The 108,793-nt window shown below is 32.2% G+C and overlaps 4 protein-coding genes across 4 annotated transcripts; 3 read left to right on the plus strand and 1 right to left on the minus strand.

The window, feature by feature from the left end:
• The first annotated feature begins 9,454 nt into the window (after positions 1-9,454).
• LOC139529913 (antiviral innate immune response receptor RIG-I-like) lies at positions 9,455-31,104 on the plus strand. Its single transcript, XM_071325879.1, has 5 exons — positions 9,455-9,562; positions 14,727-16,120; positions 17,973-18,126; positions 25,053-25,177; positions 29,051-31,104. Exons 2-5 carry the CDS (start codon positions 14,737-14,739, stop codon positions 30,358-30,360), a joined length of 2,973 nt encoding a protein of 990 aa, XP_071181980.1. The 5' UTR covers positions 9,455-9,562; positions 14,727-14,736; the 3' UTR covers positions 30,361-31,104.
• Positions 31,105-38,460: 7,356 nt separating this feature from the next.
• Positions 38,461-53,450, plus strand: LOC139529908 (uncharacterized). Its single transcript, XM_071325871.1, has 2 exons — positions 38,461-39,366; positions 50,828-53,450. Exons 1-2 carry the CDS (start codon positions 38,478-38,480, stop codon positions 51,163-51,165), a joined length of 1,227 nt encoding a protein of 408 aa, XP_071181972.1. The 5' UTR covers positions 38,461-38,477; the 3' UTR covers positions 51,166-53,450.
• LOC139482948 (ankyrin-3-like) lies at positions 52,037-53,317 on the plus strand. Its single transcript, XM_071266976.1, has one exon. It carries the CDS (start codon positions 52,037-52,039, stop codon positions 53,315-53,317), a length of 1,281 nt encoding a protein of 426 aa, XP_071123077.1.
• Positions 53,451-55,209: 1,759 nt separating the features above from the next.
• LOC139529909 (sodium- and chloride-dependent glycine transporter 1-like) lies at positions 55,210-78,756 on the minus strand. The gene is made up of 14 exons (XM_071325872.1): positions 78,603-78,756; positions 76,796-76,957; positions 73,879-74,010; positions 68,594-68,855; positions 67,532-67,664; positions 66,475-66,609; positions 66,170-66,273; positions 65,205-65,329; positions 64,638-64,750; positions 63,446-63,574; positions 61,536-61,635; positions 60,737-60,837; positions 59,958-60,128; positions 55,210-55,571 (listed from the first exon to the last, which is right to left on the minus strand). Exons 2-14 carry the CDS (start codon positions 76,950-76,952, stop codon positions 55,431-55,433), a joined length of 1,803 nt encoding a protein of 600 aa, XP_071181973.1. The 5' UTR covers positions 76,953-76,957; positions 78,603-78,756; the 3' UTR covers positions 55,210-55,430.
• Positions 78,757-108,793: the final 30,037 nt, after the last annotated feature.

Genomic DNA, 108,793 nt, shown 5'->3' on the forward strand with positions numbered 1-108,793 from the left:
TAATAAGGCGAAATACACAAGAAACTGAACTGAACTGAATTGTGTATGCAATTCATCAAATAAAGAATCAATGATTTGGACCTTTTCAAATTGGGTAATTTAATTTAACTAATCCTTTGCCGTTTTTTGTTAATGCTCTGGCATAATTATATGTTTATATATTTAAAGACCGCTTATAGGTAGTTTTTAGACGTAAATATTTATAACTCATCATCTTTAGGTAGTCTAGATTATGTATCTTTAGCTAGATAGTACATCTAGATAGTCAGGCTTAGCGCTTCATATATGCTTGATTTGATATTGCATATGATTTCATATTCGTTAGAGGGAGGAAACTTCATTTTAAAAGAGGGAGTTCCAACCCAGGATAATGGACACTACACATTATTTTTTACTTATTATTTAGTTAATGTGCATAGAAGGCGGAACGATTGGAGTAGCTGGAGGTGTACACTACACATTCCTTTTAACTTATTATTTTAGGTAGCGTGTATAGTAGGCGGAACGATTGGAGTAGCCATATTTGCCGCGTCGTTTATGACTTTCACTTCAATTCGAGACCCAGACGTCAGGTATATTAAAACAAACTTCCAACACTTAGTGTAATGTAAACCTATAAAGGCGAAATTTAAAATTTCAATGACATGCGATAATATACAGAAATAAAAAGGTTAAGCTACACGTATATTTATAATTGTATATTTATAAAATAAGATATTTATTCTTCTTAAGATGACAGTAATTAATTATTGTAATTGAAAAATTTGCAGAAAGATACAATTTATACTCGAAAGAAAACTCACAGGGTGTAATGCATTCTTGCTGCTTTGAGATGGAGAACTGCAACGAAAACTATGTGCCTTTTGTTAAATGCCTGAAAGTTGTGACACCTTTTTTTAGTATAAGATCATCCAGCTAGATGGCTTATTGCATATCCAAAGAAGACTTGTACATTATTAAAGTCTTGCGCAGGAACTGTTCAGCCCCTTACCAGTTGGGGATCTATGTATATGAACATGTCGTCAGATAATGTCCACAGGCTTGCCAGACAAAAATTCCGTTTTCGTTTTGTTTGTTTTGCTATTGAAAGATTTTTATGTAGCTTAATTTTCTTCATGTTATTTACGAAAAAAAAGGATGTTCATCCTCCAGGCGTTTTTGATTGATTGATTGATGTATGGTGTTTTAACGCCACTCTGAAGCACCGCATTTAGGCTATTAAACGGCGGCCAGTTTTTATTGGTGAAGGAAGTCAGAGTGCCCGGCGAAAACCATCGACCTTCGATAGGAAAACTGACAATCCTAGTCAATAGTTTTTGACATTCTACCTATATTTAAATTTCTGACACACATAAGTCATGGTAGCTATTAATCTTGTTTTTATTATTTTATTCTTTTCTAGTTATGCAAATAAGCAACATGCGGTATCATCTAACCTGTTAAAGAGTTCAACAACACTTCCAGTGAGTCAAATGTTTTGATTTTAGGTTTTAACGATAGTTATGTCCCCTTTGTTCAATTGTCTTCGATTGTCTTTAGTTGGAATCTTCATGAGAAGAAATTATTTTAGTTTTCATTAATAAATATTTATGTTAATGAAGAATTCATAGGCTAAATATGCTAAAGAAAGCACCAATTTAAAGTTTCTAGAACGGTGTTATTATAAACATCATCCATTTAGAGTTGATTTGTTTGGGTTTTTTTTCAAAAAATTTGAAGAAATCAAAATACATTTTAAAATATTAGGTTGTGCTTATATTCTTTCAGCTGATAGTACAAAATAAAGAAGTGTATGGACCAAGGCCAGATGTTCCTGCAGAGTTTTCACGATAGTACAAACAGGTCACGCCAATTGTTTTCCATTTTAAGAAAAGATCTCATGAGTCGATTTGATCATCTGCTTCCATCTGATTTATTGATGTGACCACACAGATAGTTGTATATCTAATGCACATTTACTTGGAATTTTTGAAATATTCTACTTCCGTTTTGTTAAAAATGTACTGTATTTATTTTACCATACAATTTTATTAAACGCATTTATACAGATTATGAGACTGCTTTTAGTAATGACTGTATATAAAAGCGAATACGAGCATAATATGAATTATTAACAAGATGTTTAAGTCGTTATGAATTAAAATTGAAGTATATGTGACTGCTAATACCCTAGTCCCACTAGGCCACGATCGCACTACGATCTGTGAAAAAAATGCAAATATTGATGATCGTGGTACGATCGTGTAGGTCGCAGTAAGGTCGTACCACGGTCGTGGTGAGGTCTTCAAGATCGTGAAGAGCGTGGACAACTTTGAACATGTTCAAAACAATCGTGGTGCGGTCGTGGCGAAATCAGGTCGTAGTAGAAGCGTAGTGAGAGCGCACTAAGATCGTAGTAAGATCGCAAAAGTCGCTGTACAATCGTAGCCAGAGCGTAGCCAGAGCGTGATTCTATTCGGAGAGATTGCGCTACGATCTCACAGAGACGTTATGACGACCTTACTACGACCATCACGTTCTCACCGCGACCCATCTACGCTTCCACTACGACTTTACCACGCTGTTCACGACCATAGTACGATTCTAGCACGCCCTTGCCGTCCTTATCACGCTCTTCTCACGACCTTACTACGTTCACACTACGACCATCATTTCTATTGTCATTTTCACATAAAATATATAAAAAAAACTCCCTAGATTTTGTTTGTCTGAATGTATTTATCCATTTGCTCTAACGGCTCAACCATGCTTCTCGTTTTTATATAGATTAGACCGTTGGTTTTTCCCGTTTAAATGGTTTAACATTAGTATTTTTTTGGGCCCTTTATAGCGTGCTGTTCGGTGTGAGCCAAAGTTCCGTATTGAAGGCTGTACCTTGGCCTATAATGGTTTACTTTTATAGATTTTTACGTTGATGGAGAGTAGTAGTTGTCTCATTGGGACTCATACCACATCTTCCTATATATATTGACACATCTGTGTCATCTCTGCTATCGTTCACTAAAATATCGTCATTTGAGCTTTATGGACCAGCAATAGGTTGTAATTTAAGTTTGATTGGTCATCTCTTGATGACAAGTATTATACTACTTATGTGTATAGTATCAGTTTAATTGGAGTCTGGAGCTGGCATGTCAGTTAACTGCTAGTAGTCTGTTGTTATTTATGTATTATTGTTATTTTGTTTAATATTTTCTTTAGTCACATCTTCTGACATCAGACTCGGACTTCTCTTGAACTGAATTTTAATGCGCGTATTATTATGCGTTTACTTTTCTTCATTGGCTAGAGGTATAGGGGGGGGGGGGGTTGAGATCTCACAAACATGTTTAACCCCACTAATGTTGCGACTGTTCCAAGTCAGGAATCTTGTACTATTTTTAATTTTAGTTTCTTGGAGTTTAGTATGGCGTTCATAATTTGCTCCCTCTGCCTCTACATCAACCCCTACCACCACGCCCACGTGTTCTAGTAGATTTTGGTGGCATGACTGTATTGTTTCCGAGAAATCTCCGTTTTAATCAGAAATAGAAGGAATGGAACTATATTAATATGAAACACGATATTGACGGTATTGCTGATAACGTAGTAAGATCGCGGTATGAACGTAGTATAATCGTGGTAAGAACGTGCTATAATCGCAGTAAGATCGTGTTGCAATCGGATAACTCGTGGTATGGTCGTAGTGAGAGCTTGAAGATCGTAGAAAGATCTTTATAAGCGTAGTGAGGTCGCAGAATAAGCGCGGTGAGAACGTGGTTTAATCGTAGCGGGATCGTTGTAGAAGCGTAATTAGGACGTAGTAGCATCGTGAAAGCAACGAAAATTAACATTTTCATGCCGTTCATACCGCGACCTCACCACGATCTAAATTTATTTTAGATCGCGGTGAGCGTGGTGCGATCGTGGTCTAGTGGGACTGGGGCTTAATAAGGTTAATTTTATACTAAGTATATAGATCTCATTTCTCGTTTGAAATTGATGTGCTCGATAAGTCATTCTTAGTTTTGTTGGTGTGTAGTTAAATATTTCAAATCATTATTGTTAATCGGATGTTTGGAGGAAAATGCATAATAAAAAGCATTACATGGTAAAGTATGTTCACATGAAGGCATGAAGTCTGCATTACATGGTAAAGTATGTTCATACGAAGTCTGCATTACATGGTAAAGTATGTTCACATGAAGGCATGAATTCTGCATTACATGGTAAAGTATGTTCACACGAAGTCTGCATTACATGGTAAAGTATGTTCACATGAAGGTATGAAGTCTGCATTACATGGTAAAGTATGTTCACACGAAGTCTGCATTACATGGTAAAGTATGTTCACACGAAGTCTGCATTACATGGTAAAGTATGTTCACATGAAGGCATGAAGTCTCCATTACATGGTAAAGTATGTTCACATGAAGTCTGCATTACGTGGTAAAGTATGTTCACATGAAGTCTGCATTACATGGTAAAGTATGTTCACATGAAGTCTGCATTACATGGTAAAGTATGTTCATATGAAGTCTGCATTGCATGGTAAAGTATGTTCACATGGAGTCTGCGTAACATGGTAAAGTATGTTCACATGAAGTCTGCATTACATGGTAAAGTATGTTCACATGAAGTCTGCATTACATGGTAAAGTATGTTCACATGAAGTCTGCAGTCTTTCAGGAAGCTTTTTAAATGAATGCAGTTCTGTTTTGGGCAGGAACACATATAAACATTACGTGGGCTTTTCTAAAAAAAAAATCTTCACTCAAGCGGCTCCCTTTTAATCTGGAACAATTGAATAAAAATAAAAGCACATATAGAACGTACAATAAAAATAAGAGAGCAGGAAAACCTAACTCTACAATATTGGCATAATAGACAGAATATTGACGTAGTGTTTCTTCGGCTTGATAGATTTGTTGTTGTTTGCTTAACGCAAATAATAAAATAATGCAAATATTTCATACATACTTATAGATAGAACAATTTTACAATAAATCTAAAAGGTAATTTCTGCAAAGTCCACCACGATGAAGGGCCACACATCCAAACATATGGACGATGCGTTCTTGCGTTAGTGGCGCACGTTGTGTTTATCAAGACCTAAGTCATGTTGGTGATATTCGCGAACGAAGTAAGAAGCATTGGATTAATACAAGCAAATCTCGATGAAATCATGTAAACGGAATTGGAATATAAACCCTTCTTTTAACTAGACCAAAATGCTAAGCAAAAACGCTGAGCTAGATTTATAACATGCTTGTTCTCAAGGTTACAGTCCTCATGAAGAGGTGTTACCCTAGTACCCGGACACACAATGCATGAACGACGATCAGTCGTTTCTATCACTATCTAATGCCACGTTGTTGCAGAGTGGCAAACAATATCAATTCATACAACAAGACACCCGAGTGGCCATCTGTGAGTGTAACGTGTGTTAGTGGTTTTGAACTGATACAGAAACGGATGTTGGTAATATACTTCAGACTGGCGACAACCCATTGACCATCCTGTAGTTTTTTGCAATTTTCCCCCTCTTATTTATACTTAAAAAAGGCAAGAATTTTCGATGGGTAATCCCGCCTGCTCGTCACTGGTTTGTGCATGCCAGATTGGAACTTGAGTTTTCCCCCAAAAAAACACAATCAATAGTAAAGCAGGTCTGCAGTACATTGCCAGCATCCGTTTCTATATCAGTCCAAAACCATGCACCAACACAAGTTACACTCACAAATGGACACTCAATTTTTTTGTATTGAATTGATAATTTTTTGCCTCACTGCTAACAACGCGGCATTAAAGGGCGAGATCTTCAACAACAAACGACAAACACTGAATTACAGGCTCCTACGTGGGACACACACAAAAAGAATGCGGGTTTTTTTTTATACATGTTTGCTGGCGCCAAATCAACCCGCGAGGACAATTGGGTAAAACAGTAAAAATGAGCACGAACTTTAAGAAACAAGTTGAAAGGGACTTGACTCATCAGATCGCTACAAAAAAAAAACCAAAAGACATTAAGTACAAATTTGAGTACCGAAAAGTCCACTAAACCCGACAAAAATAAAAAATTAAAAATCAGCCAACAAATCGAATTGAAAACTAGTGTCAAATCCCAGACTTGGTACAGGAATATACAGTGGAGATCACTTCTAACCTGTAATTAGAACTGTCAGAATAATCTGTCATAGAACTGTTCTAAACTGTCCTAGAACAGTTCTTCCTAGAACAGTTCTACCATAGAACTGTCAGAATCAGTTCTAGGTAGAACTGTCAGGATCAGTTCTAGGGTAGAAATGTCTAGACTAAAACTGTTCTAGGTAGAACTGTCCAAATCAGTTCTAGTCGTAGAACAGTTATCAGAACTGACCAAATCAGTTCTAACTGTAGAACTGTCAGCAGAACTGTCTCAAACGGTTCTAGCTGTAGAAAATGAGCAAACGGTAGTCAGGATTGTAGAACAGCTAGTCATTGAGTTAGGGCATCTCATTGGTCACCATTCAGTGTTTTCATTATCATTGATAAAGCCACATATATTCTTTTGACTTATTTATATTTAAGACAAAAGAGTTCTTAAAACTGTTCTATGGGTAGAACTGACTAAATCAATTCTAGCCGTAGAACTGACCAAATAAGTTCTAATCGTAGAACTATTCTAGTCGTAGAACTGCTTTAGTCGTAGATTTGGTCAGTTCTAGGTAGAACTGTCTTAAACTGTTCTAGAGTAGAACTGTCTGGATCAGTTCTAGGTAGAAATATCAGGATCAGTTCTAGGTAGAACTGTCAGAATCAGTTCTAAGTAGAACTGTCTTGATCAGTTCTAGGTAGAAATATCAGGATCAGTTCTAGGGTAGAAATATCAGGATCAGTTCTAGGGTAGAAATATCAGGATCAGTTCTAGGTAGAAATATCAGGATCAGTTCTAGGTAGAACTGTCAAAATCAGTTCTAGGTAGAACTGACTGGATCAGTTCTAGGTAGAACTGTCAGGATCTGTTCTAGGTAGAACTGACCAAATCAGTTCTAGGTTAGAACTGTCTAAAAGATGTCAGGATGACGGTTCAACATACTGTCCTAGAACATTTCTCTTGACAGATTCTGACAAATTTGATGAGAGGTTAGAAGTGATCTCCACTGTACATATAGTATGCTTTGATTAACACAACATTTTCTTTTTCTATATTTCGGAAGTTATAGATTTTAAGTGTATATTTCATTATCTTTAAAACTAATGATTACTGTGTATAATTCTCGTGAATCAATGATTTTACTTTTATTTCTTTTCTGTTGTTTCCTTAGTTTGTGTGCATCATTCATTTCTGAAATCAACACTGAATTACTTAATTCTTAATATTCTACAGTTATACTTTAAACTTTTGAACCCCAACATTCTCACTTTTCAATTTGTTTTGTTCTCTTTTCTCTTTTCATTATTTGTTTGCCATTATATCGCATCCACTCTCGTAAATAAATAAGCCTTTTGGTTGCAGTTGGTACTTTTATGAAAAACTGTGGGGTTCTGTTAACCTCCATTAATGTTTGCTTTCAATCTGAGATGATTCATGTTTTCGTCTCTGATCTTTACTTTTGGACAAACTGTTACTTAAAAATGTTTTGACAACTCAGCTGAATAATTACAAAAACACATTTTAAAATACAACCAAGTTATAAACACTCAGTCATTATCACATATTTATTCGATCCCAGTAGGCTATACATTGCTATATAGATCGAAGATACCGACAACTTATACCACTAAATTAATTTACAACAAAACCGGAGAATATCATAACATAATTATTCAGCAATGTTGTTTTTTAACTTTGTAGTTGTAGGAGCTAAAGTATACAACTCATAAAATTAATCAGGGTATTAAGCAGTACATTGTCGGCTCGGGCAGCCTCTTATGTGCTATTTACCGGAACCTGGCATAATAACATCCTTAGTGCGTTATTTTGCCGGCTCCGGCTAAATAGCGATTGATGGTATAATTTCGCTACAGTGCCGGTCTTATTCAAGATCACTGATTTAAGATTTTCTGTATATTAGATTCTAATTAAAAATCTGAATAGAAAGAAATATAAAACATATGAATTAATAAAAAGTCTCTAAAATTGAGTATGCCATAACTGTACTGACTGAGACCGATTGGTGGCCTTCGGCTGTATTCTGCTTTTGGTCGGGTTGTTGTCACTTTCACCCTTTCCCCATTTCCATTCTCAATTTTATTGTTAAAAGTGTTTACATAAGCCAGGCATGAATAATATATATTCTAATAAAAAATATCCCATACGTTTTGAAATTAGAAGTTACTTTACATACAGTAACACTTTAATGAGAAATCTCTGATAAAAATGATTTTTTCATTAAAATATCACATAAGCAAAGCATATATACTGAACTAGAATACATGATTGTTTAGGGGACTTTAGGGGCCAGCTCTCAGTGTGTGATGCCAGGCTGCCTCCGGGTGAGGGATCTCTCTCGTTGTGTTGAAGACCCACCATTGTGGCCTTGGACTGTTTTCTGCTATTAGGTTGGGTGGTTGTCTCGATCTTTATCACATTCCCCGTTTTCATTTTAAAATTGATATTCTGATTCAAGTGAAACTGAAGACTGGATATCTGAGCTGGATTTTTTTGGAATAAAAAGTTTGTTTCCAGTTTTTGGAGAAAGAGGGCCCTCATGGGGTTTTTGATTATGTGATTACTTGGCCGTTTTTTTAATGATTATTTAATTGATTATTAAGCCACTGTATTTTTAGTTTATGATTATTTAATTACTAAAGATAAGCAAATATTTAATGATTATGTGATTATATTGGCAAAAAAATGGTGATTATGTGATTACTAGGACCCCCCCCCCCCCCCATGAGGGGCCTCGAGAAAAAAATAATTTGTTTTTGATTCTGCCTCAGCTGCCATATTATATGTAATGCTAAAATTGAAAGAAAAAAATTGTTTTCTACTTGTCGCGAAAAAAATAGATTGATTTTCGCCGCAGGCAAAAAAAAAGCTTGTCCAGAAAAAAAAAATCCATAGCCCCCCCCCCCCCCCGAAAAACAAATGGTTGCTGCCTTAGAATCTTAAAAACACCCGATCCCGAAATCCCGATAAAGGTCCTATCCCCACAGGCACTTGTTTCTATCCATAGCAAGGTCGACTATCCATATAAATAAAACTTCTGTTTGTCTTTTTCATTTTTAGCTACATGGGCCATGGCGTTGTCAGTTTATTTTCGATTTATGAGTTTGACTGTTCCTCTGGTATCTTTCGTCCCTCTTTTTTAAACGACTCAGAAGAAAAAAATAACAATTAACTATCCATACCAAAAACGTAGTTGCGCGCCATAATTACTTTCTTTCGGATTAAAAGAAACTTCAAACCTCAGAACTTCGGGAAGACTGAAGACTCTCGAAGACTCGGAGAGTTACTTTGAAACCTAACGGGCTTCGTTCCATCGCGGTATGGGAGGTAACTCAATAGATATACTGCAAAACGAAAGTAACAGTTGAACTTGACAAGTATCTTAAAACAGTCGTACGTTTTGTTCACCGACGTATAATTAAACAGGTATATTCAGTAAAACACATAAGAGAAACACCAGAGCATAGTATCTTGCAATATTGACAGGGTAACTGTCTGAAGAGTGAAGTCAGTGCCAGTGGCACAACACATTCGTACGCAGAGGCGGATTTAGAGGGGGGGGGGGGGGGGGGGGCAGGGGGCCCGGGCCCCCCCTTTTTGGGAAAAAATTTTGTTGCTTATATAGGGAATCACTGAAGCGTGACTGGAGCGGGCCCCCTCTTTTATAGAGCACTCAGTGGGCCCCCACTTCTGAAAATTTCTAGATCCGCCAGTGGTACGTTCGCCTCTTGGGTACTTTCCCATCCTATTTTTATTCGAATACTGGTAAAATTGGCTATTTCGTGTTTCTATCACGTATGGGATTGAAGAAAAATGCTGATTTGCAACATATATAAAACTCCGCTATTTTTTTAAATGAATAAAGGTAAGATTTTATTTTATATCTTCATAAAAAAATGTCATAAGATGTGTTTTATTCTGATCCTCATTCTCTCCCGTAATATACGACGATTTCAATAAAGAAGTGTCTTTTTATATTAAATACGGGATAGAATGAGGATCACTATATACTACGATTTCAATAAAGAAGTGTCTTTTTATATTAAATACGGGATAGAATGAGGATCAATATATAGAAGACAATTTCAATAAAAAAGTGTCTTTTTATATTAAATACAGGATAGAATGAGGATCACTATATACTACGATTTCAAGAAAGAAGTGTCTTTTTATATTAAATACAGGATAGAATGAGGATCAGTATATAAGACGATTTCAATAAAGAAGTGTTTTTTTACATTAAATACCGTATTTAATGTAAAAAAACACTTCTTTATTGAAATCGTCTTATATACTGATCCTCATTCTATCCTGTATTATACGGGATAGAATGAGGATCAGTATATAGAAGACAATATCAATAAAGAAGTGTCTTTTAATATTAAATATGGGATAGAATGAGGTATAAAAAAGAAGATGTGGTATGATTGTCAATGAGACAACTATCCACAAAAGACCGAAATGACACAGACATTAACAACTATAGGTCACCGTACGGCCTTCAACAATGAGCAAAGCCCATACCGCATAGTCAGCTATAAAAAGCCCCGATAAGACAATGTAAAACAATTCAAACGAGAAAACTAACGGCCTTATTTATGTAAAAAAATGAACGAAAAACAAATATGTAACACTTAAACAAACGACAACCACTGAATTACAGGCTCCTGACTTGGGACAGGCACATACATAATTAATGTGGCAGGGTTAAACATGTTAGCGGGATCCCAACCCTCCCCCTAACCTGGGACAGTGGTATAACAGTACAACATAAGAATGAGGATCAGTATATAGAAGACGATTTCAATAAAGAACTGTCTTTTTATATTAAAAAAGTGTCATTCTTTATCAAATAAGGGATAGAATGAGGATCAGTATATAGAAGACGATTTCAATAAAGAAGTGTCTTTTTATATTTAATACGGGATAAAATGAAGATCAGTATATAGAAGACGATTTCAATAAAGAAGTGTCTTTTTATATTTAATACGGGATAGAATGAGGATCAGTATATAGAAGACAATTTCAATAAAGAAGTGTCTTTTTATATTAAATACGGGATAGAATGAGGATCAGTATATAGAAGACGATTTCAATAAAGACGATTTCAATAAAGAAGTGTCTTTTTATATTAAAAAAGTGTCATTTTATATCAAATACGGGATAGAATGAGGATCAGTACATAGAAGACAATTTCTATAAAAAAATGTGTCTTTTATGTAAGAAAAGTGTATTTTATTACGGAATAGAAAAGAATAATTAATTAATCTATATAAAAGTTTAAGAAAGGGTTTTCTTTGGGGAGATGTTATAAAAAAAGGGGTAAAGATATTTTGGGGGGAAAAGAAATATGAAAATTCAATTTGTGATGCCAAATACGGGATAGTTTAAACTATCCCGTATTAGTATACTAGTATGAATAAATCCAATCAATATGGTATAATCTATATATCGGTTTATTTCGTAACAAAGTTTATTTATAATACTCTAATTACGAAATAAACAATATTTATTATTTAATTTTTGTCTTTAAAAGATATTTTTGTATTCATGTTTAACTGATTCTCATTTTATGCCGTATTATGCATACAAATTCAATAAATATGGTAATAAAAGTTACAACTCTAATGACGAAATAAACGATATTAGTAATTTGACCTTAATTAGTAATTAATGAAGTTTATTTCGTTTAATAATGTAAGAAATACAGGTAAATATTGGCAGTGCAAACTTTCCTTTATTCATAATTTCACGCAAGACGATATACCACACAAAATATATGCAATCATTCTTTCCCGTAAATGGAAATGACAGGATAGAATAAGGATATACATACATGTGATGGACTGTAAAATTCAGATCAGGAGATTTGGAAATTTTGGTCAGGAGTTTGGACCTCAGATCAGGAGGTTTTTTATCGACATATTATCGACATATTTTTCCGTGTAAAACTAACCATATGATCATGATGATGTAAAAATCTGTCTTTCTTGTGTTTTTTTTCAATCTTCCTTGTGGATGGCATTAGTTTAAGTCTGCATATATTAAGGATTAATTGAGAAGAATCTTTTTTTACTTTTGTTTCACATTGCTGATTGCTGATGAGAATCTTTTTTTTCTTTTGTTTTACATTGTTGATTGCTGATGATGATCTTTTTTATTTGTTTTTCATTGTCATTGGCTTGAGATATAAGAGAGATATATGCTATACATTTATAACATAAAAAATAAATAATAAATTAACAAACAATAACAATGGGTATACTATGCATGGTTAAAAGCACTAATATGATGACAGAAAACTGATCATTGTCATTGTTTAAACTCTTATGAGAAGGGGTCTCACTGTGTCTGGTAATGTCATTATGGCTCCAATAACAGATTTTAAAGTCTACTTTGCAAGTGACTGGTCTTGCCTGTTGGGAGTGCATTGGCACCATTTGATATATAATATTTAAATAATAAAAAATCGTGATTTGTTTTTTAAAATGAAATATTGTTTTTGTGAATAAGATAAAGATAAACTTAGATATTTTATTTCCTAATCATCGGCAGATCATAAGGCTCATGAATAGATGATTAATCTGTTGATTTTAATTTATTTTACTTTAGATTATCATTATTAATTGGTATTTAAAAAGTTATTTGGTATTATTGCTATGTGTTTGTGTAAAGTAAAATATAAGTTGCTAATATTAAACTTGTTAGGAGTAAAAGCAATGAAGATTTTTTTTAAGAAGATAATTTAGGGGGTTCAGACCTTTATCATGACTTTGGGATCTGGTGTTTATTCAATCTCAGGATTTAGGGAATGATCCTTTCAGGATCTGGGATTTCTTTTTTCAAATTTTAGGATGTCATGATTTAAATTTCTTTAAATTTGGGACCTCAGGATTTTATGTTTTAAACCCCAGATTTTGGGATCAGGACCCTCTGACCCCCCCCCCCCCCTCATAATTGTATTGGTACTTTTATGTCTTGAAAGCTGTTAGGAATCATCTCTCTCTTTTTCAAGTCTTAGAGATAAATGATCATCATGACAATACTTATTATTCATTTGACAAATTTAAAATAATTCACAATGGTGGGGTGTGAATGTGAAAGGGGGCTAATGAGAAGGGATCAAACATCTAGGAAACAGACTCGGAATTCTTCTGAACCATGATATGTTTGGATTTGCATATCATGCATGAACCTCCTCCCACAGGCTTCATTAGATCATTTAGAAGAACATGAAACAGTAAATTTTAACATACTAAAGTGAAGATGAGTACTTAATTAAGACTTCCAATCTGTTTACAAATTGTAGAGTTATGCCCCTCATCTTTTTACAAATCTGATATACTACAGACCTTATTGTTGTTTAGAATGCTGCTGGCTTGACCTGAGAATCTGTGTCTCTAGAACTATTGATGTCATACAACAATCAATTTGCCATTATGGCTTCAGATATTTTCTATTGTGATGTCAACATTTTACAGGAGCCTTTTTGATTTCCAGTAATGGCGTCAAATAGCAATAAGGTGTATTGAATTCATTACACAAATTGCTGAGTAAACATCTCTTTAGTTCATTTATAAGTTTTTGAGTTTAGAATGACGTCATTTTGCATTGAACTAGTACACATTTATATTTAGGGGATAGCTGAGGAATATTTAGGGGATAGCTGAGGACTACCTCTGTGTGGTTGATTTTCTTGCTGCGTTCAAGACCTGTTTGTGATCTTCGGCTGTTATCTGATCTTTGGTCGGGTTGTTGTTTCTTTGACATATTCCCGATTCTCATTCTCAATTTTACTGACTTTTATTTGTCAGACAAGGCAATATTTTTTACCTGTCAGTGGGCTGTCAAACAAGATACTAACGTTTATTTGTCAGACAAGGTACTATATAACTTGTATTTGTCAGACAAGGCACTAATTTTTATAGAACATTTAGTCTGTTAATTTCCCATTCCATATAGACTTGTTACTTACAACTTGATTTGTTTGGTAAATACACATTTGGGTATACAGTATATATATCATGTATATGTAGAGAGAAAAAATGGATTCAAACAACAGCAAAAACCCTTAATTGCATGATTTATTTGATAAAATCATATTTCATATTTTACTTAATGAATGGCAATTATCTATTTTGAATTTATTGAACCATAAACATGATAAAACTAATTTTTGACTCTTCACATTGAATAATCCGCAAAGCGGATTATGTAAAATGTGAAGAGTCAAAAATTAGTTTTATGGTTCAATAAAATCAAAATAAATTATTGCCATTCATTATAAATAAATTTCTATCAAAAATAAGGCTCAAAGAACTTTTTATATCATTTATATTAACAATAACAACGTACCCACATGTTGGCGTATGAACAGAGTGGGCGTGTCACCATCAAAATTGACAACATTGAAAATAAAACTAATAATTTTAACCAATCAGAAGACAGTAAAAACACCAAATTTATTTATAAGCATTTGTGTACAATGTACAAGGTGCAAATATAATTTAATTTATTCAATATTTTAAATCTGAAGGTTTAATAAATTGTACCATGTTTAATACTACTTTTCATTTTGATTTTTTTCTAGAAATTGAAGAATGGCAACCAGTGCGAATGAATTTTGTAAATTGTGTAAAGTATCTTTCACATCTGCCAAACATGCAAATGATCATTATGAAGGTAGAACTCATAAGAACGCATTGATTGGTGAAAGTGAACTATTTTGTGATTTGTGTAAAATTAAATGCAGTTGTCTTGAGAGCATGAACGATCACTTGGAAGGAAAATCGCACAAAAGGAAGAAACAAGAAGCCATGCCATCTCCAGGAGTGGATGATGAGAATGTCATTAAAGATGAAAGTGGTGATGGTTTTTGTTGCAAGTTATGTGACATTAAATGCAGTGGAATAGAAAATATTAAAGTTCATTTACAAGGAAAATCACATAAGAAGAAAGAAATGCAAGTTAATATTGAATCATCAGAAGACTATGGGTCACCAAAGGAGAAGTCAGATGGAAGTTTGTTGTATTGTGATATTTGTCAAGTCAGTATTAGTGGTAGTGATAACATGAAAATACATGTAGAAGGTAAAGGTCACAAGAAAAAACAGCTTCAGCAGTCTAATAGTCATGGTGATGAAAAGAGCAAAACAAATAATGAAGTTGAGGGCATTATTGGAGAAAATGATGACTCTATATACTATGATGCACAGCAGTCCTTGGACCTTGAACACAAAACTGTTGAAAACGATTTGAGTGGCCAATCAGACGAAAAGGAGGAACCCAATATCAGTAGAGATGGGAGTAGTTCCAGTGACGAGGACAATGTCGGACAGGAATTAGATCAAACTTTTGTAAAAAATATTCTTGAGTCTTTTGAAGGAGGAAAATATTCCAAAAGTATTGACCACAAAGATAATTTAGGCTTACCTTTGAACAAAGCAGTAAACAAAGACTTCAAATCTTTAAATTCCTCCAGTAATTACTTAAATGAAAATCAGATTGAAGGTAAAAATGTTGATACAACATTTCAAAAGAAAATTAATTCTGAAGTGATACATGATAATGGATGTTCACTGGATGTTTCTTCGACAACTAAAAATACAATGGAAACAAACACTAGCACCAATACCAAGTCAATAGAAAATAAAGCATCTACTCTAAATGTGTCAACTAAAAAGGATAATTTAAAAGGTACACAAAACACACCGTCTAAAACTACAGTAAGAATGCCTAAACGTCAACAAAATTACCACTGTGTCATATGCAACCAGTTGATGAACACAGAGAAAGCCTACAAAGATCATTTACAAGGAAAGAACCATGGTAGGAAGTTATTAGCCCCTGACAGAGTTCTACCAGAAACTGTCTTTACAGAAGTAGATATAACTGAAGTAAAGACCAAATCCAGACCAAGGAAGTATCAAGAAGAACTGTTTAGGAAAGCCATGAGGAAAGATGCAATTTGTTTTCTTCCTACAGGTGAAACTTAAAACCTTGTCAAAAATTCTGAAAAATCATATAAGCTACATGTAAGGGGAAGGAATAAAAAAAAAGTGATAATATTTATTAATGCTATAATTGCTAACATCTGCTTTATATGAACTTTGGCGTATAGTTGTCTCATCGGTAATCATACCTCATCTCCTTTATATACACCTTATCGCTATTTAGTTCAATCCCTGGAAAACAGTCATTTATACAAATTCCTGTTTGGTCAAGCTGCCAATAATAGAGGTCATCAGTAGTGAGCTGAGGGAGGAAGAACTTTAGAAAGTGATCATCAAGAAACTTTGATAGAGTATGATCCACTTTTTCGAAATTAGAATTGAAGTAAAAAAAATATTTTGTTTGAAGTATTTACAGCTGTTTAAATGTAGGTCTTATTAAAAAGTATCATGCATGGTGAATTGTTTAAACAGGGTTTCAGATAGCTTCAACTGGATGAAAAATTGTGTAATTTTAGAACTTATTCAGAATGGAATAAATAGCTATTAGGTGTATTATTTATGGAAAATAAATGAATGCAAATTTTAATGCCTACGCTGTAGTGAAGGGGGAATTAAGTTTTAACCCTTGTCCGTCCAAAAGTTGGTTTTCATTCTCTAACTTTAGTTTACCTTAATCAAATTTTATGAAACTCACACACAATGCTTATTACTACAAAATACAGATCAAGTTTGAATTTGGTGGTGTCACTTTAATCGTTTTAGAGTTATGCTCCTTTATAATTGGAAAAATTACTGAATTTTTCATTTCCATTCTCTAACTTTAGTTCACCTCAACCCATGTTATGAAACTTGTACACAATGCCTATTACTAAAATATACAGATCAAGTATGAATTTGGTGGTGTCACAGTCAACTATTCTAGAGTTATGCCCTTAACAAGTGGAAAAATTGTTGATTTTTTTGTTTCCATTCTCTAACTTTTGTAAGCCTCAACCAAATTTTCTGAAATTTATACACAATGCTTATTACTTAAAAAGACAGATCTTAATGAATTTTGGGAGTTTCAAATGGAAAAATTGCTGATTTTTTTCAATTCCATTCTCTTACTTTAGCATGTTAAGTTTGCCTAAACAAAGTTTTATGAAACTTATACACAATACTTATTACCACTAAACTCAGATTTAGGCAGCATCACTATTACCAATCTTTAGTTATGTCCCTTTATAACTTTATATGATATGTAAGCAGGGGCATTAGTGTGCTAAGTGCATTTAAAGTTTCAGTAAAAGTACTTTTAAAATCAAGGGCAGATAATTAAACTGAATTTGTTTTTTTTTATAATATAATTATAAACAAAAACACCAAACGTGCTATCAAATTCAGTTATTGTCAAGAAAATAAGGCAATGACCCCTGAATTTCATGTGCCTGTTTTAGGAGACGTTTTATGGTATACCATGGTGCAGTTCTTTATTATTTGATATTTCTATAGCAGTTTTTATTTTTATTTTTTTTTAAATTTTGAACCAACATGACCAATTCTACTGTGTTTTATTTCCTCAATGAGGAAAAATTAAGTTTTTTCTATATAACCCATATTAAATAATTGTGATTTCCTTAATTTCAATATATTTTAAAGAAAAAACATGGTCTGTGATACACAGTATTTTTTTTATTGAATAAAATTTGAAATTTGCAATTTCAATAATTTGAAATTTGAAATTTCTTAAACCAAGAAATCTTTTACAGAAGTTTAAGAAAAATATATATCATTGAACAATAAGACACCACGTACCACAGCTACCTTGAAAAAGATATTTGTATAGATATATTATAATTTCTCCTGATGTTAGTATTTATAGTTTACTTTTCCTCTTTCTACAGGTACTGGTAAAACATTGATAGGTTGTATGGTAATGAGTACAATGTTAGAGCAGAACCCTACCAGACAAGTTGTATTTCTTGTGGAGAGAGGTCTACTGGTCCTACAGCAGTTTCAGTATATCAAAAGAGAGCTTGGGACTACATTATTTACCAGGTAGGTACCAGATAAGCTATCTTTCTGGTTAGTAAAGGTCTAATATTTCTTCATCAGTCACATTTAATCGAAGTAGAGATTGGGGATAAATAATTTATGAAGTTGGTACCGAATAAGTTATCTTTCTAGTGCCAGGCTAATAGAGACAGATCTAGGTGTTACTTCATCAATACCAGTTTCTAGAATCAGAGATTTGGTGATAAATTATTTCCCACATATGTACCAGACTAGCTATTTTTAATGGCAAAGAGGTATATTAGTTCTTATGCAGAAATAGATAGGTTATGTAGATAAGATTATTTGTGGGGTGGGGAGGGGATGGTAGGGGAGAGGGGGTGGTTTTAATCTCAGCAATCATAATTTTTATTTTCATTTGTAACAGAATTTTATTTGCTTCCATCCCTTATCACTCACAGAAAAAAATATCTAATACTAAATGATAATGAATACATAGATTAATCATAGAAAAAAGTGTTTACAAAGCAGTAAACGGAAACACAGACAGAGATGTAAGTTCTCACCCGATTTATACTTTTCTTGCCCTATTGATTATTTTTATTTAATGAACATGGTTCGTTTGATCTCAGTTTGCCATTTTCAAAATTGGATTATGACGTCTAATTTTCTTGCATTCCTCTGAAATTCCCATTGTGATGTCATGAAAAAGGGCTGATGATGTCACATAGAAAGAGATCATCTTTTTACAGAACATGTGTACAGAAAGATTATGATTAGATATAGGAAGATGTGGTATGAGTGCCAATGAGACAACTCTCCTTTCATTGTCTGCATATCTTTTAAATTTGAAAATTTAACTGTCTACAGTGGATAAATATTGCACACTTGATACAATGGAAGAATCTATATTTCACTAGTGAAAGATCTGTTCTTGGCAAATGATTGGCCAAAAAATTTAATTATGACATCAAATTTTCTTTAATTCTTCTGAATTTCATATTGTTAATTTTCTATTAAGAAATGGATCTTTGAAAGGCACTACAATGGGAAATAAATTTCTAAAACCTGAAACAATCACTGGGGGATCCAAAAATTTTCATAAGTGGGGACCCATTGACTGGCTTAGAGGGGGCCTGCTCTGGTCATGCTTCAGTGATTCCCTGTATAAACAACCAAATTTTTCCAAGAAAAAGGGGGGGGGGCTGGGCTCCCTGGCCCCCTCTTAATCCGCCTCTGACAATATCATCTATTTGTAATGTAAAGTTTATCTACAAATAGAATTGAAAATGGAAATGGGGAATGTGTCAAAGAGACAACAACCCGACCAAAGAACAGACAACAGCAGAAGGTCACCAACAGATCTTCAATGCAGCAAGAAATTCCCGCACCCAGTGGTGTCCTTCAGCTGGCCCCTAAACAAATATACTAGTTCAGTGATAATGAACGCCATACAAAACTCCAAATAGTACACAAGAAACTAAAATTAAAAATAGTACAAGACTAACAAAGGCCAGAGGCTTCTGACTTGGGACAGGCGCAAAAATACAGAGGGGTTATGTAGGATTTAATAATGTCCTCCATGAAAAAATGTCCACCGGACACATTTTGACAATATTTACTTATTTAAATGTGTCCTGGACACAATTTCCTATGAAAACATGTCCTCAGGTATGAAAAAGTGTCCATGAACATGGACATTATTCACTACTATAATATTGTTCAGGTGGACATTTTTTTCACAGGACATTGTGTCTGCCAGGGCATTTTTTGATTTGATTAAAGTATTAAATGATATCCATTGCCTTGTTATTACTGGAAGCATTTTAACTTTAATTATGAACTTGAATTAATTGTTACTTTAACATAAAAATTGTCTCATTGGCACTCATACCATCCTTATCTTCATATTTATATTTTTTAATACAATTATATACATGTTAGATGCTGTTCCATTTTATTTTCCTTTGAGGACACAATTAAATAACATTCACTACAAAAAGGAGTATGTTCAGTAAGGTCCTAAAATGGCCCCCTTTTTTAGCGTAAATTTCAAATTCGGATTTATTGACCAATATCACAATAAATCAAAGCTAATATAGTGACTGGATAGGAAATAAGCTATTTTATTGAAAACTTTACGTTTCTACGTTACATTATGACGTCACAAGTTGCACTCATATTGATTTTTCACGAAAAAATCAATGAAAATGGGTAAATTTCCATAGATTATTGTACAGGAAACATAGAGCGCATACGTCGACAACAAAGATCTTTTAAAATAATGTTTGTGAAGACATTTCACATGTCTTATTTGAATATTACAGGGCCGTAACTACATTGAGGCAAATGAGGCAAATGCCTCATGTTTTAAATTAAAAAAAAAAAAAAACTAAAAGAAAAGATTGTCTTCATATCAAATTGTTTTCACTGAAAGTGTCTTGCAAGAAGCAAGTTCTCTTCACTCTCTGATGTCGCCCCTGCATATTTTTCGTAATCCATGTTTCTATTTTACTTTTGGTTTTCAGAGTTGATGGTCTATTGTTTGTACTTCTGTGTCCCGGGTTTGTCTTTTGTTCATTTATTGTCCTACTTAATGACTAGTCTGAGTGTTGATTTTCATTTGTAAAAGTGTCACACTGTGTAATGTTGCATGTCCACCGATGTCCAGGCATTATGCGAGAAAATATTTTAAGAATATACGATGCTACTGGACACAGAAAAAAGTGGTCGTTTCTGCATGGAGAATTGAACTTGATATCAAAGAATACGAAACTGCCTTTCTTGTATATAAAACCATACCCATTTTTTCTTAGTATGGAAGGTAAAATTAGGTATTTTCTGTAGGTGAGATATGCACAGAAGTGATAGATATGTATTATAAATATAGAAAATTGAATATCAACAAAAAAATAAAAAAAAATAACTGTATCTATACCCAAGCGCCTGTGGATAAAACTAGATAGCTGAAATGGTTTAAATTAAAGTAAGACCACCAATTTCCCGGTATCAAATCATTTGTTGAAAAAACATCAAATTGAATGTATTGCCATATGACCTTTTACATTCAAGGGTTAAATTTGCATTAATAAAATTGAGAATGGAAATGGGGAATGTGTCAAAGAGACAACAACCCGACCAAATAAAAAACAACAGCAGAGGGTCACCAACAGGTCTTCAATGTAGCGAGAAATTCCCGCACCCGGAGGCGTCCTTCAGCTGGCCCCTAAACAAATATATACTAGTCCAGTGATAATGAACGCCATACTAATTTCCAAATTGTATACACGAAACTAAAATTAAAATAATACAAGACTAACAAAGGCCAGAGGCTCCTGACTTGGGACAGGCGCAAAAATGCGGCGGGGTTAAACATGTTTGTGAGATCTCAACCCTCCCCCTATACCTCTAACCAATGTAGAAAAGTAAACGCATAACAATACGCACATTAAAATTCAGTTCAAGAGAAGTCTGAGTCTGATGTAAGAAGATGTAACCAAAGAAAATAAACAAAATGACAATAATACATAAATAACAACAGACTACTAGCAGTTAACTGACATGCCAGCTCCAGACTTCAATTAAACTGACTGAAAGATTATGATTTCATCATATGAACATCAGGCACAATCCTTCCCGTTAGGGGTTTAGTATCATACCATCATAACATATATGAGAAGAATATAACCCGTGTCATGCCAACAACTGTTTTTAAAAAATAAATTAAGTCGTGTTCAGACCCTTTAACAGAAAATAAAGGAATATGAAGTAAAAATGTACACGTGCACGGGAGCTAATCGCACACAATGTCAATGTATAGAAAAAAATACAAATGATCAATGGAATTGTTCAAAGTTTTTATTCCTGTTCTTCATCTTGATAGTTGCTGGAGGGTCTTCAATAATGAAAGAATCATAAATACCGTAAAACAAGGTCAATATGGTCCCTAGTGTCGACTTGAGCAGTACTAGTATTTAACGTATATTACTGCACTATTAATGACTGTCACTATATTTAAATCTAGTCATAAAAAATCTGAAGTCAGCACAATACAATACAAGACAAGAACAGACAGACAGATCCGGTATTAATGATTATAAGAATTACGATTTTTGCTTTATCCTACATATCGGTCTTTTAATGTTTTGAATTTCCCTAAAACTTTAAAGTCTTAAATAACAATGAATCTATGTTTTTGACCAGAATATTGTCGAAAAATAGCTAAAAATGAATTTGCGTTTCTATGTAAGAAAGAGTCCGGGAAACGCTCAGAATGCACGATTTTGCGTTATTTTTCTCAGAGCTTCTGGGGGCCTTAAACGGCCCCCAGACCCCTCGCCAAAATTTTTTCGCCTCGCTACGCTCGGCGGATATATTTTGCCTCAGTATTAAAAGGGGCTAGTTACGGCCCTGTATTAAGTTTGTCGACGCCTGCGCTCTATGTTTCCTGGTCCTTAAAATTTGGTTGAAATCCAGCTCATTTTGTCAAATTTCACCAAAATCCCTTATCTTGACCTTTTTGGGATGTAAAAATCAACGTCTTAGACTTAAACTTTGACAAAAACAGTTCTGTTTAACTTTCTCAAATGTATTTAATGCAACTTTAAACCTTTATTGGCTTGTAACTATGAACTTTATAATTGGGGCCAAATATGGCCCTTACCGAACTTACTCCGTTGATCTGCAGATGGACCATTGCTGTAAAATGCTGTCCACTTAGGAGACAATATTTCATGGCAATGGACATTATTTATTTTCTATTGCCTTCTTATCTGACATAATACATATTATAAAGTTCTTCATATTTGATTTTACACTTCCTTCTTATTGTTATTCTTTCATTGTCATTACCATTTGCTGGGAATTTCTTAGAACTTAAATTTCTCTATATTCACTTCCATCCATTATTTATTTGTTTACATTTGTATATTGATCAATTTCTCATCAATCCTTCATATTTTAATTAAAATTCAAGTATAATAAAACTTTGTAATGACCTTTGTATTACTTCCCTTGGAAGACACAATTTAATAGCAACTACTATGAAAATTGGTCCTGTGAGTGGACGTTAGCAGTAAAAATCTGTCCTTTTGAGGGACACCATTCCATGGCAATGAATATTATTAAATACCAAATTTCAATGAAAAAGTGTCCATGTGGACACTTTTTCATAGGACACTATTATGTCTTACAAACTGACATGTCAGCTCCAGACTTCAATTAAACTGATTGAAAGACTATGTCTTCATCATATGAGTATCAGGCACAATCCTTCCCGTTAGGGGTTTAGTATCATACCATCATAACATATATGAGAAGAACATAACCCGTGTCATGCCAACAACTGGTTTTTAAATAAATGTGTTTAGTTCCGATGCATAGACCCTATAAGTGAATCAATATTAACGCCAACATATGCAATCTTTAATGACCTGACAACAGTATTGTAACTATATTCCTTCTTAATAAGTCTATTTAAAGATTTTGTTACCTGTAAATTTGAATATTTCAAAGCGAGAAAAAAAAAATGTAGTTTGACCTCAAAGTCAAAATTAAATCCTTTCTCAGTTTTCCTACTCATTAGCCTTATGCAAATTCTCAGTGTATGATGACATTTTGATAAACTCCTTATTCATTTTGATTTCTTTTTAACTTTGTTGATTCATTGATATGGGACTTAGTTTTTATACGTCCGTCAAAATTTTGACAGGACGTATTATGGTATACAAATGTCCGGTGTCCGTCCGTCTGTCAGTCCGTCTGTCTGTCTGTCCGTCTGTCTGTCCGGCGTAAACATGTCGCACTGTAACTTGAGAACGACTTATCCAAATTTCATGAAACTTAATATAGTTGTTTCTCATGATGGTCAAATGATCTGTATACTTTTTGGTGAAAATAAGATTTAAACTTTTTGAGTTACAGCACTTTGTAACTAAAACAGGGGTGTGTTTTTTCACATGTCGCACCATATCTTAAAAACGATTCTTGATTATGGCTTAAAACTTTAAACACTTCTTAGTTATGTTACTCTTAATAGTTGTATACTTTTTGGTGATGATTGAAAATTTCATTTTTGAGTTATTGAGTATTTTTTTAAAAAGGGGGAGGGTTTTTGTACATGTCGCGCCATATCTCAAAAACGATTTATGATTATTGCTTAAAACTTTTCACATGTCTTTGTTATATTAATCTAAAGATCTGTATACTTTTTGGTGATGATTCAAAATTTCATTTTTGAGTTATTGAGTATTTTGTAAAAAAGGGGGAGTTTTTTTTTACATGTTGTGCTGTATCTCAAAAACTATTTATGATTATTGCTTAAAACTTTACACACTTCTTTGTTATATTAATCTAAAGATCTGTATACTTTTTGGTGATGATTCAAAATTTCATTTTTGAGTTATTGAATATTTTGTTCAACAGCAATGAACAGTGGAGGTTTTTCTTACATGTCGCACAGTATCTCAAAAATAATTTATGATTATTGCTTAAAACTTTACACACTCCCTTGTTATATTAATCTCAAGATCTGTATAATTTTTGGTTTTGATTCAAAATTTTATTTAAGTGATATTTAGTTTTTTGTAAAAAAAACGGGGTGGGGGGTTTCACATGTCCCGCCGTGTCTCAAAAACAATATATGGTTATTGCTTAAAATGTTCTCAGAAACTATTTATGACTATTGCATAATACTTCCATACAAGACGTCGGGCGTATCATGCGCTCATGGCGCAGCTGTTTATTGAATCTGCTGACAACTTTTATTTTCAGAGTGCAAGTTCTTTTTATTGTAATACTCGCTCAGTCTCATCATTGGCATTAATAAAAACCTCACAATAAATTTTGAATTAAAAGTTTTTAAGAAGTGGCCTTTTATAAATTCTCCTTTATTGGGATGAAGTGTGACAAATTTAGATGGAAATATCATTTGAATAGTCAAGATTTTTTTATTTTACTTTATACTGATTTAGATTTGGACTGCAGGATCTCTACACAACAGAGAGAAGAAAGTTATTGATTGCTGGACTATGTTCAGGTTCTCAGAGCTCTAGAGGTGTACCTTTGTGGAAACATGACGTTATTGTAGTCACAGCAGGTATATATATTAATGAATAAAGTCAATACCATACCAGGGGCATAGCTACCTGGAGGCACGACAGCACGTGCATCAAAGTCGTTTTCACACACAAAAAAAAAGAAAAAAAAAACAGATGAGAGAAAGAGAGATAAATTGGTCAATCAGAATTGGACAGTGTGATGCATGTATTATCTAAGACTATTATGATTATATTTGTTTAAAGTTCGGAGACTGTTGGTGTCTTTTCCTTCTATGGTCTGTTCGAGTCATGCAGAAAAAGATCGTAGCTCCCAATACGCTAACACGCAGTTGCGTGCACATCGATTCGGCATGCAAAAAAGAAATGGCAAAATAAAAAGGAAACACCTACGTTGTCACTTTTTTAATTAAGGAAATTTCATTAAATAACGACATTTGGTTTCAAAATAAAAAAGATTATTGGAAGGTAACTTGTATCTTTTACAAGATTTAAATTTGTAATACTCAGTCTAAGACATGTAGTTTTGGAGCACATTTTACAGTGTACAATTCATCAGTTTGGAATGAGATGTACCAAACGGCATTAGAATTATCAGACCCCTTCCATATCGTTGAAAATATGCCGAGGCGATGTGGTCGACAGACTACCAGAGCCAATCATCCTGCAACCACGCTAAAACAGTATTGGAAAGTCTCATTATTTTTTGCATTCATAGACCATATAATAAGGGAACTGGAGAGTGAAGTCGCGTCAAGTATTATCAGAAAATCGCTTCTTTGCGCTGTATCTGCTTCATCGTGTTGTAGGAAATATCACAAACGAACAAATCTCAATATTGTATGAGACATGTTACGAAACTGACCTGGCATGTAATTTTGACAAATTCAATTGGGAGGTCGCTCGATGCCGAACACGTACACTGGTATATAACATCTCGCCAGTGCTACCATGCCATGATGGATATCTATCAGTGTACTACTTATGTAATTGAAAACAAATGGACGATCAACAATGAACAACGACAGTTACTAACATTACTGCATATTCATCGGGGTATCAGTGTGAATATTGACAAAGTAATAGAGAAGTTTGTTTCTGCCTAGACCTGAAGAGCATATTTTGGACAATTTTGAGTAAATTCTGTATCACAAATATGTGTTGTTAATGTATTACTCTATTCAGAAGATTTATTAATAGTTTTACATTCATATTTTTTTTATAAGTCCTATCTACATATAGCTCAGCTCCTCTTTTAACCATCCTATGACCGAAAATCGAAAAAAAAACACATTTTTCTGCATAATAGGGTCCCAAAATTTTTTCGCCTTGCTCTGCTCAGTGGCAGTTGCTTCCGCATCCTTTCATTCTAGCTACACCCCTGCATACTCTAGCAGACTATCACTATTTGGATTCAAAAATGTTAACTGCTGTGATTCAGGCCTTTTATATCTTATGTATACTTCTCTTTGTGTCATTCACACTTTATCTCATTATTTTGAATTTTTAAAAGACCGCAATAAAAAATTTTGGGATCGTATAATGGTATGATGTTGTCATCTGCATTGTCTTCGTCTGAAGACACATTAGTTTCCGGACAATAATTTTAGTTAGAGTGAATAGATCTTTATGAATTTTTTCAGAAGGTTCAATACCTCAAAGGGAAGATTGGGATTGAATTTGGGGATGATGATCCCACTTGTTAAGGAATTTATAGGGGCCAAAACAAGCATTTTTTTAGTTTCAGGATAACTTGTGTATAAGTATTTTGCTCTTTTAAAAATTGTACCACAATGTAAAATACAACAAGTAGAAGATTAAGATTCAATTTAGGACTTGTGCCACATTTAAAAGAATGTCTGTTTCCCCTCCCCCGGGTCTACCCTTTGTAAACAGACCAGGAAGGCAGGTTCTTTTTTTTTTTTTTTTTTTTTTAACTGGATGTGATTGTCATAGCATGGTCACATGAATGGTTTGATTTGTCCAGTCCAGGCCACTTATCAGTTGTTTGTGCTCAATTTGATTGTATTTATTTAGATTATCAATCTTTCAAGCACTTTCCAAAAATGGAAACAAATTATTTTCAGGAAAAAAATAATTTCGATTTTTTTGTGGAAAATAATTTTTTGACCCGGGTGGGGGGAGGGGAAACAAACATATTTTTAATTTTGGCCTTGTGTGTTAGTGTTTGGATCTCTCTGAAATTGTACCACAATGTTCAATATAACAAAGTGAAGGCTGGAATTGAGTTTTGAGTTAATTTCCCCTAAAATGTAGGAATAAAGGGCCAAAAACAAACATTTTCTAGTTTCCAGACAATAACTTGTGTGTTATTGTTTGGATCTTTCTGAAATTGTACCACAATGTTCCATATAACAAAGGAAAGGCTGGGACTGAGTTTTGCGTTAATTACCCCAAACATGTAGGAATTAGGGGCAAAAAAAAGGGCCAAAAAGAAGCATTTTTTTAGTTTCCAGACAATAACTTGTGTTTAAGTGAATGAATCTCTCTGAAATTGTACTGCAAGGTTCCATACTACAAAGGAAAGGCTAAGATTGAGTTTTAGGGTAATGCTCCAATGGGGGTTTCAATAAGTTTGGGGGAGGGGATTTTTTGTTTACAATTTTTTTTACGGGATTCATATTTTTTTTATAATTTTTCAAATTTATAATTTTTTAAAAGTTTTGAGAAGAAATCTTCAATTCCACAATATTGTGCAATAGATTTGTAAGATCTTTGAACACATTCATTTTGTGTCAGAAACCTATATTTTGTCAAAAATTTGACCACAATCCAAATTCAGACAGTATCAAGCTTTAATGTTGTGTCCAAATTTGCCCCAACTTTTCAGGGTTCTACCTCTGCAATTGTATCAGGCTGGGCTCAACGAAGCATTTAAATTATTATGGAATTATAGATTTTTAGCAAATTTATTGAATCTTATCATTATGACAATCAGTGCAAGTTCACATAAATATGATTTTCACAGTAAGGGAGCTATTTTTTATTTTTAGGGGGGAGTCCAAGGGAGCATTTCTCATCACTTGGCGTCAGTTGTTAACTGTCGTCATGTTTAACTTTTTACATTTTGAACTTCTAGAGAACCACTGGATGGAATGTTCCTTATGAGGTGCTGACCAAGTGTTGTTACTTTGTTTTTAGCTGATCCATCAATCAAGATGGCGGCCATCAGGGGACTTCATTTAACATAGGACCATATGGACAATACATACAAATGTCTTTTTTTAGCGATCCTCTAAAAGGAATGAAATTAAACATGGCATGAATATTCCTTATGAACTAGGTGCTGACCTAGTGTTGTAACTTCGTAGGCGACCAATCATCCAAGATGGCCGCAAGCAAGGGACTTCATTTATTACAGGACCCTATGGACAAGTCATACAAATGTCTTCTTTTAGAGAACCACTGTTATTAAATATTAAACCAAATTTTACCACAATCACTATTAGGGTATCTGTTATGATTTTAATCTATTTTTACATGATTTCTAAAACCAAAGTAGAATCAGGTGAGCAACACAGGCTTGAGGGAGCCTCTGGTTTTAAAATGTAAAGCAATGCCTTAAAGCTATAGGTCAACAAATAAATATTTAATTAGTTAGGACTTTAATATGTTAAGTTAGCTATATATGTTTTCATATTCCTCCAAATTACTCATCAGCAGTACTAAATACATTAAGATAAGAACAATGTACACACAATAAAAAGTACATATATTATAGACCACTTTATAAATTTTTTGCTTCCATATCAATTTTCTTGATTTATCTTCCCCAGGATCATACCAATTTTTTTTTAAAGCCAATGAAAACTGAAATAACATATTCAAAATATTTTGATGTGTTATTGGAACTATATTTATATATTATCAAGAATAAAATTGAATATTTTCAGCATACTATGAGAATTTGTTACAGAAGAAGTTACTGCGATGGAAAGACACATGTTTGGTAGTGTTTGATGAAGTCCATCACTGTGTAAAGAGTCATCCTTACAACAGGTTGTCATACTTTGAACATAAAGTATGTCCTACAGAAGACCAACCAAAACTATTAGGACTCACAGCTTCCCCTGCAGGCAAATCAACTGTTGAACAAACTGTCAACATGCTTGATGAATTAACCAAAAATGTAGGTGGTGTGTCCATTGAAATAGTCGAGGAAAATGAAAGTGAGCTAAACACATATAGATCTAATGCTGAGATTGATATACAAACTGTTTCACTGAATTCCCAGGAAGAGAGGTTTAAATCAGAACTACAGGTTTACATATTACATTGCTACAAGAAAATGGCTGATGTGACAAATCTTTTAGAGCATTCAGATGCAGAGGAGTTAAAACTGGTAAACAAAAATGATAGAGAGTTAAGACAACTTGCAGAAGAAAAACTAGATGGAAAGATGCTCAATTACCTGAAGCTAACAATAGGGTTGTCTGAACCATGTGTTGGTGCAAGTCCTCAGGAGAAAGAGCTAGCAACTAACTTGATAAAGCATTCTCACTATATTTGTGTTACCTTGGACATTTTATTACAGTTTGGAATGGACGCTGCTGTGGAGGAATTAAAAGAATTAATGGGTTTGGATAAAGAGACAAGTTTTGAATTTGCCAGAAAACTAGAGCTACCTTGTTCAAATATCACAGAAATGGTTTCCAGAATTATGTGTCAAGAAAACCAGCAAGATCAGATAGATGATGGGAAATTTACCAAATTAGTTGACCTTTTAATTAACCCTGAGACAATGACCTTGCTTAAAGATGACAAATCACTCATACTTATTCTTGTCAAAGAGAGAGGGTCTGCATTTAAAATGAACGAGCTTCTACAAGACAAAATTACGAGTGTTTGTAAAGGAGGCGTATCTGCATTGGTTGGACATGGGACAACAAGTGGTAAAGAACCAGGCATGAAAGTTACTCACCAGAAAGTCATACTGGATAACATTCGACAACATAAGTATAACATTGTGGTGGCAACTTCAGTGGCAGAAGAAGGAATAGACATCCCTGAGTGTGAGCTAGTCATAACATTAAACCCTCCTTCAAATGTAACAGCCTTAGTACAGATGAGGGGTAGAGCTAGGAAAAACCAGAGCAAATTCATTGTCGTCTGTAATAATACAAAGGAACAGGAGGACATGGTAGATTTACTGAAGCGTGAACAGAATATGATGGAAGCAGTCAAACAATTATCACAATCTTAACATACACAATACGCATGTTGACTTTATTCATGTTATTTTAAAAACTAGTTTTTCAATCTGCTTTTAAGTTTTTTAAAAGTTATTACCAACTATAAATAATCATAAGTTGTTCATGACCTTAAAGGTCATATGCCAAGGTTAAAGGATTAGTTATTGGTTGTTGGTGTTCAGTATTATTATATTTGAAGGGATCATTTCATAGGTCTGACCATTCATCTGGCCATTAATTTATGATAATTTTAATTATGTTTTAATATGGTGTATGATTAAACTGTTTTGAAATTATTGCCTTATAAAACTAGGTTAAATCCAACATACATAAGGAAATACCTATACAAGTCAAGAGTATGACAGTTGTTTTCCTATTGTAAGATGTGTTAAGCTTATGATTTAGCCATTATATAAGGAACTTTCCATTTTAAGTTGGAGTTCAGTATTATTGTTATTTTTCCTTTTCTTCATAGATTATTCTTAAATGTATTTGCAACATTTTTAAGTTAAATTATTTTTATTTGAACATAAGCAATCTGATGCTAACTTCTTAAGTTTCATCCCAAAATAGTAATGTTGTATACTAATTGGTTGTATTTAAGACCACTATAAACATCTGTTATAAAAGTCTGAGGTTGTATTTTGTTGTTAAACTTTTGTTTTTGTTTTGCTTAATCAATTATTAATGGAATGAGTCCTATTATTTAATTTATTCCAGGTGTTATTTACAGATTTAATAAATATGTTATTTTATGTAAGTATTGCTTTTAATGCTATGGCCTCTAAGAAAGAAGCAGAAGACAAGGCATGTAATGAGCAAATTTAACAAAATCGACAGTAAAACGGTGTTTCTTTACATGTCTTTTAATATGACTGATAAAGGTATCTTATTTTTCATTTTGTTTGGTTTTTGTCTCACGTTGATGAATTTGAAAAAGCCAGACTTAGTTTATGCTTCAGTTAGAAGTGGCGTCAACGTTGTATTTGTTTGTAAGATTGTCAAGGGAACCACTAGTTGTAGGTCAATGATATTTGATATGCAGTTGTATAAGAATTGTCAATCTCATTTTCATGGAGATTGTTAGGGCCCACCACCCAGTTATAGTATATTGACTTTGAATTTTGCTTACTTTACATGTATTATTTTAAAAATAGGTGAGTTTAAGTGACACCACTAGGCACTAGCGTAGATGTATAACATTTTTATTCATATTTATAAACATTAAAACAGCTTATTTCCATGGAAATCATTTGGTCCCTCCCATCAGTCATGGTCTATTGTGATTAGGTCAGTTTAGGTTATGTGGTACCTTCAGTCATGGTTAACTGACTTTTAATGATTTGCATAGTTTGCATGTTTAGATATTGCCCTTTTATTTTCAACATTTGCATTCAACTATCTAAATAACCAAACACAAGACGTATCTCAATGTTTAAAGTGTATTTTTTTATTTTGAAACCTTCAACAAAGGAAACAAGAACCATACAAGTAAGCAACATATAGTTTTGTCTGTCCTTGGAAGGGTAAAAAAGCAAGACATAGTAGGCTGTTTCTGGCAGCGACAGATGCAACATTAACAATGTATTAGGTTAAAGGTCAGTTTATGAGGAAGCATTAATAATAAATCAATGGCATTAGGTATACAAAAGTATCAGATTTGTTATATCTCAACACTATGTAGATAATTTGGCGATGCCCCCTCAGTGATGGTCTATTGACTTATACTTTTGCATAGTTTACATGTTAGATTTGGGATTAGTTTTGTTTAGGTAAACCACTTATGACACATATTTCCATGGAGGTTATTTGTCACTGTTCCCTCAGTCATGATCCTTTGACTTTAGAATAGACATAGTTTGAAAGTTAGTGAGTTCAAGAGGAACCACTTATGACTAGTCTATGATATTTGGTATGCAGTTGTATAAGCACTGGTTCATCTCATTTTCTTGATGAATTTTTTTTACCATGCCTCTTTAGTCATGGTCAATTGTCTCGTCTACATTTTAAGATTAGCTATTAGGGGACGACCATTTGATATTCTGGGGGGAAGAGGATTTTGAAAATAAATAACACAGCCTTGATAATCACAAAAATAAATGGTTTGTTCTGTGGTAGTTTGGAAAATAAATTACCTGACTTGCAATGTATTGAAAATGAATAATTCAGCAGGTCTAATCGAAGTATGAGATGGCACCAGATTCTTCATAAATTCATCTCTTTCCCAAAAAATAAATAAATGGGAAACACTTCCCAAATCTTTTAATAATAAAAGTATAAATATTATAAAAATATACTTGAAATGTCTGCAAATTGGTTTTCATTTAACTTGAGGTATATTTCTTAGAAAGACTTGCCTCACTTTTATTACAGGGTCTTTACTACATTGAGGCAAATGCCTCATGTAGGAAATTTCAAAAGCAAACGCTTGTCTCCATATCAAATTGTGTTCATGGCGAGTGCCTTACACGAAGCAAGTTCTGTTCTCCCTCAGACGTAGCCTTTGATTTTTCGGGATCAATGTTTCTTATTTATTTGTCTTTTGTTCATTGAGTGCCCTTCTGTATTCTGTTAGTGTTGGATTTGTAATTTAGTAATTTTGTTATTACATTTTTTTGTACAATGTAACTTGATCATGCGTTTAAAAAATAAAACAGAAGCCACAGACATAACTATGTGAATTACATTTTTGCTTTATCATGCATATTGGTCTTTTGATAAAGTCCGTAGAAACTTAAGTCTTACACTGAATGTATACATTTTGCTTCGAGACAAAAATATTGTATTTTTTTTTATTAAAACAGAACTTTTATTTTCAGATTAAGAAAGGGTATTGGGAACACCCAGAAAGCATGATTTTGCATGATTTGTTCTATAGCTTCTTGGGCCATCAGTGGCTCCAAAACCCTACAAAAACTTTTTTGCCTCGCTCCGCTCGGCGAAACATGTTTGCCAATACTTTGAAAAAAGGCTATATACAACCAAACTTTTAATACTGTTTATGTATGCAATACATGTTTATGCTGTTGAGAATATAGAAGATTCATTTCTGCAGAGGATGATGATTAATTCTGATTAAATGGTACATAATGACTTGACTATACATGTATTATTTATAACAAACAAATAATTTCAAAATTGTATGTTTTCGAATATTATAAATATAGTTCTGAAAATAGATAATCGGTCCCGTGCTTTTATGAAAATGAAAAATTTTGCTTCAATAGTGCAGAAAATAAATAACCTGTCCTCCTAGTTTACAAAAATAAATAACCGATCCAAAACAGAATATCAAATGGTCGTCCCCTTAGGTCAGTTTATGAGCGTCTAATTCAGTAGTTGTCGATGGTTGCTATCTATACTATTATTTTCAACAGTCGTTGTTTTTATGTCATTTGAATTGTTGTACATTGTCTTATGCCATTTATAGCTAACTATACAGTATGTACCTTCCTCATTGTTGAAGGCGGTACGATGACTAGAAGTTGCGTACAAATAAAATCATTATCATTTGGACTCTTGTCGGTAGGTGTTTAATTGAAGATCATACCATATCTGTTATTTTGGTATACAGTTTGCCTCCGACAGAAATTGACCAGTGGATAAGTCAGAATCGTTTTGTAAAAGAAATAGCTTTTGAAATGTCATATTAATCTTATTGATAGCACACACCGTAGAAAGTAATCATTCAAATTCAAAGTTGTGGTTATGTTTTTTTTTCGAGTCAGACATTTTTATTCAGTTTTTTGACGATATTAGTCAAATTATTTGAAAAACTAACACTTTAAGGTATGGGGGAAATCTGGATTCAGAATATTTTTTTGGGACATTTGCTTGACCAGAATTTTTTTTATCAAGTTATGGATCATATTATATTTTAGGAAAAATCATACTCCCTCCTTTTGAAGTTAAACGGTCGTTCCTTAGTGTCAGTAAAAGCAAAAGGTCCAGACATTATTGTAGTGTTTACAAACATATTTTTTTCGCACGAAATTTTAGATTCAATTTTACCAAAAATTGTGACGAAAGACATGATTTATACTTTATATTAATCGCTAGGTAGATATATGTTAACATAATCACTCCAATAAAATGTCAGGAATATGACAGTTGTTATCCCTTCGCTTGGTGTGTTTGAGCTCTTGATTTTGCCACTTGATTAGAAATTAACTATGAGGGTCGGTTGAAAACAAAATTTTTCGACAAAAGAGATGATTTCAGCTTCCAAATAGTGAAGCGTTGGGAAACTGAAATCATCACTTCGTTAATTTTACGGACGCCATCACGAGTTGGTTGACCGTTACGGAATATCTGTTATACAGATGATATCGAATATATTCCATGTGTCGTAACAACAATGCCGTTCCCTTTTCATGAATGTGACCTACCGAATTAAGACTTTTTACCTATTGTGTCTGTTTGTTTTGTTCACGCATCATTATCATTATTATTTAATTTGATGCGACTGTCGTACAAGTTAGAGGTTTAGCGCTATAGAACCAGGTTCAATCCACCATTTTCTACATTTGAAAATGCCTGTACCAAGTAAGGAATATGACAGTTCTTGTCCATTCGTTTTTGATGCGTTTTGTTGTTTGATTTTGCCATGTGATTGTGGACTTTCCGAATTGATTTTCCTCTGAAATCGGTATTTTTGTGATTTTACTTTTTCCAATGGATTGAACTTCTACTTTTGACCAAAGTTTTGGAAAATATGTGACATTTTTAACCTCCCCCTTTTTATTGCTACTGGATATGCACATATATGACACAAAATGTAAGATTATTTTGTAAGAAAGCAAGGAAAAGGGTATGGTAAAATTTACTTTCAATCAGTTTAATTGAGGTCTGGAGCTGGCATGTCAGTTAACTGCTAGTAGTCTATTGTTATGCGTTTACTTTTCTACATTGGCTAGAGTTATAGGGGGAGGGTTGAGATCTCATAAACATGTTTAACCCCGCCGCAATTTTGCGCCTGTCCGAAGTCAGGAGCCTCTGGCCTTTGTTAGTCTTGTATGATTTTTAATTTTAGTTTCTTGTGTATAACTCGGAGTTTAGTATGACGTCCATTATCACTGTACTAGTATATATATTTTTAAGGGGCCAGCTGAAGGACGCCTACAGGTGCGGGAGTTTCTCGCTACATTGAAGACCCATTGGTGGCCTTCGGCTGTTGTCTGCTCTATGGTCGGATTGTTGTCTCTTTGACACATTCCCCATTTCCTTTCTCAATTTTATAAGTGTAAATTTGTTTTTTCTTAACTGGTTTGCTACCATATGTAATGAAACTTATACATATTTCCCATTACTTCAACACACATAATGTTGGTGGGTAAACGTTTATAACGCCCTTTTATAACGTTATTTGCAAGTGGGGGACATCTGTGTCCGTCCATTTAACAGTAAACAGTTGTCTGCCTCATATCTTGACTAACATATAGAAATTGACAATGAATGTTAAAACAAAACTTTACGACAATAAAGATGTTCATCTCTCTGATTGTGAACTTTCCATGTCTATGTAATATTCCAGTTTATTTTCGACTTGTTAGTTTGAATGTCCCTGTGGTGTCTTTCGCTATTCTGACACATTCTACATTTTTTTTACATATCTTTATTTTAACGTTTTTCTTAATTAAAAAAAACCCTACCATGTCAATGTTTATCATCACTCGATGTTTGAGCAAAACAAACAGACACAATAGGTAAAAAACGTCAAAAATTAGGATACAGCAGTATAACATTGTGAAAAACAAATATGTAACAAAGAAACTTAAAGGCATATAGACAAAACACATTAGCAATAATGAAGCATACTCTATTACCTTGTAATTTCGGAGAGTTCACAAGAAATATCTGTTTATTTTCTCCCTATCAATGTGAACACATCGTTGTCAATATAATCATGGTATTTTATGCAACTGTCATATAAGCTAGGAAAGATTTATCTAGCTATAAAACCAGGGTTAATCCATTTTTTTTCTGCATAAGACAATGCCCGTGCCAAGTCAAGAATATGACAGTTGTTCTCCATGCGTTTGATGTATTTGAGCTTTTGACTTTGATTTTAGTACAAAATAACAGAACCATGAATTCCTATAAATAGAACTATCTGTTGTGTATTTAAAATTCTAATATGACGTGCTTCTTTCGCTTTGTAAACAACACCGTGATAATAAATGTAATATCAGAATTACAAGTCTAATCCTAATTCTATCTTATTTTTGGGAAATATTTTTAGAAATTCAAATGAGACGTCATTTTGTGCGTTGATGCTTTTGCTATAAACTCGTCTGTGTATCTTTATGTGCTGGATTAGATTGTTTAATGTAATGTATGCGTATCCGATTTTATTCTGTAGTTAGTCACCACTTCGGTTTTATGATGTATATATATTATATAGTCATTTTATAAAATTTACTGTTTGCAAAAGTATAATTTATGCTAAATAATAAGGATGTTCTTATCCCAGGCAGAAAACCAAAGCCGTATTGGGCACAACATTTTTGAACTTTTGGTCCTCAGTGCTCTTTAATTTTTTACTTGATTTAGCTTTCGAACTTCTTTCATATTTTAGCGTCACTGGTTAATCTTGTGTGGACGAAACGCACGTCTGGCGTATTAAATTTTAAACCTGGTACCTTTTGTTAGCTATTATTCGTGTGTTTCTCTGTCCTATATGTTCTCCCATTTATTTGTATTGTAGTCCTGTCATGTAATGTTGTCATTTTAATGTTATATTTAACATTGCCATAAAAGAGAGGTTTGGCATGCCACAAAACCAGGTTCAACCCACCATTGTTGTTTCTTAAAATGTCCTTTACCAAGTCAGGAAAATGGCCATTGTTATATTATAGTTCGTTTCTGTGTGTGTTTCATTTAAATGTTGTGTTTCTATTGTGTCGTTGTTCTCCTCTTATATTTGATGCGTTTCCCTCAGTTTTAGATATAGGAAGATGTGGTGTTAGTGCCAATGAGACAATTCTCCATCCAAATAGCAATTTATAAAAGTAAAACCATTATAGGTCAATGTACGGCCTTCAACACGGAGCCTTGGCTCACACCGAACAAAAAGCTATAAAGGGCCCCAAAATTTCTAGTGTGAAACCATTCAAACGGGAAAACCAACGGTCTAATCTATATAAAAATCGAGAAACGAGTTTGTATCCCGGATTTGTTTTTTTTTCTCAATCGATTTATGAGTTTCGAACAGCGGTATACTGTGGCATTTTTTTACGAAGAGGAGACTTAAAAAAATCACCAATCCTTCTCTAATTGTGTATTTACATCAAGAATGACGATGAAATTCTACCTACTTAGCATTCAGCTCTAAAGAGCTACAACATGAGAGTTCTGCCTTTTTGGGTCATACAACATACATACAGTTTAGATTTAAATCGGAAATTCCAATTCTTTTCTTTTTTTATTTACATTGAAATCAATAAAAACATGAACTAGTATACTTAACTTTTTCAAGTTTAATGCCTTTCTAATTGTTGCATTTTGACGAAGATTAAAGCAACTGGTAATATAGAAAGCAATAGGGCAATAAATATTGTATTATATTGTATACAGATGAAGGTTGTTTCTAGCATATGCTAATCAGAATAATCTGTTTTTCCAAAGGTACGGCCAGGACGCTGCATCATTGTATATGTATACAAGGTTATATATTTGTTTGCATTCTTTTTTATAAAGGGATGGTCGTGGTTAAAAAAAAATTACGTCTTCAATCATTATTTCAATATGATAGCAAATGTGTATTATTCCTTTGAGCTTTGATTTAAAATAAGTTGGTTTATAAGCAAAACAACATACATTCATATCGTTTCTGAGGAAGGCGTCTGTTTGCTTAATCACTCTATTCTACTGATATACGCACACTGGCTGTATCATTTGTAAGGTAATATATTGAGTACAATCAATTTGAGCTTTATTGGCTACAACATTTTCTACAATCAAAATTTATGTAACCATCCAATTCCAAATTTCTGTATACCGTACTATTGTTTTTTGCTGAGTATCATCATAATGTAGAAGTTGCATAACTTAATAAACTTTTTTTATAATAATGCATTTTTTAACTACCATATACTTATTTCTCTTATTGTAGAAATCGAATTGATCAATGGCGAATCAAGGCTTACCATCGAGTTTCAATTCTACTAATTATGCTAGAATTGGGCATGCTTCACAACAGTTACTGCCAACTATTTTACAGGAACTGCTGCTTATCAAAGAACCTCCATCTTTGTTACAAGGTCATGTTATTAACAATACATTCTTAAATACAACATTACGACCTGAAGAATGGTTACTGATAAATAATGTCACAACCAATGGGTATGCAGATTTTGACATTCCTTTAAGTTATAAAATTATACGGAACCTTAACATTGTGCAATCACCTACAAGTGGTTGGCATAATCAATCGGGACCAATTTCGACAGATATAACTGTAGGAGATGATATTGAGCGTATGCGAAGAATCAGGAATGAAATAATTCACAGAGGTAATGCTAACGTTACTGACGGAGAACTTAATGATTATTTTAACAAATTAAAACAAATTGCTGCGAGATTGGAAATGTATTTAGGCAAGCAAAATGGGGAGTTCGTGTCCAAATTGGATAATTTAAAGTCATGTTGTATGGATAGTGAAATAGCAAACATGTACATCCGGAGGTTAGAGGAACTAAAAGATAGAGAACACGAACTAGAAGATATACTAGGAAGGACCATTACAAGGTTTGATGATGAATTCATTGCTATAGAAGGTGAAATATCTGACGTAGGCCAGCATATATCGAGGGTAGATAACAGATTATCTGGAGTCGGTGAGCGGGTTTTAAGGATAGAACAAAGAGTAGATGATGAATTCACTGAAGTACACGGTGACATAAATCGAATAGGACATCATGTTTCAAGGGTGGATGAGCAAGTACTTTCGGTAGACCGACAGTTCTCAACAATTAACGAAAATATTGGTAGATTATTGAGTACTGAAACAGAAACAGGTATTACAATACTACTTAAATCCAAGTTATTTGTAATTGACACTCATTCCACAACTATTATTATAATGTTCTGGGCTGATGATTAAATATATAGAAAACAAGAAGATAGGCTATTTCTCAAATTTGGTATTGGGCATTATAAGTGCATAGCAGTTTGGGAAAATGCTATGGTTTTATATGGTCCTATGTGTTTTACAGTCACAGCCATCTTGAATATCAATACTTGTACCAAACACTGAAATTAAGCTGTTTCTTTTATTCATTACTTGGTTCTAATGTTCGACACTCTCATGAAGGATACACTATTTGTATGGATTTCCAAATGATTCTTTCAAACAATATTCCGCAACTTTGCTTTTGATCTTTTTTTTTTGTTACCTATAACGATTTACTTTCACAAATTGTGACTTGGACGTCGTCTCATTGGCACTCATACCACATCAGTGAATGCACTATTTTACTTGACTTTGTCTTGAAATCAAATTAAGTTAAGATTAAATTGCAGCATAAAAAAATAGTTTTTCGTAAATTAAGTAATGTAATTATACATATGTCCAGTTAATTCACCTGGATTGCTTGACTAGAGTAAATGCATATTATCCCCCTCCATAATTTAACAAACAACTAGATTAACAAAAAAAATAAAAATAGAAAACATCATGAGATTGATTTTGTGTCTCAATTAATTAAAGTTTAAAATTTTTGTCTCTTGTCAGGTCTTCTTCGAAAGATCTCCGACAATGGATGACCTTTAAAAAAACAAACCCTTTAATTGAATCTTATAAGTTACTAGGCATAGTTTTAGTTTCCTTTGAGAAATGTCATGAAACTTTGACGTCATACTTGGAGAGTTAAAAAGATTAGCTTCTTAATATGATTCATGTATTTGTCCGAATATAAGAATTCATTTATTGACACAACGCCATTTAAAAAATAACAATTAAATACGGACAAGTCGGAATAAAAGTACACTCGTTTTTAATTATCAATACCACCTTTCAATTTCTTTATCTCCATCTATCTTTGTTTTATGTCTTTCAATAATTTGTATACGTTTTGTTCTGGGGCCACGCTCCTTGTTGGGTCAATGATAGTAATACCACAGCAATGTCTACCTTATAATTGTTAAGACATTGTAGGTCTCCCCACTTACGTGATATATAACATTTGAGCAAAATAGAATAGAATTCTTAACAAGGTATATATACGTTTGTACATTTCTAGCTCACTTGGCCAAAAGGGCGAACTTAGTTTTTTTTATCACTTGGCGTCCGTCGTCGTCGTCCGTAAAATTTTACCAAAATCTTCTCCTCTGACACAACTGGACCAAATTTAACCAAATTAAGATTCAATCATCATTTAGGTATCTAGTTAATTATGACAAACATAGATACAAGTATCTTTTCTTAGGAAGGGATACATCCTACTTTGTAAAGAATCACTCAGATTCAAATAAAATATTATCTGAAACTGGCTATACCAAGATGCTTCATTTCTTGATTGATAACATATTTGTTACGTTTGGAGGACGTGTTTTTCAAAAGACTGTCGGAATTCCAATGGGAACCAATTGTGCCCCTCTTCTTGTCGGTTTGTTTCTTTATTATTATGAGACTGACTTCACACAGGAACTCACAAGGAAAAAAGATAAGAAGTAAGCAATATCCTTTAATTTATTTTCCGCTATATAGACGATGTTCTCTCACTAAATAATTCAAAATTCGATGAGTCTGTTGAACGAATCCATCTCATCGAACTAGAGATAAAGGCACTACAGATACAGTCAAGTCTGCCTCATATCTTGACTTACATTTAGAAATTGACAATGAGGGTCGGTCGAAAACAAATCTTTACGACAAAAGAGATGATTTCAACTTCCCAATTGTGAACTTTCCATTTTTATGTAGCAACATTCCAGCAGCGCCTGCAAACGGAGTATACATCTCCAAATTGATTTGATTTTAAACATATTTTATTCATTAAGATATGAAAAGGATTGAGCAACAGGCAGAGCCTATAAAAGGTCTCTCCATAATACATGTGCAAGGTATAATTCAATTATAACAACTGTATTTAAAATAATGCAATATACGTGTGAGCACACACGAGCAAATATATGTTAACAGTGTTACTTACTAAATGCAAAGTTTATTTAAATATATAGGCAATTAATCATCAGTTATTTAAAGTACATTGAAACATGCAAATGTCCTTTATTAGTCATAAGAAATATATATATATAAGATTTGAAAGAGACACTAAGCTTGCTTAGCGGAATAAATGAATTAATGTTGGAGCGTAGGAAAGAAAAATAAAAAAAATAAAACTAAATGAAACAAAAATTAAGTAAGTTTCAAACAAAACGTTGAGTGTCACTGATATATTTCTGAACAGATTTTAAAATAGCAATATTCATATCAAATGAAAATAATCTGTTTCCAAAAAGGAGTAATTCAATATGTATGTCAACATTATCAACAATGGAGTAAATGAAGTCAAGAAGGATCTGTCTTACATCATTATACTTAGGGCAAATAAATAAAGGCAACAGTTGTATACCGCTGTTCAAAATTCATAAATCGATAGAGAAAAAAATGAATCCGGGTTACAAACTAAAACTGAGGGAAACGTATCAAATATAAGAGAACTGCGGCACAACAGAGACACAACACCGAAACGTAACACACACAGAAACGAACTATAATGTAACAATGGCCATTTTCCTGACTTGGTACAGGGCATTTTATGAAGAAATGGTGGTTTTGTGGCATGCCAAACCTCCCGCTTTAATGGCAGTGTTAATTATAACATTAAAATGACAATATTATACGACAGGGTTACAATAAATAAACAGATAAATGAGAGAAAATATAGGACAGAGAAATAAACGAATAATAGCCATCCAAAGGTAACAGGTCAAACAATAAATGTTAGTTATTCTCAACAGGATGGTTATAGTTTGCACAAAAAAGTGTTCTCTGATAAGAACTGATTAAACACATGAGATTTAAGGTTGCTAGCATTACTTCTGAGTTGACAATGACTTATATTAAGTTTCCTTATTCCATAGTTGAAAGGTTTAAATATATCATCAGTCATATAAAACTTATCCAGTCCACTTCTAAGGATACCCAAACTTGGTGATTGTTGTAAACACAAAGGAAGACTATTCTAAAGTCTTATGAGGAAGGAATGAAACTATTAAAATAAGAGCTAGTTCTAGCAAGAGGCGAGTGAAAAGTGTTATTTTCATTCCTCAAAGTATAAGGGGTTTGTCTGGGAAGATATCGCTGGACTAACTCATATAAGTATGCAGGTGTCATCCCATTTAATATTTTATAGAATAGTATAAGCTTATGTTTATTACGTCTATTCTCCAGAGTTTCAAAACCTAATTCAATATACAGTTTTTGTCTGGGGGAATTACGTCGTAATCCTGTAATAATTCTAGCAGCTTCTATCTGAATATCTTCAAGAAGCTCAGTCTCATGCTGGAAGCAATTGCCCCAAACAACATCACCATATTCCTATATAGGTATAATAAAAGCATAATAAATACGTATACGTGAACTCCTATCTAATAAATGTTCAACTTGACGAAGCACAGATAGACGAGAGCATGTTTCTTTATAAATAATATCAATATGCGTGTTCCATGAAGCTAATGACTGAAATGTTATCCCAAGATGACAGTGAATATTTTTTTCTAAACCTCTTCGCCATTTATATCCAAATTGATACGATATTTCCGGGTGTGTATGTCCTATCATGATGTCCTTCATAGAGGGATGCTGCCCACAAGGACACTATTAAATCTAGAGTTCCAAATGGGGAAGTTGAAATCATCCCTTCGTAGATTTTATGGAATAAACGTTTCACAGATCATATCGGTTATGTTCCTTATGTCGTAACTACAATCCCCTTCTCTTTTCACGTATTTGACCTACCGAATTAGACTATTTACCGGATTTGTAATAACAGAAATGTCATAACGGGTGCCACATGTGGAGCAGGTTCTTATTACCCTTCTGGAGCACCTATGATCAGCCCAGTTTTTGGTAGGGTTCGTGATGTTTAGTCTTTAGTTTTCTATGTTGTGTCATGTGTACTATAATTTGCCTCTTTGTATTTTTATTATTTAGTCATGGCGTTGTCAGTTTATTTTTGATCTATAAGTTCGACTGTCCCTTTGATATCTTTCGCCCCTCCTTTTTAAAATGTGTTCGATGATCCGCATGCTATCCAAGATGGCTCACAAGGCTGAAAATGAAACAAGGGGTAAAATGCAAGTTTTATTCTATATATTTGAAAACCGTAATAGAAAGAAAAATTATGACTGGCACAAATATTTTCGGAATAATAAGTTCTATGAATTGTCTTACATATGTCAAAACTTTCAGATGACTTTTTCTTGGAGTTATTGCAATACAAATGACATATTTCACCATTATTTATTTTTGCCTATTATCTAGTAGACGTCAATCGACTCTTAATTAGAGTTGTTTCCCTTTGAAGACGATTTTAATAAATAAAAAAGTTTTTACCTCAAACCAAGGATGTGTATAGTAAGAAGGATTGGAATCTCGTGGGCTTTTGCATAGACTGTAGTATTATATCTTCTGCGGCGCGAGATTTTGTGAGATTACCCGTGATGCATCTGGAAAATGCTCAATGTGCCTTGATTAATGGCGGACATTTGCATCACCTAAACAAATTGACACCCGATATGTAAGTATTACAATCCATATCTATCAAATTTTATGCTTGAAATAAGAAGTTTAAAAGGTTCTGGTGTAATTAATAACTTTTGCGATCGCAGTAAGAATACACGGCTCCATAGAATTAATTTGCATATTGACCGAAGTGACCTCACCCTATCCCGCCTATTGGGCGGTCCTATCATCATTTTCTATTTTTATACTCCTTCCTCAAAAAACGGAGATGAGTGATAAAATTTATATTTTCTGATAGATATATGATTTCTTCGTGTATTGAGTAAATTTCGTAGTGATTGATGCATTAGTTTTCCTATTTTTTTACGTTTCTTTGAGTTGATTACAACAAAAATGGCGTTCTGGAGCGAAAATGGGGGGTGGCTTGGGAAAAATGAATCAAGTTCTTCAATTGGCCTAGATTAATGTTCAAATATGTTTACAAACGTAAAACATTGGTGATAAAGTGTATTGAAGAAAGCTCAAACCGCTAAATAAGGGAATTGTGATACTTTTCTGTCTTTAAACAACAATGTGGTTCTCAGATGAATCGCAATTTACCAGGCCTAAATTGGGAGGGGATCCAGTTGTCATAATAATCTGATACTTCCTTCCTGTTTATACCGAAATGAAATCGTTAAACCATGTGTTTTGAAATAGTTTTACTTCAATTTTAACTAGCCATGTTCCATAGAAAACTCCATAGATTTGCCTTTGCCGATGTGGAAAGGGACAATGCATGGATGGTAATATTTTCAAATGTTTAGCCCAGTGTTTACCTGCATCAAGGTAAATTTGTGAACGTACATTATGTACAAATGAATGTACATTTATACTGACATCAAAATAATGATACATCAACACAGTTCATCTACTTTAATGCCTTTAATGATGTATGGGTAGTGCTGTTTTAGTCTTCATTATAAATCACTGCCCCCTTTTATTATGCATGTTATTGCAATACAATACGAGAAGGAAGACGTAGACACTCTTTCCGAATGGATTAAGGCAGTGAGGTCGTTGATACAAATCAGAATTAAGAAACTGAATGGGTCCATCAATAACTATGCTACGTCAATCTTTAAGGACCCAAATGTTGCAAAACACCTATCCGACCTCCATGACAAATATGTTGTTGTCCCTGCAGATAAAGCCCCAAATAACATCGTTTTTGTGTGTAAAAGTCACTACATCAACTGCTTGATAAACGAATTAGGTATTGACAATTCACTTGGTAACTCAACATATACCCTCACGACACTTACCAAAGAGGAAATCCTGGATAATCATAGGTCTGTTCTATGTTCCTTTGGAATTTCAACCAAAGATGAAGAACTGGATCTTCCATCACTGTATTGGATACCTAAACTACGTAAGTGTCCTTACAAACAACGGTATATTGCTGGGTCTTCCAAGTGCTCCACGAAACCTCTTTCTAAATTATTAACATCTATTTTATCAGCAATCAAAGACGGGCTTCAAAGTTATTGTGAAACTGCCTATTCTAGAGGTGGCGTGAATCAGATGTGGATACTTAAAAATTCTAAAGATCTTTTAGAGTACATACAATCTAACTCTCTTTCATCTTGTAACAGTATTAAAACATTTGACTTTTCTACCCTGTACACAAGTATTCCACATTCCAAACTAAAAGACAAATTGAAAGAGTTGATATTACTTTGCTTCATAAAAAGAATGGCCAACGTAGATACAAGTATCTTGTCTTAGGGAGGGATAAATCCTACTTTGTAAAGAATCACTCTGATTCAAACAAAAAATTCTCTGAAACTGATATTATCAAGATGCTTGATTTCTTGATTGACAACATATTTGTTACGTTCGGAGGACGTGTTTTTCAACAGACTGTCGGCATTCCAATGGGAACATTGGGAACTTTACGACAAAAGAGATGATTTCAGCTTTCCAATTGTGAACTTTCCATTTCTAAGTAGCAACATTCCAGCAGCACCTGCATACGGGGTATATATCTCCCAATTGATACGATATTCCCGTGCTTGCATTTCCTATCATGATTTTCTTGATAGAGGTTTGCTGCTCACAAGGAAGCTATTAAACCAAGAGTTCCAAATGGTGAAGTTGAAATCATCCCTTCGTAAATTTTACGGACGCCATCACGAGTTGGTTGACCGTTATGGAATAACCGTTTCACAAATATATCGGATATGTTCCTTACGTCGTAACTACAATCCCCTTCCCTTTCATGAATATGACCTACCGAATTAGACTATTTACAGGATTTGTAATCACTTAAGCAACACGACGGGTGCCACATGTGGAGCAGGATCTGCTTACCCTTCCGGAGCACCTGAGATCACCCCTAGTTTTTGGTGGGGTTCGTGTTGTTTATTCTTTAGTTTTCTATGTTGTGTCGTGTGTACTATTGTTTTTCTGTTTGTCTTTTTTATTTTTAGCCATGGCGTTGTCAGTTTGTTTTAGATTTATGAGTTTGACTGTCCCTTTGGTATCTTTTGTCCCTCTTTTATTATTATTGACTCCCTTTTTCTCTATCTGTTTATACCACATATCAAATGCATTACAAATTTAAGTCCAATTAATTATTATGCCTGTTAATTATGGCATTGTGCTAGGCTAAATAATGTTTTTCTGCAACAACTTCAAATCCAACAATGAAAGATGTTTTCCTGCAACGGTGTCAAAAAGCAAAAATCAAAATAGCCTTGCAAGATTTTTTCCTGCAACAGCGTCAAAGCAAATAATTAAAATAGGAAGACGTCATAATTTTTTTAAACCTGTGCATTACAAATGTACCTGAGCTTTATCTTTTCTAGACCGAACTGCTCTAAACTATACTTCAGTCAAGTCCAGTTAGAGTTATATATATATATATAATATATAAAGGATATTCTGTTATCCAAAATATCTAACATTTATTCCTTTTATTGTTATTTTTGATTTTTTGTTTGTTTGCGACATCTTTGATCCTACAATATTGCAAAATATTTTATTTTAAAACAATAGAAACATTGCTACAAATATAAATTATTTCTGAATTTGCATAAACCCATAGAAATCTAACATAAATTTTGCAAATATAATTGTTCGAGCAGAGATCTTGAGGTAGTATTGCTATTGTTAAGGACATATTTGATATTGGAATTGTTTAAGCCATATGATATTGTATTATTATTGCCACATGTAACTATATTACACCTTTTTTTCAGTATTTTCCAAAATGCTCAAACTGGTGAATGTTAAGAAGAAAAGTCTAGGCACAAGGATTCAAGTCCCCAAAAAAGTCTAAGCAGTTGTGTGCAAACAGCAGTTGGCCATTCATGCACTAATCATGTGGACTAACATATATACATGATGTATATGGCATGCCTTCAAATAGAAATAGAAATACTAGTGTACAACTGAATGCCACTTTTGACCAGAACGTTCCTCTGAATATCATTTATGGAGGATATACCAACAATGTTTCATTGGATCATTAACTTTTAATCTCTTCACTCTAAACTTGAAAGCTACGCTTTGTGTGTATGGAACTTTGATAGTGACTTGATAGATGATCATGTGATACCCGGGTTAAATTGGATTATTTCTATATTTTAATATAAAAATAAATCATTCAACATCTTCTTTTAAATTCCATTACATGCCAGATTCATTTAATACTTCAAATCTGCTTGGTGTTGAGTGTATATTGACGATGTACATGTATGTGTAGTAAAATAAGCAAGGAGACATGGGATATGATTGAAATGAGACAACTATCCATTCAATATCAAATGAAGATTTTAAAAACTAGTAGTCTACATGTACAATGATTGAATCAATGAATGTATGTCAATCACCATCAACAAAACCCATGCAGCATAGCAGGTCGATAAATATTATCACATGAAACCAACAGCCCATACATAATACATGCACAAAAAATTGTTTTTATACCAAATTTGAAGTTAAGACATAAGAGTTAAGAGATGCGGGATGTGGTATGATTGCCAATGGAATGAGCTTCACCAAAGAAACAAATGATGTTGATGTAAGCAATTATTCAATCTATTGTTATTTCTTATCTTGATAGACAAAAATTGTTTTACATGTATTATACAGTATATTCATAATTATGAGCTATAAAATCAATACATGTACAAGGCAAAATTGTACAAAAAGTACCTTCTGTTAGACAATAACCATTTTATAGTTATCATGTACGTCTTAACAAAGACATTTATTGTATTGCAAAAATAGTTTTTATACCAAATTTGAAGTTAAGACCTAAGAGTAAAGAGATGTGGTATGATTGTCAATCGAATGAGACAGCTCAGTTCACCAAAGTTCAAATGATGTTGAAGTACCGGTAAGCAATTATTCAATCTTTCCTTGATAGACAAAAGTCAGTGTTGTACATGCATATTAGTAACTGTGCGCTATAAAGTCAATACAAGGCAAAATTGTACAAAAAGTATCTTCTGTTAGACAAGAAACATTTTAGTTATGTTTACAAAGACATTTATTGATAAATATCTATATACACTACAGTTTAGACCTACCAAGCATGAAAGTTACAAACAGAAAAGTATTACTTTTGTTTTAATACTTGTATAAACTGCTGTTGCGTACCTCATATGAAAGTGTACCAATGTACAATCAGAAAAAGATAGTCTTCTTTGATATATGACAAGTCGCTCTTTTCAAGTTAATTTCTGTATTATACGTGAATAATACATAACCAGAAATAATTCCATGACTGACTACTTGAGAGGCCGTTATACATGTATGACATGTATGACAGAGAGCTGACACTATAAAATTGCCCTATCAAATTCATGCACAAATTGATGAAAGTGCTCTGATAAGAAACAAAACATTTAAAGATGTAATGTTAATAGTACAATTAAAAATTTTTGCTTGCATTGATAATTTATAACACACTGGCTAACGTTTCTTTTATGCCTATATATGTTTTTTGATGATTGAAACCTGCTACAGTAACATGCAGAGGCAGTTTTATAGGGTTTACCAGTGGGCTCCCTCTTTAACAGTACTTGTTCCAAACTTATGATAAATTAATGACTAGCCACTATGTATGTAAAACGCAATGCAGTAATTCGTCCTGAAATGTGTTGTCAGTTCTTTTTTGCCACAAAAAAATGTTTTGCACCTGTTTCCCGAGATTGAAAGTTTTTGAAGATGCAAATTCGCATATAACTATAATGACATAATTTACAAGAATAAGATTTTTTAAAATTTCTTTCACAATTGACTGAAAATAAAAAATTCCAGAAGTTAACATACAAACACATTGTCAACTGCCGTTATTCACATTGCATTACAATGTCCATCAAATTAAACAGTTAAATTATGCTTTTTCGTCAATTGAAACTTGAGTGAAAATCAATAATTATTACGTTTAAGAATGAATAAAGTCCTTAACCATTACAACATTGTCTATAGGTGACAAAAATAAGAACACAACTCAATGCATATGTACAAAAAATCACGTTCCGATATCGTAAGTGACGAGTAGTAGTAGTAGTAATAGTGGCGAGTACCGAAGTCTCGCTGCGGAAGAGATTACGATAAACCGCGAGATTCCAATCCTTCTTACTATACAAATCCTTGCTCAAACCTAAAAAATAATATGATAGACCAAAAACCAAAAACCAAAAATGATCAGCAAGACAAGATCTACAATTACGAAAAAAATGATATTTTGATATTTGTATTAAAAGAATATAATCATCATAAATTTTAAGAATCATTTATTTTTGTCTTTCTTTTTTGATTAGAGCTTTGTCTATAGAGCTTCTTAATGCCATTTTGTCTCTTTTTGTTCAAAAAGATTGTTTCATATATAGTTGTTAAGGTTATTACACAACGTTGACAACTGTGCCTCAACTTTTGTTTATTTATTATATCTGTTTGTTTTGCCTACACAATTTTGTCAATATGATTGCAATGTATGCGACTGTCATGCAAGTGAGCGGTTAAGCTAGTTATAAAACCAGTTTAAACCCATCATTTTCTACATAAGAAAATACATGGACCAAGCCGGGAATATAACAACTGTTTCCCTTTCGTCTGATTGGGCTTCTTCTTTTGTTCTTAATGGTTTTATCACCTTTTTCAACGCTTATCTTAGGATCTCGACTTTTCAAATATTATTGCCTTAATATCACTTAATTGATAAAAACATATCTGGGATAGTAACATTTGTACCGTAAATAAAATCAATATTAACTTCATGTTCTTGCAATAAGGGACGACATCAAAAGATCAATGTAAGATAAAAAACTTAATTGAAATAGTTTGGGGGTGGGGGTGAACTGCTGCAAGATTTGGTTATCCGACATTGATTTTTACATATATCCATATGGGTCAATCAATTTTTCCCAAATTAAGTTAATAGGGGGGTAGGGGGGTCAGTGAAAAAACTATTTGAATTAAGTTTTTTATCCTTCATTGAACTTTTGATGTCGTCCATAAGAGGATACATAGCTCAATGTCACCAAATCAGGTTTCTTAAGAGAAAAATAAAAAATAAACGTATTCCTGTACCATTTCTATTTACAGCTATGCAACAGTTAGGATCCTTATTTTTATTATTTTAACTTTAAAATGAGAAACCCAAAAATGTTATTTGATAACAGAGTGTAGTGGCAAAGGAAAATATTACAACTGTGATCAGATAAAATGTATATATATTATTTGTATGGACTGTCTCGTAGTGAAATATAAAGATATAGCTTGTTTAATTACAGATGCTTACCAATTAGAAATTGATGAATGGGAATCAGAGGACAAACAGTTTTTTGTTGAAACAACTGCATTTACGGAAGTATTGAATTTTCTTAAAGAAAACAACAGTTTAACAATCATAGGCATATCTGGTGTTGGAAAATCGATGATGATTCGTCATGTTGCCTTGCACCTACGGAACCAAGACAACCATACTATACTGCCTTGTTGTAGCCCGTATGAAATTGAGGCGTATTACAGAAAAGACAAAGACCAGATTTTCGTTTTTGACGATATTTGTGGACGTTATACTGCTATTCAAAGTGAGATTGAGGATTGGGTTCGTTATGAGCAAAATTAAACGAATTCTGAAAACCGGAAGAATCAAGCTTCTAGCATCGTGTCGATCACAAGTCTTCAAAGAATTTCAAGTTCAAAGGTTACAACTACTTACACAAAACGTGCTTTGTTTTCCATCAGAGAAATGCTCGCTTACACAGGAGGAAAAGATTTCGATCGCACAGAAATACCTTTCTAATGATTATGTTGGAAAGGTAAAACATAAATTGAATGAGTATGATTTTTTTCCGTTAATTTGTTCTCTGTGCAGAAAGAATCAAAACGTTGATGTTGTAAATTTCTTCATGGACCCTTATATCATCTTTAATTCAGAACTAAAGTTTTTAAGTGAGCAAAAGGACAAGCTAAAAATATGTACTTTATTCTTGTGCACTGTGGTAAACAATGGCCTCATAAATGAAAGTGACTTATTGAACGACCATAATTATGAAGAACATAAGAAACGTAAACAAATTTTTAAAGCCTTTGGAGTTGATCCACACACGTCTTTACAATCAATTTTAGATCAACTTTATGCACTCACACATACATATTTAAAAAAATCAGATGTATGGTTTTTACCAATTCATGACAAACTCTTTGATATTATTTGTAATTTTTTTGGACACAATTATCAAATAATGTTCATAAAATTTGGGAATAGTAAGATACTCAGCGAAAGAACAAAATTGAAATCCTTGAAAACAGACTATTGTGATTTTACAATTCTGATAGAAGAAAACAACGAAAATAATTACTTCAATAGAATAACCGACGATCTATCAAAAGGACGCTTTGATCAGGTTCTAAACAACACTCAATTTAAATTTCCAGAGTATTTGTCAAAATTCATGAGTTTTATGATCATAAATGATCAAACACATCTGAATAGTATGGTCAATGCAAAAGACGAAAATGGATCGACACCTCTTATATGGGCTTGCTTAAACAGAAGAAAGGATGTTGTTGAAATGTTGATGAAAACCGGTGCTGACATTAATCTAGTCGATTTTACTGGCAACTCACCGCTTCAGAATGCTTTAGACAGTGGTAATGTGGAAATTGCAGAAATTCTTATTTCAAAAGGTGCCAATGTATATTTGGGGTCATCGTTACATTCTGCATGCAGAAAAGGATACCGACATATCGTCGAGCTTATCATTAATAAAGGTGTTGATATCAACAAAAGAGACAATAGGGGACGAACTCCTCTTTTGATAGCATGTTCACATCAACAGGAAGATCTTGTTAGTTTTCTATTGGATAATTCTTGTGATATTAATCATAGCGATAAAATGGGGGATACCCCTCTCTCAGCGGCTTGTCGGAGTGGAAGTAAAGTACTTGTACAGAAGCTTTTAAGTAATGGAGCAAAAGTGAACAAAGCAACAGCAAATGGATGGACCGCGCTTATGTCGGCTTGCAACCTTGGTTATAAAACAATAACTGATTTGCTTATTCAGCATGGCGCAAAAATCAATTGTACTACCAACAATGGCTGGACCCCATTAATGTTTGCATGTGGTAGTGGTAGTTCTTCGTTAGTACTATCACTTATAAAAAAAGGTGCCGATATGTTTAAAGTTACTTCACATGGATGGTCTGCCCTTTTTATGGCTTGCGAGGAGGGACATGACGACATTGTAACCTTACTTCTCCGCAAGAACTCAAATGCAAATCTGTCCGATAGAAAGGGATTAACACCGTTGATATTAGCATGCCGTACGGGTAATTTTAGACTTTGTTATCGTTTGATTGATAACCGAGCAATTATAAACCTTTCGACAAAGGATGCATTTTATCCCATAATGGCTGCCTGTGAGTACGGATATATTTCAATTATGAATGCACTCATAGATCAAGGAGCAAATGTTGAAGTGACAAATAACGAAGGGTGGACACCTTTGATGTTCGGTTGCCAATACGGACATATTCACATTGTAAGGAAACTTATCAGTGAATCGGTGAAGATTAATACTGCAAATAACCGCGGACAAACTGCTTTAATGATAGCTTGCAAGTATTTGCAAAAAAATACTATAGTTTTGCTGATTTGCTATGGAGCTGACATAAACAAAGTCGACAAAGAAGGTTCCATCGCTCTTAGTATAGCACGTGAAACGGCATATAAACCGATAATTGACATACTAATTGACCATGGTGCGAATAAATAAAATTATGAACAAAATGCTATGGATGAGATGATTAATTATATTCTATAATGAATTGAACACAGTAATTATATTCTTAATGAATAGTTAAAAATGAGATACATAATATGAAATATGAATTACAAAGGTTAATATGATTTTGGTCCATATCAAAAATAGAATTAAAAAAAGCATTACAGTGTTCAGGTCGAAAAGGGTTTCTTTATCCTTATCAGTCTGTGCAATGACAAATATTTTATTTAAAAAGGTGCAAAATTTATTAGCATCACTGAAGAGGTATTGACTGTCCAAATGCGAATATTGTGCAGAAAAATGAAACCGTATTTTGGTCGATACCTCTTCTGGTGGACTGGTAGTCCTCCAGGATATCACCAGCAGAGTAGTAAGAACTTCGATACTGGTTTAAAAAGAACGGATTTTTGCCCCTGCAACAAAATGTAAGGAGAATTTTCTTTTACACATGTCCGTCTGTTTGTCCATCCGTCCTTCCAGACTAGGATACATTGTTTGTCCGGCTTTCTCCTCCTACAGTTTTAGAGGTACAACTTTATTATTTTGTATGATGTAAATACACATAATGAAGATTTGTATGGTTACAAGTATTTTGAAAATGACAGTCAGTTGGTAATTTTTGTAGCTGCTTAAAGGGATCACGGTTTGTCTGGCTATCTTCTCCTACAATTACATCATCACACATCATCATACATACGCATTTTTGAATTATGATTTCCTATGGTTAGGCGGGGCATTATTTGTGTCTTACAGATTCAGGGTGTATGTCAGCATCACTGTTTGTCACTTGCCCGATTTTAACTTAATGGTTTTTCTTTGGTATAAAGAGGAGGGACGAAAGATACCAGAGAGACAGTCAAACTCATAAATCGAAAATAAACTAACAACGCCATGGCTAAAAATGAAAAGGATAAACAGACAAACAATAGCACACATGACACAACATAGAAAACTAAAGAATAAACAGCACGAACCCCACCAACCAAAAACTAGGGGTGATCTCAAGTGCTCTGGAAGGGTAAGCAGATCCTGCTCCACATGTGGCACACGTCGTGTGGCTTATGAGATGACAAATCCGGTAAATAGTCTAATTCGGTAGGTCATATTCATGAAAGGGAAGGGGATTGTAGTTACGACGTAAGGAACATATCCGATATCATTTGTGAAACGGTTATTCCATACCGGTCAACCAACTCGTGATGGCGTCCGTAAAATTTACGAAGAGATGATTTCAACTTCACCATTTGGAACTCTTGATTTAATAGCTTCCTTGTAAGCAACAACCCTCTATCAAGAAAATCATGATAGGAAATGCAAGCACGGGAATATCGTATCAATTGGGAGATGTATACCCCGTATGCAGGTGCTGCTGGAATGTTGCTACTTAGAAATGAAAAGTTAACAATTGGAAAGCTGAAATCATATCTTTTGTCGTAAAGTTTTGTTTTCAATCGACCCTCATTGTCAATTTCTAGATGTAAGTCAAGATATGAGGCCGACTTAACTGTATCTATTGTATCCTTTATCTCTAGTTCAATGGGATAGATGCGTTCGACATAGTCATCAAATTTTAAATTCTTTAGTGAAAAAACATCCTCTTCATCTTTTTAATAAGCTTTGAATTTTTGATTCGAGAATCACTTTAGAGACATTGATTGTCGAACTGGGCATTTGGTGCAGAAAAAATAGTACCGTTTGTGTTAATATAATGAATATGTGAACATGATATATTTTATTCAGTTTTATGTTGAAATGAACCGAAAATCGATTTTAAGGTTTTATGTCACAAGTAGGAAGTTTTAAATTGTAAAAATGTGAATGCAAGGTGTGCATAGTTTATTTATGGTAATATATAACTTCTGGTTGCCGTTTTGATAAATGACATTTGCATATACAATAATGACTACAAATAAAAAAAAAGTATACGAAAATAAGTAAATATGGTATAATGGTTAATGAAACAAATCCCATACCGTAAAGTGGACTATTAAGGACCACTTAAAATCGTATAAAAGATTCAAACAAGAAAACTAACTTATTTTTAACAATTCAATTTACGCAAAAAAATATGAGCAAATTATAATGTCGATAAAAATTATGCAACTTAATGTTTGGATCCAATCAAATTTAGCTTCAGGTTATCAAAAACACTGTTTTTGCTGTCCTCTGTATCCAAATATTCCTCTTGATATTCTTGACATACAGGCTTCCATGTAGTACTTGGTCTTAAGGATGATTTGATTTTCTGCAAACGAGATACTAGAACATTAACATAAAATATACATGGGAATTACTGTTTGGAATCATTATTAAATCCATTTAAACTTATAGCTATCAATAGGCATATGGTCAGTCACAAACTATCCAGACGACTGGTTTTAATAAAAAAAGAAAACAGTGAAAATATTCTTTCTTGCAAACAAGGTTATAAGGTAATGAACTTGAACAATGCTCATCATTATAAATTATTTCAATCTAAAATACCTCCATACTTTAATGATCATGCTGTTCGTGTCAAATCTTATACCAATATCACAACAACTGCAACTTAAACTATCAATCATAAACACATGTTGCAGGTTCTCAGTATTAACGACTTAACGTCCTAAACCACATTACTGCAACTGTTATAAATCGAAGGGCCAAATGATTACCGGAGACCTAAGTTTTATCATTAACACTTCTCTGAGAATTATTTTATGTTATTCGAAAATCGTAAGTATAGTGACTCTAAATCCAGCAATTGTTTACACCAGAGGGACGAAAGATACCAGAGGTCAGTCATACTCATGGATCGAAAACACAACCACAAAAGAAAAATACAAACAGACAAACAAAAGTACACAACATAGAAAACTAAAGACTAAGCAACACAAATCCCATAAAAAAACTGGGGGTGATTTAAGGTGCTCTGGAAGGGTAAGCAGATCCTGCTCCACAACCATACCACATTTTCTTTATTTAATCTTATAAAAGACATTGTGATGTAATTACATTTTGTTCTGAAGCTATTATTTTAAAAATGTTTAAATTCTTGATGGAAAACGTGTTTTGTGTAGAGGAACAGGTTTTTTTTTCGACAAAATAGTCGGCATTCCCAATGGAATCATCGGTTTCACTTACTAATTGGTTACTTTATTCATATGACGCAAACGTCATACATACACATAGGAGTATGTTTATTTATCCCTTAACTTCACGGTCCATTAAATTGTTCAAATTGTGGTGACTATGTTGAACACCACTTACCCGTTATATCTGGAATAAAGTATTACACAGGTACGGGGATTGCATCGGTTCTTGACTTACATTTAAAAGTTAAAAAATGAGGACGTTTGAGAACAAATTTTAAGGCAAAATAGATTATTTCAGCTATTAAAATATGAACTTTTATCCATATGTAGCAACGACATTCCAGCTATTAAAATATGAACTTTTATCCATATGTAGCAACGACATTCCAACAACGCTTGCATAGGAAATATATATTTCACAGTTGAAACGATATTCCAAAGCTTGTAATACAAGTTGTACTTTCATCATTATTTCCTCAAAGGGGGTAACTGTTCAAAATAGAGCTTTAAAAACTAAGTGGTGAAGTTGAAATCTTTCCTTTGAATTAATGTTTTATGAACGCAATCACGAGTTTGTTGACCGATTTTTTCAAATATGTAAATATTTGTATAGAAAGCACATAGAATTGGCGAACAACGTCTAAAATTTGTCTTTCAATCAATAGTTCTCCAATGATTTTTTAACCTATAATGTGATATCAGATATAAAAATAAGAAGATGTTGTATAATTATCAATGAGAAAACTATCAAAAAGAGACCAAAATGACACGGACACAGACAATTAACAACTTTAGGTCACCGTACGGCCTTAACGACTTTTTGCTAATGCGCTTTGTCTATGCACTGTGTATATATATGCCTTCAAATTGGGTTTTCTTTGTTGACATAGTTGTTTGTTTTATAGGGAACAAGGTTATAACATGTTTAACGAAATGTTGACTGCTGTTGACATTGTTGTTAATTTTATGCAAATATATGCAAATATCATAAAAGTGATAGGCTTAGCTAGCTATAAAACCAGGTTTAATCCACCTTTTTCATTTTTTTATTTTTCATTGAGTTCGACTTTCAACCAGTTTGTTACCTATTTGGAACAGAAAATATATTTATATTTGTTTTTACCCAAAACACGATCATGTTAGGATTATTTTGACGGTTTTTTTTTTGGTTTATTTTTTTCCACCTAGAACACCACTTTGAATGATATATACCATAAAATCTAAATCAATGACCCTATTATTTTTTTTTACTTTATAACATCGCAAATATCTGTATCAACAACATGAAGTTTTTTTAAAGAAAATCTATGGAAATGGAATTTATTTGATGATTTAAATAGTTATCAAAGGTACCAGGATTATAATTTTGTACGCCAGACGCGCGTTTCGTCTATATAAGAATCATCAGGGACGCTCATATCAAAATATTTATAAAACCAAACAAGTACAAAGTTGAAGAGCATTGAGGATCCAAAATTCCAAAAATTGTGCCAAATACGGCTAAGGTATTCTATGCCTGGAATAAGAAAATCCTTAGTTTTTTCAAAAATTTTAAGTTTGGGAAACAGGAAATTTATAAAAATGACCACATTATTGATATTCATGTCAACACCGAAGTGTTGACTACTGGGCTGGTGATACCCTCGGGGACGAAACGTCCACCAGCAGTGGCATCGACCTAGTGGTGTAAATAGTTATCAAAGGTACCAGGATTATAATTTTGTACGCCAGACGCGCGTTTTGTCTATATAAGACTCATCAGTGACGTTCATATCAAAATATTTATAAAACCAAACAAGTACAAAGTTGAAGAGCATTGAGGATTCAAAATTTCAAAAATTGTGCCAAATACAGCTAAGGTAATCTATGCCTTAAAAACATACTAAATATTTTTGCCAATTATATGATTGTTCTTTCTATAGGGGTAAATTCAGTAAAAAAATCTCCCATTGACTTTAATGCTAATCTATGTATGGAATTAAATTTATACCTGATTTACCTTTAGAAATTGGAAACTTTCATACAACATTCATGAAAGTACAAATGTAGCCCTATCTTTTGCAACAATAAAAACATAGGGTCATGCAGCATTTTGGGGCATTCAAATGGCCTTGTTTACAAACAATGTAGATTCGCACTGAATTCCTATTTACTTTTCAACCCTGTAGTAAAAAAAATTAGTACATTCAGCTTTTTTTTTCAACTCTAGTTTTGATCCATCTGCCAAAAAATATTTATTACAAGCATTATCTAACAATCAGAAGAGCATATGACTTCAGTGTTATACAGAAAGCTCTCCCCTAAATGGGCGGTCCCTGATGGCGTATATTTATTTAATGAATTTACCCCTATAGAAAAGTTCACCCCTTTTGAAAGAATACAATCAGCTGTCAGATAATAAAAAGAGATAAATTTGTTTTTAAGATTGGTAGTTATAGTTCATCGAGCTAAAACGGTACTCAAAATTAAAAAAAATATGCAACAGATAAACTCGAGAATGGAAATGGGGAATGTGTCAAAGAGACAACAACCCGACCAAATAAAAAACAACAGCAGAGGGTCACCAACAGATCTTCAATGTAGCGAGAAATTCCCGCACCAGGAGGCGTCCTTCAGCTGGCCCCTAAACAAATATATACTAGTCCAGTGATAATGAACGCCATACTAATTTCCAAATTGTACACAAGAAACTAAAATTAAAATAATACAAGACTAACAAAGGCCAGAGGCTCCTGACTTGGGACAGGCGCAAAAATGCGGCGGGGTTAAACATGTTTGTGAGATCTCAACCCTCCCCTATACCTCTAACCAATGTAGAAAAGTAAACGCATAACAATACGCACATTAAAATTCAGTTCAAGAGAAGTCCGAGTCTGATGTCAGAAGATGTAACCAAAGAAAATAAACAAAATGACAATAATACATAAATAACAACAGACTACTAGCAGTTAACTGACATGCCAGCTCCAGACTTCAATTAAACTGACTGAAAGATTATGATTTCATCATATGAACATCAGGCACAATCCTTCCCGTTAGGGGTTTAGTATCATACCATCATAACATATATGAGAAGAACATAACCCGTGTCATGCCAACAACTGTTTTTAGAATAAATGTGTTTAGTTCCGATGCAAAGACCTTACCAGTGACTCAATATTAACGCCAAAATATGCAATCTTTAATGACTTGACAACAGTATCGTAATTATATCCCTTCTTAATAAGTTTATTCAAAGATTTTGTAAGTTTCTGAGGTGAATACTGACACCTTTGTGCTTTATAAAGAATATTTCCATAAAAAATTGGATGTGAAATACCTGAACGTATTAGAAGTCTGCATGTTGAGCTATATTTACGAATGATGTCTTTATACCGATGATAAAATTTAGTAAATGTTTTGACTAGTTTGTGATATCGAAAACCCTGGTGTAATAATTTTTCAGTAATACATAAATTTCTCTCGTTAAAATCTAAAACATTGTTACATACACGAGCGAATCGTACAAGTTGAGCCCATTTATTGTAAAACTTAATTGCAGTATTAATAAATCTCACTTCTTTTATTGACTGTCCCTCAGCATTCTTTACTGCTATAAAAGCAAATACGAATATAGGTACTATTGGTATCACAGATATAATAGTTCCAAATGCTACAGCAGATTCTGGGTAAGTATAAGATCCATATGTTGGAGGTCTATAAGCTACGAAACTAGATACAATTAATCCCTGTAAAGATATCAGATAGTCTCAATAGAAAGTGCAATTAGTAAAATTAGTGTTCTGACATGTACCTTCATAATAGGCAATTTGTGATCCTGACAGAAAATATGGAGTTCCATCAATATTAAAAAGATATTTCGGAACTGAAAATTCGAGATTCAAAAAATTCAGATGGATCATTAATATTTCGGAACTCGGAACTATATATCTAAATTTGAAATAAGACACGCGATTAATAGCAATATCAAAATCGATCTTCAAATTCAATAATAAAAACAAAATATCCGGCTTATTATAAAGGCGCGATAGCCAATAAAATATCTGTTATCAAATTACCCCACAAAGTTGTTTTTATTTGTCAATTCATATTTAGAGCGAAATCTTGTTTATTGTATTTCATTGACAAGTAATATTATTAAGTTTGAATGCATGTCGTAGATGATTTGTTTTCTTTTCTTTTTGGATATCTGATTACCCTCTTTTAGTTCGATATATGAACTAATAGCTGCAGTTGAAATTGAAAAAATGTGTTATGTTTTCCTCATGAAAAGTGAATGATGTTTTAAATACCACGGTTCTTTTTAACAAAAAAATTAAATAAATTTTAAACTTACAAGTAAAATTATAGGTGTAATAAATCCGAGGCATATTCGAAAAAAGGCGGGAACTTTTCTACCAATCATTAGATAGACATCGTTTGAAAATCGTTCTGCACCTAGGCAAGAGTCAGGTTAAATAAATAAAGAATCATAACAATCACATAAACCAACTACATATTAAACATCTATACGTCTAGTCGTAGTTGACTTAATCAAAGGATCCAATGAATGGATTTCAAAGTCAGGAGCCTGTAATTCAGTGGTTGTCGTTTGTTGCTGTGTTATATATTTGTTTTTTGTTTCATTTTTTTTTTACATAAATTAGGCCTTAGCTTTCTCGTTTGATTTGTTTTACATTTGTGATTTCGGTGACTTTTATAACTGACTATGCGGTATGGACTTTGCTAATTGTAAAAGGCCGTACGATGACCTATAGTTGTTAATCGTCTCATTAGCAACCATACCACGTCTTCCTTTTGATAATGACAATACAAAAAAAACTATTTTTACAATTAAATCTACCAAAAGTAAAAGTGTATGCAAGATTTTGCGATTCATTGCACACATGGAAACTTACATAGGATATTGATATCTTCTAACCTATGCATATACGTATGTCAGCAAAAAATATAGACTAAGGCGATTCGATAGAAATAATGAACATTTTAGATTACTATACCATTAATCACCGATGTATAAACGAAACCTTTGTCTGGCGTACCAAATTGTAAGCCTGGTACCTTTGAAAGCTATTATAGCAAGGCAGTTTGAAATGAGAATAAAACAACATCTAATCTTTCAGATTTCATTTTACCATAAATCCATCCGAAAATGATACACTCTATGAATCCAAATATTGGAAGTGAAAATGCCGCAACATACCAGTCAACAAGTTGAAATATGTATATACCTCCCTAAAATAAAATTACGTCAGTAAGTATATTTTTGTGTAATTTACCGTAGAAGATAACAGAAACAATGTGATGGGAAACAGACGCAAAGTCTTATTTTCATGTCAAAATGAAAATGAAATATTTGAACAGTTTATCACAAGGTTTTTGATTGTTTCAAATGTACTAGTAAACAGAACATACAGTTTGTTAGTGGAACAATAACTGAGAGATGAAATAAATCTATATTTGTAAGTTGTTATGTACATCTTCGGAAGACATAACATGGTTGTAAGCTTACGTTGATTGTGGTTCTGCTTATATAAAAGTAGCTAAAAGTTTATGTTTGTTGCAGATGTCATTTTCGGAAAATAGAGTCAATTGGAATGTTGGTGAATTCGTGATTTCCTTTCGCAGAATTAACATTTAATGTTTACGTCAAACAATAATGATAGTATTGACAGCCTTATCAGTCTGGACAAAAACAGATTCATTGGCGAGTCCTTTTAGCTATTGTTTGATCCGAGATATAGAGCTATTGTAGTTGTTGTAAGGAGTAAAATGTTCTTTAAAATATTTTTAAGATAGAATATCATGCAACTATGTTCATTACTGAGATTAAAACATTCTCAGGATTTTTTGTCAGCTTTTTCCCGCTTTATTCATTTCGTTATGCTATATACTTTAGAACAGTACTATATGTGTATGTAACAAAAAAATTGTTCCGGCGTGACATTTGTTCCGCCGGAACAAATATAATGGAAAATATGTTCTGGCGGAACTTATATCACAGAAAATATGTTCCAGCACTATACAATTTGTTCCGGAACTAATTTTTTAACAAAATGTGAAATAAGTTCCGGAACAAAAATCACAGCTCCATGAGTTTTGTTCCAATATTGAAATTTAAAAAAAAAGTGAAATAAGTTCCTGTGATATTAGTTATGAATGAAGGTTTTTTTATAGAAATCAATGAATAGGTTCTGCTCGAACCTATTTCACAGAAAATAAGTACCGTTAACTAACATATTGCACAGCGAAATATTTTCTTGTTACATTTAAAAATTAGAATGCAAGCTGGATGCTGTACTGTGATTGCATGGGGTAAATTTGCAATTGAAGGCATGACTGTAGGATGAAGATAAGAAATAAAAGCAATGATAATGCATTATAATTTGTATCTATGTTTTATCATTTATGTGATATTCGACCTCCTTGTTTTCTGTTGATTTGTCATGGGTGTTCTTATCCTAAATGTACTTAGCTAAGGTCATGGCACAGTTTCAAAACAGTGTGTCTTTTGATTCTTAATGTCTTTTAATATAATTGATCAGTCACTTTGTCCTTTTCAATTTAGTACAAATGTTCATCTTTAACGTTTATACTTTTTTTTTTGTATTATTAATTGAGTATGTTATTAAACTTTTGGTTTACTCCACAGGATCCAAATAGGATGTTTACACTTTTTATTACTTACATTATCAATATAATACATGTTTTTCATAATGACTTAAAACTCACTGATGACAAGTGCTTAGTATATAAGAGAACTTGTTTAACCGGTTGAGGAACAAATCTCACAAATCCAGAACTTATTCCACCAAGCAAGGAACAAATCTCACAAACCCGGAACTTATTTCACTAGGTAAGGAACAAATTTCACCAACCCAGATCTTTTTTCATCAGGTAAAGTGTGGAACTTATTTCATAGAGTTGGAACAAATTATATAGAAATTGTCTGTGAAAAAAGTTCTCCCAGAACATATTTCCTGTGAAATTAGTTCCAGTGGAACTTTTTTCACAGGAACACATTTTGGCTCACATGTTCACTTACTTGCGTACAGAAAATAATTCCAAGAAGAAAACTGAATACACAATAGGCTATTGTAAATAATACTCTGCGTCGACGTAACGATTGGAAGCTGTCGGTAAATACAACCACAATAGATTCACACACAGCAAACTATAAAATAGTACAACTTTGAAATTTTGCATCTTAGTCTTTTGCATAGCATTTTTTATGTAAATAACCATAAAAACTTGCTAAAATGTATTAAGCAAAGAAATTGTACACTGAGAAAAGAAGATAAATAGACTGTTTCGTGAGACAAGAATTGATAGCGCGACATTACTGACCGTTATTTTATTTATTTGTTCAGTCTATGTAATAAACATGAAGTGTATTGACGGACTCACGCAAGGTTTTGTGCTATTTAATTATGCAGTTAATGTTATAATCATGATTTGGTCTCTTGTTGAGATTTATATTATTGGCAATCATACCTCATCTACTTACTTTTATATGAAGTTTCTTGTTTAACAGACTGAAAGTTATATGCTATAGAAAAAGTAAAATCATGAAAAATATTGAACTCCGAGGAAAATTCAAAACGGAAAGTCCCTAATCAAATGGCAAAATCAAAAGCTCAAACGCATCAAATGAATTGATAACAACTGTCATATTTCTGACGTGGTATGGACATTATCTTATGTAGAAAATGGTGAATTAAACCTTGTTTTATAGCAAGCTAAAGCATCCCACTTGTATGACAGTCGCACCAAATTCAAATATAGGTAAAAATGTCCAAAAATAGGGGTACAGCAGTCAACATTGTATTTAATTGTTAATTACAATAAAACAAACAATTGTGACAGAAGACATTAGTGTTCAAGCCGTACATCCCTAGTGTGTCAAAAATTGTTGTATGGGCATTCTATTTCATGTTATAACGATTCGAGAACGTAAAACTACCTTTTGTTCTATAGGTTATACTCTAATAATTTCTACTGTGTAAAATATATTTTCATAAAAAAATGTGTTCTTCGATGTTTTCGTTTTCTTTAGCTATAGCTTTAGCATTTCAATCATGAATAAACAGTTATGTGTGAATTAGATTTATGTTTAATGCAGCTTATATTACTGGTGTATTGGTAACATTACTTTATATTTTCTTCTCTTTAAAATGTCATGAAACAAATTTAGCAATTCAAAACAACTATACACATGAGCTTATAAATTTACTCACTTGACTATCAAGACCTACAGTTAACAACATCACAAAGAATAAACACGACCACACATTCTGTCCTGGTAAATAAGCAAGGGCTTCCGGGTAGGCTATAAAACCTAACCCTGGACCTGTAATGCAGAACAAATATAAATGTTCATAATATGTAATAATTATTTCTGAAGGGTACAATCTGTTTTTGTTTCATGTATAAGCTCGTTTCAGGTGAATCTCACGTGATTTTTTTCCCGTGAATTTCATGTCAGATTCATGTGAAATTCACGTAGGCAAATTTCGCCTGTGTACTCCGTGGTCATACGTCTCTTTTGCTTTTCAAAGGTTATTTTTGTCTTTTTCTTTCCTTTTGATGTCGTATGTGTGAAATTGAAAATGTTCATTATTATATTTACATGATGCAACTATAAGGTATTAAAAAATATTACATAAAAAAATCTTCTCTCGTTCAATAATATTCCTTAATTGTATATACTTCTCACTTCTTTTCTTGATTATTTTCAAGCTGTTAATTTCAAAACATAAGTTGAAACGTACATTATCTAAATTCATGCATAACATAGTTATTACCAGATTTTACTATTTGACCAATCGGTAATGACAACTTTGCTGCCATAAATCCTAGGACTGTAAAAATAACCAGTCCAGAGTAAATACTGGTACCCTCGCCTATAAATGTTAACATGATGGAATCTCTGAAAATGAAGAAAAAAAAATATGAAAATGAAAACTTCAGATCCAGTTTTAATGAAATTTTCTAGTGATAAAACTTATTTATTAAATACTTAGTATTTTGAAATCAGAGAACTATTTCAATCGTCCAAGGATCTTATTTTTTGTTTAGTTGGTGATCCTTTTTGGTCAAAGTTTGCCGGCGAGTTACAAACATTTTTGCATCGTCGATCACATCTGTGTGGATGGTTATATTATTTATAAAGGTAGTTATGACTTGAAAGCAGAGTTGTCTCGTTGGCACTCATACCACATATGCTTAAATCAATATAAAGCTAACAAGCTATAATGCGACAATCAGAACGAGTAAATGTTTTTTTTTACTTTAGCAGACTCGACATAAAAAATAACCAAAGCCACATCTAGGGGGCATCATATCGTCGTATGCAATAGGTTAGTTTGAATACAATACCTATAGCTCTAAAACGAAGAGAAAACAAAAATTAAAATGTCAATATTCTTGAAGATTTCTGACTATGTGATATTGTCTTCGTGAAATACATCTGATATATCAAACCGAGTCATATAATTATCTAATACTGAAAATCAGAATGATATTTTGCTGTTGGGTGTCGTCTTGATGTGTATGCTCTCCAATGGTGTGAAGTTTATATTTTAATTTGCATAATAATTAAAACCTGTATTATTTGGGTGCAGTTACCAGCAAACCGTAATAGGAACTGCTCACCTCTCTTGATCACTAGGATTTCGAATTTCCTGTAAAGTTTATATGATTTTCAATACGTAATTTTGTGTGTAATTTGTTTTGGTGCATGTGACACTGACACGTTTTTGCAACATACCGTAATATATTGTTATCAAATTTGTTAAAACTGGCCATTGAAATGAGGGGTCCCCATCCTGGTCCGAGGGAGTAAAATACTTGCAGTGCCGCTTCTATCCACACCTGTAATAATATTTGACAACGTCAGTAAAAGGAAAAGTGACTTACACTAATCACGCAACAAACTTAAAACATAGTCAATCATATAAGTGATATTTGCTACTTTTGCTGATACATCAAATCGTATTATAAGTTTTTTTTTATCCACGGTTTGTTTTTCGTATTTTTCTGTAAACTCTTCAAATACAAAATATTAAAACTTGCTTGCAACTTCAGCAGATGAGAGAAATCTGGTCGAAGATACATAATTACTCCGTCAACTGATCCGTCCAGGGTGAGTCCTCTAATTAGAATGATCGTCAAAATAACATATGGTAAGAGAGCTGTCACAAACACCACCTGTTAAGTAAAGTACAAACTATAATAGAATAAATCAAGCTGTTAGTGTTTCTTCTGGTATGTTTAAGAAATGAATGAATGAATCAACATTCCTGCAGAACTTGCGTATGGAGTCTATATCTTCAAGTTGATATGATACTCTCAAGCTTCGATTTCCCATAATGATTTCTATAATAGATAGATACTGCTAACAAGGAAGCTATCAAACCAAGAGTTCCGTGTAGTAAATCAATAATAGAGGGTTTCTCTTTAACGGAAGATATTGAATAAAGGCAACAGTAGTATACCGATGTTCAAAACTCATAAATCGATAGAAAAAAACAAATCCGGGTCATAAACCCAAACCGATGGAAACGCATTCAATATAAGAGGAGAATGACGACACAACATTAAAATGTAACACACACAGAAACGAACTTAGAGATCAAAGGGGTGAAGTAGAAATCATCTTTCGGAATATTAAATACATAACAGTACACTAGTCTTATCCTGCAGAAATATTTAATGTGAAACGTGGCATATCTTCAAAACTTTGCTCGCGAGTACATGCAGGTTGTCACAAACCAGCATTACGCACACAGAACAACAATAAAACACATCTTTGTTTATTACCAGTGAACCTATACCTTGCTGGTGTTCAGCCAATGCTTTTATATATCTAAAATACAAATGATACATCATGTGTAAAAATTACATTTGACAGAATTTAGAAAATTTGCTTCAGCAAATGATTCAACCCCTTTTTGTATATTTTTAGGTTTGATCTGTTGAACTTACTACTATTGGCCCTGAGCGCTTTTTATGACATAAATAATCAACACAGGAACCAAGTCATACCTTTTTTATACATATATATTAAAAATAAGCTAACCTATTGTCATGTCGTATTTGTTTTGTAAATCCTTCAATGAAATAATCTTACCTTCCCAACAGATTTGACACCTTTTATTATACAGAGTCCGACAATCATCCAGGCACCGAACAATGCAAGTAATATTCGCCAGTTGATCTGACCAAGCTCGCCCACTCCGGAAGACATCTGAAGGACATTTTGCCTTCAATGAGTAAAACATTATTTATTATTTTATCGTCATATTAAATGCAAAAAGTTAAATCACAAAAATACTGAACTTCGAGGAAAATCCAAATCGGAAAGTCCCTAATCAAACGGCAAAATCAAAAGCTAAAACACATCAAACGAAAGGATAACAAACAACAATGCCAGTTTTGGTGTATACTTGATATTTCATGAGCATTGATTAGAGATACAAACGACAATAGTTTTATCCATGTTCAAAGCTCTCATAAAGCCATATATTAAAAACTTACAAAGATAGAAATAAACTCTCCACCAACAACATGATTGAAAGTTTGCATGGGTTTCCTCTATTTACTATTAATTATTTTTAAATATAAGAACAAAATTATTTAATTATGTTAAAACAATATATTGATTTCAGAAGGTACTACCTTATTAATAATAATCGGAGCCATCATCAACCTTCTGAACAATTTTGGCAATCTCAATTGTCTTTAAAAACAACGAAATGAAAAATTGTCTTTGTAAACTACCATTACTTGTATAATGTTTATCTCCTTTTATGAGACATCATTTGTCAGTTCACATTAACAAGAAGTAACTCTCAGAGCCATTTGTTCCTATAACTTTATCCTTATTGTACAGACAGACCAGAACACTTTATGTATCCTGTCTTCAATACTGAAGCATTATTTTAATGTACACACCATTAAATGCAATCCGAAACATCGCCATTTAAAGAAAATTAATTTTGTAAAAATCTTTTTTTTTTGTCGTCTCTCTACAAATTATGTTGCGAAATTGTTTGTTTTTGAATAGATGTAAAGCTGCCTTGTGGTTATCATGCTTATCAAATTGTCATACTTCTTCATAAATCAGTGTAAAGTACTATAAATTTTCAAACAAAAGTAACATAATCAAACTATCTCAATCAAATATACATACTGCCAAAAATCTTCTTGAGCAGTTATCCAGGACGAAGTTTCGTTTAAAGTTGTTTGATTTGACATTTTACTCAGCAATTGGGTGTGGTTATTCAACGAACCACTGTCTTTCACGCACTGAAGGCTATTCCAATCATTATCACATACTGTCCATGGCAAAGGGTTGATAAATGAGTTACCGATGTAATACAGTGTCCATGCAATTATCATATTGTAGTAGATATTGATGACAAACAACGGAATCGCCATTCCATATCCAACGCCTGTAAAATTTAATTATCCTGTGTAGTTAATTACTCTGAAAAGTATAACTTGCAACACGATATTCTAAATTATAAAAACATAAACGTATTAGGATTTATAGTTAATAAGAATTCTATTTGGTTATAAATTTAATTGAACATATGTTGCACTAAAGAGGACGGGAAGATTCTCTTGTTCAATTAACTTCACAAATAATACAAGATGGTCTTGAAGTATAGATTTTGCGTACTGACGTTTGTTATCATCTTAATTACGTATTATAGTATTCTTTTATATGTCTTTTTTAGATATTCATTTGAAGTGACTCTGTGGTTATGTAAAACCACATACTTTGAACGGCAAAATTTTTTCATTTATTGATATTACTTTTACTTGACATACTATGAAAGACAAAACTATTTTATTCAATAAGACTACTTTTTCTGTTTAGTCTGTTTTTTATGATATACATTTGACGTGAAACTGTACTTATGTATCCCGTCATACTTTGAACCACACCATTGTTTTATTTATTATTATTACTTTTACTGTTAAATCTGTTTTTTGTTATATCTACTTTACGTGAGTCTGCATTTATGTAGAATGTAGGACAGAAAGTCACAGGACAAAAAGTCACAGACAAAAAGTCACGGACAAAAAGTCACAGGACAAAAAGTCACAATTCATTTTTTCTGATTATTTTCTTTGAATAAAAAATGCTTATTTTTACAAAAATATTTTTGTGTTTTTCTTGATGTATTGTATATTAACCAACTTTGTAAGCAAAATTTATAAAAAAAAATATCAAAGATGATCAAATAATTGTTAAGAAAACAAAATGTCAAAGTAGATTGGCACTCAAATGGCTTCATGGTGCCAAGAAATATGTCCTTTGCATAATTAAAATAAAATAAATCTTCATTTTTCAAGTAGAATGATAAATTCCATTAACTTTAATATGATTATATGTATTAAAAAGTAAATATTTTCAAAATATTTCTCTTATATATTCCAACAATTGTCAAAAAATTATTTGTGACTTTTTGTCCTGTGACTTTTTGTCCTATCAAATTTGTGACTTTATGTCCTGTGACTTTTTGTCCTGTGACTTTCTGTCCGTTTACCTTTATTTTACACCAGTAATGAAAACCTTCTATCATTTATGGGTAGACTTTACATAGATAAATTCAGCCGTATTTGACGTGAAACTGTACTTATGTATCCCGTCATACTTTGAACCACACCATTATTTTATTTATTATTTTTACACCAGTAATGAAAACCTTCTATCATTTATGGGTAGACTTTACATAGATAAATTCAGCCGTATTTGACGTGAAACTGTACTTATGTATCCCGTCATACTTTGAACCACACCATTATTTTATTTATTATTTTTACTGTAAGTCTGTTTTTTGTTATATCTACTTTACGTGAGTCTGCATTTATGTATGCCGTCATACGACAAAATTATTTTTATGTCTACCTGTGCGAATTTCAAACGCGCAATTTTACACCAGTAATGAAAACCTTCTTTCATTTATGGGTAGACTTTACATAGATAAATTCAGCCGTATAGGAAAAGCAAAATGAGAATGTTGGAATTGATGTATGCCTTTTTGTGCTACTTTGTTACATTTGTTGTTTATGTAGTGATATTAAGATGATAACACAATATTGACTGTTGTACCCCTATTTTTGACATTTTTACTCTTTGAGTATGTTTTTTTTGTTCATGCATCGTTGACAATGTAATGGAATTTGATGCGACTGTCATACAAGTGAGAGGTTTAGCTAGCTATAAAACCAGGTTCAATCCACCATTTTCTACATTGGAAAATGCCTGTACCAAGTCAGGAATATGACAGTTGTTATCCTTTCGTTTGATGTGCTTGGACTTTTGATTTTGCCTTTTGATTTTTGATTTTACTTTTTGAATTTACCTCGGAGTTCAGTATTTTTGTGTTTTTACTTTTTACTTTTTACTAATTTTGAGTACGAATAAATATACCTATTGCATATTCCTTTCTAAATAGGTCGCATTCGGCTATTGCGTCACGATAATGGACCTGCTGCACTTTTTTTTTTCTTCAAAAGGTAAAATAATTTGGTCCGTATCATTAAAGGGAAATTCCGCGATTTTTTACTTATCATCTAATTATGTTCATCTTAACATAAAAAACACATTTGCAAAGTTTTAAATTTATATTCCTTCTAATAACGTAGAAAATCAAGTATTTGTAACTTTTTTGGTTGACCTTCTTCTATACGTATTTAATTCCAATTATGGAACACCTTCTCATTGGAATTATTTCCAGATGAGGAGTTATAAAAATTTGTCGCACACATAAAAGTTTCTAGTAAATTAAAATTATATACACTAAAATCCAAAGTTCACGGATTAAAATATAAAAGGAAACAAACAAAAACCAAATAAAAAGTAGACAGGATCACTTAAGCCTTATACAATAAAAATAAAGGGGACACCCCTCCCTCTACCTTATCACATATGTACAAACAGTTCATATCACAAATGTTCAATATATATGGTTTTAACTTTATATACAGTTCCTTGGACGGATTCACAATTTCTGCAGAATATAAGTTCTCTATGCAACCTATAACACACATCCGTAGACATTTTCTGTATTTTGTCTATAATCGGTACGACTGTTAATATAAGGCAACATAAATGTACTGTCAATAATCAATTTAACGATTTCTACTTGATTTTTAAATCTTTCAGTCCATCCTGACGTGCCAATCATAGAGATCATAAAGACCTTTAGATTAGAGAATAATGCTATTCTCTGCTGATGTAATGCAGGACAGAGAAGAAAAAGGTGAGTTATGTCCTCATTTGATGTTCCACACAATCTGCATAAGGAAGACTCTTTTCCACCACCAAATTCATGTTTATTTGACTCAAAGAGGTATGTTCCAGTTAAAAGACGAATTTTTACTGCTGCTTTCTTAACATCTGAGATTGTTGATGATAAGCTGGTCAAAACAGGGTGTACTGATCCATTTTTTAAGAGAGCTCTATCCAGGTGTACCAAAGTAGTTTTAGATTCTATTTCGTCCAGAAAAAAATTTGTCCAATATTTTTGAAGAGCCATTTTTACTGACAATGTCCATTTAAGTTTGGATGGAGGCTGTTGCTTTAATGAATCAATGCTTGGCAAATCATACATAGCTAACGTACCTGCGACCTTACAGAAGAAGCTTTGTTGATTATCCATATTCATAATTAGTTGTCGCTCTAGACTACCAGATCCAGTATTGTTGAGTTGTCACATGAGACAATGTTATAAAGGAAAGAAAGTTGCCTTTTATGGATTTTATCGTCAATCGGAAGAGCGCCTAAGATGAGATATACAGCTCCAGTAGCTGTTCTTGCGGGCATTGACTGGAATTTCTTAATTTGTACTGAGCTTTCTGTATTCAATGAGAAATACAAAAGCATGCACACATGACCAGAGTTATTTAAATGAGTAAAGTCACATGGTAAAATGAAACAGGTTAAGAGCACATGTCTAATGTTTTTGTTTTGAATGGAAGGCTGTTACACTACTCATACTTACTCCATTGAGTATTTTATATTAAAATAAATTGAAGTAACATAGAGACCTAATGAGTAACTTTCTTGATTATAGGTTTAAAATTATGATATTCATAGTCAGAGTTCGTATATATCATACATTAACATACATGAAGAAAAAAATATTTATCTTTAAAAATGAATTTTTAAGAATTATTTTTTGAAGATTTATAGAATTCAAACGGACTATATGACTTTTAACCAATTCCAATATAAACAATTAAAAACGACAGACCTTGGTTACTTAAAAAAAAAAAACATTTTCCGTATATTTCAAGTTAGTTAGTCGGATAAAACAACCGTACGATTGGCTCGATATCGACACGCAATTACGACTACATTAGGTTACTGTGGTTTTGGTCCTTTGTAGTTCATAGACATATCGTGGTTAAAAACGGAGAAGATGGTGATCTCTTGTCTAACAGAATAAAACTTGATATCTATGAATTTGAGCATTTTATACAGAATGGACATAATATCAGTTTTTGATTTTTTTGCGGAGTTTCCCTTTAAAATAAGTTGTACAGATAGTAACAGTTATTTGTTTTTATTTATTCATTCGTATACTTATTCATAATTCTTCTTTTAAAATAAATGATTAAAGCATTGCGACACTGATGAATTGTTATATGCTTTAATAAGTAAAAACAAAATAACAACGCGATCATTATTACACATTAGACATTATTAGACATTATTTATTAAAAACCAATCATGGGCCCTTGTCGGGCAAGATACAAAAACATCATACAATGATTTATATATAAACATTAGTGAAATACACAGTTATTATATAACAATTAAGACAGAGACGCCCATCAATATTTTTTCTCACGATATCGAACTATAATAGAGGTAAAATAGTAGAAGAAATTAAACACCAAACTTAAATTGAAAGCATAACATATCTTATTAACATATACTTTAAGGATAAAGTATTTTGAACTTTAGTGAACAATGTAGCAGTTTTTGAACCACACATTTATCGTCAAGCAATATGAAAATGTTTAAATTGTCAAGAGTTTCAGTTAACAATTTCGATATTATTGATTTACTCTCTAATATCTTGAACGTTTTTGATATAGTATTTATAGTTAATTCTTAAATGTCTTTTTCTTTTGAAATGCAAAGAAATAAATAACACATATATGTGTAAACTACTAACACGCATGTGTACAAGTTGTCACCTATATTAAGCTAATATTGGGAAGCAATTGAAGAAAACCCACTTCAGTTATAACATTTGCCATTTCCAACCGTCTTTTCACGAACCCAAATGTCTATCTCATGCATTATAAGCAGGCTCTTACAATAGTTTTGGGAACAAACAGTATCTAAGGTGCAAGCAGTTACTACATACCCTTATTTTCAATATTTGTCGTATAAACGAGCAACCTTTGCAATACATTCAGATGTATTTTACTATGCACGTAAAGTATTACCTTTAAAAAGAGGACAGACATCCCATACTTGTAATAAGCCTTTCCCACTGAATTGTCCTATGGCAGTCTCCAAAAAAAATAATGGCAGTCCACAAAACACCAAGAAAAATACGAATGGTATCAAGAAAGCACCTGTAGAGAAAGTAAGATATGAACTGTGAATCGTTATTGTCATATGTGTTACCATTTGTCATATACAAAGGTATTTCAAATAATTCTGATTAAAAATATAATGGGATGAAATCTATACATTTGTGACCGGGAATAGGTAGTTCACGATACGTTTTCTTTATTATAGCTTTTGTGACCTTGACAAATAAAACACAAAATTCCTATGAGACTTTGGAATTCCATTGGACACTTTTCATTCGAATGCAGTACATATTGGATGTATTATTTCAAATATAATGTGGAAAATGCAGTTTCCGTCAGTTATTAGTTTTAACAATTTTGTCATTGACACTGATCTTTAGTTTTTATTCATTCGAATTGCTTTGTCTGTCATGGCGAATGATTTTCCTAGAAGAAAACTTGTTTGTCACAAGAACGATTAATAATATAAAAAACGAAAGTATGGACCAATCACATCACAAGATGGCAAATTCCAGGAAGATATCAACTTTTAACAATACACGACTTAAAATTCCAAAGACCTTAATATTAACTGAAAACCCGAGAATATGTCAAAATGCTCTGACATCATCGAGAAATTGCTCGTGAAAATGTGTCTCTTTCATTTTGTTTGACATTAAGTCACTAATATTTTTCTACCGATTAATTATTTTCGTCTTTCAATGGTTCATATGAGTTATTTCTTTGTTAAGTGCTATGCTTTTGTGTAGTTTGCTCGAAAGCCGTGACAAAACGAAATAAGAACTTAACCATACATTTTTATAACCAATATTGAATGAATGAATGAATCTTTATTGCAAAGCATAGACATGCTATGGCAAAATTAACAACATATATTACATAATATAAAACATGAATAGACAACAGAGAACAATAGTAAAATACAATGACATATAAGTTATGAGACTATATGAGATCGAATATTCCATGCAGCTTTTACATAATTACATAATTTGATCGTGAGAGACTTACTAGAAGCTTGTAATAAATTTAATAGTTTGATATTATTAGGCCAATGACAATAGTACTTTGGTAAAAATTGTGTTCGTACAGATCTATAAGATGGACAAACAAGAACAAAATGGTATTCATCTTCAATAACACACATTTTACAACATTCACATAAACGATTTTCTCTAGGAATATTATTATAACGGCCAACTTCAATATTTAACTTTAATGTTCCACTACGTAACTTTGTTAACAGATTAAGATTATTGCTATAAGACATATTTTTCGATATAAAAAGTTAATTTAAGGTAGCACAATACAAAGATTTTGTCACTCCCAATCAGACAACTTTAAACTGATGTAATTCATTTCAACCTTCTTTATATTTTATAAATGAGGTACCAAAAGAAAGAAGAAACATTAATCTTTCAAATTGTGATAATTTCATTATGACATAATTATTACATAATTAATTATTATGTAATTAGTTGCTATATTGTGGTGTCCACACTTGAATGAATTTAGCTTCTTTGTTCTTCATAGCATCCCAAAATATTTTATATATTCTTGTACAACACAGCTTGACCTCCAAAACTGTGTCTCAGATTTCCAAAAACATCAATAGAACAAATTTTATACCCAATTGAATTTAGTGGTCTCTTATGAATTGATGTTGCAAACTTCAATACAGATTTATGAGAGAATGAAATACAATAGAAAAAATCTGAGACACAGTTTTGGAGGTCAAGCTGTGTTGTGCAAGAATCTATAAAATATTTTGGGATGCTATGAAGAACAAAGAAGCTAAATTCATTCAAGTGTGGACATCACAATATAGCAACTAATTACATTATAATTAATTATGTAATAATTATGTCATAATGAAATTATCACAATTTGAAAGATTACTCTTTCTTCTTTCTTTTGGTACCTCATTTATATAATTTAAAGAAATATAAGTGGAATTACATCAGTTTAAAGATGTCTGATTGGGGATGAAAAATCTTTGTATTGTGCTACCTTAAATGAACTATAAAACGACAGTTTCCTACATTCCTGAATAGTAGTTGACCAATTCTGCAAGTATTGATCTTTAATACGAGTTTTAATGTTATTTATACAAATTGTGCTAGCATCTTGGTTTAGCCACAAATAATTTAAACCAAGATCATATAACATATCACGAATATTTGAGGCCCAGTTTACATAACCATTGATAGCATCGTCATACAAGAGTTTATACACATCGTATACAACTTTTGGTTTATTTGTAATAATATGTAACCAATATTTCAATATATTTTGTTTAATATATTATTGGTAAATTTGAAAAAATGTAGTTGATGATATTTAAACAAAATTCGAATCTTAAATACAGTTATTCTTGTTATCAAAACATCTATAAAATTTGTCATATAGAGATACCAAGACTAGACACAGACAATGAAAGAAAGTATTGACATAGATTGACAAAACATGCATATCGTATGAATGACTAAATAATTTCATAGCCAGACGAGCATGAAAACGCTGACCTAATGTAGGGAACATTTCGACATCGGGAAAATCGTTGATATTTTAACATAAAATTTCAGCAATTTTTGCTCTTCGTTGTTAAAGTTTTGATAGAAAAGTTTTTCAAAATAAATTGAGTCTATCAAAAAACTTACAATAAGCACAATCAAGTGATATTGTTCTTTTTGGTCAATTTGTTATTGTTAACTTGTTTAATTACATGGGTACATTCGAACTCACTTAAAGTAAAGAATATGTAAAAAGAAATTCTACTATCTCTTTGTAAATAAATATATCAACAATTAACAGCGTAACGTACCACCTCCATTTCTCATACAGATATAAGGAAAACGCCAGAGATTTCCCAAACCAACCATATATCCAATCAGTGATAACAAGTATTCGACCTTTCGATTCCATTGTCCCCTTTCATTATTTCTGTCACTTGAAGATGAACTATTTGTTGTTTTATCCATGGCTACTGAAAAAAAAATCAACAAAATAGTATTAATAAATATTAGATAGGTTCAATAATTTGTAAATGTAGTTCACTTTTTCATTTCCTAAAATTGTATTGTTTCATCTCATTTGGTTATACTTATACCTGTTATTGATTGTTCATATTATCTGTTCTGTTTTAATTTTTACAAAGATATTACTCAACTGCTCAATACATATAGTCAACCTCTAGTTCTTTTACTTTGTCTTTTCTATCGATGTTTTCCCAGTATTGTAGTTTATTAATACGCATTGCTTAAAGTCACAGGTGTTGTAGGTTTGAGATTTGTCTCATAGTTTTTCAGCTGGTAATGCCATTATACTTTTGTTATTGTCAAGTGCATTAAACAAGCTTTTGGTAGTAAATTAATACACTATATCTCTTGATTATGCTTGAACGGGAAGTAAACTCATCAAGCTGTCTGAAAGGCACATGCTTGTTTCGTCTTCAAAAGACTCATCAGTGATGCCAGTATAAAAAAAAAGATAAAATGGCAAACAAAAGTACAATTGCGAAGAGCATTGAAGACCAAAAAATCTGGAAGCTCTAAAACCGTTGATGCGTCATACTACAAAAAGGTCTTTAAAGTGCTATAAGACTCTTCAGGGTTCGAGCTTCACTGATGAGTCTTTTGTAGATTATTTTAAAGCTGGTAACTATGATGAATGTAAATGTGTACAGAAGAGCAGGGGTTTTGTGTTTCACATTGATTTCTTTCCTGGTTAAGAATAGATTTGAAATACGTTTGAATATAATTAAGTTGGTACATTTTTTCACGAATCTTATATCACTATATAGACTTTTCGCTCTGATTAAAAACAACAAAGATTATATCAAAACAGTATATTTTAAGTAGATATGTGAAACGTATACAAAAAATATAATAAATACAAATTCATTTTGTTGTGTACTTTAACCCATTCTCTCGCATCATTGTTTCGTAACGATCGTCGACTTGAAAAAATGTATAAATAAAACAAAATACCAGGGAAATCCAAAACGATAGGTCCTTTATCAAATGACAAAATTAAAAGCTCAAACACACCAATCAAATAAATTCTATCTTTAATGTATACTACACTGTACTTCATTTCATTAAAACAATGAAGGGCTTACATTATGACATGTGATAGGTTATTAAGCTATTAAGAGGCCGATAATCTATGTCAATACAGATATATAGGAGTTTGGAGTTCTAACAAAAAGTGTGGATGCTGAATGTTTTGTAGAAATGAAAAACAAAAGTCGTGAAGAAATTGCCATTTCCCCCCTATTACATTAGTTGAATAAAATTAAGTATTGTTAAATCAAAATTAATGTCATAGAAAATTTTGAGAATGAACTAATTTGCATGTGGCGAGAGGAGTCAGGAAATTATTGCAAAAAGTTAAATAAGTTGGAGTGATATGTTTTCTTAGTGTGCCAAAATTGATGCCTGGAAATTAGCAAAACGTCGATATTGCTAAAAACATCTTGTATCTATTGCTTTTGCTGATTATCAATGTAATAAAAAAAAAATACGAATCTAGCGTCTAGCTGATATACAAATTTAATTTACCACATATACTTTTTATGAAAATTAATAATAAATCCTATTTATATTCATAAAATCATCAAAACAACTTACATTACACACATTTGAATGATTACTAGCATATGCTTATACCAGGCAGAAGCTAGCGAACAAAAGCTAGCGAACAGTTATGCTTATGTAGTAATTGATTAATATATCCGTTTTGTATTAAAACACCGTCTTCTTGTCACTAAAACACCGTCTTGTACTCAAACAACACCTTCTTGTACCTTATTCATAAGCATGATTTTATTTGTTTATCTGAATCAGATGACTTTGATATGATAGATATACCGGGTTATAAATTTATTATGCAAAATAGAAAAACTAAGTCAAAAGTAAAATCTGGTGGCATAGCTTTTGGTTATAAAGAAAAATATGAAAAACAAGTACATCTAATTATTGAAACAGAAAGTAAATGGGTGCTTTGGTTAAAAATATCTTCAGAAAATTTTGGTACTGAGGAAGATGTTTTAATTGGCTGTATTTATATTCCGCACAAAAACTCTATATACAAAACTCAAGGTGCTATTAACGAGCTTGAGCAGGAATTTCTAAAATTTTCTCTGAATTATAAATATATCCTGCTCACCGGTGATTTTAACAGTAGAACCAGTACTGATTCAGATTTTTTTGAGATTTCAGAAAGTCATCATGATAATTCCGATAATGTTGTTGTAGATTATGCTAGTTGTTTAAACCAGTTTAACATGTTACGTAAGAGATGTAGTAAAGATGTAACAAAAAATTCATATGGTAACCAATTACTTGATATATGTAAAAATAATAATTTATTTATATTGAATGGTATAGTAAACGGCGATAAAGAAGGCATGTTTACGTGTAGACAGTCAAGTGTTGTCGATTATTTTATTTGTACATATCCATTGTTATACTGTCACTTCAAACCATTAAAAGTCTGAAATGGCCTATATCTGTACTCGACTGTACTGATTTTAACTTGACCAGTCTGAATTCGTCTGAGATTTACTTGATAATACTCGACTGTAGTCTGAACCATACTAAACAGTCTGAATGTGTACTTGACCAGTACTTAACCGTTTTATACGAGTCTGAACGGTACTCGACCTAGTCTGAACCGTACTCGACCTAGTCTGAACCGTACTCGACCTAGTCTGAACCATACTCGACCTAGTCTGAACCATACTCGACCAAGTCTTAACCAAACTAGACCTATTCTTTGTATCTATTAACTAAATTTTATCAATTTAGGAATTTTTTAATAAAAATGAAATTTGAACAACAACTTGAAATTAAAAATGTATTCAATACAGTTCTGAAATTAAAATTTCACAATAATCAATCATAATATAACTTCAACTCAATATTAATCAACACTTACATAATAATATATATCAACTTTTAAAATATAAATAGAACAAGCTGATCAAATAATCTAAAAAAATGAATTGTGACTAATATTTTCAATATTATTCAAATTTTATGAATATTTCGGAAGTATTTTATGGTAACTGGACTATTTTCACCATTAATAAGATTTAATCATTAAGCATTAAATCAATTTAATAAATTAAGATTATCGTCTGCTAATCTAGAGTTATCTTTTCTTTAATGTTGAAGGACTTGAGCGTCTTTCATTTACCTACATAATTTCGTAAGCGGTTTTCCCGCTTTTATTTGGTATAAAATTGCATGCTTTTCGTGATTTGTTCATTGCGTGATTTGAACTGAAGGAACACAAAAAGGATGGGCTGATTCAGACATAAGATAAGTACATATGTTTTAGTGATAGATAGATAGGTGTTGCAGTTGAATTTTCCGAATGATTTTATTTCTGTAATTTTAAAAGAATAATTTTATTTTATTTGAAAGTTGTTCTTGCAAATAGTTTGATTCTTACTTCAATGTATCGCTTACTTCGATAGCATTTATACTGACTAGACTATTATTCAATAGTTACATTTGTGCACACATATATTAATCATTGAATAGCATTAAATTTAAAATGCTTTAATACAGGTGATATATTTGTTTTGATTGTAATGTATGAGCGATATTCTTTAAACAGGTAATTACATGTTTGTAGTGTAAGCCGTGTTAACATTTACATGCCCGCTAATGTTTAATTTGTTCCACGTACATCTTTTATAAGTTTTTTAATTTGCGGATAATTAAATAAGCTTGGTAATTTAACTTACCGTTTTTAGCGACGTTATATTTTGTTTGAAGGAACATTGCACTTGTTTTACTGAATTGTGTTTTGTTACCAACTTCAATTGTTTAATGCATTCAAATGTATTAATTTTATTTAAGACAACGTAGTGGGTTACATGTGGTATTTCATTTCTCTAAATCGAATGATTGAATAAGAAGTTGAATTTATATTTTGAAAGATGAATGGGTTTGTAAGACTTGATGTATGTAGCTAATCTGTTTTTATAATTATAATAGTTTATAACAATGCCAAGAGATAGAGGCAGGCGTCGTCGGCAAGACCCGGTTGGAGACTTCGTCCTAGAATGGCTCCCAGGGACAACTTTAACCACCATTTAGGAATGACAGAAGGCGTCCCAAAGTTGATATTGATGAAGATGCCCCTGTAGTAAGAAGAAGGAGTGTTGATGGACCTCAACTAGTTGCCTTGCAACCAGATGTAGAATTCAAGAGATTAAAACTGAATTAGCTGCCTTAGGTGAGGTTATTGAAGTTTTTGATGAACATCTAATGTTGCCTTGTTTTAATGAAGTTGTTTTATTGATAAGTCAAAAGCTTAAGGAATTTTGAATATATTGATTTGTCCCTTATGCATTCACAACAATTTCAACAGTCAAACAAATGAAAACACCATTGCATTAATGACGGTATGCTGGTTATACAAAACAAAGTTAGGAAAAACCATACTGTTAATTCTGTTGAGGATTGGACTGATTGTTTTATTGCTTATGCCCAGGTCCTTATTGAAAGGTATCCTGGAAAAGCAAGTGCACTTTTCTCATATATGTCAATAACTAGGGGTGCAGCGGCTGATCATCCTGTTGAAAAATGGTATTCTTATGACCAACAATTTCGTTTGAGAGTATCAAGGGCTCATACTGAAAAATGGTCATCCATAGATGGTTTTTTGTGGTTGCGTATTTTAACTAACAATACTCAAAAACAACAGCAGGCTAATGTTGGTTATAAATGCTGAGATTTTAATTTTAAAGGTTTTTTCAATAAACGCAAGTGCCAATACAGGCATGCATGTCTCAAATGTGGTTTTAATCATCCTGCTTTACGATGTCGTTGCTTTATGGACAATGAAGGTAATACTGGTCCATCTAGGCTTAAGAGAAATAACATTTCACCTTTTGTTAACAACTCTGTTAATAGACAAAACCCAAAAGGAGGTTGTCAGCAAAGATAATTTATAATTTTTCAGAACTAGTTTAATATTTGGGCCCTAGGAACATCGCCGGTTAATGTAAATGAACTCTCTAAGCTTCTGGAACTATATCATGATAAACAAAGCGCTGTTGAACTTTTGAATGGATTTAACTATGGTTTTAAAATTCATTAGGTCCTAGACGTTCATGTGAATATAGAAATTTGTTGTCTGTTTTAAAAAAAAAACCCTATTGAAGATCAAAAGAAGTTGAATAATGAAATATCATTAGGTCGAATGGAAGGCCCATTCAAACATAAACCTATTTCAAATCTTCGGTGCTCTCCTATTGGTTTAGTTCCTAAGAAAACTGGTGGACTTAGATTGATAACTTATTTGTCTTACTTCCGAAGGAAAGTATCCATGATTTTATTGATACTCAGTTTACCAAGGTCACTTATTCATCATTTGACAATGCAGTCAAAATTGTTAAACAAATGGGGAATTCGGCTTTAATAGCAAAAATAAATATTAAATCGGCATTTCCTTTACTTAAATGTTATTCTGGTGATTTTGATTTTCTAGGCATCAAACTAAATGGTCTTTACTATATCCAAAAAAAAAAATAATAATAATGCCCATGGGATGTTCTATTAGTTGTGCTACATTTAAAAATTTTCAACCTTTTTGCATTGGTCAGTTAAAACTAAAACGCATTCTGAAAATTTGGATCATTATCTTGATGATTTTATATTTGTTGGAGAAGCTCATAAAGATGACTCTCTTTCTTATGACTACATTTTCAAAAGTTTGTTCAAACTTGGAAGTTCCTATAGCAAATAAAAAAAAAACAAAAAAAAAACAAAAAAAAACCAGAAGGTCCTTGCACAAAACTTGAATGTATAGGTTTGTTAATTTATTCAGACGAGATGTTGGTAAGAATACCAGTGTTAAAAAAAAAAAAAAAAACAAACTTAAAGATCAGATAAATTGGGTATTGGCGTCTATATGGCTCTTTTAAAAATGTTAAAAAATCTTATCATTTTATAAGATTGACCAAAGGAATACGAGATCATTTGCATATGTGGCAATATTTTTATAAAGAATTTAATGGCTATACATATATCCAAGATTTAGATTGGGTTTCAAATGCTGATTTACATTTGTATTCTGACAGTGCAGGTGGTCATTCACTGGTTTGTGCAGCTTATTTAAATGGGCCATGGGCAATTTTACAATGGCCATAATTGGGGCAAAGTTTTATTAAGTGACATTACTTATTTGGAAATTATACCTATTGCTTTGGAAAGAAAGGTTTACGAATAAGAAGATAATTTTGCATTGTGATAATATGGCTGTTGTTACAATTTTAAATTCAAAATCTTCAAAAAAAGACAGGGTTATGTTTTTGTTAAGAAAAATAGTTTTGTTGACAGTGTTATTTAATTTTCAATTTAAAGCGTTGCATATTTTTTCAAAATACAATTTTATTGCTGATGCTTTATCTCGTGGACAGATGAAGAAGTTCAGAGAAGTAACGAGCAATGCCGACCGGACGCCACAGACTATTCCACACGAATTCCTTGATCTTTTGTTATAGAAGCTTCAAAATTGTTGAATTATTCAATTTCTTAAAGTACCAGAAATGTTTATGAAAATGCATTGAATTCGTTCAATATGTTCAAGATGGAATATTCTATTCCCATAAGTTGGCCACCAAGTAACAGACAAATTATTGGTTATATTGTTTTTTTTGGTCACTAAATCATTATTCATCATTACAATTAGATCATATATATCTGGAATAAGTTACAAATTAAATTCAAGGGAATGAAGATTTAACTAAATCTTTTATCATACAGAAACTTTTGGGTAGTTGTGATTGACTTTACAACTCTTAAGATTTTCGGGAACCTTTGACTATTGATATTTTGATTAGATTAAATGTGGCTTTGAGGCACGTGTGCTCTTTTTATTATGAAACAATATTGTTTCAAACAGCATTTAACTTAGCTTGCTGCATTTTTACGTGTGAGTGAATTTGCCATTACAACGAATGTTATGCAAGAGCATGTTTTACATAGGCGGGATGTTTATATTGACTTAAATCAGCTGTTTATTACGATAATTTTTTTTTCAAAAACTGATCAAAAAGGGAGATCCACTACTTTAGTTGTAAAAAATAAATAAAAATGAATCAAATGAGATTTGTCCTCTACAAAGTTTGAAAGCCGTTTTGCAAATAAGACTTGGAAATGATGGTCCTCATTTTTGCCATATAAATGGGAAATCATTGAGAATTTCAGTTTCAGACTGTTTTAAACAAAGGGGGGTTAGATCTTACCTACACAAAGTTTAGGGCAAGGCTATTAAACATACTGATTTTGATGATATCCATCCAACTCTTTTCGCTGATGATGGCGAATCTGTCATATATTGGCAATGACATTTTTATTAATGCTATTCAGTCAGCATTAGAGTTGTTTACTAAGTATCCAAACTGATTTTTATATCCAGATGAATTTTAAACTGTTTAAAGTTGCAAGCCATCGTGCATGGACACATGAAGTTGTATGTCAGTTGAATAATTTATTTCAGTTGTTAAACGCATGCATCAAGTTGAACAGCTCTGTTGAATATACAACAGTTTTGTTGTTAGTTGTAAATACATAGTTGAATACATGTTTTGTTGTGCACGTTGCTTATATTTGTACTGTTGTATAGTAAAGTTGATTACTTCGTTGATCCTTTGTATAGTAAAGTTGATTACTTCGTTGATCTGTTGTATAGTTAAGTTGATTACTTCGTTTGAACTGTTGTATAGTAAAGTTGATTACTTCGTTGATCTGTTGTATAGTTAAGTTGATTACTTCGTTGATCTGTTGTATAATAAAGTTGATTACTTCGTTGATCTGTTGTATAGTTTAGTTGATTACTTTGTTGAACTGTTGTATAGTAAAGTTGATTACTTCGTTGATCTGTTGTATAGCAAAGTTGATTTCTTCGTTGATCTGTTGTATAATAAGTTGATTACTTCGTTGATCTGTTGTATAGTATAGTTGATTACTTCGTTGATCTGTTGTATAGTAAAGTTGATTACTTTGTTGATCTGTTGTATTATAAAGTTGATTAATTCGTTGATCTGTTGTATAGTTTAAGTGATATTCTTCGTTGAACTGTTGTATAGTATAGTTGATATACTTCGTTGAACTGTTGTATAGTATAGTTGATATACTTCGTTGAACTGTTGTATAGTATAGTTGGTATACTTTGTTGAACTGTTGTATAGTATAGTTAATATACTTCGTTGAACTGTTGTATAGTTTAGTTGATATACTTCGTTAAACTGTTGTATAGTATAGTTGATATACTATGTTGAACTAATGTTTAGTATAGTTGATTTACTTCGTTGAACTAATGTTTAGTATAGTTGATATACTTCGTTGAACTTTGTTTAGTTGTTTAACTCCGTTCAATTAATATGTTTGTTCATAACCTAGGTTTTTTCATTTGTTTTGTGTGTTAAAGTTAATTTTTTGTCATGGATTGATAAATTTTGTTTGGCGATGCTTACAAACAAGTTTGCTAGCATTTGGCTGAATTTATTACAGTTGGCGTCTGGTAGCCCAGTTGCCATTTGGAGAAAACATATGATGGTTGCCCTTCTATGTTTTTATCTTGGACATTAATGAGACATTGTCGATGAATGCAAATTCATAGGCCGGTTGATATATAGTTGAACTGTCCTAATAAATCCATGACAAAAAATTGCCAAAATTCAAACTTACTATTTGTTGTTTTTTATTATGATAATTATTTAGTTTGTCTTACAACTTATCTTCATTTGTATAACGAAGGTAATCTGGAGTCATTGGAAATATTACGAGTGATTTCAATGGATTTGGGTTATCTTTTATCTGGTATATCGAATTCCTAAATTTATATCTGTTGGTTTCTTTCGAATATTTAATAACTTAAGCCTAATATAGATTTATGTTGTCCGTTGACTTCAGTTTATAATGCAGTGAATGTTTTTTTTTTATTAAGCATGTCATGTATGTTAAGATATATATAAAATAGTATATAAAACAACTTAATAAATTTTAAAAAAATGAGAGCTTAATTGTTTTGTTTTATTAAACCATGAATTTAATATAATCATTATAATAGAATTTCCCTACCAATCCTTGATAACCTTTTTAAAAAAAAGGAAATGTATTCCAAAGTAACAGTAAAAGAGGGACGAAAGATACCAAAGGGACAGTCAAACTCATAAATCTAAAACAAACTGACAACGCCATGGCTAAAAATGAAAAAAGACAAACAGAAAAAACAATAGTACACATGACACAACATAGAAAACTAAAGAATTAAAAATTTAAAAAATTAATTTAAGTATTTCTTTGTCAAATTAACATGGCATACATAAAGCACTTTAATATGTTCTAATTAACTCAGTACATGTGTGTTTTACAGGTAAAAAGAAAGCCTTTCCTTAAATTCATGTATTACTTATCTAGTACATACATGTATATTCGAAAGGCCTTGTTATTTAATTTAAACAAGATGTTGCAATTTTGAATCAATGTTATTTAGAATTTAATACCTCTGACCAGGTGTGATCTTATTTATGAGTTTGCCCAAAGCAGAGGTTATACTTTATATTTCACCACTAATCAGAAAAATAATTTTATTTATTTATTTAATTTTATCATTTTTTGATATAAGTTATATTTGATATTTTTTTTATCCTAAAATTATAATCAGAGATATATTTCTTTTGTAAGGTTAAAATCTTTTATAAATTTTGTTGGCTGTTGTTATAAATGTCAGTTAAAAAGAAATTAATTTTATAGTAGTCTCAGAATATACTTATCAAATTTCATTTTCAAATTAAGAATATTGTAAGAATCCTAAATTTTCCAATCCTAAATATGTTTAATTTATTCATTTTTAATTTTATTTTTTTTAGGTGACGTGGTTCTTATTTTTAAGTTTTCAATTGGATGGAAGGAAACATTAGAATTTCTTTGATTTTTCAAGTTCCCACCTTGATGAAAGAAAATAAATTCATCTATCTTTCAAATACAAACAAAAAATCCTTCACTCCATTTCAGCTTCAGATAAATATACTCTCCGTCGAAATCAAGATCTTGTTGAAAGTTAGAATTTGGGATTGTGGTAGACTGTATTTTATAGGTTGTATAGTAATTGTGTATATTTTTATATTTAGTTTATTGTGTTGTATTCTGTATATTATATGATTAATATTGATTAATTGAAGCTATAGTATACTAATTACAGATTGTAATTAGTTGATTAGTCTATATATATATGCGTTGTTCATTACATTTACGTATTTGACAGTTGAACTTATTGACATTTTCTACTGGTTTGGGTAACTTTGGTTTCACTGTAGTTTACTTCAAAGGTTTTCTTTTTATGCTTCAGTGGACCGCACACTTTCTTTATTTCTATTGGTCATTATATTTTGGCGCTATATTTCTTTTGTTCTTTTATGCTGGTCATCACTTTTCTATATACTGGTGGACATATTGATATGTGCTTGATATAATTCTAAGTTTGGACTTATATTCTTTCTTAGGGACCGTTCAATATTTATCAGATGGATGGGCCGGTGCATTCTTAATATTGATTCATTAAAAAAGTTAATGCCCATCCTTTTAAATTCTGAAAAAAAGTCCTCGCCCATCTAAAAAAATCTATAAAAAAAGTCCTTGCCCCTCTAAAGCTTAAAACAATCAAAAAATATTACAGTTCTTTTTCAATTTGAAAGTTTGCAAGTTTATGTCTTGAAATCAAAGAATAGACTTTGGTGTAAATACAAAATTTAAAATGTGCTAGTTAATTCCATTTATATATAAAAATTTATGTGTGTATCAGAACCATACATTTTATTGTTTTTAAAACAAGTATGAATATACATGTATATATTTGATTTTATATTTGCAGCCTCAGATACAATATATATATATTGATTTAAAATAAAGGAAATAATTTAAACTAAGGGACAATAACTCTTGGATATTAAAACAAGATGGCCGCCAGTGTAGTTGTGAGCTAAACTAGCTCTGCAGTTTTGGCAGTTTTTATAGTGATTTTTGATATTTTCATGAGATAAAATTTATACTAGAGTGTTCAACTTTTGAAATACAACCTGGATTTGGGCTTATTTATGGACATAATTTCAATTTGTGAAAGATACAGTTTGTAGAAACTTTTTTCTATAGTGAAAACATTTTTGAGTGATTACTATTCAGTGTATTGAAAGTGAAAACCTAAACATGCCACCACCTCTGGCCAATAAGATAAACACCAAGGACAATAAGGAAATTAAGAACAAAGATGGAAATAAAACAGTTCAGTCTTTATTAGCACCAAAGAAAGATCAACAAATAGCTAATCAAGGAAATCCACCACCCAAGCGGGACAAAAGAACTTTCTCAGATGTGTCAGAGGAGAGCCTAGAGGGTATTGATTTAATGAGTATTCATTCAGATTTAAAGGACATCAAAAAAAGCCTTCAAGACACTGTTAAAAAATCTGACCTGGAAAATCTTGTCAAACAAAAGGACTTAAAAGATCTTGTGACAACCATTGTAAGTAAGCTTTTGTCTACACTGAAGGAGTCAATCACTGAGGAATTTAACACCAAACTGAGGGAAAGAACTGGAAAGTTGAAAGACGAGATAGATGCTCTTAATATAGACAATGAGAACTTCAAAGAGAGACTTAGAACAAAAGATAGGCAAATAGAAGAGCTTCAGGAAAAAGTGTCAGATTGCAACCATAGGTCCATAGATGCACTTAAATCTGCAAACTATAATGAACAGTACTCCAGGAAACATAATATAAGAATGGTGAATTTTCCAGAAAAGAGAAATGAGAACTTACGAGATGTTTTCGTGAAAATGGTGAAGAAAGACTTAAATGTTGAGATAGAACCATCAGATGTCATAGCAATACATCGAATCCCAGGGAAAGAAGGTTACATCAAACCTGTGATAGCAAAGGTCCGTAACACAGAAATTAAAATCAAGATAATGAGAAGTAAGAAGGGGTTGAAGAATGACATTAAATTTCATGACGATATAACCCAAAGAAATCTTGGACTATTAGCTAGACTAAATACAAATGTGATGCTAAATAATGCCTGGTTCTACAACTGTAGTGTATATGGTAAATTGAAGGATAGTGAGTACAGAATCAAATTTGATCTTTATGACAATATAGATGAAAAAATAAAAAAAAAACTCTCAAGCATATAAACTTTCAAGTATGTAAATATTTTCTATCTTATTTATTGTGGTAATTTTTTGCTTCTTTGTTTGTTCATAAATGGGAGGTAACTCTAATTATCAATAGTGGAAAAGCCTTCTTGATTAATGGGAGGTAACTCTATATTACTAGAATGTTTTATTATATATTATATATACTATAAGAAATTTTCACTCATAACTTTCTAAGGAAAATATGTTCAAAGATTTGCTTAGAGTTGAATAAAACATTTTTAACTATATAATTGTACTAATTATCCATTTTCAAAAACTTTATTTTTATTTTTATCATAAAATCGTTCTCAACACACATAAAATTAATATAAATATTGAAAAAAGAAAATATTATACTAGGTTCTCGTTTCTGTTAATTTAAAAAAAAAATAAAACATTTAACACCAAACTATCAGAATAAAAAAAATATGTTATTTATCATATGAAGCCAATCTGTAAAAAGTATCTGATGTATATTAAATATTGTTTCAAGCGCCATCTTTTGTGTATATTTGTGATGTATAAATGTGAAGTTAGTATGGGTATGCATTTTTATTTTAAGTATTGTACTGCTTTGCTTTTCTATTGTCTGATTGAACATATTACTTAATGAGTATTGATAATAATATTACAGTTTTATCTATGAATGTAAGGGGCATATTTTCAAGCAAGAAAAAAAGATTAGATATTTTTGATTGGGTAAGAGGTAAACATGCATCTATTGTTTGTTTTCAAGAGACTCACAGTAATGAGGATATCGAGAAACTTTGGCAAGATGAATGGGGTAATACATGCATTTTCAGTCACTACAACAATAAAAGTGCTGGTGTTAGTGTGATGTTTAACAAGGGTCTAGATTTTAAGATTCATGATTCTAAGATAGACCAGAAAGGTCGTTTTATTGTTTTAGACTTATCATTATATGAACAAAGGCTAACCTTTGTCACTGTTTATGGATTTAATACTGATGAACCATCATTGTTTAGTGATATTTTACACAACATCTCTTGCTATACTAATACTAGCATCTTAATGTGTGGTGACTGGAATGTTGTACAAGATTTTCATATGGACACTTATAATATTCTGCACAATAGAAATTTGAACTCTCGTAATAAGATTGAGGAAATTTCACAAACTTTTGAACTTTTAGATCCATGGAGAACCTGTCATCCAGATGACAAAAAATTCACTTGGCGTCAAACCTCCCCTATCAAGCAGAGTCGATTAGATTATTTTTTAGTGAGCGAAGACTTATTTTCACTTATGAAAAATGCAAAAATTATACCTGGATACAAAACCGATCACTCAGCCATTGTTTTCACATTTTCTGCCAGTCTTGATAAAAGGGGTAAGGGATATTGGAAGTTTAATTCACAGTTGTTGAGAGATACTGTATATGTTGAAAAGGTAAAGATGTGTATTAAGGATACTGTTTCTGAGTTCTATCTTTCAGACAGTAGAGATGACCTATTTCATGTACAATTTTCTTGTAACGATCAATTTTTTCTTGAAGTACTGAAGATGAAAATCCGATCCTTGTCCATTACACACAGTATATCTAAATCAAAAGAAGAAAAAAGAGCTACTCTGAAACTTGAAGAAGATATACAAAAGTTAGATATAATTATGAATACAGCCCCTACTGAAGCTGTACAGACCAATTTAAATGATAAAAAAGTGGAGTTAGAATCCATGAGAGAACAGAAGATAGAGGGTTTACTATTACGGTCCCGGGCAAACTGGCATGAAAATGGTGAAAAATGTTCCCAATACTTTTTAAAATTAGAAAAGAGAAATTTTATAAAGAAGACAATGGTTGAAATGATTGGTGATCAGGGTAATCATATATCTGACCAATCCACGATTCTCTCAGAACAACATAACTTTTATAAAAAATTGTATTCAAAGAGAAAAATTGATTGTTCAAGTGAAAGCTTTTTTTCTCATGATGTTGCCCTCACACAGGAACAACATGACCTGTGTGAGGGTAACTTGACATATGAGGAATGTGCTATAGCATTGAGTAAGATGAAAAATGGGAAATCCCCAGGAAGCGATGGATTTACTGTCGAATTTTACAAATTCTTTTGGAGAGATCTTGGACCATTTGTTTATCGATCATTATTCTATGGATATGAATCTGGACTTTTTTCAGATTTTCAATATCAAAGTGTCATAACTTGTATACCAAAAGAAGGAAAAGATAAGCGATATATTGGTAATTGGCGACCTATCAGCCTATTAAATACAGACATTAAGATAGCTTCTGCAGCTATAGCAAACAGAGTTAAGTCTGTATTACCATTTATTATTAGTGACACTCAAAAGGGATTTATCAAGGGGAGATTCATTGGGGAGAATACTAGATTATTGTATGATTTGATGCATTATCTTGAATATTACAACATGAGCGCCTTACTTTTATTAGTTGATTTTGAAAAGGCGTTTGACTCTGTTGACTGGGTATTTTTACAAAAAGCATTAAAAAGTTTTAATTTTGGTCCTTCGATGTGCAGATGGTTCGAGACTCTCTACAAAAGTGCTAAAAGTTGTGTAATCAACAATGGCAATTTGTCAAATTTTTTCAATCTTGAGAGAGGTTGCAGACAAGGTGACCCGCTCTCCCCTTATTTGTTTGTTATTGGTGTAGAGTTATTATCGTTGAAACTTAAGTCAAACCCCAAAATTCACGGTATCCTCATTAATGAAAAACAAACACTTTTAAGTCAGTATGCAGATGATACTTTTCTAACTTTAGATGGTAGTGAGACATCACTACAAGAAAGCCTCAATTGTTTTGATTCTTTTTATATGTTATCTGGATTGAAAATGAACAAATCAAAGACAAGAGCTGTTTGGATTGGTAACAAAAAATATTCTGATCAAATATTGTGTCCAAATTACAATCTTATGTGGTCACACACAAACTTTAGACTTTTAGGAATAGATTTTTCGCTTAATTTAAAAAGTATTCTTGATATTAATTTTAGAAAAAAGATCAAAGAGGTTTCAGCTATACTAAAAAGCTGGCAACATAGAAAATTAACATTACTAGGTAAAATTACTGTAATTAAGACTCTGGCATTGCCGAGACTGATACATTTGTTGACTGCCCTGCCAAATTTACCTCACTCACAATTAAATGAGCTGAATGCTATGTTTTTTAATTTCATTTGGAATGGTAAGACTGATAGAGTAAAGCGTAGTACTCTTATTGCAGATTTTTCACAGGGAGGATTAAATATGGTGCATTTGCAGTCTTTCTGTACATATCTTAAATTATCTTGGGTAAAGAGATTTTTATCAAATTCAGATGGTACTTGGCAGAATTTATTACTAGCAGAACTAAAACAGTTAGGTGGTGACAGAGTCTTTACATTACAAAAGGATAAGATTAAAGAAATTTCTAATAGCTTAAAAAATCCATTTTGGAAAGACATATTTGAATGTCTACACATGGCAAAACCTTATACAAAGTTATGTGTTCCAGAAATTTTGTCATTGGATATTTTAAACTTTATACCAATATCTGAATACCCTGTTTATATGAAATGGAAGTTATATGGTATACAGTTTATAAGGGACATTGTAGATAGTCAAAGTAAATCACTACTAACATTCCAACAAGTAAGACAAAAACTTAATTTGGAAAATTTTTTGAGATACTATAGTTTATTATCTAACATTCCAAAATATATCAAAAAATACATCAAAGATTATTGTGATTTGAACTTAGAAAATTTTGTTCCTTTTGATGCATTTTCTAAAAGGATCTTGGAAAATAAGAAGTTAAAATTTGTATACAGAGATCTTGTAGATAAAATATGCATACTCCCATATGAGAAATTTTTAAAATGGGAGGATGTAACAAATTCTGAAATCTCAGAATGGTCCAAGTATTTTTCTCTTTTGAAAAGATGTTGTAGGGATACATATTTAAAGAATTTTCAATATAAAATATTACATAGAATTATACCTACTAATACATTTTTATATAGAATTAAGCAAAAGGAAACAAGTCTATGTACCTTCTGTAATGAGGAAGAGGAAACAATAGAACATTTATTTTATGATTGTAATGTTACATACAATTTTTGGTTGTCATTTTTACAGAAAATTAAATTATTTGATGAGCATTTCAGCATTAGTAAGACAGAAATTTTATTGGGATTTATTACTAAGAGTTTGTTTATAAATTTGTTAATAATTATAGCTAAAAACTACATCTTTAGATGTAAGTTAAGAAATATAGCTCCTAGTTTTATAGGACTTAAATTCAGAATAAAACAATACCAATCTAATGAATTTTATATTGCGAACAAAAATAATAGGGCAGCATCTTATGAAAGATTCTGGTCCCCACTACATACAATTTTTTCATGATTTATATTATCATTTATACTTTAAATTATACTATAGTGAGCAGTGGTACTTTGAATTTTTACTTTATATATAGACATGCATGCATACTAATGGTAAGATTGCAGCGACTGTGTGTAAGTAGTGAGAGAAAGAGTGAGTGTGAGCAGCTATATTCTTTTTTTTTTTCTTTAATAACTATATTCTTGTATTATGAAGATAAATTTAAAAAAAACAAAATGGATAGTCTTGTAAAACTTTCAATATTTACCCCAAAAACCATAGTCAGGTGGTGATTGTAGGGGTATTGTAAAATCCTGACTATTGAAAAACAAATAAAAGATAAAAAAAAAACTCTTGGACTTGTAAAAATATTATCATATGCTGAATTACTAATTATTGTCTTAATAACACAGCCTGTTAAATATAGTTCAAATACCAATGTCCCTTTATCTAATCTTTTCAAAAAAGAAATTATGGTCTTTTTAAGCAAATTTAGGCAGACATATTTTTTACTTTGATGCACCCTTTTTCACCTATTAATTTATTCCGTACATTTGACATTAAAATACCAAACAACCTGGCATTCTGTAAGATTAATATATAAATGAGATAGCTGTAGAGTTATATGAAGATCTAAATTGATATGAAAAAGTTATAAAAAAGTTTAAAGATGACTATCCAATGATTTGGCCTAAACTGAAAATTTAAGCTTTTTTTAACATTTTTATTAAATCCATAAGAATGACACCAATTCACCAAACTACCAAACAACCTGGTATTCTGTAAGATCAATATATAAATGAAATAGCTATAGAGTTTTATGGAAATCCATGTTAATTTGAAAAAGTTATAAAAAAAATTAAAGATGACTTTCTGGATTTAGCCTAAACTGAAAATTTTAGCTTTTTTAACCTTTCTATTAAATCCATAGATTGACAGCAATTCACCAAACTATCAAACAACCTGGTATTCTATAAGATCAATATATAAATGAAATAATTGTAGAGTTTTATGAAAATGCCAGTTGATTTGAAAAAGTTATGAAAAAAATTAAAGATGACTATCTGGATTTAGCCAAAACTGAAAACTTTAGCTTTTTTTTAACCTATTTATTAAATCCATAGAATGACAGCAATTCACCAAACTACCAAACAACCTGGTATTCTGTAAGATCAATATATTAATGAAATAATTGTAGAGTTTTATGAAAATGCCAGTTGATTTGAAAAAGTTATGAAAAAAATTAAAGATGACTATCTGGATTTAGCCAAAACTGAAAATTTTAGCTTTTTTTTAACCTATTTTTTTAAATCCATAGAATGACAGCAATTCACCAAACTACCAAACAACCTGGTATTCTGTAAGATCAATATATAAATGAAATAATTGTAGAGTTTTATGAAAATCCATGTTGATTTGAAAAAGTCATAAAAAAATTTAAAGATGACTATCTGGATTTGGCCTAAACTGAAAATTATTGTTGAGACCATGTCCCTTCTGTTTTTTGTGCCTGCAAAAGGAATTTCCTACACACCGATAAAATTGAAAGAAATTTTTTTCAAATAAAATAAGTTCTAGCCCATCCACTATATATATTAAAAAAAGTTCTCGCCCATCCAAATATTTCCACAAAAAAAGTGCTTGCCCCGCCCCATTTTGCACCGGCCCATCCATCTGATAAATATTGAACGGTCCCTTAGTTTTCTTTATTCTGTATTCAGGTCAGTTATATTTCTCTATTACTAATTATACGTTAATAGTCCAGATATTTATTATTTTACCTAGAATGACTGTTTAGAATGAAAAGGCCGATGTGTAAATGTTGAATGCGAGATGAATGCTTTAAAACGATATAAAATAGATAAAGTACAGTAAAGTATTATCTGTTTGATTAAATTGCTTAAGAGACGTTATTTACATATTTTCACAAATATAGTACTTTTAACTAATTTGGTAAATTATGAATCTAATACACATTGTATGAGAATTCGAGTGTTCCGGAATGAATGTGTTAAATACTTTTAAAGGTAAAGATATAAACATAATAACAGTTACGTGTATTGATTGATTATTTTAGCTAAGAGTACAAATCGTAAATAGGTGGTTTTTATTACAGTAAAACATGGATTACAATTTGTTTATTTGTTATATAGGTATATTTTAAGTAATCCTGGGATGATGTGAATTAATTTCCATATAGATGAATCAGGAGGCCTTTGCACCTCATGCGAGGTAAGCTAAGTGTTATTTTTGTAATGTTCGTATTTTTGTTTGTTGCTATTTTGTGCTTACGGCATTCATACAGCATGCAGCTATTGCTTTTAGTTTTGTTAATTTGCTTATGTTAAAGTTTGTGTTAACCGCTTTAGTTATTTTTCGTATATTAGACTTGTTTATTTAATACGAGTCGTTAAGTGCATATGTACTAGACTTTGTCAGTTACGCACAACAATATAAGCATATTGTTGTAAATACTTGCAGAACAGTTTTAATTATATTTCAAATAGTAAAACATTTGTTTATCATAATACATGGATAGAAACCTATGTACCAGATTATTTATTTGATAAACGGTCAGAGTCTTACTATTGTATTTATTTTGTAGGGTATCTTTTTATATATTTGTTATTATCCTGAAGTTAGTCCAGAAATAAAAGGAACCACCTTCAACAAACGTATTGTGTTTTAATAAGCCCTAGAAAGTGCTACTACAGGATCTTAAAGTCATAATAAACGAGTGAAAAATAATGTTATTCCAACTCTTGAACTAATGCATACAAACGTCATAAACTTACTAGTCTTCTGTGCACGATTTTATCATTTTTTTCGCATAAATTTCGTATAATCGTCATTTTTTTTTCAATCGGTCAGTGTTGTTGTGAAAATATGGCAGGTAATTAAAGTTCGTGTTTTGAAGCTGAAGTTTAAATATGAACGATTGTCACCTGTTTGTCAACAATCAACAAAAAGCATGAATATTGAGCATGTATTTAACATGTACAATCAGATAATAGTTTATTTTAAGGACATTCATGCGTATTGCGATCTCCGGATTTTTACGAGATGGGTCACACTGAGGTCACTTTGCATACGGAAAATATGTTGGGGAATTGCTGCATGGGCTTGAAGGCATAAAACTTTGCTCAGTGCTTGGAGCACAAAAATCATGCTCGAAACAAGAAATCAAGCAATTTCATTGGTTGATTTTTGAGTATGAGTACAAAAAAACTGACTCGAAAGTTTTATGACCGCAAGGCCTGGAAGGAAGCAATAAAAATAAAGTAAAATTCTTTTAAATATGAACAAATTAAAGAATTTTCTTAAGAAAAAAGTATATGTACATAATGAAAACTATCCATTCAGTTATAAAAAAAAAAAGCATATGCATTATTTTTTTTAATTTGAGGTTTCTTAAGACTTTTTAAGAAATGAGCCCGAGCGAAATTATTTTCTCTGTGTCAAAATATTACAATTTTTTATTGTATAGGCAGCGCACGGTAGGTTGTCTCTTGAGTATGCATCTCAACGTAAAAAATAGTGTGTTTTCGCTACTTTGAAAATATTTTTAATTGTTCCGAATGGTGTGATAATTTTCAAAATTAGGGGATATCTAGTCTTACCGTACAAGACTAAGTTTAGTATTAATGTCCCAAACTCCCCCCCCCCCCCCCCCCCCCATTCTGCTTATTTCCTGCTACACGATGTCTTTTCCAAGTGAATATAGGGTTTTTGTATGGACAGTTTTGACATACTACATATAGAATACAGGGGCGGATCCAGGATTTTGCAAAGTGGGGCGAAGTTTTTTAGGACCTTTTTTTGGCTAAAAAACATAAAATAAGTGTAAAATGCACTTTTTAAACGGTTCTATTGTGGGGCATGTATATTTAATAGTTGCTGTTAAGTGTAAGAGTTGGACATTTTTGATGTTGTATTCTCCCCGTAAATTGTCTTTCATAAAATTATAGTATGGGTCAAAAGCTATGAACTGATATATTTGATGTGGGATAGACATGGAAAATTCTCGCTTGTTGTATGTTAAGTTAGCATAAACTCACGGATTTCTTGTTGTAATTAAGATACACACCGCGCTATTCGATGAATTTTACAATACGAGCGATACGAGTTAAAAAAGACAAACAAGCAATTTTTATACAAATGTTTGGTTGATATGTTTTACCCAACACAATTGAAAATTAACCAAAGGCTATGAATGAGTCTGAAACGACAACGAATTTGTGAATGACGGTCGACAAATGGAGACATAAAGGCCACACCAGCAGGCAGGTTGCAGTCTGATCTTGATAAAAGTATTCGATATAGAATGAAATTCAAAACAGTGTGGCTGTGGCCATTGATTGACACATTAAATTCATCCATTGACTGGGACAATTTACGTGAACGTGTGTCTGTAACGACCACTGTTCATGACGTACCTACGATAGACATTTAAACTGTAGAGTCACCAAAGGTTTCTTAACGCCTTTAATTGTAAAATAATTCGAAAAATTAATCAGAAATAACCTTTATATTTTGATTTATACAATTGATATAAATCAAAACATCGTGTTATTCCTGATTAATTTTTCGAATTACTTTATTAAGGTGTTGAGGACCTTTGGTGGACCCATAGTTTAAGTGTCTTTAAAAAGTACATAGTGAGCAGTGGTCGTTACATAAAAACGTTCACCTAAATTGTCCCAGTCAATGAATGAATTTAATATGGCAATCAATGGCCACACTGTTATGAATTTCATTCTATCAGTTCATGCAAACCCCCGTCCCGAAAAAAATACGCCCGTTTTTTATTTATTATGTTCATTTAATGCTTTATTATTCTGTTGGAAATTTTCGTTTCTATTAGCCAAAAAGTGGACAAGATTATTGTTTTCAATCTAAATACGGCCAGACTCTCAGATCTCAGACTGCCTCCTCAAACAATGGCTCGAACCTTCCACTTTAAATCTATCCAGAGCTTATACTGACTGGGGATAATTATTCAGCTATGTTATTTTAAGATAGGCGCGGGCGTTTGGGGTTAAACATAATTTCGTAGGTAAATAATATTAATGTGGAACTTTTTTCATGAGATTATAATAGAGTATAACTTTTTTTGGTTGAATTATGAAATAGAAGTCAATACGTTCTTGCTCACTCCTTTGTCGCTTTGAAGGTGTCATGATTTTTCATGCTCAGAATTGCAAATGTGTTCCTGTAATTTGAATTTCAAAATGACTGAGTGACGTTTTTTCGACGAACTGGTCAACTCAACCATACCGAATCACTCTACTGTGATGCGACTGCCATATAAGTTAGAGGTTTAGCGCTATAAAACCAGGTTCAATCCATTATTTTCTACATTTGAAAATGCCTGTACCAAGTCAGGAATATGACAGTTGTTGTCCATTCGTTTGATGTGTTTTATCATTTGAATTTGCCATTTGATTAGGGACTTTCCGTTTTGAACTTTCCTCGGAGTTCAGTATTTTGTAGTTTCACTTTTGAAATAATCAGTAAATACTGGCGAAAAAAAATCTGTATATGAAAAGAAATGTCTCATAAAAATTAAATACACGGGAAATGGCAAAGTTTACGAAGTCTAGTCTAAGTCCAAGCAAAAAGGGGGGCGTTCGCCCTCATGCCCCCCTCTGTACCCGCCACTACACGCAGTTACTGACAGCTTGTTCAAAGCCAATAACAACTTATAACTAGATTTGCCATTGCAAGCAATAGCGGATGGCACCCTTCCCACATTGCCAGGCGAGCGGCAGCCTGTTTCAAAATTTAAAAACAGTATTTACACATAAATACATTACAACATATTTATTTGAAAATTTTCAGAACGTTCTGAGCATTTTTCAATTTTTTACAATTTTTGTGTTTCCATGACAACGGCGGCCATTTTGGAAATTCCAAAATCAAAAGTCTTATCCTTACTTGCCATTGATCATATATAATGAGTTTCATTAAGTTTGGAGCATTTTGAGATTTTTGGACATTTTTGCTGTTTCCATGGTAACGGTTTCCTTTTCGAAAGTTCCAAAAACAGTTTTAACATTGACTTATGCCATGTTATATCTATACATGAAATTTGTTCCACTTTGAACTTATATTCCTTAAAAAAATTCTGCTTTGATGTTTTTTCCCATAGGATCAATGTTAAACTTTTCCCAAGTTTCCATGGCAATGGCAGCCATTTTGAAAATTCTAAGTACTGTTGGTTCCTTAGGGCACCACTGCCAACATTTAAATAAAGTTTCAAGAGGTTGCCTCTTATAAAGAAAGAATTAGAATTTTGATTTTTTTTTACATTTTTGCAGTTTCCATGGTAACGGCGGCCATTTTTTACCATTCCAATGTCTCTTGCACAACTTCACATGGCGGTTCATATTATGGTATAGTTCCATCAACATTGGTCTGACCAATTCCGAGAAATAGCATGGACAAAATGTGTGGAAGAATAAAAATAATAAAAAGAAAAAAAAGAAACGTAGAATAACAATATGTCACCCCAACTCCGTTGAGGGTGCCATAAAAAAATCAAGCATCTAAGACTAAATTCCTACCAAGATTTCTGTAAATCAGTGTTGATTGAGACCCACTGGAAAGAAATGCACCACTATTATTCTGTGTAACAGATTGTCATTGTTGCGTCAACCACATTGATTTCTTGTTTTACTTCATTTTAATTTTAAAAGTGTAAGAAAAATTGATTTCTTGTCCAAAAATACCGTGTGTTGCGCTTATAAACATTTCTTCCTGTTTTTAAAACATGCTAAATGTTTATAATTACATAATTGTGTAAATTTACATTCAAACATTAGATGAATTGCATTTATTTCAAACGTTCCAGAACACATGCTCATATTCGAATAAGCTGACAATAATTCAAGTGAAAAAGGGATGGGGATATACAAAGTACTGTAAAAGAAAAGTTATAGAATCTATACTAATGAACGAGAAGACCTAATTTTGTGTGTCGCTTCTCTTTTTTCTACAATGAATTAATCATCATGCCTCTGTGTTCTATATAGGTATAGTCGCATTTGTCATCTTTTCTTATGATTATTCAGTTTGTGTTATTTTGGGAGGAAAACGAAAATAAAGGTGTCAAACCACCAATTAAAAATCCCTATCTGTTCAACCGAATCTTGCAATTTTCACAGCTATCTAAATATTTTACCTTAAGTTTCAAGGAAACCAGGTATATCCTGAATTGTACATGTATCACCTTTCTACATGCCAATTTTCAACCAATGTTTAAAGTCTTATATGAAATTTCTGATCTTGAAAACACAGGTACTACCAAAATAACTCCCTGTTTTCTGGAAATCTTAAATTAGTGTACTATGAAGCGCATTAATCCTGAATTTTTAACGCAAACTCATAGACAAGTGAATTTTGACTCAAAATGGTCTAAATATATTTCCCTTTCACCAGAAGTTTCAATTCTGCATATTTGTTGGTTAGTTTAAGTAAACAATGACATCAAAAGTACTATTTTGTATCAGAGTTCAATATACTGTCGAGACCGCACTGTTTTTCCTCATCACAATTATGTAGAAATAGTGGTGAGTAACAGTGATCAACAGTTTTCACACTTGTTTTAACTGGTCGGCAGATATCCAAACTCAAACACCTGTTTTTCGTTTTGAAGGTCGTAATCATGACTGTTTTCATATTCATTTTCAAAATCCTGTAGCATTTCTTCAATTTTAGCAAACAAGTTCATTCTCCTAGAAGATACATACTTTCCGTCAGATTTACCGTTGTCCCATTGAAAAGTCGCCGGTTGAAATTTTAACATTGCAAAATCTGGTCAAAGGGACGTAATTCGTACAAAACGTCGCAATATTTCGCGGAATCCGCTAGACGGCGTTCATTTACTATCACTTGACCTTAATAAAGGAATCCAAAGAGCAAAAAAAAAATATATAGGTCATCATGCTTGTTTTCGAGATATGAGCCATTGAAATTTTAGCGGGAAAATATTTTTCTCTTGACTTTTCATAGGTTTATCATTGACAAGTTAAAGTTCTCAAAAACTGTTAAAAAGTAATTAAAATTTTATAAGACTTTAATTTACAGATTATCGGTTTATCATTATACATGTTAAAGAATTTCAAAACGAAAAATGGGGGTCACCGGGCAAATTTGTTCAAGGCATTCAAATGGATAAAACCAGAGGATTCTGAAAATCTGACAAAAAATCCAAAACCTGACAAGCCACCTTCCTTAACAGCTGTATCATGATACGTGATATTTCTGTAATTTTCCGAATTTTTGATCGATAGTGAACCGTTTCAGTATTTTTCTTTAATTCTTTTTCGTGTAGCCGTCCGTCTCAGTGTTATTCAGTTTTTGTACGAGAACACATATTACAAGATTCAAATTTATTTAGGGGCTCAATTAAGCAGATGAAGTTCCCTTTTTTTTTTGGAATCTTTTATGATATCGGAAATTCGTTACCGGCTGAATCAGCTGTTGGATCATTTTTGTTATTGTCTCCCGATCTTACGAGAGTATTATGTTCAATACTTTAGTAGATAAACACTCCCATTCGTTGTAGCAAAAACTTTCTATACTAAGTATATACTATTATAGAAAGTCCCTGGTTGTAGTTATATACAAAATGTACATGTCTGTTCAGCTTTCAATAATATTGAAATTCAAGGTTCTCGATAAGAAAAAATCTTGCGTTCTATGATCTTGCTTTACGATATGTATTTTTTAAACTTACCAGTTTGATTTCTAACAAAAAAAAATTTAAATACAGATAATAATTGTTTGCATAAAAATTGCTTCCAGGATCCAGCAATACTGATGTTTCTTTAAGTAAGGAAATCGAAGGAAAACGGGTAATTTTTAGCCACTGATTTTATTGAGAAAAAAATCAGCGGTCACTTTATTAAATGTATTTAATGTTAATAATTATAGGTCAAAGTACGGCCTTCAAGACGGAGCCTTGGCTCACCCCGAACAGCAATCTCAGCTTAAGTTGTTCTTGCTTAAAAATTGCTTCCAGGCTCAAATAATACTAATAAATATAATAATAGTACCCGTCCACGTCCACTTGTATTTTAGTCCATCTGATGAATTTTAGTCCATCTGATGAGTTAAGCCTTTTTCAACTGATTTTTATAGTTCGTTCATATGTTGTTATGTTTGACACTGTCCCAGGTTAAAAAGAGGGGATCCCGCTATCATGCTTAAACCCGGGAGGGTCTAAAACGCGGAAGTGGAAAACGCGGAAGTGAAAAATGGGTGTATTATAACTAATATCTCTGGAACCGCTTAAGCTAAATCGACAAATAAAACTGATTCTGAAAGCTATTATAATAGGCTATAAGATAAAAGTAAAAAAATATTTATTTAAATATGCTTTTTTACCGAAAAGTTGACCGGAAGTCTTTCTTAGTGTGACTCTGGCAACACATTTTTGAACATTAAAACTTTAATTTACGAAAAAGCATATAACCCGGTCAAAGTCTGTCAATTGATTCTTAAAGATATTTAAATGACAAATAATATGATATAAACAAACAAATAGATATATTACTATAAAAGGGCAAAAAGTTGACCGGAAGTCACCCTTGTACATAAATATAGAAGTGAAATTTTCAACTTTGAATTAAAATTAACAACAATATAAAAAACCCGGTCAAATTCTGTAAATTGACTTTTGAAGACAATTAAATGACAAATAATATGATATAAAGACAAAAATAAATATATTACTATAAAAGGGCAAATAGTTGACCAGAAGTCACCCTTGTATATAAATGATGAAGTCAAATTTTCAACTTTGAACTTAAATTCACAAAAAAATAAAATTCCCGGTCAAAATCGAAAACATGATTCTTAAAGACAATTCAATAACAATTAATATGATATAAAGAAAAATATATTTACATAACTATAAATGGTAAAAATGTTGACCGGAAGTCACCCTTTTATACAAATGATGAAGTGAAATTTTCACTTTGATACTAAAATTCACAAAAATATAAAAAGTCCGGTCAAAATCCTGAAAATAATTCAGAAAGAAAATTCATTGACAAATGGTATGATATGGAACTTTCACAATGCTTAACACATGTTATACCTGTTCATAAATAACATTCAAAGATACTTATAATTTCTAGTAAAAAAGTCCCAATGAATGTAACTGTTTTTTTTTTTTTTTGTATGACTTCATCATTCTTCAACAATAGCAAAAACAGACTGTGCATGAAAAAAAAACAACCTCCGCCAGTCAATTTTCTAATAAAATAAAAGCAAAAAAATTCTTAAAACTAGATTGGACACTTATCATGCTTACCTCACTAAACCTCATTACTATACTAACAAAAAAAACTGATAATTATTTCAAAATACGATGGTATGAATGTTCTTCCTGGTTTTGAAAGAACGATTCTTTTTATAGACATGAACGCGGCTGTCAAAGAGAGCACCCCTTTTCCATAATTATCGTAAGTCTACGTTACGTTTACGTTACATTTGCGATCAACTTTGTGAAACACTCGCAGGTAAAATCTTACGCTTAACATAAGTTTAATCGTAAACGTAAGTCGTACGAATCTTTGTGAAACGATAGCCAGACTATATTCAACGGCAAAGATAAGGGTCAATTACGATTCAGTACAGTCAAGTATGGTTCAGCCTGGGGTCGAGTAATATCAAGTAAAAGTCAGACCAATTTAGACTGGTCGAGTAAAAATCAGTACAGTCGAGTACAGATATAGGCCATTTCAGACTACAACGGTTTGTAGTGTGTGTTAATGAAATGCTTGTTCATGGTTTTTCGTCATTATATTCTGATGTTCAATCGCCTTTATCGTAGACTATGTCATTTAAACAAACTTGAACTATAATAAATAAAAATATATACGTAGAAACATGCGCTGATCAAAATGTAAAAAAGATAAATAAATGGGATATTGAAAAAGAAAACGAATTCGTTGAGAGTATTGACAGAAATACGTTAAGCGAATTAGAATCAGGAACATGCTAGAAACTAGCATACTAGCTATAGAAAACATAAATAAAGTCGTTGAACAGGTGAACGCTATTATTCTAGAATCAGCAGAAAAAGTTTTGGGATCTCATTACAAGGGGGAAACAAACACTACGATAAAAAGGTACACAAGCCATGGTTTAACTAAGAATGCTGGAAAACAAGAAAATGTTTCCGTATCGCAGAAAGAAATCCATTAAGACGGAAAATAATCGAAAACAAATGCAAAAATCAGAGAGAGATTATAAGAGACAACTAGATAGATCCATAAAAAAACATAAAAAAGAAATCAGACAGAAGATGAACTCATTAAAAAACAGCAACGCAAATGAATTTTGGAAGATCTTGAATACAAATAGGGGGATAACAACAGCTTATATTTCGGTTGATGTATACGATACATATCATTGAAAGTCTGTCCTCCTGGTTAGAGGAACTGTAATAATATTATAATGTTATTTATTATCACACATGCGAAACAAAATATGTATTATATATGAACTGTTATTTTCTCTGTAGCTATGTACTAGTTTATGAAAATACAATCATTCTTCTTCTGCTAATTTATGGAAGTTAAATACACTCTGCCTTGTATAAAATATTTCTATTTATTTGAACATATAATTAAATATAGAAATAAGAAAATGTGGTTTGAATACCAATTAGTCAACTCTCCACCAGAGACTTAATGAAATAGATGTAGAAGACTTAATGAAATAGATGTAGAAGACTTAATGAAATAGATGTAGAAGACTTAATGAAATAGATGTAGAAGACTTGATGAAACCAATGTCAAGCCTATTTCACTTGTAGAGTTCAAATTGAAAGCATGGTAAATGAAGAATTTATTTATCAATGTTCCACAAAGTTGTTATCTGTCGATAAGTTCAGATATGTCATAGTTGACTTCAATGCTATTTGCCTATATAGATACTTGTCAGCACAACGGGCTGGTGCTATATGACCCGAATTAATTAAAAATAGACGCATGATACATCGCCCATAAAACGATAGATCACGTTGAGGTATTTATTTAGCAGTCAAAAAAAAAAAATGGAAAACAACACGTTTTATAATTTATTGCGTCCGAGGCGCTTTTCTGGATTTACCTTCATCAGGAACGCTCAAAGCCAAACATTTGAAATCCGAAGATGTATAAGTACCGAAAATCGTTGAAGAGCTTTATGTCAAAAATACCTAAAATATATAGGCCAAATTCATCTAAAGCCAACTTTGCCTGAGAAAGTTGAAACCTTAGTTTCATAATAATTTCAAAATGTATAAACAGACAAATTATGTTCTGTTTTACAACAATAAAATATCTCCCCCATCTATACTATTAAACGAGAAGACCTCATTTTGGGTGTCGCTTCTCTTCTTTCCACAATACATTAATCAACACGCCTCTGTGTCCTTTAGGTACAGTGCATAGTCGCATTTGTCATCCATTCATATGATTATTCAGATTGAGTTATTTTGGGAGAAAAACGAGAAAAAAGGCATCCGGATATTGTCCCGTCATTGGACGAAATTTTAAGTCAGATTAGACTTCCGGTTTACGTTTTTCTGTATACTTTGAACATACATATTCTACGAATCTGCTATCATTTTCAAGTTTACTATCCACGGCGTCACAGAGTTTATTAAATAGAGAGGGTGTATACTATATCAATGACCACCATGGATCGATTAGTAAACTTAGAATTGAAAGTAAATCATGACACTTTATTTATATCATGTATATAGTATACAGATAAGCGCAAAAATTATTCATGTGAACTTTTGATACATTTTCTGAAATTTTCCAATCATTTAATGATTAATCTTTTACAATTCATTGATTACTAAAAAAAGAAGATGTGGTATGATTGCCATGTTGAGACAACTCTCCACAAGAGACCAAAATGACACAGAAATTAACAACTATAGGTCACCGTACGGCCTTCAACAACGAGCAAAGCCCATACCACATACTCAGCTTTAAAAGGCCCCGAAATGACAATGTAAAAAAATTCAAACGAGAAAACTAGCGGCCTTATTTATGTACAAAGAAATGACAATGCAAAACAATTCAAACGAGAAAACTAGCGGCCTTATTTATGTACAAAAAATGAACGAAAAACAAGTATGTAACACATAAACAAACGACAACCACTAAATTACAGGCTCCTTACTTAAATTGTCATAATATATACTAAAAGTATGTTCATATTGAAATTGAGAGAAAACCAAAAATTCGAAATCATTTTTGGAAATAAAGGAGGAGAGATAAAAAAAAACATTTTCCTGTCCCCAATAACCTATGACTTATGATACTTTTGCTGAAATTCTCCATTCATTCAATATTTTATAAAATTCTTCCAACAACACTTTACATACTTTAAACTACGCTCTGTATGCCCGCGATTTCGCGGGTGTGTTCTAGTTATTTATGAAACAAGGAAGAGTTCATAACTTGTACAAGAAAAAACAAGATTAAAAAAAATCTTTTACCGTTTACTTTGACATTTTTATAATCCATTTATGGGCATAATGTTTTCTGATATGTACGTCCGTCCATTCGTTCGTCTGGTTGTCCGTCCGTCCGTCCGTCCGTCTGTTCGCCCGTCTGTCCCGCTTAGGGTTAAAGTTTTTGGTCGAGGTAGTTTCTTATGAAGTTAAAGTCCAATCAATTTGAAACTTAGTACACATGCTCCCTATGATATGATCTTTCTAATTTTAATCCAAAATTAGAGATTATCCCCCATTTTACGGTCCACTGAACATAGAAAATGATACTGCGGATTGGGCATCCGTGTTCTTGGGACACATTCTTTTTTATAGATGTAAAACAGATGATAATGTTATAATTCATCAAAAATTGTCATGGAACTAAAAGAAAATTTATATCCAAATTGACGTTAAAAAATAATGTAATCACCGATAGTCATGACTAAATAAATGATAAGGAAAGATACATGAGATATGTTGTCTTTTAAATTCCAAAATATATCAAAAATATAAAGTAGTAAGTCATACTTTTATCTCTTTTACAAGTTAATGAGTATTTTGTCGTTTGTAGCTGATCAATAATTGCATTGAATCATTCGATAATTAATATTACGTTTTGTATCTGAAAGTATATTCAGCTTTTGTTAGATTGTGTAATTGTATGATTGGTCATATCACTCTTTGATATGAAGGCAGAAAAAGAAACAAAGGGTACATCCCTAGTCATAATTTGAAGACATACTGTCCTTCACGTGGCAAAAAAGGAACAAAAATCAATATGAAACAGTCTACAAAATACAACACAGGAATAACTGAACAACACTAACACTACCAAAAGTCCAAGGTAATCTTAGATGTCACCGACACCGAAAGCTATGCCATGCTCTAAGTGTGAAATCAGGCGTGTTGCTCATATAAGTACAAATGACAACCTAAGAAGGTCACTCTCCGATAATAGAGGATAGCATTGTGGTTACTACAATTGAACTATATCCTTCGTATTTTGTGAAACACATATCGGCCATTTCACTCGTTATGATAACCGTTAAATTTTGTAGTGGTAACTTCAGTTTTTGACTCCTTTATTTTAGTAGCTTCCTTGTTCCTTGTTAGCAGGGCCATCTGTAAAGTTAATTAATGAAATGAAAGATCTTGAACATATGATCAATTGTTTATTTACATATGCTACATAGAAATTGACATTTCCAAAAGGAGAAGCTGAAATCCTCTCTGTTTTTGCTTAGTATGTAAATTTCTATGTTGTGTTTTGTTAACTTGTTGTCTTTTGATCGTTTTGCATTTTGTGCCATGGAAGTGCAAGTTTGTTGATAAGTTTGGATACTTTGCCTTTCTTAAAACTTAGATTTAAGTCAAGATATAAGACATACATTGTACTTAGCTGTATTTGTTGCATCCTTTTTTCAAGTTCGATGTTAAAGGTGCGTTTAAAATAATCACCAAACGTTGAATTATTTACAGAAAAGACATCATCTTTGTAGCTGAACATGTAGTAAAAGGATAATATTTAAGTTACCTACGAAACTTTATAAATGTGTCTTTTTTTTTGGAATGGGGACGTCAACAATGAGCAAAGCCCATTCAGCATATTATAGGCCCGAAACGACATATATTAAACACAAAAAAAACACCAGAAAACTAAATTAAATGACCTAATTTATGTACAAAATAATGAACAAAAAACAATTATGAGGCAGACAAACAAAGCAACAAACGA

The sequence above is a fragment of the Mytilus edulis genome, chromosome 7 (assembly GCF_963676685.1).
Source record: "Mytilus edulis chromosome 7, xbMytEdul2.2, whole genome shotgun sequence".
NCBI lineage: Eukaryota > Metazoa > Mollusca > Bivalvia > Mytilida > Mytilidae > Mytilus > Mytilus edulis.

Coding starts and splice junctions, on each gene's coding strand:
- LOC139529913 (XM_071325879.1), top strand. CDS start 14,737: ATGGCAACCAGTGCGAATGAATTTTGTAAATTGTGTAAAGTATCTTTC. Junction 16,121..17,972: donor AATTTGTTTTCTTCCTACAG/GTGAAACTTAAA, acceptor CTCTTTCTACAG/GTACTGGTAAAACATTGATA. Junction 25,178..29,050: donor CGTTATTGTAGTCACAGCAG/GTATATATATTA, acceptor GAATATTTTCAG/CATACTATGAGAATTTGTTA.
- LOC139529908 (XM_071325871.1), top strand. CDS start 38,478: ATGGCGAATCAAGGCTTACCATCGAGTTTCAATTCTACTAATTATGCT. Junction 39,367..50,827: donor GAGTACTGAAACAGAAACAG/GTATTACAATAC, acceptor GTTTAATTACAG/ATGCTTACCAATTAGAAATT.
- LOC139482948 (XM_071266976.1), top strand. CDS start 52,037: ATGGTCAATGCAAAAGACGAAAATGGATCGACACCTCTTATATGGGCT.
- LOC139529909 (XM_071325872.1), bottom strand. CDS start 76,952: ATGGATAAAACAACAAATAGTTCATCTTCAAGTGACAGAAATAATGAA. Junction 68,856..73,878: donor TGTCTGTCCTCTTTTTAAAG/GTAATACTTTAC, acceptor TAAATTTTACAG/GCGTTGGATATGGAATGGCG. Junction 61,636..63,445: donor GAATTATTTTCTGTACGCAA/GTAAGTGAACAT, acceptor ATTTTATTTTAG/GGAGGTATATACATATTTCA.